Source organism: Bombus pascuorum, chromosome 12 (assembly GCF_905332965.1).
Source record: "Bombus pascuorum chromosome 12, iyBomPasc1.1, whole genome shotgun sequence".
Classification (NCBI taxonomy): domain Eukaryota; kingdom Metazoa; phylum Arthropoda; class Insecta; order Hymenoptera; family Apidae; genus Bombus; species Bombus pascuorum.
Window position 1 is genome coordinate 5,103,633 of NC_083499.1, and position 102,774 is coordinate 5,206,406.

A 102,774-nucleotide genomic window follows, 5' to 3' on the forward strand; every position below is an offset into this window, starting at 1 on the left:
AATACACAAGCTTGGAAATTTGGTATTTTTGGTTTCAAGTTTATATTATCGACTTAGCTGCAATGGTAACATTACATGTTACTAGATATCCCATTCACATGTCTACAATACAGCTAGTAATATTTCTTAAAAGGAAGTGACGTATTTACATGTGAGAAAAATCGGCGGAATATTTAAATATGACACAAAACGCGAAGATTTGTATAGAATTGACATTTGATAAAAAGATAAGTTATAGTCAGCAAATCAAAGTGAAAAATTTTTGGAAGTTTATGACAGAAACGAGGCCGCTTGAACCTTACCGAATAATATCAGGTACAATTGTAAAAATTGTCAGGTACAAATTGTGTTTTATCCTTTTGGCGAATTAGTTGGTAAAATATAAATGATAGCAAAGAATGATAAAAATGTGAAAGATTAAGTATAACTGTTGAACCATTTCAATTTTCCATACATATTTAACTATAATTATCGAATACAAATACAAATAATTAAATACAAATACTAAAATACAAATGTAATGAAAATTTGCAGATAAAAGGTTAGTGAAAAAAGATGATCGAGAAACTTTCAAATGTAAAAGAAACTGGCACAATCAGTTAAAAGTTTTCAAAGAACATGGACTAGACAAAGCAGCACTTGCAGCGAGTGAAGAGTGTAAATTTTGTCACTACCATGCTAATTACACGTAAGCACAAACGACGAAAGTCTGATTAAAATCAAAGATTGTTATCTTACCTGTTCCAAACAGGAGTTCAGAAATTTGTGACGCAGTGGAAGAGACATACGGCGACCTGTTAAATGACATGGAAGCTTTTGACAGAAGATCAGATAATAAAACGAGCACCGCATCAACAGGGAAGAAATCTTCCACAATCCTTCAAGATATATAAATATCTCCCTCATATTCCAGATAGAAGAAAATCAAACTGTCGATACATGCTTTCGTTTTTAACCTTAATAATTCGAATTGATCACCATATGTAACATCTGAATAACCAAATCGCAGAGAAATCTTGATTAAAGATATCAATAATGCATCACATACGTGGAGAACTTCGTCCGTTTCCGACTGTCCGATAGATTTGGAAATTGGAACAAGATAGAATATATATGAGCAAGATATTACACACTGGCCGAGGTTCTAAGCAGTATCGAATTTCTGTGGTGCAGGAGGTCGACGTTGTTCGGTTCGAGTAAGGTGTTCTGCTACGGGAGCCATGAATGAGTTCGAGGATGCTGAATCCTTGCACAACATCTGGCCCTCCAAGTCTCCTGCGTTACCTTCTTATTGTTAGTTCATCGTGCATCCAAAAACCCATACCGGATGACCGCGCACCGCCCCACCGATAAACATAACCAAAAAATGTATCTAATTTGTATATTACCATCTACTAGCTAGTGGCCGCGACTCTTTTCATTTACTATACGACTGTAATTTTCAGATCCCAAAAATATGAGTTTTTATGGATAAGTTTAGAATATAGTGAATAGTTCTTTAAAAAATTAAAAACTTTTATATCTATTAAGAAACATGAGATTAGAAATTTGAAAATAGAGTCTTCGTTTTCAAACGTTATAAAGAATATTAATCCCATGAAAATATGTGCACCATGATAAGTATTTAGAAAGGAAAAGTGTGAAGTAAAAATAATAAAGCATTACGTGACACTTGTAACACTTGAGAAAGTGCGGAAACAACGTCAGTTTTTGGATATAATGGGAATTCTTTGCGAATAACGATGTCATTTTTATGAGCAGACCTATTTTAATTGTTTAAATAAGGTTTCGCAGTGTATACCGTTACAGCCGGAAATGAACGGATATTATAACCAAATTTATTAAGGGAATCTCGTTGCGGCATTTTCATTCTCACATTGTTATTCAAACTGTATCGTAATGTTAATCAAAATACAATCATAATTAATTTACATCCATACGATTCGATTTATTCAGGTGTTGTGTTTTAATAGACACGTGTCTAATAAACACACAGCTTATTCAATTGAACAACAACGATCTCTTGATTTTATCTAACTAATAATAAAAGTTAGCTGTTGTAGTCGATTAATTTCGCGATGAAATACCTCGTCTCTCTTCAATAAATGGTTAACATTAATGATCGTTCAACCTCGTACAATTTCTCACCTTTTATCGATCTTCTTTCTCTATTTATTTCTACATATCATTAATCTCTTATTCTATTTACCGCAAAATTGAATAATTTTTTTTAATTTCTAAATCAGTAAAAAATGATGGAAATGAAGGTTAATACGGTTCATAAGAACAAAATAAAATAATTTTGATTGAAAAATAAACAAAGAGGAAAGAATTGAAAAATTTAGGAAGTAGCAGTAACTTAAATAGTTTTGTTGCCAGAGGAATGAAAAGATTGATCTTGATTGAAGAGATTGACCAACTTGAAATGCAAATCGTAAGTAAAAAGTCAATTACAGTAGTAAATGACTTTTTCAATCTTCAAAGCAAACCTTTAAACGCAAGTGAAGCATATTTTACGGATAGCCTCGTAGTCCTTCGTATTAGAATATGAAAGTAAAACAACGAAAACCTGAAGCAGATGGAAAAATAGATTTCTTCGATACTTATTCAAATTCTCCGCTTCCGTATCCGTTTTTAACATGTAACGTTGCTCGATAGTTAAATAAACATCCACAACAACAATACAAAATAACCAAGCAAACGATTCGGGAAAAAAGGAGAAAAACTATAGAAACTACAAATAGGAAGCAGGAAGAGGAAGTAGAAGAAACTGAAAAATTTAACAGATCCCTCGTGCATAGCTAATGACAATAGCAAGTTATAAGTTGTCGACGATAGAATTCTTTTTTTCAAAACTTTACAGTTTTGATTGTCAAATAGAATAATTAAATAACTTGTAACTTGCGAAATCCAGTTTTATTATGAAATTCGTTATTACAAGAGAATCTAATAAAATAGATATTGTTTCTTCGATTCTACCCACAAGAACATGAATTAGACATCCGCATTCTACTAGTAATATTATACAGTTGAATAGCGCAAGAGGGTTGAACGTTGAACCTGACAAACAACGAAAAAAGACAAGACAGAGACAGCCAGGAAGATAAAGAAAGTGAGCAAAATGTTGGAGGCTATCGACAAGATCCGCGTCGCCTCCATCCGGACATCGGCGTGCGTTATTTTCATGGAGCGCACACGGAGGAGACAATGAGGGTAAAAATAGAGAAGAACCACGGTAGAACTCTGGACAAAAGCGAGTAGCACCATGGGGAACCCTACCTCTTCACGGGGACACAGAGAGGGGATACCCGTTAACGGAGATTCGACGAAGCAGAGATGTTTAATCGGTGTTGGCCCGCATCAGGTTGATCGAGGACCCCCCAGCTATGGCTGTTCGACGACGATGAGGAGGATGGCGAGGACGATGACGACGATGAGGAGAACGAGGACGAGGACGAGGACGATGACGAGGACGAGGACGAGGACGTGGAACCTTCGATCATCGGGGTGAAGGGAGAGACAGCAAGAGGGGTCGAGGAGAGGGGGACATTGGGGGGGGCGTAAGCGGAACCAGGGTGGGTAACAGGGGAGAGAGAGGCTGCGCCGTGCCGATGAAGCGAACAATGGAGGCGGGATGCTCATTTGTCTGCGGGCATTGTTGTTCACCCGGCCGGAAACACGAGCTCCGTGCTCTCCTTTCTCTCTCCCTCTCTCAGCACTCCACTACTCCTCTTCGTCACTCCTCTTTTCGAACCGTTTCGTTCTACTCGCCCCGTACTAACCCCCCCCCCCCCGCCACTCTTAACGATAGACAGATTTTCCGATCGTTCGCGGACGTTACGATGCTACCAATGGTACCTGGAATTTTGATGTTGTTCCATGCGAGTATTATACATGGGAAGCTTATCCGAAACTGACTTTGGTAGAGGATTGAGTGATGTGAGGTTGTTTGATGGTTTGAGAGGGTTGGTTGGTTTTTTAGGGATGGTATTAGGAGGTTTAAATAAGGAGATTGAATGATTTAATTTGAGGTTTTAATGGTTTAATATAATTGGGTTAATGTGGAGGTAAGGTGATTACTTTTAGAGATACCTTTTAGTAACATTGATATATGTTCTTTTGTATTGGGAAGTGGAGATTACATGGTGATAATTCTGATAATTCGAAAGTGGGATTCTTTTAATGAAGGAAATATAAAACGGTTTGCCGCTTCCTATAAGAAGCTATCCGTGACACTAAAACTACCAAGTCAATTAATGACTGTCCACACGACTGAATTTTTTGGCGGCACATTGACTATTTTTTTTTTAATTACTAAAAACATGCAAGTGTTTTTGCTAATATTAATATTCACTTGTAGTCCAGAAATATGATTAAGTACAAGATTGGTCGAATTTTAATGATCTGGGTATGTCATATACTGAGATATTAAAGGTCAGTAACTCTAGTATTAGTACATTTCCTATTAAAAAACCCACTAAACTCCACTCAACGTACGTTACAAAAAACGTACATACGCAAAACGTTAAATGAAAGTCTTCTAAAAGCTCCAATCTCTATCAATGCCAACAACCTAACCAACTCAACCAACCCAAACCCAGTGTTGTCAGAAACGAGCCGTCGTCGTACCGATCAAAGAAATCTCTCTCTCTCTCTCTCTCTCTCTCTCTATCATCCTATGCTCAAGATCTATCGACGTCTTCCCGAAAAGTAAGCGTTGCCACTTTGAAGAAATCGAAAAAACCGGCTACGCGATCGACAAGGGATCGACGAGGCAGCTTGTGTTCGAGAGGAGCGCTTGTAGTTTACATCGGTTGTCCACCGACGTGGAGACGGTAGCCATTTTGAAGGTGGATGGGCCCAGTTTCGTGGCTTCTCCTCCTACATACATACACACATACACACATAAATCTATATAAAAGATATATATATATATGATATGTGTAAAAGAATATATATAGATATATAAGATATATAAGAGTATATATATATATATATATATACTCGTATACATATAGGTATATAAGCAGTAGGCGAGGTACGTACGGTGGAACGGTCCGAAAAGAGGAGAAGAACGGTGAACGCGAAACGAGGCTAACGCAGGGTGGCTTCTGGCTCATTGGGCAGACGTACAAATTCGTCGCGACGTATCCGTGGATTACGTGAGGGCCCGGCACACTCGTTGGTCCCCGAACTTCGGTACCATTTCTCCGGCAGAATGCCACGCACAGAGGGACACGTCCCCGGTCTTATCTTCGACATCGGCCTGAAGCTTCCTTCTTAACGGCTGACCGGACACGAGCTACGCGTGCGTACGCGATGCGCCTTGTCCAACCGCCTCTTCTTTCTTTCTTTCTTTCTTACTCATTTGTTTATTTTCTTGCTTGCTTCGTGTGCTCGCCTTCGTGCACGTGGATATTATTGTCCTCCACCCACGTTACCTCCGGGTGTTTGGAAGGGTTTTGTGAGCTGATGAGTAAATTTTAAGGATGCGTTGAGTCAAAGGAAGCTCACAGTATCTAGGAAGAAATTTGGAGAAATCGTGTCTTTATAGAATCGTTATATCATCGAATATATATAATAAGAGCGTTTTAATAACTTTTTCCTCTTTCCTACTTACTTGTTTATTTGCTGATCAATGTGATATAGATCTTTCTGTTTAATTGATATATTTGATGTTTAACCGGAAGGACATATACATATCAGAAAGCTATGCAATAAATAATTCTCCTAATATCCTATCAAGAATACAATACAATCTAGATTTCGGTTATTGAAGAATTTACAAGGTTTTATTGACAGACGAAGCTCAGCTGTTTCATTAGAAATTTAGCTTTCTCTGTAACTTGATAGAGGAATAACCCCAAGAAGGTTTGCATTTAGTTCTTGGTATTTCCTACTTATCATTAATTATTTCATAGTCATTTTCTCGGTTACGTCTTAGTCTTGCAGTGTAATATGGTACTTTCCTACGTTTCATACGGAATAATTACAGTTATCAGCAATCTTGCGAACAGGTATTTCCTGATATTAAGTCTCGTTATTTACGCTACCATCTTTTAACTTTTTAACTTACAGAGAAGGAATATCATCAGTGTTACCTCACGCACCATCGATAATTTTCCCATGGTGTTAGTACGCGACGGAGAAATCGATCGTCGCTACTTCATAAATATTAAAACCGTCCAAATTCCAATTAATCGTCAAAATTGACTCGTTATTACATCATCCATATCATCCTTGATCTTAATCTGAACTATTGATCATCCGCTGTATAGTATGTCAGCAATTAACACCGACAATTTTCCTGGTTCGAAACGTGAAATAAGTACTTGTTCGCTCGTTTGGGAAAATTTCGTCCAACTATGCCAGGGAATGAGACTCGCACGGCGCGCGTACGAGCGAATTAATTAAACGTGTGCACGCATTGCAGCCTGCAACTCGATGCTCGCCGCATCTACGTATAATGTTGCGATATGTAGCCAACCAATAGAGTGCAACATTGTACACCATGCCTATCCCAGGCTATAAAGTGTCGATCGGTGATCGATCGTGCTACATCGGATACCTGTACACCTTGGAACGGTAACCGGAAAGGAAAACTGGAAAATTTCGGTGTGGTTTAGCTCGATAATTATGCCGTTCGTGAGTCAAGTAAATTTAGTCTATGTTCTGTTTCGTATTTTAAGATGGTATGCAACCATGTTGGCCGCAAAGTATCGAAATATTTCTTTTTGCATTTTCTTCTTCTTTTTTTTTCTTTTGAGCTTCATGCGCATAGAATACTGTGATAAAAGAGTATTTTGAAATTTTAGGAAACGGCGAAGTTATAACGATGAATACGAGTACATTCTTTTATTTTAGCCACAAGATTAACTTCAAACTTCAAACGCGTTCTCGAAATTTTACTTTTCGACTTTCCACTCAGTAGATCCACGAAATTCTTCATCCGATTAACTTGAAACTTTTGCACGATATTTTGCGTAACATTATCTAGAATATACCATATAATTTTGTTGATACCTTAATTTTTATAAATGTTTAAAGTTGATTTCCCTCAGCGGGAAATAAAATTTTAGTCTTAACAAAGCCGTCATTTTCTTATTTTTCCTATTTTTCAAAATTATGGAAAAATTATATGCTACGTTAAAGATAGTATATTTCTGTATAAGTTCGCACAAAAATTTTGTACCTTTTACGATCCAATCACATTTGCCCTTTGGTCCAAGTAAATAAGGTTCTGCTGGATACGGAGTCGGATAATACTGTGCCATTCTGCGATTTTGTGATTTTAAATAATTAGGAAAAGATGAACACAGAGTTAAGATGTTGCTTAAAGATTTCTATAAAGATCTTGATTCTTTATCAGATACTTGTAGGTGAAAAAAAATGTTAGATTTATCTCATTTTTTAGACATCTTCCCGAGGCTCCATAGCACCTTAACTACTTAATTTATTTTACCAGGATCCTGTTACAGAATTAATATTAATATTATTAACGAAGGACTATACTAGTTACGAAGTATTAACACAGACGACCTTGTCCGTGCTATTAATATTACTAATCACTATGGATGTTTGGAAACGAAATAAATGGGATTTTACAGATAAATTTGATAAATTGCAAAAGTTGAAAATTGTAATTTGCCAATTTATTAATATTATTCGATGATCGTGCAAAATGTTAAATTGAAACGATTAATAAGAAATTAATGTAATGTTAAATTTGCAAACTTTGCTTATGAACAATTTATAATACGTTATAGAGGAATAAGAAATAAAGGAGACTTGAATATATGTAATAGAAATAGAATTCCGTAAATACAATCACAATCAATGAAATTTGATTTTTACCTTTGCATATAAATGTTTCCTCGAAAATATTCATTTTGAAATAAAATCGTAAACCTTTGTTATCGTGATCGTAGGCGTCGTTTATCGTTTGCGAACTGATACGACCAAAACGTTCATGAAATATGTTATTTTTGTTGGCAAATGCTATGCGATAGTTATTTTGAAAATACGTTGTATTAATAAAAAAAAAATATTCTTTTTCCGCTTCGTTTTAAATCCCTGGATTATTTTTGGTTTATTTGGCTACGCAAAGATTTAGTATTTCTTTCACTGTAACGAGTAATTTCTGAAATATTATGGATTAGAGTGAAAAGAATAGTTAAATTGTATAACAAATCTAATTATCTGATTAATACTGACCCAGTTAAATATTCGTTTGTTAAGAGAAGCTGAAGTACAAAAATCATACAAAAATTCTTAACATTCGAACTTGTTATACGCGTAAAGAAAATTAACGACAGATATCGCTTCATTAAAACAATTTTAATAACTTCTCCAAACTAACAAAGATAAAATAAATAAATGAAATTACAACAAGGATGATCAATATGAATAATCGATAATAAATAATACATGACAGAATAATATGTATAATAAAATAATCTATCTAAAATAATATATCTATAAAAAAATCAATGAAATAACAACGTACTCACAGAAAGCAAATGATCTCGAGATAACGAAGCCATGAATGCAAAGATTACTTTGTGCCAGGACCGGCTCCTGAAAAACTGGGTCGTTGGCGTGTAATTTGACGGACGGATAATGCGATGTTAATAGAATGGAATATTGGCCAGCCGTGTTCATAAATCACGGTTAATTTGGCACAGCCATTCGTTCTAGCAAGCCTCTACTCCACCTCTTCTTCTCTTCTTTATCGTCATCGACTTCCCTCATATTTTTTCCCTTCTTTAACCCCGGATCCTCTGACTACCGATCGTGTGGCTCCTGTCGGCCGAAGGAAGATCGTAAAACGGAGCACTCAGACCTGGTGCCCGCTCCAGATACTTCTATTCTTATCTCTCTCTCGCCATTTGCACGTTTACGTCTTTTTGCCACGCGTTTGGCCATTACGTTTCTTGCACGGAACATTTAGGGGCAGTATTCGCCAGGGAAGAATACGTTTTGCGTACTCGTTTTTGGCTTCAAAATTTATTCGTAGGATGCAAGAGATTGGTATATTAGTAGATTTTTTACTTCTGACAGATTCCATTAGTTTCATAGATATTTTCATTGGTGTGGGTATTTTGATAGAAATTGGTGAAAGATTTGGCGATTAGTGGAAATTACAAATTCTTTGGACCCTGGTACTTGTAAGTAACGTTATATTTATTTTTTTCTTTTTTATGATAAAACGTGGAAGTCCATTTTGGTATATTCTGAACTTCTTCGATTATTATAATAGTTCAGATTAATTGTGTTCAGATGATAATTTTGACAATCGATGGAAATCTAATGGCGTTATGGTCCCTCTACTGCCCAAGACCACGGGCAAAACTTGGCCCTCGCCGATGTTGAATCTTCTTTTAAGGTGTTCCAGGCATGGGAAGTATTTATTGACCTTCTCTTTTTCGGCTTTGGAGAATAATATCTGGTAGTTGTAATCTATCTTTCATTTTCTTAACAAATCGTCGAATTTTGCAATATGATGCTATCTACTATATTAACTACTGCAGTGTGATACTATCTATTAATGCTATGCTGTCTACTACTTATAGTATGTGACTCATGTACACATATAAACGCGTGTTCACCTCGTTATAATATTCCTTCTATCTAATTAAACGCGCAGACTGTTACGAGTAGTCCTTCGTCGAAGCTATTAGTTCCGCCGCCGGGTCAGAATTGCGTTCTCATCGAACACGACAGGTGGACAAGCTCCATTGGCTTATAATCGATCGTTGGCAAAATAACAGTAACTAGGATCAATTTGAGCGATGAATTTGATCTTTCAAATTTTCATTATTCATTTCGTATTATATGCCGTAATTCTATTCACGTGAAATAGAAATTATTAAATTATTTCAAATTATAATTGAGCGATACTCTCTCCAAATTGATGTTTCTATTATATCCAATGAACATTCTTTATTACATAGACATTAATTCTAATTTGATCACTAAACGATAAAATAAAACTTAAAAAAGAATATTCGTTCGTTCAAAGCAACAATGCATCGATTTTTCATTATTAAAAATTAAAAATATATAACTGGGATCGTTTCTTACATATTAGTTTTTATTTGGCCGTTGAACGACGAAAGAACACTTGAGAAAGAATATTATACTAGAATAAGCCTATTTTCGAATGAAACTCTACTCTTTGAGTTAATATTTGCATTAACACCTATAAACTGTTCTTCGATCGTAAAAGACTAAGAATTTAAAATATGTGATAGAGAACGTTGTCCATTTGATTACTAAACAATCGAGGAAAAAATGGGTTGAACATTGGATCGACTTCTTTTGAAATGGTCGATACCAGCGAGAAATTCTCGCTAATGCTATCACTCTAAAATTACCCTTTGCTTTGAATCGGCTCAGGCCGATGGTGCTTCGTTTAATTCCATTTTCGTTCTGTCGTAGACAATGATGTCACGACGTCGGCCACCGGCTCCATGCCGGATGTTGTTCTTCAATTAATGTGTGCCTTATCGCAACGCCCGTAAGATTCCCACCTCCGGCTCTCCCTGGAAAAAATCTTATTCAGCAATCACGATCACGAAACGCAACACTGCCCCCCTCCCCCCAACCGTTCTCCCTTTTGCATCATAATTATATCTGGTCTTCCTAGGAAGATCAAACCTTTTTAACTCTGTCCGCATTATTTCAAGAGATAAAGAGGATCTGTTTTAGGAAGGTGTTTAACATAGAATCGAAACAAAAAGTCATGTATATATTAGCAATAAGAATTTCGTTGGTATTTTTCTCAAATTCGAGATATTTTTTATGTTAGAAAAATACAATTGGATTAAAAAATGATTTAGAAAAGTGCAGCAGGATTAAATCGTAGAACACAAATGACAGACTGAAGATGATAGAGGTACGAGTGAAGATTTTTTCATTGATTTTTCGTTTTATTGAAACAGTTTCTCCGCTTTAGCAACAGTCGAACGTTTCCGTAAACGCGGAGGTTAGTGTTTACACAAATGAATCCGCCGTTGTTCCGGCTGGATAACAGGAAGAAAACGTTCGATCCGCTGATTCGCGCAATTTGCCATGTAAATTCGATCGTAGCATGATTACACGGCTTACGAGCGAAACCGGCCGATCGTTCGACGACCAGTCAGCTAGATGATGTTCCGCTGATCGATCCTGATCGATTATATTCGATCGGTATGTAGATACAGATCCTTCGAGATCGTGGCAGATGGCCTATGGCGTATCGAGGCCATTATGGGGCTGCTCGAGAATCCGTAATGAAATTAAAAATTAAAAGGGAGACCCGTTCCTCGCCGAGGACTTTTCCAAGAACGCTTCCAAGAACTTTTATCGATTAACATTTTCTTGCTTGTTTGGTATTATAATGGACGAGAACGAAGTTTTTAGATACTTTTAGCGTTATTATTGTGGTAGACAGTTGCAATAAGTCGTGTAGAAAATAAGATGAAATGAAGAAGGTTACTATTATTTCACAGAATAACGAACAAAAGAAACATATTGTTTTGATCGTTTTTGACCCAATCGTGTATTTTTACTGTTAACAAATTTCTTAATATTATGAAAATATGTAAGATTTCTTACAGTTTCTTTACTTTAGTTTCTTTACAGTTTCTTTACTGTCTTACAGTTTCAGTGTTAGGTTAATATTTTCCTAAAATATATTAAAAGCAGTTTTATATTCATATGAATTAATAATAAATATAATTTTATATTGATATTGAATCTAGAACCGCAAAACGAGTAATGAAGGTAAATATACATATAATACGAAAGAAGACACTATGTATGTACAATGTTTCTTTGTATTGGAAACACACAATCTATTGAAGCATCTATTATTACGGCAAACCTCGTTTCTATTGATCGTTTCCATGGCGAGATTCGAAAGATATTTACCTACTGGATGCTGTTTTTTGTCGTATAAAATACGTTCGAATACGTCGAAACAGGAAGAACCGGCGAACAATAAAAAGTTTTCGCTATGCGATTCGTTTTAATGGAAAACATCCGCGTGGCCGGATAAAAGTGATGTTTACAAAAAATACGTAATACACGTGGTGCACGTCGGTGAAATGGAGGTTAAGCGTCAAAATTAAAGCGGAACCACTGATTCTTAGTAACCAGAGTAGCAAGAGAACAAGTTTCAATTAGGTTTACATCATCTTTGAGCTTAGGTTTGAATTATAATTGCTTTAGGTTTAGGTTAGATTTGGCTTAATCAAAACTACCCATCGATTCTTTGCAATTGCGGGAGGACAAGTTTAGGTTATGTTTAAGCTAGATATCACCCAGAATAGCCTTTTAAAACTCCGTGTACTTGATGAGGAAGGAAATAAAAAAGGGATAGGTTAGGTTAGTAAAAATTAAAGTAGAACGATTAATTCTTAGCGAATGGAGGAAAAGAGAAGACAGGTTTCGTCTAACCGGCGACGAACGTCGTTGCGCGATCTAGTGACGCAGCCAGACGGAACGAATTATTCTAATTCGTTCTGTATTCGGACTGGCGCGTCTCTAGGAAACGGCCATTAGGCTTTTAGACGTGCCTAACCGGACCTAGACAATGGCTCAATTAGCGAAGGAGACCGACAACGAGCACAATCATTCAAATACGTTTTCGCCCTCCTTCTTCTTTCCCTACTTCCACAACTTCCGATCAAAGCTTCCGCTTGTGATTACTTCAGAAGACGATTGTTTGTCGATATTAAATTATTAAATTGATTACATTGCTATTGGCTACATAACTAATTCATACTTGACAGATTTTGCCACTTCACTGACATAACGATGATGCCGATAATGTGAAAATTAGATTGTTAAATCAATTGAATTGTTATTGACCATTTTCTACTTCACCGACACAATTACAGCAACATACTGATAATGATAAAATTGTTTTTCCTATTGTCAGCATGAAAAAATAAGAAAGGTCAATCGTGAAAGCCTTCGCGAGTCTTATAAAAGCGTTATTTTTATTTAAACAAAATTTTCGTTATCTTTTCTTGCTAAACTTAAATAAATCTCTGAACATATCCGTTACGTGATAAGATAACCACTATACCATATAGTGAATGAAAATGGCCTTCGTATACGAAGGTATATGAAGGAATAAGGTGTACGAAGACCTTCGTGAATGGCTATAAATAAATTTTCATACGTTTGTAATGTTTTCTTTTTCGTAATGAAACACCTGATAAAATATAATCTCAATATGAAGCCGTGTTGTTGCTACGGTATTGGAAAAATAAATAGTTTTCGCGCTACGGTTGGTAACTTATAAAATGGTGCCAACGTATATATAATTGTAGCTTTGATTAATGATTTTACGTCTTACAAACGAGCAGAACATCATACTTATTAATATAAAGTCGATGCGATGCGTAACGAACGTATGCCTGAAACCGTGAAACGGCGCATCCGCAATATTCTGAATTAATTCTTCGTTTTAATTGTTGCTGTTTAATAATGCAGCGAGTTCTCTCTTTCTAACGTAGATCACGATATTATATAATTAATTACGGTTGTTACGAAGTGTGTACACCGACAACTTCTTATTAGATTCGACTTGTTCAACGCTCAAAGTCGAGAGACTCTGATGTTTCTGCTAACTAATTGTCATTAATTCTCACTTCCTTCGTCAATCTAACGACAGATTGGGGTGCTTTGATGGTTTATCTTATGGTGTTAATATTTCATTTCGATAACTACTTTTACACGTTATCCTGTAATTGCAAATATCAATTCTACATTTAATAGATAAGTATTAATTAATAGGAGTAGATTTAGATTACGTGTATAAAGTAGAATTCGTTTTACTGGAACAAGATTTTATTTAATACTCGAGTAACTAAACACCTACTGATTGAATCTACTTATGTGAACGTGAACTCTTATATAATATAATAAAATTATTCTCCTATGTTCAATGTCTAACGTAACAATCAGATTCAGATGGGTGATGCTCCATTGTATCAACATCTACTTTTATAGTCAAAAATTATTAATCCATTGGCATGAAGTATCTGTCATTCTCTAAAAAGTCAATCCTATAGCAAATAGTATTTCTATCAAGACACTGATAAATCAATCTCCAAAATTTGATTTTAATTTCAAGTACCACAAACCTCAAACTATTTATACCTGGTACAAAAAAAAATACCAAAAACATTCTACAAATTCATTTCATACGATACAAATATCAAAACGAATTTAACCCTGTTGCGGTGCTGAAATTTTCATATTGCTATATTATCTTTATAATTTTAGCGAAAAAGGGAATTTCTAGTCTTTCAAGAGCACATTAAAAAGATCCTGCATTCCTGTGAGAAATTTTTCATATCTTGTTCAAGCATGAGACATTTTCTAATGTTAAAAAGCTACAATTGCATCTTTCTGTGATCGTTAACGAACAAAGAGTATTCTACGTGTATTTTAGCCTTTTAAATACTGTAATAAACTGAGGAATTGTAATCCAAGTCTTGTTTCAAGGCCGCCAGGCTGAAATAAAACTATCTATCTATCTATTTATGTAATGAGCCCGTATTTTATTCCCTTAGACTTTTCCTTACAACCGAAAGAACGCAATAGAAATAGAATTTCAAGAAAAGGAAAGGAATGATTTTACAAGGAACAAACTGTCCTATTACGAGAGCACGCGTGGCCCCAAGCCAGAAGCTTGAATTTCCTGGATGGTGACTTTTTCCCTGCCGCGAACAAGGACGTAACAGAGATCTCACGTTTCGTGAATGGAGGGAACATCGAAGAGAAAAAGGCAAAAAGGGATATATACACGATAGTTTACGATGAACGAAACGAACGGAGCTCTCGGTCGATTCGTCACCGTCGACGACGACGGAGGAAGTGAACGGGTGGAGGGTTGGGGACAAGTTAAAGTATTAAGTAGCCGTCGCTGCGTCCGCTGTCAGTCTCCGCTCTAATTAATCGTAATTGACGGCCGCGCGAAGCCTCGCACATTGCTCGCAGCGTGTGCATCGTGCACTCCTTCTCTTTTTCTCTCCATCTCCTTGTCTCTCCTTGTTGGGCACCGTGTCGTGCTGCATAATCGTTCCGAACCTCCTCTTCCGTTCCTCACTCAAATCTGCCCCGTGAGCCAGACCACGGTCCTACACGTCTGTCTGATTTTTCCAGCATTTTTCGACGTTACACATCCAGCGCATCTTTGCTTAAGAGTTTTAGGATGGTCGTCGCTTCCAAAATTCTAATTGAGAAATGAATGTTGTGGCAATGCGAATACGATTTCAAGCCTGAACCAAAACCAAACAATTTTCTTGTTCTTGTATAACAAGTATAAATTTGTTCAGTATAGCAGATTGTTTTTGTTTCTAATTTTTAAGGTATTCGTTACGAATAACAAAAATTTGGGTTGTGAAAAGTAATGCGATTCAAACTCAATACAGCAGTTTTAATTGCTTGGCTGTGAAAGTCAAAGTTGAAAGCTGGATAATATTTAGCTTAAACCTAATCAGAATCTGATCCCTAAATAGTTTCCAATGGAACTGAAGCTAGTGACTGTGTTATCCTACGAATGAAATTAACTTGGTTTAATAGTTTTTGACTTACTGAATCCATTTAAAGACTTTAATTTATTTAAGTTTGAGAATTTGGAAGGATCCTTAATATTTCTAAGTCTATGTATACCGCAAAATCAGAAGAGGATTTCTTCTGTAATATGTACAGAAATAGCTATATCCCTTGCCGAATTTAATTCTCTAATTGCTCGATTAAATATTAACAGCTCCAAGAAAGTTATAACGCTCGAATAATTAGACCGATTACCTAGTGGTGGAATCAATTAATCTAGTTTCAGAAGTGGGACAAGGAACTAGCAACGAAGCCAGTACGGATACCAAAAACAATATTTCAATTACAAAACGCTTACGAGTCAACGTCGATCTAATTTCGATGGAGAAATAGTTAATTACTGCAAATGCAAGCGACTATTAGTGGACGTCTGATGTTCGAGATTCCAACGGACGGGTGGATAGAGATAGAACAGAATTACGTAACTTTGTACCCAATTTGCATGATTAGTTCACCCATTTTTCTTCCTCGACTGACTGGTTCACACACGGTCCACGCGCTAGATACTGGATTCTCACGGTACGTACGCCAATTGGAGTCAACTCATCTAAATACTCGTACTGCCCACCATTTGACGAAGCTCGAGGAGGCCCATTATGTAACCAACGTGGTCAATTTTGCCCCGCATTCGCCAATTGTTCGTTCCTCGTTTCTCGGGCCTAACCGATTTGGAATTGTTTTCATCAATCAACTAATATTATAATTCTCATGTTAAAGAGTTACGCATTATGGTATCCTAGCTGATGAAGATTGTTCACCCTGAATCGATTTGTGACTGTTTCCATTAATCGACATTATAATCCTTATAATAAAAAATTATGGGAAACCATTGTAAGCCTCACAGTAAAGAAACATAATATTTGTTTGGTAATCATAGTTTACCCGCAACACTGTTAATTTAACATGCTTCCTAGTAGAAAATAGAATACAATTTTTCGATGAAGAACATATATAGTAGAATGATTTTAAATGATTTGGTATTCCTTGTTATATATCTATAAATAGAACTATATTGTGAAACCTTGAAAAATTTCAATATTTTCTATGATAAAACTGCATAGAATAGAGTGACCTACATATGGTACTTACATGTCGAGTAAGAGTAGAAGGAGTATAACGCAACTTCTTTGAAAAATCCTCAACCTGTAAGCACCGCAATGAAACCGCGAAATCGTATTGTGCAATTGTTGGTTGCGAGCACGAAACGTGATTTTTTGGAGACGATCAGAGGCCGATAAACTACTAACTTCACTCGACATAACCCCCAAGATACAGAGTCAATTTACATCATATGTACACATCCAAACATCCCTTCGATCTTACCTGAATCACAATAAACCCATTCGAAATTAATTACATCAATTCTTAGTAAGATTCAATAAGCACAACTTCTAAAATACAAAGTCAACTTACAATATATGTATGCATCTAAACTCTCCGTCATTCTTACTCCAAACACTCCATCGATCTTACCTAAACTCATAATAAACCCATCCAAAATTAATACGCTAAATTTTTAATAAGACACAGTAAACGTAAACTCTAGAACACAAAGTCGACTTACATTATACGTACACATTCAAATTCTCCGTCATTCTTACTCCAAACATTCCATCCATCTTACCCAAAATCAAAACAAATCCATTTAGAATTAAACAGATTAATTCTTAATAAGATTCAATAAACATAACCTCTAAAGCAGAAAGTCGATTTACACTATACGTACGCATCCAAACTCTTCATCATTCTTACTCCAAATCACAATAAATCCGTCCAGAACCACACTATTAAAGAATAAAACCACCGTATCGATGAATCAAAGAAAATCTTACTACAGAAAAATGTTTTCTTAGCGGCACGCGTGCTCGATTATCACGTGTATTAACACACACCTGTGAAACGCGCTAACTGGCCCTCGCAAAGGTTAGTCGATTGCGCGCGCGCATTTGCTACGAAAGTTTGCTACGAGCTTCAACATAATGATATGGTTTTCGGTTTCTGTATTGAAACACGATTCTCAGTGGGGTAGGTCAGCGTTATGGTGTGCGTACGTTGTGTGTTGGTGTGTGTAGACAACACAGGAGGACGCACACGCGTCGACGCTGCGCGTCGAAAGCGGCAAACGCGCGCGTAATTTGTCGTAGGAAAACAACGTCCTTCAGCTGTCGCGTCGGTGATTCTGAATGGATCCCGCTGGTGACTGGAGGAGATTCCAGCTGTTCGTGCGTACACCAGACTCACAGCGTGAACGCCTTTTTCAAGATGTTGACTTTCTTTCATTCTTCCTTTGGAATTTGCTCTTTTAGCGGTGTATGGCAATTAAGATGGATGGAAAGTACTTCTTTGATAATTAAATGACTCGTAAAAAAAACGACGCTTGTTCGCGTTTGTCTTTTCCCAGGAAAAGACATAATGTGTCTAATTTCTGTTTTAATATATTTCAATTCTTTAAACAGGATATTCGTCGTATTACACAATTACTGTAGCCTGGAGTTATAGAATCACGAGTACAGTTATTTTTGTACAATCAATTGACGATAAGCGTAAACATAGAAAATATGGTATTTCAGTGGTGAATAGTAAGTAAAATGAATGGAGTATTCTTCTTCATTAATTTTAAGTGTTGGATTATTGCAGGTCTTGTAGTGTGATTTCTTACTTCAAAATGTTGACATCGCTCCATTTTCCTTTGAAAATGTGGTCTTTTGATAGGAATCAGTATTTACTGATGTTCTTATTCGCTACGACAGTTCGTCACGGATGAAGATATTAGGACGGTTAAAAATTCAGTTTTCCTAATTTCGATATTGAATCTCTCTGGCCGTAATCATATTACAAAGTTGTCCTTTCCACAGTACCGCTTGCAACGGTGAAGCTGTGGCTGTCCGCTGCACCGCTTAATTCCTGTCTAGAATTACAAGCAGCCAACGATCAACTCCATAGTCGCTCACCTGACACTGTAACAGGCATACTCTCTTACCTCTACGTACACTAACATTTCATTATGTAAATCTTAAAAATACAACTTTAAAAATTACAAACTTTGCATTGAATTTCAAGTAACACCATTAAAAGAAAAACACTATTTCCACAGTACCCTCAATGTACACTTATTATACTACGTTTAACGCCTTACAAGAAGCGAGAAGAAAGTGGCAAGTCGTATCCTGTAATCCAACATAATCCTTCTGTAAAAAAAGAGTGGAGGAAACGAGGAAGAGAAACAAGTTATCATAACGACGTTACGTTTACGTTGCCGCCGCCTAATCCTATGAATTCCACCCCAGGGAAAACAGGACGCGTGTCAACCCCCATAAAGTTCTCGCAGCGTGTTTCATTGGACGAACGACTGACCAATCGTCTGCACGAAATTCCATGGTGTCATTGTACCGAAAAGGGGACGAGATCTCCGACATATGTTTGGTGGGCTAAAGATTCAAGGGGAATTTCTATGGGGCGATGAACGAAATTAGGGGTAGATCCAGCACGTTGTAGGTATACAACGGTATGGGGAATTAGAAGAATCGTATTTTATGTGCCTGACGCTCTCAACCATTTATATAGAATTCTTCTATTTCTTTTTAAATTTCCATTTTAATGTTACGTATATTTTTATCGTCCCTCTTAACCAATTTTTAATTTCATCTGTGAAGAAAAAGTTTTTTAAATGTTATTTTAATAATCCAAGTTACACATGTTAGAACTGTAGAACTATTAAAGTGATATTAAGAAATCATAATTAATACACGGAATTTACAATTGATTAAACAAGAAACCAAGTTAAGAGCAATTTCTTCGTATCTCTTATCTTATAAATCTTCCTTTATCCGTCGTTGCAATACCGACAAAGAAAGCAAATCATAAAAATCCAAACCCAAACATATCATTACACAGTAATAATTCATTATCTTTCTTCAGTACCTTGAGAAGTGTACAGTACCATTTTATAGAATTACAGTTTTGTTTCATATCTCTTACCTTAGAAATTTGTCTTTATTCACTACTACAATTCCAACACCAGGCAAACCTTCCAAAATCTGCCTAATCACCCTGTCAAACGTATACACGTTCATTGACAACATGGTCACAGTTTTCCACGGACCGGATCTCCGGTCGTTGAAACAGTTTACGGGTCCGCTGACATATCGCACCATCGGGTAGGCATTAGATCAGTCCCATGGCGGTCGATGGGCGCACATTACCGCCGTATCTCTGTCGCGTGTCAGTCCAAGGAGAAATTCGATTCATAAACGTCAAACACGTGCTACGAGCTATTCCCACTAGGCGGCCATCATGTCGTCTATTGTGGTGTCGGTGACAATTTCTGACGACGTGGATAATAGTGAAAACCGTATAGAACGGAAGGCAGAGAGAAGAGGGAATTTCTATGACTATGAAAGATGGCGGGATATGAAAGCAGACGGCGTACATAGTTCGATAAACGCCTGCAGCCAAACGGTTCTATCTTCGATACGATCGGTAGTTACTTAGCACTTCTCTGACGCTCGTTCGATCGTTATCGCCGCTTGCGAACCGGCCCTGCCCCCCTCGTTGGCCCGTTAAATTTATTGCGGGCCCCTGCGGAAAAGAGGCTGACGGCCCATCTGCATCCCCCTTCCTTCTTCACCCCTTCCTCTTCCTCGCCATTCCGCTGCAACTCTTCCCTTTCATCCCTAGCTGTAACGCGTTATGTATGTATAATACGAGACAATACGTCTGGGTTAAATACGCAAAATGTACATGATATTAGTCCTGTAACCATAGAGGATAAATAATTGTTTGTACGAAACTTGTGTGATTAGAGAAATTTAGTAGAACGTTCGAATTTTTTTTTTTAATTAAAGTTCTTTGCTGGTTTGATTTAAATTTATAGGCACGATATTGGTTCTGCAAGTATATCTGAATATCTGCTTGAGTGTTAATTGTATTTCTAAGGATTTTAATAGGAATGTATCTTCATTTTCTTTTTTTTTTTTTTTGATGAAGTTATATGTTCTTACTATTGGTAATTTGTTACGCATTTCAAAATTTTTGTACATACGCGGAATGTATATAAAGCGTACTTGGGTAATTTAGATCAGATATCTGTTCTTGACAGATTTCAAGTTTGCTTTTACACCGATGCGATTTACAGGTATCGTTGGTTCGTTTTCGGTGAATTCGGGGGATCGAGGACAACCGTTCTGGGAAGTTTAAAGTTTTTCGACTTCTTCCTTTTACAAGACCACCGAGAGATTATTGCTGGACCGTCTGGACCATTTACATTTTTACATATTAACCGCGATGATCGTGACCAAGGATAAGATAGCTGTTAGGTGCAGAGGAATGGAGATTTCGTGAGAGGCAATGCTAATTGAATGGAAATTAAATATCATAAAAATTCTGTGCTAACTTCTCAAGGCCCTCTGTCGCTCTTACGCTTGGTTTTCGTCCAAACGAAGTACTCCACTAAGAAACTGTATAACTACAAAATTATTTAAATAATTGTTAATAGTAGACTAAGCCACTAAAAGCAAAAATTTATATTCCTTCAAATATTCGATATTATCTTCAGAAAAATAGTGTTAGAATTTAATCTTGAAGTTAAGATTAATAACCTTTGGAAGACACAATGTTTGTGTTGAAATAATGTTCAGTGATGTTTATTAAACAGAACTACAGAACCTAATGTATATAAGCGAGTGATAGAATTAACAACGTATACAAGAATTGTTGATTGATGGCCAGTTACTCTCAGACTAGACTTAGGTAGTGACCCATGATCCCTTAAATACTTTGAACCCCACTCTCTATACAGTAATGAGTATGAATGTAAGTGTCCTGTTCAAATGCCTGTGTGGGTGTTTGTGCCTATGCGTGAAATATCGTTGTATTCCAACAAATAGTATTCGGTTCAAATCGTAAAATTTCTCAAATTTTTACAAAATTCAAAGATATAACGTCAGATGGAACGATCTCTCGTCACTTTCTGGAAATGAAATTTCTCCTGTCTTATTCTTTATTTTCCCAATAATTTGTGTAGGACGATTGACGAGCCGATCGAAAGAAAAGCAGAGAGACCTGTCGAGGTGCAATTATTCGCGAGATTTTTTATTCGGTTACGAGAAGCGACGTCACGCGCTAAGTCAGAACGGGAGAGCAACACGAGGGGGGCCCAGGAACGTCGACACTATGGAAGAGAGGGAGGATGTAAGGTGACACCTCTGGGACAGGTCTGGCTTCCCGTCAAGAGCCCGTCCGAGATAATCATATTCATAATTCGCGAGTTCGCGGAACGTGCACCCGCGTCGTGCAAGAAAAGGACACATTGTAGCGAAAGGTGACAGGCTATTTTTATTTTAACCCTAGAAAAATTCTCCCAGCTGTTCTCCTCTCCTCTAATCATTAACCGTTGAAAAAGCCGATAATGTAGGAAGATCGTCGCTAACCGTTCATTTTCTCCATGCAGAAAATTACACGTATAGGAACGTATGTACGTTATTTACGCTTTCTCTTTTTCTGCTCGAGGATCTTCCAGTTTGAAGATTTTAGAGTACGATGAGAATGAAAGGACAGATGTCCTGTAAGTTATGAAAAGATTGTAAATGGGTATCTTTGCTTGGAATCAAAAGCTGACGCTATTTTTGTCAACAGGATTCGATCACTTGTGGAATACAGTTTGAATTTATGAAGGGTTTCTTCTCGGTCCCAATAACTTCGCTCGCACACCGAAATAAATAATTAATACTTTTTTGGTTGTCGTTAACCATCATCGATGACGGAAATTGTCTTTGGTTACGAGTAAATAATTGGCAACGATATATTCTACTAGTAATCTTATTGATAACAATATAGTTACCGATGATCAGTATCAGTGCAGAGAATTGTGTTTTATTACCAGTTATCATTCCAGGCGACGGAATTTATTTTGGTTACCAATGACCATTATCGACGATGAATATCCCTTTTTAATAAACGATAAGCATCATCAACGCGACGAAATATTTTCACTTTGAAAATTTACCATTGGTAAAATTCCAAAATCAGCAAATCGGAGCTTCGATTTCAATACTCCTAGAAACGTCCCATCCAAAAAAAAAAAAACCAACGTGACCATTAAATGTCAAAGTTTTACGTATGTAAAAGCCGGACGATAAGACAATGCTACTTTGCTCGAAAGAACAAGAGGACCAAAGAAAATGAACGAAAACGAGACGAAGAACAGAAGGGAACACCAGGAAGGGAAGTAGAATAGAACGTTGGAAAGAGAAGGAGAGAACGGGAGAAAGAGATAAAAGAAGAGATGGGAGCATCGGGAGCAAGACGTCGACGGAGTGGCGGATTAGAGGCGGCTTCTCGGTGTATAGCGAGCGGTCCTATTGTCGGGCCGCATAATACGGTTATGATTTAGTTTTGGGTCGTGAGGATCGCGTTGAACGAATGAACGAACGGACCAAGTGGGGCCTGCCGTACATTCTGTCTCACTCTGTACGGTGGATGTTGGCGCTGGAGAGGGGCCCAGAGCTGTTGGTGTCGGGTTACGAACGGGGCCAGGGCTCCGCCTGGACATCCACACGTCCTCGTATCCGCGGACCCACACGCAGTCGGGCCCTTTAAGCGTGCCCATAACTGCGTGTACAGAGGGCCACGATCACGCGTGTCCCTTCTTTAACATCCCTCCTCACTAGCCCTATCTCTACTCTTGTTCCATTTTTATATTCTTTTCTTGTGTGGAAATTGGGCCATTTGGGTTTGTAGTTTTTGAGAATTTGCTTGTGCCAGATTTCAGACGTTATTTTCTATACTTTCTTCATTTAACCTCCTGTCTATTTATATCTTTGTTTCATTTGGATGTTAACAGACGAATTAAAACTAACTTAAATTTCCTTTCTACGTTCCTAAGTAATTTCCCCACTCTATCATCTCTATTTTCCACAGCTGTCAATTATTCAACTTATAATATCTATCTATATATTCACTACGATTCATCGTCAAGAGATGATACGATGCATAATTTTTCTCTACCAAACGTGTACCCAGTGTATCTTAACGACCCAGAAATGTTCTTTTCTTTACCAGAGCTTATCCGACGACACGTCTGATTAATCCAGAAAAATTCTCTTTCTATATCGTTCCGTATTTTCAGCTCCACTACCTTCCTTAAACCCTCTACAACCCAACTCAACGTCAATACTTCTCCAACCCTTGTTCCCGCTCCACGAGGTCGAAAAAACAAAAGGACCAGTTGATAGTCGGAATTAAGCGATCTGACAAATTGCCGGGCAAAGGGTAAAGACGACGATCGGCTCGAAACGCGAATCTAGATAACCAACACACCTCTACCATCCACCACCAAAAACAACACCAAGAGACCAACATCTTCAAACCTGCCCACCTACGATTTTCCAGAAAGATTCTCAGTTGGATCTTCTGGATATTCTATGAAGTCGCAGGTTTTTACAAAAGTGGAGGTGGAGGTGGTCGCGATTTATCTGGAACCTCGAGGACCGCTCTGGGACTTGGCTCGCGGTTAAAACGTCGGGGACGGAATTTAAATTTCACAAATTAGTCCGTCCATTACACCCTCGTTGTAATCGGGTCGGCTGATCTCGAAACGCTCGCCCCACCACGCTCCATGAGGTCGGTTCTTCCACCTCTTCTTTTCGTTCGTTCTTCCACCGAGGGACGAGGGAAGGCTACGTCCACACGAGGTGGACGCGGTTCCTGGAAAGCGTGGGTGCCTCTTCCAGGCAGACAGGATCAAGGATCTGGGCCCCCACAAATCATAACGCGGGTGCACCGCAGATCCCGCACGAAGATCCTCCAGTTCTTCTTCTTCTTCTTCTTTCTTCTCGCTCCACTCTTCTTTTTCCGCGCTCTTCGCGCTCCCGTAACTGTGTTTTCTTTCGCGACCGATTGCGAACTCGTGGGTTTTTGTCGACTGTATAAGAAGCTGTCTTTGGAGAGATTAGATTCTGAAAAGAGATTTGGAGTCTTTTGTAGGTGTTGTTAGAGACTGATAGAGTATTTGGTTAATTAGAGGAAATTTCGGAGATTTGGCGTTGTTTGGATATTTCGATGCTTGAGAATGTCGTATGTGTAAATTAACGAGATCGGAGCGTTTTCAACTGACCTTGGTTGTTCTCGATTGGTCTCTGTCAATTTAAAGAAATTTCTAAAGTTCTACAGGTAGGATTTATCTTTATACTTATCTGCAGATATCTAGAAAGTTTCGAGAAGCGATTAGAGAAGAATAAAGGTTAAAGGAAATCGTTGTATAGAAAAATTTCGATCACAAATGCTATCCTCCAGAGACCATTTTTTTATTTAAAAAATACAAGGTTTCTCTGATATTTTTATCGCAAGAAAGCTAAACGACCTAACAAACCTTTGTATACTGATTCAAAATCCACTGATACCTGTTCTGTCGAACCACAGCTAACCATTTATCATAAAAAAGGGAACAAAACTCACCTATTTGAACAACATTTCCAATTCGCCTTAACCCTGTGCAAATTTCACTAATTGAAAAATCCTCAAACAAATCTATCTTCCTCATAGAACAGAACAAAAATCTGTCTATATCAACAAAGTGTCCAATTCTTAAAATTTATCATATAACATACATAAGACATATCATACAAAATTTACAAACTAATTTTTCCAATCGTCCGAAATATACAACAGATTTATCCAAGAAAAGAATTCTCTCATCTCGATAGAATCCATAAAATCATCTACATATAGCTAAGATAATTCCTGATCTTCTTCAGGGTTGTGTATACTAACGAGAACTGTATGTAGAAGGAAGAAGAGGTATCGCAGAGGGCTGGGAGGAATATATAGGTGGAGTAAGGGTGTTCGTGGCCGTTTCTAATGGGCAAGGATTTCCTTACACACAAAAGCCAGTGAAGAGAGTGACTGATCGTCGCGAGCACCGCGAATAAATTACGTGGCAGCCTATGTGGCTGCATAAATTAATTTCAGCCGGTCTGCCCATAAATATTCCCCCCTTCGAAATCGTTCTCTCCCACCTCGAAAGCGGTGCGCCGCTCGTCTAAACAGCGCCGTGCCAGGAGACGACGTTACCCCCTTTGTATCTCGTAATTTACGCCGATGTCCAGGTAAACGCCGATCTAAGCACGTTCGCCGCCCCCCTCGACCGGATAACGTCCATGGAATATCGATGGGCACTGATCGACGCGCATTGCCATTTACGGCGATCTTAATATGATTTATTTATTAAGATTCTACACCTCCATGGTTTTCGCGTTAAGTTCTGCTTTATGCGATTTTTATGACATTTTACGATGCTGGCGTGTCGATGAATCGATTACGAGTACAAATCTTGTTGCATTTATGAGAAGGTTGAAGCTGGAAAAACGCATAAAACGCACATGATACGCAAAAGTACTCGTACTATGTATAAAGCATTGAAAATAGGATAGTTTGTCTTAATGTTTAATAGATGAAGTAATTCTCTGTCTTCTTAGTCATGTTCATGAAAATGTGAATTCGCACGAAAATCTGCAATCCAGTTATGAGATTTACTTGCTTGCAACTTTCAAGCAAGAAGAAAATTTGTAAATTCTTTTAGCTTTTTCCTTCTACTTTCGAGATCTTCTTTTTGGTAAATTCATGCCTGAGAATTCTTCTTTTATTACACCTTGAAGAAAATAGAAGAAACGATATATATTAATATCAGACATTTTTCCAGCATCCTGGAAAATCTCCCACAGTCTGAACTCTATCAAAATGGAACAAGGATGTTTTCTAAAAATCTTCATTCACTGTTACAAACTCTCCGCGTATGCTACGTATCCTACTCACCTTGTTTTATATCTTTATATCTTCAAACTTTCATCGTTAAATCAAAGAACATATTTATTTATAAGAATATATCCGGAATTATCGTCAGATATGTAATAGCACCAATCGATCCGATCGAATATCAGGGGCAATCCTCATCGATGGACGCGTATACTGGATGTAATTTTGATGAGAAACACCATAGAGAAGAGAGCATCGTTAATTTTGGCGTAACGATTCGCAGGGTAGCGCAACGTTCAAGCTATTGTTAGCGGACAGATGCGGCGTATGGGGGCCGGTGGTACATTGCGATTCACCTTGGTCGTTCGTGCTTGAATGCGCCGTCATTATCGACGCGTAATGATTGTATTGTAACGCCGTCAAACTTATTATCCGCTTTATGCCGACAATGTTCGCCATTTACACGCCTGTAAAAAGATTCTTCTCTCGACCCCTCTTTCAAATTTTCCAAATTTCTTCACGATTTTCTGTAGAAAAATATAATAGGTACGTACTCCGTATATTTAACGCATCTACTTTTGTATTTCGTATGTCGTATTTCAGGTCTTGTGTGAAAGTTTCAACGTGTTTTACCGGAGAAGAAAAAGAGAAGAAAGTGGCGGAAAATTGGTCGGTGTAATTGCAACAGCTGCGCAAATGTGTACGTATATGCGTTTCGAGCGAATTATGTGGGTTATACGAGTGGAAAAGTGATACGAGTATTTCTTCGACTAAAAAAAGTAAATCAGAAAGAAAAAGGAAATTACATATACGTGTAATATAATTGGAAGTTAAATTTTACAGATTTTTTACTTTCATAGTTTAAATTTTTATGGGAAGATCTCGATGGATTGGAAAGTAGCTCTTGAAAGATATTGAAAAGTTCGCATACTCGGGACAAGTGTATTTGGTCGGTGAAAAGCAGAACTCGGATCCCCGTGTCGTTTCCCTTTCTCTGTTGACGCGTCGAGCTAACAAGTAGCTATTGTGAACCGCTGTGTCAAGATGCTACTTGACGATGTACTCCTGAACGGACCCTCTTCACAGACAGTTTTGCCCTTTTATGCAGCTCACCAGCCACTACCTTTACAAACTACCGATACCTTTTGCCTTCCCAGACTGTTACTTCATTTCATTCTGAGTCAATTGCAACAATCTGTCTATGCAATTTCTAATTACAACTAAAAAACATACTAATATTGTTATGGCCTCTAAAATTAATATTACTCATTATGGAGAGTTGTTAAATATCTTACCAATTGTCAATGTAATATTGATACCATTATAAATTGATTACCTATCACATGTACATATTATTATATATTACACATGCTACTATAAACCAGTGGTCTGTAATAGCATCAACGCTTTTCACTCTACTTTCTGCATCAATTCCCAATGCCCAAAGCTCGACTCCCTGAACAATCATCACACCCTAACTTGCAATTATTAAATTATCCTCTGTAACCCTGCACGCGTCACCAACTATCTGTTTATCCATTTCAAGACCTTCTGCCGAGTACCCAGTGATAGATTCAGTGTATAGGGCAGGATCCAGGTACTTGGATACACACCTACATATATACTGCACACAGAGAGACAAGAAGAGGCACGGTGGTATATACCTCTGTGGGGTCTAAGCTTAACTTTACGATCTCTTGAAAATCCCTTCGGGGCTTATGGGGTCCCACTACGAGGCTAATAGAACCGAAATTATAACAGGCCGATGAGCATGCGTCGACTGCTCTTATTCCGCCCCGCTGACGGATCGAAGAAAAGACCAGTCGTGGAAGAGAAGGGGCGAAATCGAGGAGAGAATGCTCGAGAGCGTGCCCGACACAGTCCCAGGGAGCCGATTAAAGGATCTTTCGATGCTTTTTAGAACCTCTTAAAACCGTTTCAAAGAATTCCAAAAGCTAAACACCATCTAGGAAGAAACTGTTAAAAGATGAGAAAGGAAGAAACGTGTTGAGGATGATAAATATGAGTACATATCTAAAGCAGTGATAATGAGAAAAGATGATAGTTGAAGATCTACAGGATACAATTAGAAAATTATGATATGGGAGATAAGTAATATAAGAATGACTTGAAAACAGTGAGAATAAAGAAACAATAATATAAGTGCGATTAAATATCATGATATTATAGTATATAGTATATTAGTATTGTAGTATGTTACATTATTATTACGTAAATTATGTTTAATGTATATTACATGATTAGAATAACTATTCCTAAGATAAGAAAAGATATACTAATTGAACCAATATGTTGTGTCAAAGAACCTCCTTGTGATAGACGTGTAAAGTCTGATGTACAATAAAGTAAAGTATTATTATTATTATTATTATATGTGAAACAGTGAAAGAAAGTTTACTGTGAAAATTTGTCAATTATTAAAGTACAGAAAGTAATATAGTAAAAAGAAGAAACGATACAGTAAAACATTGACTTTACTGTAAAGCATATATGATCTTCACACAAATATGAAAGCATATCCTTGAGAAAAATAATATGGCAAGAAATAGAAGAAGTAGAGTAGAAACGACACAATGAAACATACTTTTCACTGAGAAACCCACAACGTCAAAACTTCAGATGTTACAGTGTATACCTTTAAAGAAATTAAAAAAAATTATCCATAGCTTGCAAAAACACTAAGAAAATGCTTCCTCTTCTTCAACAAATTTCCGCTCCCCCATCGCTGTTTGCACTGTCAGTTTCAATAGATTCCCAGAATCTGGATCGCCGGTGTACGACAAACAAGAGAAGTTGTAGCAGGGCACAAAGAAATCGGGGTCACGTGGAAACAGAGCCAGATGCTCTTTTTCAGGATCGACGGCGATCTCGAAGATAGACGAAGGGCCCATCGAACAACGTTACCGGTAAATATCGGCACAAAGAATAGACCGACCTTATCTGTCATCGGCGATCACTGATACAACTAATAGAACTGGACCGACGCTCGTTTTGAAATAATTACTGGTACGTATCGTTCGACGATCTTTCAAAGCTCTTTGCAGGTAGCTTTCACTAAACAAGAGGTTCCCACTTCCTCCTGCTCTCTTTCTCGCACCCTTCCTCCTGGGAAACTTTCGCCATCGAGACTTCGTTTGACAATCCACCCTTCAATTGTATTCGTTTGAGAAGAAAAGTTTCTCAATAAATTCTTCATTGCTCTTAATATATTCTTCGAGTTTTCTAACTTTTAAAAAGTTACAACAATAACAAGTTTGAAAGATTTTACGTTTTTGAAGTTCTTCAAGAAAACTGTGGTTCACGATATACACTTGTTTATTTAATTAATTTGTTAGTAGTATATACATATGTACACTACCACTCATAATTATTCGAACGATACACCTTTTACATTTCACCTGGTTTCAATATAAAAGCAAAGCAAAAGTCCCTTGACATTGTTTCAACACATACGATTCTTTATTGAAGCAGTGAACATTGAAGCAGCTTTTTCGTATCATTATATCTCAAATATTATTAATTGGAAATTGCACGTGTCTTAAATGTAAACCATTCAAATAATTATTAGTATACCAAGAATAAATGTCTACCAATTATTGTTGTCGTTCGAATCATTACACTGTGGTGTTTCTCTATTTTTATGAGGAGAATACCTTACCAATAGGTATCTTGATTTACAAACTAAACAAGTGATCTTTGTTTTAGATATTTGCATCCAGTATTAAATACACGTGTACTCTGTACATTAATCTTCGTTCACCGGAACATTACACCATTTCTATCAACTAAATTAATAGTTTCTATTACAAGTTTCAAGAAATTGCAACAGAAAATATAATCTATATACACAAAAGTATAAAAATACCTATGTATGCATCTCCTAGTTGATTTTATCCAGCTTCTACTCCAGCAATTACGTATAGCTATATCTTCAAAGGTTTAAAATACTCATCTTCTCGTTCGCCGTAAATTTCTTTTAAAAAAAAAAAAAGCCACTTATTCGTCTGAAAAAAAAATAAATCAATGCTCGATAACGAATTTAATTTAACATTTAATTAGCGCAGAAGTTTTACAGGATAATACATCGTGTAAGGGAGTTATCGTTACCCACGTGTTGTATATATAATATATATATAATATATATATAATATAATGTATAATATATATTATATACATATATATATAATATTTTCCTTTTATTACTTTAAATAACATCAACTTTTACTTCGATTACAGTTCGATCGTACATCATGTGATCTCTTCTTACTTGTCTATTCGTGCTACCCTTTCCACATCCGTTTTCATTCACGCGTACACCTACATATACACAAGCCATTCTCTCCTCTTCGTTCTCTCATTTCTCTTATTTCTCAGCTTCTCCTTTCTCTCATTCTCTCACTCTTAGCGATTTGTCTTAGTTAGTTGTGCAACAGTAAGCTTGTCCGCTAAAATACACGAATGAGAACTGCTGGGAAGAACTGTCGGTTATTAATAATCGTCCTTGCGCAAAACATTTTCTGCGAACGAAAAACGGTACAATACCACTCCTATGCGTGTATTTATCAGCACTTTTGTCCGCTGTACAGTTTCCCTTTGTGAATTACCGATCCAAGAGAGATTTGTGCTAAGACTGACGAAACTGATTGATCCAACTGAAGATTGGACCAATTCCTTGGGCGAAACTTTGAGATTTAAATATTGTTTCGATTCGTGAGAGTTTTGTTTCCTTGGTGTCTGCTGTTACGCTTGGTAATTTTCGTATTCTTCGATTTCTAGACTTTTTCAAAATATTTGCGATATCGGAAACGAAACGTTTAGAGACTGTTATCTTCATCTGACAATTTTTGAAGAATATCTTTACTATTCTCGACAATCTCGATATTTGGTGAATCTAATTTCGCAAGCCGAGAGATTTGAATCAATATCATTTCCATCTGCATGTTTTCCTAAAATTTTGAATATTCTTAATACGATTAATATTTCCGATATTTGGAGATCTTAATATCGTTAATAGCGTTGGACTTTTCAAGGCCAATCGCGTGATCGGGTACAATTCGTGGCGTTTCATTTACAAACGGTTTCTTCTAATCCTCTTCGAGAATTGCTCGCGATTTATTAGATATAAAACGACGATTCCTGAAGATTCTTTTATTGCTGACTTGTTTGTTGCTGGCTGCAAAGTCCTAGCGTTCTGCGAGAAGATGATCTGCGCGACAAGTGATTCTTGTCTAATTATACACTAGGAAGATTTATCGGCAGCCTTGGCCCGGTAAAGTGACAAAACATCTCTAAAAGTTAAAAGAGCCAACTCCGCCTGAACGTCGAAACGAGTCTGATAAATGAACGATCACATGCTCCGAATCTTCGGTAACGTATACGTTAAAAGCGATTACACATTAAGGAATATAAAACCAAGACGAAACTCTGATTTTCCCATTAGAACCAAGGATAAAAGGAAGAAGGATGAGAAATAAAAAAAAATATTTTCTCCTTCAAATAAAAAACAAAAAAAGAAATTGATCCTACAGAAATAAGATGAAGAAATAGACTCTGTTCTACTATCACTGAATTCTTGTCTTCCACTTGATTCAACGAACAGAAACAGATTCAAGAGCTTCCGATTCTTTGACCCTCTTCACTTTCCACACGGTGTTAAAAAAATAAAATATAAAACTGAAACGAAAAATTGCTCATTTTAGCTTAACGATTCATCGATATCTTCAAAATGAAGAAACGTCACAAAACAATACAAAAACACGATCAGGTTTAAAATCATTCAAACAGATATAATAACAGGGTTACAAATATAACGTACGATTTTTAAAACAACACTGGTTGCTATGAAGATAAAAGAAAAAAAAAAAAAGAAAAAGAAAGTCGATTGGAAATTTGATCTACATTTATAACGAAACCAGCGATTGATCTTCAAATAAAAACCGAGAGCTTATTCACTCGCAAAGTTGAAACAAAAGTTTCCCCAGAAACGGTTTTCTTAAAAAATTAAAAAGAAAGAAGAAAATAAAAAAAAAAAAGAAATCTTTTGCCTGAATCCTCGCTTGTGTGCATTTTCGGAATGTATCGCGAGTGGTGTGCACCCTGAACGACGTCGAGCGTGTATACTGTGCCGTACAAAGCGTAGATTGTGCGTGAATCGAAGACAGTTTGGCTTCTTGTTGGACTATAGAAATCTCGAAAGAGAACGGATGTCGATATAACCGAGGATATAATACAGACTGTTCTTCACTGTCGTTAGCTTTCCTCGAAACATTTTGTGCGAGAATTTAATCAAATTATGCAAAAATCTAAAGAAATGACCTTTTTATTTCAACTTTACGTTTCATGATTCTATATGTTATCTTGATTTCAGGTATCTGAAGATTCTATATCTCAATATTATATTTTTGGTTTTATATCTTGATCTTATACCTTGATATTGTATTTTTGATGACTGTAGATCTTCTTTTCATTGATACTGTATATTGACTGTATATATTTCATGATTCTATCTGATTTTATACTTCTGGTAACACAGCTTGATTTCACATGTATACCTGATGATTATATATATCTTAATTTTATAGCTTGCAAAGAAAGGTATAAAATTTCAATTATATTATTATAACGTTATCTTCCATGATTGTAATAAATTTCACTTCTGTTATAAAAAGAAAGGTGAAACATGATCGATGCACACATGCTAAAAGCAATAAAAAAGACTCGTTAGGACATAGACATAACACAGTTACCGATTTTGAAATTGAAGGTAGCTCGTCGCCTTTGCGTTCAATTAATTTGATATAAAACGCGTAAAAAAAAGTTTAATTTCTATTTTTACTCCAATATTCGTAAAAAGTCGATAGAAAATAAAACTATTAAAAAAAAAAGCAGTACACCAATTTCATTAAACATGTCTAGAGTACGTATCCAATAAATCGAGCGAACAAAATAAATAAAAACAAAAACAAAAAAAATGAAATAAAATGATCAGATTCAAAGTAGAACTAGATCCTCGAACAGTCACGGTGTTCTCGTATATCGGGTGACGCGAATGTTCTGTATTACCAATAGTATATAACATAATAGTCGAGCAAACAGCTGCCCTCCTGACATAATTAAAATGTCCTATTTATCATTTCCTTTTTTTTCCAAGATACGTTAAAATATTTAAATCTCCTTCTGTGTCTCATCTTTCATATAAAATTACACAATGTATTATACATTCTGACTAATGACTGAATATTTTAAACTGATGAAGGAAGACCAAGATGATGATACAAAGAGAATGATAAAGAACTTCAGTTTGTCCTCAATTTGTAGACACGTAAATAGAACAAATTTGAAGCAAGGAGTTTGAATTTTCTAAACAGATTTGCCAACAGATGATACAAGCGTTTCTTCATCTAGCTTCCCTTTCTCCTTCCCCGTCGTTCCTCTTTCCCTTTCTTTTGCTTACCCTGTTTCGTCCCGAGGACTCTTTCTAACAGGGAAAAATCCTTTCCCCTGCTCAGCATCCTAGATAAGAATCTTACAAGGCAATGTCGCAACCAACGGGATATACATTCCAGACATCTGCACGAGAGATGTCCCTTAAATAGAGAACCGATAAAACTCATACTTTTTACCTCTTTTCCTTTTCTTTCTCCTCTATAGCGTTTAAATTTTGTCACCTCTATGATACACACCTCGCGTTTTCTCTTCTTTCCTATTCTTCGTTCTAGCTATATACCGTGTGTTTTCAGATTTTTCCTCGCTCATTATCTTATACCTTTCACACATTCTATCACTCTCCTCATTCAATCTCGTTCTCTCTTTCTCTCTCTCTCTCGTACTTGTAGGTTTTTCGCTCTTCTCTCTCTCTTTATGTACAGACTGCGAACTGCGGATAATAAATGATAAGTTACGCTCTAACTTACGCTATCTACGACAGTGTTTTTTTTATTTTATACCGGGTGTTTTCGAGGAAGAAGTGAATGTTTCAGGCTCGTCCTCTCGTTTGGTTTCTCGGGCTGCGTTCTTCGAGTACAATAATTGTTCAAGAATTAGAAATAATTCAATTACGATTTTCCTAGGTGTATTTTAAAAATACAATCGTTATCTCTAGAAATTGTAGAAACGATAAATTAGAAAATGTAACATGCTGAAGTAGGTTTTAAAGAACGAGTTGAATCGTGGTTTAAGCTTCAACCGTGTTTCACCGTAACTGTTTCTCTAATTTCCATTTCAAAATAGAAAAATCCCGATTACTTCTCGAAATTTTTAAATAAACGATAAGGTGTCAGTAAAATTTGATTTTATCCACGTTCATCTGAAATAAAAAAGCACGTTGTCATCTATACCACAATTAATCCGCAATTAATATCGAAGACGATTGATCACGCGAGTAGTTAAATACAGATTCAACAATTATCCTCGAATACGCATAACTAAATTAAAACAATCACCGGATGTATCCTACATTTCAATTACTCGGAACAACACGAGAATAACAAAATTTGCCCTTATTTCGAGGAACTGACGACTTTAATTGAAACGCATACCCAACTATCCAGAAACTGCTACTAATTTCTGTCAACGATGCAATTCATAACGTGACAGTACAGTGGAGGCAAAAGAGCGAGACACAGAGGCAAGAGCGGTGTTCTGTAAAGGTGTTGCTGATTCTATTTGCGATGAAAAGATTGGCACTCGGCAATTGGCTGGCAGGAAGCAGCTGCTCCGCCTACCGCTCGCTTTTGCCTTGGTCACGCTAATTTGCATACCGTTTCTATCTAATGCACGGTCCTAGCCGCCTATAACCAGCCTGACACGCGTGAAGCAATTAAAATTTTATCATTTTTCACTGGCCTAATGAAGAGGTATCTTCGAAACCGGTAAAACCGAGCGAACGTTTCATTCTCGCTGTGTCTTCTTTCTCTTCCTCTCTTGGACGATCACGTCAAATGAAAAACACGATAAATACACTTTTCTCGTTTTGTTGATTTTAAAGTCACTTTATGATTAACAATCTAAATACTGTCACGAGTATGCGAGGAAATAAAAATTTTCTGATATAGTATAGCAAGATCATTATCAACGAGCGATATTAAGATCTTAATCGAGTTTGCACTTCGTTAGAGGATTACGTGTAAATTAAACGTTTACATGTATTTCGCTCCGCTGTAGAAATAATTGCAATTTTGCGTTTATGTTGTATTTCTATTCTACAAAATAATATACTTATTTATTGCGTCTTTACGTATTTGCTTGTGCATTTACGTTTGGAAGTCGGTAAAAATTCGTGCACCTCAAAGTTAAATGATTCATCAATTACTCGTATCTCTTGTATCGCTTAACTACGTGTAGCTGTATTGATAATGATATTGCGTTTAGCATTATCGGTATTTTTCCGTGAGAAACAGTAAATGTGACTTATCGTGTTCTTCCTCTGTATTCTCGATCTACATATATAGTCGCGTCTACATACACTTAGTCTTGAACAGCGTTGTGCACGAACGAGCAGCAAGATCGCGAATTGATACAAAGTAGAGGATGCTGTGAGCCATAAATAAAGACAGGCTTTTCGAATAATCGCGTATCAGAGAATGAAATTGAATCGTGACTCGAGCCTGATTCGCAAACACCCGGTACTCGCCCGTTATAGACGAGATTAACTTAATCTTCTTTCGAACGCTCGTGTAAATGTGTATCTACTCTGCTGACCGTAAGTATCAAGATTAAAATACGAAAAATTAAATAACGATCGTGTACATCTTTTCGCGGCGAAAATTAACAAGCTTCGCGAAAGTGACATTTATCAAATTGGCTTCTTAGCGATTCCGTTCGTTCGAATATTCTAACAATGGCCAGCAGTGTACACGTGTATGAGTGGATGTGTATGAAGGTGTACGTGTATATGAAAGTGTGTATAAACTGTGTGAGTGTATATTATCTACATATGTACACAGGACAAACACAGAAGCGTACGGTGTGAGAGGATCGGTGTGTGAAGAGCGTGTGTGGTTCGTTATAGTGACGTTAATTAATTAGCGGGGGATGGCTAAGATCCGTACACGCCTCAGAGATCACTCTCAGGGATCTTGCCTGCACGGTGGTGTTGAATCTTCCAAATAACATCGTTCTCCTCCCATAAAGGAAGGGGAAGCGGTGCTCCTGGACCATCGACGTTCATCGTGCTTACTTATTCTCGCTTGTTCTTCCTTTATTACCTAATGAAGAAAATAATTGGTACTAAACATTATCGTTAACGTTAACGTAAAATTGTTTCTCTGAATATCAAACATTTGTTTATATAAAATTATACCTTCTAGATTATTGAAATATTTTGCATATATTATAACTTATATATTATTATCCCAAATAATTTCTCTTCAAATATTATCCCGTTGCAGATATTAAATGTTATCCTCTCATCGAAGAATTATGCTTCAAAGATTGTTTAATTTTGACCGCGTGACATCTCGATAAATTTATCGAAATTTCTTTCAAAGCTACGAAGTATCTCGTTAAGAATTTTACCAATAATTTTCTCCAACTTAAACGATTACTAGATATTTTATATTCTTCGACAAAAATGAGCACTCTGTTACAGACACACCAAACACTGTATATCTTTCCCTTCTTCCAGGCAACATAGAAAGTGAACTATTATTTCATAATTCTCCACATATTGAAAGGTATGGAAAAATGCCGAGAGGCTTATAACACGACGTTCGCCAAGGTCAAGAAAGATACCGATAGCAGGTTGAGGCTTGCACGGTTCTAACCAACTACTGGTAACCGTAAATAACGTATGAGTGTGTTCCTCTTACTTCTCAGGACCTAGGTAGGGGCGGTACGCTACGAGATTAAAACGGGGAATAATAATGGGAATAATGAGAATCATTGGATTCGCGGGAGAAAAGAGAACTAAAATAAGATACGACATGTGTTTGCGTTGTTTCTGGAAGCTGTGTTGTAAAAACAAGAAAAACGTTGGCCTTGTCTAGTGTCGCAGGGCGATATGGGATAAAGAAAGAAAAAGAAAAATGCTAACATGTCTTTTGCTATTTTCACGCCGGAAGCGTTCCCCCGCTGCCTCGATTTTCCTCGTGTTCTCACGGCTACTATTCGTAATAATCGTATGCGTTATATATATATACTATATATATCGTTCGTCCCCAAAAGAATTGGGAGAACCAAATGGGCGTCGTTCATATATCCTGTATCTGTGTGCGAAGAACATGTATTACGCGTAATACCACAGGTGAAGTTCTTCCTCTCTTTTTGCCGGCTAGTTTGTCAGATAGATCGTTTCTCCAGCGTGTGTGTATATGTGTGTGTATTTGTATATGTGCGGCGATTAAAAAGTCGAGGCATGATGTGGTCGCTTCGGTCAGAGATACGAGATATTTCTCTTTGTTTCGATATTTATCTCAACTCCAACGTTTCGCAAACTTCCCTAAAACCTTCTGCAACTCGTTCCTAGGACGAGAAGCTTCAGCGAGATCGGGCGCATCCGCTTCCGCGGTACACGATCTCACCGTTCATTCTATCTCCGTCTCGACATCACGAAAAAATCGCAACATCAGTTGCCTGGCAATGTATACAACTAGTACGTACATTACGATCCTCGACTATACGCAGACCGTTCGTCTCGTCAATTTCTAATCGACACGTTTTTCGCGTGCTTTGCGCCGACGCCTTCGACCTAACATCGCAAAGAACAAAATGTTCTTCCTAATTACCTAACGTGGTATACTCTGAATTCTTCATCGAGTATAAACTGGACGAATCGGCCCAGCTATCTCGAAAATGATACACGGTCATCTTTCGTCTCCCACTATCTCACAGATATAATTTCGTGGCCAGATTCGTTTACGAATCGCAAAAACTAGCTTCCTTCTTGGTTTTCTTTTTTTCTTTTTTTTTTTTTTTCTCTTATAGGTTTCGTAGCTTCTGTTTCTTTAAGTTTTCTCTTGGTTTCTCTTGCCCTGGCTGCTCGGGGCCCAGGGTCACAATGAGTGATAATCGCCTAATACCAGGCCGCTGTGATAACTACCATGTGACGTAGACATCCCCATGGAACCCATGCCCTGATACGCTCCCATCCCCATGCCGTTCATCGACATAGTGTTCATCGTGTTCACGCTCTGCATCGTGTTCGGCAGCATCGTCGACGGACCCATTGGGCTCAGACCACCCATGGAAGGAGCTATAGCACCCATCTGCATCGACGTGGCTGTATGAGGAAGCGACTTCTGCAGATCCGCCGAGGTCGGTGTGATTAGGTAATCCTGGAACAAAAAAGCATAGACATGGTTCATCGATGGAAGAGCTTGTGAACTTTGTTCTTCGCCGTATTTGAAATACTTTTGTGATGTTTCGCTGGCTATTTATAATCTGAGTCTTCTTGCGCGATAATTTATTAATTAATAATATAATAATAATAGTAATAATATTGCAATATTATAAAGTTGTAGATTATAGAGTTGTGTTTTGTGATTTTATAAATTTACTTGCAATGGGATAATCAGATGATTTTGAAAGCTGTAAAATTTCATTTGGAGTATTCCTAAAACTTGCTATTGTAGGAGAAAATTTAATGGTGATTTCTGAAATTTCATTAATGAAATTAAATTAGTTATGCAAGAGGACCCTGGAATCTTTTCATAATAACGTTTGATGATCTTTGATATATATTGTTTGGTCCGGAACTGATTGGTAGATCAGAAGAAAATATTTAATTATTTATTACTATTATATTTAGTATGAATAAAAGGAAAAGAATTGGCTACTATTTGAGTATCTTGAGCAAATACGTAATCGAGTTTAAGGAGATTATAGAGAGTGATCATTACCTGTAGATCTACAGCTTAGATGCGTTCCCAACCATCGAATTAAGAATCATTAATTTCCCTCTAGTTAGTTTTTGTTACAGATGCTTAAAAAAGTTAGATATGAACTACTAAAGCGCAGTTAGAATTATCATACTTGTCACCCCTCGCGCAAACCATTACACTTAGTTGGTTATAAACACAAAAATTTATTCAAGATTCTTCATAAATTTCAGGCAAACTTTCACCTTACCTGATATTCTTACACTATACGATGCGTGCTTTGCATTTGTTATCGTAAAAACTTTAATATTGACTCTTTAAACTTATGAAAGCATATATGCTAAGTAGTAGTTCCAACTTAATTAACCACATAATGAATAATTTGGACGAAACTAAATGGATGATTCTTACAAAAGTTGCAATACTCGATTAATCTCAAGTCTCTAGACTTTAATGTACACCGTAATTCTCAGTCCACCAAATACTACAAACACGATACACATTATCATACATTTTTTAATTAACAAAGCAAGAATTTAAAATAACAACGCCCAATTACTTCCCAAAAACTAATCCTATTAATCTTTTAACATTCTAGTGAAATATGCAAATATACCTTTAAATCATGATCAAAAAAATAATTGAGAAATACTGTTATCTATTCAACAATTGAAAGAAACTTAAATATTTGTAACATAGCGAAAAACCATTGCTTGCTTTTAACTAGTTAAGATCTTAAATTCTTTTCCCTCTGCCAAGAAAAGAAATAAAAAAAGATGAAAAGTAGGAAAACCACAGAAAACAGTTCACTGTATCTGTGAACTGTTAATCCATTAATCCTTTTAATTCTACTAACCCCTTTGCAGTGAAATATAATAACGTGTGTTGAGGTCATGATCTAAAAATTCTTGTCAAACACTGATGTGTATCCTACGATTCCATGAAATTGAAAGTAACTTAAATATTTATGACAACATTGTGATAAACTATTGTTTGATCCTTAATCGGTTAAGATCAGTCCCTCTTCCTTCTGCCAAGTAAAGAAATAAAAAAAGATGAAAAGTAGCAAAACCACACAAAACAGTTCACTATACCTGTGGACTATAGTACTGCATATAGTCCAACTGACTCTTCTGCTGGGCGCAGCTGGGTGGCGGCGGTGGCAAGGTCGCCGTGGGATGTACCAAGCCGTGAGTACCGTGAGCACCGACCTGGAGATGATGTTGCAGCTGATGATGAAGATTCCGTTTGTCGTCTCCGCTCTCGCTTCCGGTATCATGGTGTTGTATATGGTGCGTCGGCGTGTGAGGATGGCTCAAGGTCGAGCTATGGCCTTGGTGGTACGAATGAGGACTGGAAACCGAGACAGGAGGAGGAAGCTGATACATGCTCGACGCCTGTTGATGTTCCATCATCGGTTGCTGCTGCTGCGCAGCTACAGCGCAGGATGATGGTTGTTGCGGCGGTTGCTGATTGACCGCCTGCCTCTTCGTTTCATCACCACTTTCGCTGCTCGAATCACCTAAACCTCCGCCGTGAGTTTTGTCCTCTCGTTGGCCGCTGTAACAGATAAGAAGATGTTTTGATTGTTAGAGAAGATCGATGAAGTATAAGCTTATTTTTGGTGCAATTTTGCACTTAAATAACGGTTTGATAATTGAACAAACGAAGTTGCGTACACGTAAATCATATAAATTACAATTCAATAGTCGAGCGATATTAAGACAAACAATCAACCGATATTCGATGTAGAATCGTAAATTTAGAGAAAACCAGTTTACAATTTACTACTTGTACGTAACTTCCGACATTACAGTACGTCTATCTAATCAGGAAGTCCAATCAACGGATCCTACCAGTCATGATTTTCAGCAAGATCAAACTACAGCTATATAAAATCGTGAAGCAACCATTCCACTTTTAAGTTCTCCAAAGATTCCGATGCAATCCCATTCTCAATGTTCCCTCAAAAATATGAACACACAGCCCTGCTAACAATGCAAGAACAGATTAGAAAACGGTAGAAACTACACAGAGATCCTCTATAGATTTCATTCATTATCTATCCAACAAATTTCTCCTAGTTAACGCGAACAATACCCACATCCAGCGATGGAGGCCGTTTAGATATCCAATTAATATTGCAAGTCGATGCTAGGCGAATCTTTACCGCTCTGTTCTCGCTTGCTTCGGGCGGTTCCTCCGCAACACCGCTACGCCGCGATACTAAACTCTTCTTCTCACAACCGGCAACAGTTCCAATATAATTACTGACAAAACAGTCGACCAATGATCCTATCCCGAGAAGCGGAAGAGGATAAGGGCTGCTCGGAATAATGCCTGCTAAGATAATACCATCTTCGATTCGTAAAATACCAGTGAAGAGGGTACTGCTTCCTTTTCTGGGTGTAGCAACGTGAATTAAGGGTGGAACATCACCGAGAACAAGGAGGAACGAGTAAAACTGACAACAGAATAGGAATATAAAGCGAGAGGCAGAGAAAGAGAGAGGAAGAGAGGAGTGAACTCGCTCTGGACGTATCGTAAACTCAATTTAGCAGGCTGGACCTCCTCGAAGCCACGAAGCACGTGGGATCACTTCGGGGTTCTTGCGGCCTCGCGCTTCGACCTCTTTCTCTCTTGAACGTTCGGTTACCTCCTCGTCATGCTTGACTAAGACACTCTCTATATCCAGGTACGAGCAATCGTTAAGCGCTTGTTTTACAAGTCGTTTAGACGTGGCCGCCGCGATACGGCACTGTCTCTCCAGGCGCAAGTGCCACGACACTTGTCTACGGGGTGTTTTCGAGAACCGGTCCCTCTCGCGTTCGTTTAGTTCGGCCCCGCCTCCCTTCACAGCTACCGAACTCTGATAACGGGCATCCCGTTTTACACACTTTCGTGTAACCTTTCACTTTTGTGATATCGGCGACCCTCTCGATCTTCCACGACCAACTTCCACGGGAACCGCGTTCACGGTATTTTAGTTAAGTGAAATGAAATTCAAATTTGTGGATGCTTGAATTTTGTATCGTATCTTTTATCGACAGGATACACGCGTTACAACACGCTTTTACGCGCTTTCGGGTATCATTTTACTTTTTTAATATCGGGAATTATTCGATCCTTGAGGATTGACTTCCTTGTGTATCTTTACGGGTAAAATTCGTATTTACGAATGAACCGCTATCTTAATTTTTACGCTTCCTCGCGTATCTTTTTATTGTGATATCGGTGGGATTTCGGATTTTTAAATATATATATATATAGTTAAATCATATAGAAATTATCGGCTCATAAAGTATCAGAAGAAAGGATAGTAAAAAGCCAAAGGGTGGAAGAACAACGATGATTTCGTTAGATTAGAACCTGATATAACGTTAAACTCAAAAGAAGGAGTAGAAACGTAAAACAAGGAAGGTCAATGGTTTCGTTAGATTAAGAGTCTAGCATAACGTTAAACTCTAGAAATTATCGTCCTATACATATCACGATAAAAGATCAACGAAGATTCCATTAGATAAGAGTCTAACATGTCGTTAAGTTCTATGGAAACTCACTCGTACAGTATCAAAACGAAACGGATAAAAGAATCCCAAAGAACAAGATCAAGGAGGATTCTATGGAACCGAATTCTAATATATTATTAAACGATATAGAAATTATTGTCTCATACAAAATGACACTACAAAAAATGAAAATGCCCCTGAAAAACGATCAGAGAAAGATCCTACTGTATAAGAGTCTAACGTATCATCATAAATAGAAATTAACTTATACAGTAACACGTCGTTAAACGATAATAGAAATTATTGTCTCATACAGAAGCGTGCTAAAAAAGATCAAGGAAGATCCCAACGAAAAAAAAGAAAGATATAGGTTCCTATATCCCTCGACTAATTCTTCCACGACAAGGCGAACGATAAATCCGTTCGGCAGGTGAAAATCTGGTTGGTCGTTGGGTGCCGGTTGCAGGGGAGTCGGTTCTCGTCGTCCGAGGACAAGAATTATTTCCACGAGACGCGATGCAACAGATCCCACACGTGGAACGACGTAGTTCCGAGGCAAGGACAAGGGGATCAGCTTGTTTCCACCGGTACTTTCCGTGCCACCCGTTGCATGCCTGGGTCTATAACCCCAGACGAGGTGTCCCCAGGTATGCCTTATCCGAGTCGAGATCGCGCAGTAAATTTATCCGCGTTGCACGCCGCGCGTTGCCTGCCTAAGAGAACGGAATCTTTCGGGCATTATTATTTTCATTAGGATTTGTGACTCATCGCGTGCCCGGGACATTTATTTGGCGGACGAGTTCCTCGCGACAACTAAACCTATTACCGCGAGATCTCTCGCTTCTCTTCGCCATTCCATCCAACAGTTTTTCTCTTGATTTTTCAGATCTTTAGTCTTATTACCGTTTATTATTTTATTGTGATTATCCATATCATCGGGTTTTTTTTTATACCGTACATGTTTAGCGTTATTGTAAATGCACACGATGATTGCAAAATGGATTACAGGATAATAATACGTTGGAATTAACGGCGAGGAAAAGTGCAATTATTGAGAAATAAGATACAAATAAAAAAATATAGTGCAGATAGGCACTGTATATAGATGTATATATAATATACATGTGTATAGATGTATATATAAATGAAGAATAGATGAAGCGTAGTAGAGTGAATGTTTAAACGGATGTGTCTATAGATATACAGGAGTTTAGTTTTCGTTTGGTTTTATGTTTATAAATTATGTAAAACCAAGTCCGATTTCTAGGTCAATAGTATGATATAATACTTTGAAATTACATGTAACACTAATTTTTCAGGATAAAGAATCATCCAAAAGGAAACGAACAGTGATATTCTGAAATTATATGTGACACTCTTGTTGAGAAACACATTTTAAATTAACAAAAAATTAGATACACAAATTAATCACCTTATACAGTACACGTAGTATATGTATTATTATACAGGCGCAGTTCGTTAGAATTAGTAACACGTCCAATTATTTCCCAATATCGAGGCAATAATTCAAAGGTAATTTCGTATCATCACTGATAACGATCGTCGATTTCGCGGAGGATGGCGATGGCCGAATAATTTTTACTGTCGTTATTTTTAATCATTTTCTCGTACGAAAAATGTGACACGCTAGTGAATAACATCGAAACGGGCCGAAAAACCGTGGCGCGCGATTTTATGGCATCAGCATGGTCTCGCCGTTTTAAACGGCGCTGAGATAATGATCGAAGGCGCGGCTCGTTTTATTAATCGGCCAGTTCGTAAATAAGCTTCACTTGGAAATTCCGTAACCGGGCTTCTCCTCTCCATTGCTCGAGCGAAGTCAACGAGATCGATTCGTTCAGTTTCTAGAAACAGAAATGGCTGAGAACGGTTTCATGGATCCCATCGTGAAGAAGATTCTATCTTACGAGGAACAACGTCCCTGGCGTTGTTCTTAAGGTCACCTCCTGACCGCAGAATTCCCTAATAATTCAACCACTTTTGACGTTAAAGACTATGAATATTAAACAGTTAAAAGAAACGTGGAGGATGATCATAGTAACGTAACATAACTCATGAGAATATTCGTATTACTACAAATATTCAATTTCGACGTCAAATAAAGAGTAAATAACATTAGTTAGGAAATTGGTATAAAAAGATTCTGACATATATACGTAGGTTAAAAAAGATAACCTCGCACAATTATTATATACATACTTATAATGAAAGCGTATTGTATTATCAATTATCTCGCGGATTTATTGTAACTGTAAATAGAAGTAGTGCAGATCACTATCATTTAGCAGCTGCTCTCGCTCGTATCGGTATTACCAACAACCCTAAATGCAGATGTAATCTCGAAAATGAAACTTAACCATGCCTTATGTCTTATGGCAATGTAATCTATATAATGTTCAAAGAACGAAATTAATATATGTACAACCTTCGAAAGATAAATTTCCAGCTACCATTAAACGTTGCAACGCTGCTGGCTATTCCGAACATCAAAGCGTGTCTTCACGTTCTAACCTTCCTAAATAGTTGCAACTCGTGTATCTAGGAGAAAGCCGAAAAAAAAGCTTAATCACACTGTGTACTTTCGTATGTAAATATCCAGTTATACTACTTTGTAATACTATACAATGTTGGAAAATTCTGTTGTAATATATCGTTATGATAAATTTCTTACGAGATTTTTTCAATAAAGAAAAAAGAAAATATATCTCACCAAAGTACAGAGATCTAAACTTGATCTATACTGATAAATCATGGTAGAGTAAATGCGCTAAAAAAAAAAAAAAAAAACGGAAAAGAAGAAAAATAATCGGTGAATAAAAAAGAAAAAATAGGTTAGTGTCAAATTACATATACCTATGAAATATGTACCATGTGACGTAGCCATATGCAGCGCTGTCCATCAATCCTTACCACGCATGCGCACTGCTCCCATCGAGAGGAATCGCGCGGTTAGAATTTATTAAAGAAGAACGTGTGATTACCGTGTGTACCACTCGCCACGAACCCTGACCCCGCTCGTTTGCGACGGGGCGATACCGTGTGGTGGCTCGAATAAAGTGTGCGACAACGCAGGGGCGACAGAGCCGATATAATCCGATTTTACGAGGCGGCCCACGAGAGAAAAAGATTCAACGAAGGGGGAACGAAGAAAGCCACGAAGTAGGTGCGACAAAGAGGGCGAGAAAGAAGGGAGATGCTATCTCGACCCCGTGCTGCTCTCTCCCGAGCGATATAAACTTAGACGCGAATTAGTGGAATCGCGCAAGCCGATACCATCTCATTTTGGCCGGCTAGCGAATAACGCCATAGGAAATTTATCGGGAAATTAAATTACGAATTATGCTAATCCGACTGAATAGCCCTCGGCTCTTTCTTTCTTTCACTGTCTATATATGTAAGAATGAAACGGCGATGCTGTTCGAGTGGTTACTGACAGATATGATCGGTCTATCGATACCGCGAACGTTGTGACTTTTGTTTATAATATATCTCGTAGAGTTTTTCGAAATATGTACGCGCGAGATGTCTCGCGTGACAGCGCCACCCACTCGCAATCATCGACCACCATCTATAGAATCGTATCTCTTTTATTCGATATCGTTTGCTCGATGAAAAACGACGCTCGAATATGCTGCGATAAAATGGATTACGACGAACTGTGGATATATGCACGATGTTGAAATACGTCCATATGTCGAACGTGTTGAACAGCAGCTCATTAGGAACGGGCATAATTTTTGGATTTGTCGACCTGATAAGAATGATCAACAAGAGTAAGTTCACTATAAAGTCATAGAGTATCATAAGAAAATATGTACATATCTTACAGCTCCTTTTATCATCAATTATTAAAGTTAAGCTAATATTTTAAATGTCTTGTACATACAATATTGTAATATTACGCATCTGGTTCTTTTTTGTTTATTAGCCGGTCTCTCTTGTCAATTGGATAACTTTTTAAACAATTATGAGGAACAACGGAACAGCGGAATGAAAAAATCCTATTATATATCCTTGAAACATATTTTATTTTTTTATTGTACCATGCTTACCGTATACGAACACCTTGTATATATGGCTTGTTAAAAGACGTTATTAATTTCTACGATGAACGATATACAGTCTACAAAATGTTTACGCATACGCAAGTGATTACTTCTTATTCGGCTTTGTTTTCTATCTCGTCTTTCCTCATAGAGACTTTATTGTAACATACATAACGTAATTCTATACAGTCAACGATCATAGTGTTGAGCATTCTTCGTTTGCGCGATTGTCAACAATCGTCGGTGACTTTTTCCACGATCTATTTGATTACAAGCCTATAAGACAGAGAGGAATTTCGAGGGCGTGAGACGTAGTGCCGCGTCTCCAATGATCATCAGTGTGGCGTCTCGGCACGGGACACGCGTAAACGTTGGCCGTATATCTTCGCGGCGAATTAGAAAAGGATGGAAAATGAATAGAAAGAGCAAAAGACACGAGGTGACCAGTGGAAAGCCGACTAAAAGCCGAGCCAAGAGATCTGAGATTTCGGCTTCTATTCTGGTCAGAGATGCGATCCGATTGCGCTTGCCGTCGCGTTAGAAACGCGAGACAATATTATTAGACCGTGTTGTGAAAAACAAAGAAAAAGGGGAACAATCTCTAGCTAACGGACATAACGCCTGCTGCTCATGTTCATACAGTTCAATTACTACTCGAGTCGAGAACTAAGTTGTGTACCTATATCAGAAGAAACGTTTAACCTACAACTGACCTTCACTTTCACTCTATTTTTATATCTTAACGCTATGACGACCGGCTACTAGTTGCAAAAGTAATTTTTATTTCTTTCAATGATTAATAAGACATGTATCTTTCAGTAACTTCAGATAAGTACCTTATTTCCATGTTAAGTCATCGATCTTAATTACATTAACTTATTAAATACACCAAAATTAAGTAATCTACACATTCACGGTTACCAATGATACCAATTAAAGATTGAAGTAAAATACAAAACTTCAACCAAAAATAATACCTCTCGTTACGTACTAATTATTCGCAGAATTACCTGGCGCCATAAATCCCACTACAAAAGCCTAACTTACGCCAGAAATTTTCGTGAGATCCAGAATTAGATGGGCACATTATCTCAGGAGGGGAGATCCTTTGAACGGAGAAGACTAGCGAACAGAGAAGACTACTACTTCAGGATTACTCTGCATGCAGTCGAAAAGGCAGGAAGGCAAGCTTTCCATCGCAGATGAATCTCCATGGATGCTCCAGAGAGCAAATTGAAAATCGGTTGGTCAGTTTGTCGGCAAGCAGAGAGAGGATTTTCCCAAGCACACCAAGGGAAGCCTGTTACTGCTCTCACAGTTTCTCTGGTCTCTAGATCCAGTCCGCTCGGCAGGTGAGCGCATCGAGTAAGCGACGAAGAGAAGAAGGGACTTCACCGGCAGCTGATTCCATAAGCAGATAGGAAAGAATTTCTTCGGCCTAAAATAATGGGGATGCAGCCTACCGTGTACACACCGCCTCTGTTTACAAACTTTGCTCGCCTCTTTCTTTGCTCTTGCTTCCTCCTCCATGGTCAAGCTAACCGCATCTACCTTTTGTTTCTCTTTACCTGCCCCTCTCATGCTCTTCATGGCGATTCTACCGATCGTGTAATTTTAAGGAAATATTCACCATGGGTTGTTGACGGTTATATATAGTTTCTATAGTATCTGTATCTTTTTAAGGATACGAAAATAACCTTTACGGGTTTGCTTTAACGCGAGTGTGTATAGCGATGAGATCTGAAACACTTCCGAGACGCTTCGAATCTGGATCGTTATCGAGGCATTCAAGACTCAGAACCCATCAAGATTTTCAAGAGTTTTAAGCCTCGAATTCTGTTCGAATTACATAATTTGAACGCTTTCTCTTATACATATTCGAGACGATTCGAAGTGCTTTAGATCCCGTTACTATATCTGTATGTATATAGAGAAATATACAAACTGCTATAAACTACAAAGTTCCAATGGATACGAATCAAAAACCACAACAAGCGGCCAATCGATTATAGTTAAATCTTCGCACTCCTATTTCGAAGCTAATACCACTGATTGATCGATAATTTGGGATCGTTGAATGGGTGACAGAGCGATAACATCGGCAGAGGTAAACTCAGAAGTCCTCGCCCGAATAAGAGGACCGAAGCGTTAAAATGCTTTCGGTGTTTCAGAATTTCTTAATCCGGATTACGTTGAACCTGCCACTCGGTAGTCTTCTTCGTTCTATGAGGAACGTGTTACACAAGTGAATGGATATATATGCTTGTCTTCAACTTCTATTCTTCAACTTGTTTCAGGGAGGCACGAGGAAGAAGTATTTCGATGGCGGAACTCGGACGAAAGTTTTGTACCACAGCCGAGAATCTTGGTTAATGATCATGTCAATGATCGGTTGATCGATTCTATCGCATGAAACAGATTTAATCTGAACAAAGATACTGCGACGGAACACCCACCGAGCGTCCTTTATTTTATTGAAAAATATGCAAATCGATCATGATCGAGATGGAGAGTTTAGATAGGCGCCTAGAGGCTATTTATCTCTAGATTTATAACCACGATTTAATCCCTTTTTTTTTCTTACAATGCGAATTCTTTGATTTATTGACCTTTTCATTCAAGATAACTCTAAATAACTGTCTACATCTTTGTACTTAATTAAGTGGAAAGCGAATAGCGAATAAAATACTTATTATGCAATAGTATAGGTAAAAAGTAAATAATGCACAAAATACTTGATTATACAATAGTGTATCTACTACTGTACTTAATTAAATATAAACTAAATAATGCAAAAAGTACTTGATTATCGAATAGTGTATTTACTCATATTTAATTAAATACAGAGTAAATAAATAACAGATATGAAATAATCGTTCATGCAATGATGCACAAAACGCTGCTGCAGTTTTTACAAGATTCTATGCAAAAGTGAAATGTACATTGCACTTCACTACCTATAATTATTCGATATTTCTTAAATAATTTCAATTTATGATGCAAGCAAAACAGGATTCTTTGTTCCGATAAAGAATCGTATTACATGTAATATTTAAATATATGCAAAAATTTCCATATAAATCTTCCGAATTATTCATTGAAACAACTAGAAGTCTGTTTTACAAGCTTCAATTAAAACTAACCTCATTTGACAAAATTTAGTAGACGCAAGAAGTGTAGCGATTAATCTCAATTGATATTGGGAAGAATGTTCGGCTTCTCCGACTTGTCTCTCCGATTGAACATACTAATTCAAAGTCATTGAAAATCCCCCGCGTGTCCAACAAGATTAACGACGCGATAATTACGAATGTAGCAGTTGTAACGCAGGGGTAACCAAATGAAAGACGAATAGCCGGCGGATTCCGAGCAGAAGAGTTATCGACCTCTGCATAGGTGGCGGTCGCATCGAAATTCGCGGGGAAATGAATGGCGCTTTATCTCCGACTGATCGGCTTGTTTCCACATTGGAATCGTACGGAAGAATTTGCTTCCACGCCGCCTGCCAGAAATTCCACGTTTTCATGCCAAACTTTAGTATGTACGATCAAAGAACAACGACGACTAACATCCAATCGTAAATTTTATGTATGGAGGATACACAGCGACGCTCTGTTATTTTCCTAATGCGCATGCGCATACTATTGAGCAAGTAGTTTATTACTAGATTGTGGATCTTTAAAGAAACTCAAATTTTTATAAACATAAGTAAAGAAACATTTCTTTCATTGTTATTATTTATCTGTTATTCTAAAATTCTATTTATATTCTATTTATATTCTAGAATTAATGTATCGCTTCTGTAAAGCGCCGCAGTGATTGTAAGCTATAATTTAAAGATATTATATGTTTCAGACAAGCATTGGTTTGTAAGTAGTAAGTTTGTAACAAGTAAATATAAGCTGTGAATGTTTATAGGAAATTTAAAGATACAAAAACGCATATATAAATTAGGATCGTCATAAATACGAACTCAGTCACTGGTTATATCCATTCTGGTAAATTATGGCACTGGAAGGAAGTAAATAATATCGGGATTGCGATTCGTGCGTAACGTGTTGCATCTATTTACACTATATTTTCTATAATCTGTTAAAATGACTGGATTCCTATTTATATCCTTCTCTAACTATATACAACCGTTTACTATAAACTTATGACCCTCGTAAATTCCTGGTTAATAATGTACGATAAACTTCGTAGTCAAGCTACGCTGAGTTACGTGCATAAATAAAAATGGCGGCACATTAGTTCCGGTAGACATGCGCAGTACGTCCACGCGCATACCCATGACACCTATTTGAATCACAAGACTCGAGATGTCTATTGAAAATGATATAGCGCTACGTTTCACATCTTTTCTTAACTGGAAATATAGGACGTGAAATACCACAACACAGTATCGTTAAGAATTCTTTATAGGCTCTTCATCGTTTGCGATTCGCGACTCGATTTTGCAGCGAAATAGTTGGCATCGGGGAGACAATCGCATCTCAGAATTTCATGAAACTTCTAACGTCAAAATGTTATTGTTATTTACGAGTCACTATCCTCTCGTTTATCATCATCCTCAAAGCTTCTCATAGAAGTCATGTATTTCTTATTACAAGAATTCATTTATCACTCGAATGTCTTATCCATTTATTATCGTGTTATGATATGAAGCCAGGTATTCAAAATAAAAGTGGACTAATTCCAATACTCAACAAAGCGATTCTAAAAATTAGAATTCTAGGATAAATGTGAATAGAAGATATTCAGTGACTTAACAGCAAAATTTAATAAATGGGACAAATTCCGCCTAGATCCTATTCTTTCTCTCTACTGATTGCAAAACAATTCTATTCCCTAGTTTCCTTGATCTCCATTCTGATCCGACATAGAAAAAAATGGAAGAACGCAGTATTTCTCTCTTTGCAAGGTGAAACTTAGTACGAACAAGAGACATACGGACGGAGGAGGTGGACAGCACACCACGAAGATCGAAACTTCTTGACGTATATACTTACATAAGTTGTGTTCCAAGCTGACGAGTAACTCGATACCGTTTAAGGGAACGTCTGCGTGTACCGTTGTGCACGTACAGTACGTCACACGAAAATGCTTCCGTTGTTGGGATGCTACCACGAAACGAAAACGAGGATAAAATATGACGGATACAGACGTCGAACGTATTCAACCGAAACACAACGAACGATTTCCGTCCTTTAGTCAAGAATTCAAAAAAACAGATTGCAGTATAAGGAAAAAGATCTAGAGGAGGAGAGGTTTGATACAGATGACGCATGGACAATTCAGTTGTGTAATTTCTTGAAACTAACTTACGACTGCCCACAGTTTTGATTATTATATTTTGAATATTTATACGAATTATTATGGCACAGATTTGTTTGATCTACTAAATATTGTATAAATCACCATTTCGAAATTGAAGAAAATCGTGGTTTCATCATTTTTCTTATATCATCTTTGTTTTTCTTCATTCAATTATAAATATGTAATCATTATCTACTTGTATAATATATAGTTTACATAACTTGATATAAAAAATAACGATGAAAATATAAAACACAAGGAACTTTAAATATTTTAACATTAGCTTGAAAGATGAGAAAGTAGTAGCTAGCACATTTCAACTAAGGCAGTATAACGTAATTACATACATATAGTGACTGATAAATGTAGTTATTTATTTACAAATTATTTTAAATTATACTAATAATACTTTCAGCAAGAAACCTTATAGGTAGAGTAATAAAAAAAAAATTTATAAGCGGTAACGCATGAAGAACCACATATAATTAGAAAAATGTTGTCCAAAGCAGACTGAACAAATAAAAAACCACGAAATAAAAATCATATATCCGGTTCGACATAAATCGATGATATACGGCGAAACTTAAAACTTGATTTACGAGAACGTGCTAGATAATTCACGATAAGTCAACCTCGTCGAGGGGACTGGAGAAACGAGAAAAATTTTAGCAGCCATGACGAATTCGAACGAGGACCGGAAACGCGTGTTATCGACGCAGGAAATTGCATGTTGGATTGTCGAACGATTTCCTTGAATTTGCATCGCGTGTACGACTAGTTGCACAACAAGACGAGCCTAGGCTTGGATTAGATCTGACTCTCCGTGTTTCTGTTCTGTCCGACAACGCAGTAAAATGCAAACGATCCAGAACGGATTGGTAGATCGAGAAGAGAGAACACAGAACAGAGTAATCGAGAAACTGGCAGGCTTTTCTATTAGAGATGGCTAGTCGCTATTGCACGCTACATTTGAACTTCATTGTTCGTTACGTTACTTTGGTTTCTGGGGAGCTCAGCCAACGTTCTTCTTGTTTTTCTCTTTGCTTTGTCTTTTTCTCACCACATCTAAGAATACTGTTGCGTCGCAATTCTTATTTAAACGATAGCCCAAAGTATTAGAAAGAAACGTAGTTTTCATTTTCTTTGAAGTTTTTAGGTTATTTTCATTCCTCTTCGTAGCGGTTATTTCGATTCATATTCTGACTTCGCAATATTTTTGGCTACCTGAGATTCTATCTTGCATCTTCGGTTCAAACAAGATATATTTCTCTAACACGTTACCGTCCATTTCTTTCCTTATACGTCAGAACTTTATTATTCTCACCACGCCCCACTTGATCATAACCTCAAAGCTCCCAAAACACATGCACGCAAGGCGGGCATACACAGTGCATTCTGGGAATGCGTGCATGAATGAATGCCCCCTCTGTCGCCTGAAGAGAGTCGACAGAAGAAAACGAGGGGGGCTCATCGAGGGAAGGGAGAGAAAGGAGGAGGAGGAAAAGAAGAAGAAGAGCACGAGGAGGAAGAAGAAGAAGCAGAAGAAGAAACACGCGCCCTCGACTACACAGAGAAAGGGAGAACTGAGAGGATTGTTCTTTTTCAAACGGCAGCAGGGACGACGTGTACGCGACGAGGCGGGCCCTTTTTGGCCCTTACGTGGCCATATGTGGCCCCTTCTTCCCTCCGCCTGTCAGATTTGACGTGGTCCTTCTTTAGAAGCGGTTTTTCACCGAGAAGGGGCCCTAACCCGCCTTTTTTGTCCGCGTGTGCCCGAAAATGGCTGAGGCGACCCAACATGGCCGCCCCCTTTCGCCTCTCTCTTCGGCGAAAAAGGGGTCGAATCCGACCGTTCCCCTTCATCCCGTCTCCTCTCCCCGCAAAACGCTTCGCCGTATCAAACGCTCGTCCTTTCCTCGCTTTTTCAAACGCATCCTTTGTGCGGTTTGATAGCTCGAATCAAGAATGTATTCTTCGACGACCTTACTCTAAAATTCGAACACGACAGTCCCTCTCACGTGCGCGATGCTTCTCTCTTCTGACCTAAGGAAATTTACCTTTCGATTGTCTCTGTCAGGGATGGAAAAAGAGAAGATTGCTCGTTCGTTAGAGGAGATAGTTTTCGAGAGCGGATTCTGCAACACCTGTTAGAGTCTGATGGGAACTTTGGAAATTTCTGTTCGGATGAGACATCGAGCTTCGATGTTGGAGAAGATGGTGACATTTTTGGAGAATGGATTTTGGTATATATAGAGAGTAATAGTGGCTTTTCCATCGCATGGAATTATTTCTTAGGAAGATACTAAAAAGTTAATTAAAAAGTGTGATTAGCGACACAAATAGTCTTTTTAACAAATACGCGGATTTCTTGGTAAATAAGAAAATCATTTTAATGGAGGACTTGGTTCGTGGAATTGAAAATACAAAGAAATGCACGGTCAACGAAATTCAGAGTGAATTTACAATCAGAATTCGAATTTAGGGCTTACACCTTATAGATGCTTAAATCGCAGGATATCAGTTGCGCCACCTACTTCGCAGGATATTTCCCGAAGGCCGAACTGCCAGAGTATCTCATCGCCATCCATAAAATACAATTTACTGCGTTCGATAAATTCACGTTACATAAAGTCTCTAAGTGTTGCAGGGACTACCCAATAAATTGCCAGATAAACGTTTGAACTTTATCGAGTAGTATGGCACGTACAACGCCAAACATTCCTTATTCACTGATTCATACGTGTCGACAAACAGGCGTTCTGTTTCTTAATAGCGAAATAATTTATCTACGATATTTCGAACAATTCTACTTTCACATACATCTGATATAGTAATCTATCATATAACGTTCAATAATCCGTTTTATTTTCCAGAAACAAATGAAAATTACCTCATCGATCATATTTTTGCAACAGCGTATCCTCACTCGAACAAGCTACGGAAGCTTATCAGAAGATTTAGATGCAAAATCATTCACGATAAATTATATCTTGCAACTAAAAACAAATTTTCTGCCACAATGTATCTGCAGCGGCATTTCCACAAGATCGTAAATCACAATTTCCCAGATCTCATCGCGATAGCAATCCTATTTCTATTTCGATATAGTAATCGGTCGTATAAAGTTCAACGGTTTGTTCTACTTTGCAGAAATAAATGGAACACATGGGAATAGATCGTAATCGTCTCGTCGATGATTTTCCGATAACATTACATTGGAACGATCCAAGGAAAGTTGTCAAAAGTTCTACCTATAAACGTCAAAATATACGAACATTAAATTATATTTTGCAACCGTAAACAAATTTCGTGCCACGACAATGTATTTGCACCTGATTTTGCGCTAAATCGTAAATCAAAGTTTCCTTAAAATTATCGAGAAATTTCGTTATAGATAATGAACAAAGAAACATCAACAAATTATATTTTGCAACTACCAACAAATTTCGTGGCACGATCTGTCCACGCTTGTTTTTCGCTGGATCATAATTTAAAATTCCCCAAATTCCATCGCGATATTTTCGTAGAAACAAATCGAGCCATCGTCAACTCCACCATTACGTTGCGTCACGATTTTGCCTATGTTAAAACGAGCAATAGAGGCTATTTCGAGTCAATGATTCTCTACGAATCAACAGCTCTAACTGTAACGACGTCCGCGCAGAAAATACGGCCGACTGATTGACGCTAAGGTCGTATTCTCTCGATTCTGCGACGGCTGTGTCGCATAAGCCAGTCCCTAAAACTATTCGTCAGCGAAGAAACGCAATGGCGACTGTGACGTGACTATTCCTTTGATTTTAACGACGTGCCATACATAATACAACCGTGTGTTGCATCAGATGAGCAACCATATTTAATACAATATAGACTGAGGTCGTATAGCGTTACTTTGTGAAATTCTAACTCGAACATGTTAAAATATAATTCGATTATTATACTATGAATCACACAGAGACCGAATCGATAAACATCATACGATCGTTTCTAGAAAATTGAAATATCGATCGTTCTAATAAATTAAGCTTTATATTAAATTGTTAAATAAAATGTATTTTATTTGGTAAATTAATATATGTAATGTAATTTGCTAATTAATATGATAAATGTATTTGGTAAATTAAAATTGAATAATTTCCAATTTTTTAAAGAGTGAATAAAAAGTCATAGATAGTAGAGACTCTGCAACAATAGATTATTAAAAACTATCGAACTAATAAACTACAAACTAATCGACAAAATTCATGCGAATATATAATATTAACTATATTAAATATTCTTGTTAACGAGAATAACAACTCGATTCGTTGTCGATATACATTTGTAGAATTATGCAGGTGCCATCTTTCACGCAACTTGAATATTCCACCTTCCAGAATGTCTCGGATTTTCCAGCGAAAAACTTCTCGATGTGATCTTTCATGTGGACCAAATTTCTTGAAAATCGGAACGAACTTTCCGGGCGGTCTAATACATTTCAGAATGACCGTCGTTGTTTTCAGTATTTATTAAATTTACGTACTTAAATTACGTAATTAATTATACGCAATTATTAAAATTGATCGTCTATCGAGGTGAACTGTTTTCCCTTTAAATTGCTCGTCGTTCTATCACCGTGAGACTATTGTAATTATTTATTTTCACGTTTAGCTGGTGTATTTTTCAAACCTTATGAAACCTGGTTGCACAGATTAAGCTATCTATCATTGGCGAAACGTAGTCAGAAACAATCAGACGACGATTTTTCAAGTGTAACGAGCCAGATCGGAAATCTGAATGAGAAATCACCGCTAGGCAAGAACGCGAATTCGTCAGCCAGGAATAGACGCGTAAACGTGAAAACGCGGGCTATTTATACGCGCGACGTTCTTCTCGCGACAGAATCTACACGAAACGGTAGCGAGGGAAACGAATGAATGGAACACGAGAGACGTCGAGGTGCAACACGCATTGGAATTCGGTTTGCCCGGATGTTTGTTACGTATCGTTCGAAATTTTCGTTCCAAAAGATGATTCAGTGGTGACCACGAGATTTTCAACACCGGGAGTTTCTGCTCTTTGAAGTTGTACCCGTGTTGAATTGGCCGGCGTGAATTATAAATGAAGCTTGCATCGTTCGCTTTGTATTTCCGATTTTCGAGAGATTAATGGCACAGAGTTTAGAATTTAGGTGAAGTTTATTTCTGATGTTTTGTCGCGCGAGTGTTTCAGGTTTCTTTGAGTTTTCGCATTAACGGATTAAATTAAAAATTTAATGGATCATCGTGATTGTTTAATACAGAAGTAACGATTAAAAATTTGAAAAATTATTCACGAAATGTTTATTTCAAAATTTTCATTTGTAAATAAGGTTTCTTACTAGAAGAACAAATTTGACAGAATTTTATCAAGTAGGAGGATGGGCATAAACAATAGTGAGAAACAAATGTTTCAAGATGTTTGATTGTGCGTGTGATTTAGCTTGAAGCAAGAAATGCAGGATACCTACAACGCGTCAATCTTTCTTTCTCGTCTATTTCCTTTGTCATTCTTATCTTTCTTAGAACAACGTGACATAAGCGAATCACACCACCTTGTCACACTCTTCGATTGGTCACGTAAAAAGTTAAGCAGAATTTCTTTGAAGAATTTCAATGTCACTTAGATGCAGTAAACGTTGCATCTAATAGTAAATGTTAATTTTAAAACCGGTATTGTAAATAAATTAATAATATTTAAATTCCTAAAAATTCCTATTTTTTTATTTTTTGAACAAATCAAAAGTCAGATTTTGAATAAATCCCAGAATCACAAATTATTCTATTTTTCTGTTATTCCACAAATTCCCATCCCTCCTTTTTCAATTTCAAATATGTACATCTAATCCCAATATTCTCTATTTCCTTAAAAATGTTCACTTTTCCAAATTGTTTACAAATATTCATCAAACACATTATCCTAATATTTCAGTCCCTTCCAAATCAATTAGGAATATTTAAATTGTCAAAAACGTCCACAGCTTCTAATTTCTGGAACAAGTTCCCAAAATCAAGATCATCTCTAACCTCATCATCTCCAATCGTCTCTCATTAAATCTATTTCTCTATTATTCCACAAATTCTTATCTACCCTCCAGCATCGAATATGTATAATCCCAATATTCCCTATTTCCTTAAAAATGTTCACTTTTCCAAAATGTTTACAAATATTCATCAAACACATTATCCTAATATTTCAGTCCCTTCCAAATCAATTAGATATATTTAAATTGTCAAAAATGTCCACAATTTCTAATTTTTGGAACAGAATTGGAAACTTTCCCAAAATCAAGATCATCTCTATCTCATCATCTCTAATCGTCTCTCATTAAATCTATTTCTCTATTATTCCACAAATTTATCTGCCCTCCAGCATCGAATATGTATAATCCCAATATTCTCTATTTCCCTAAAAATGGTTACTTTTCCAAGTTCCTCGTTGCAGTATTCAAACACATAAAATCCAATGTAAGTAACGCTATTTAAATCTCCAAGCTTTCCACGTTTTCTAATTTCTGGAACAAATCTCAAAATCCAAAACATTCTATTCTTCCTACTATTCCACAAACTCCTATCCTCCTATTGACATATTAAATACTAATTCAATAAATAAATTTAATAATATAATAAATAAAATAAACTAATTTAATAAATAAAAATAAAAAGGAAATACTACCATATTCCCTATTTCCTTACAAATGTTCACCTTTCCAAATTCCCTACGATGCTCGCCAAACGAATTATCCTAATATTTCATCTGCTCCCGCCACAAATTCTCAGAATTCCCAGATGCCCCATTCTCCCTCGCCTTTTAAAACTAACGCCGTTGAGTCCCGTTGGCGTGAAAACAGGATTCGCAAACGGGACCACGGGAGCGCGACCGAGTGGCAATGAAAAATGAGAATTCGGAACCCGTGAGTGCGGAATTACAGCGCGTGCGACTTCCAAGTCGCCTTTTTCGTGCAACGGTTCCGTGAATGTCGTTGCGCGTACGAGAGACACGGTGACGAGATGGGATCTCTGGTTTCAGATACGCAGAGCGCGTTGCCCAGGCACCGTGCATGCTGTAACCGTAAACCAGGCAATGGTACGCGGGCAGTATTCGTAGCTATTTCGGGGACGTCGGCATCGCGAGAACGATTTCAACGAGTGTCTACCCGCCGCTTGACCTGAACGCATCTTTATTTGCGCAGCGAAACCCTCCTTCCTCTCTTCTCGGCAACTGCTACCATCATCCACTTCCGGTCGCTATTGTCCCCTACATTTTGTAGTTTTCTTTCTTTCCCTTTTTACTTCCTGTGCGTGTATTATTTCTTGAATCGATAGATCGATTCCAATAGGACTTGTTTCTAACACATAGAACATGCTCTGATAAGATGCTCTGTGATAAGCGTGAAGTCTGAATTCCCACGTACCTTTTCAATGATTTAATAAACGATTGAATAGATTCAAAAGAGTGTACAGCATTTAACAAGTGTAATATTTAATAATAATAATATAAATCTATATTATATGTTACATCTATACATATTGTAAATAGTAAGATACAGAAAGGTCTTCGTCATCTTTTTCACTAACCGCCTGCAACATTCGCAAAGGACGAGTGCTTCTATTCCTAGTAAAATCAACTTCACTGCCTCTATCATTAATATTATTTCCACTTTCGGCATCGCTTAGTACGTCCGACGACACATCTGCATAAATATCCGCGCTATATTCAAGAGACTGATTTTTGGTTGCCTCATTATTAAATAAAAGGTTCCCAAAAAGCTTATTAAATATTGATAACGGTTCCTTATTATTGAAGCATATAATGTAAAAACACATTCATTACATCTTGTCTGTAGCATCTATTGCCTTTTCTTTTTAATGTTTTATTTTACAGTAGTTAACATTCTACGTAACATATTATACGAAGTATAATAAATAAGACGCAAATTAGCGCCTCCCGTCGTCAATGTGTTAAGAATGCAATTAAGAATGTACGTTACTGCCTCTTCTCCTTTCTTTCGTTTACGTGTCGTTCTTCTCTGTATTTTATGCGTGAAAGAAGATTATCATACATCGATAAGATCTTTTCTCTATTCCAATGAACTTTGTAATGTGTCCTATTGGAACATTCGATAGAGATCTCTTTTACCGGTAATTGAGAATATGTCTTTTTAGACAGCATCTGTACGTACAACAATTTTAAGCGTGGCAAATTTGTGAGCAACGTAGTTGCTTTATTATTGCAGGAGAAGGTCATTAGGATGTCTTCTGTAGAGTCTTCTAGGTCGACTGTGTGGAGTTCCTTGGTTAGGTCGTTAGAATGATTGTCTAATCTGGTTTTCTATTTGTCACTCAAATGTATAATTTCCTCAGTGACTGAGCTGATATTCAGATCTTTAGGGAGTGCGTCATTTCGCACATACCACGGAACGCGTTTACCATGGTCCTGCCTGAGCACAATATGTAGCTTGTAGAGCTTCTAATTTAGCGGCATGGCTTTTAGCAGCCATGCCCCACAGAACTCGATACCGTACACCGAAATGGGTTTTGATGATTGTTTTGTAGATGAGAAGTTTGTTATCTGCGCTTAATTTTGCATGTTTGCCGGCGAACCAATACATAATTTTCCCTTTTGATCCTGATCTGGACAATCTCTTTGCGTGTGTGTTGTTTCCGCGTTACATGTTGTTTCCACGTTAGTCGGGAATCTGGGTGCATTCCAAAGTAGGTAACTATTTTTGTTCCAGGTATTGTAGCATCAAATCGATAAGTTAGTTTTCATATGGCTTGTTAAGAATAATGAAAACGATCCAAAACTGATCCAGTAAAATAAATTTACTTTTCCAAACTAACACCTCTCACTAACTAAAGAACCGCGTACTATGTAATTAGCAGAGTACAAAATACTCAAAAGAACCAGAAACGAGATATTTAGCCTTACGAAAGAGTATCCAAACCATTTTGGATCCACGTAATTAATTTTTCCAAATTATCACTTCCAATGAACTAAGAGGACACAGAAATAACAAATTAAGATTTCCAAAAAAAAAAAAAAAATAAATATGATATGGAACCAATAGCAAGATGTTTTTCTTTAAAAACAGTATCAGTGAGGATTCCACTCTAGAAGATCCACTTTGGATTCACATAATCAATTTGCCTCTCCAAATTATCACTTCCAATGAACTAAGAGGACACAGAAATAACAAATTAAGATTTCCAAAAAAAAAAAAAAAAAATAAATAAATATGATATAGAACCACTAGCAAGATGTTTTTCTTTAAAAACAGTATCAGTGAGGATTCGATTCTAGAAGATCCACTTTGGATTCACATAATCAACTTGCCTCTCCAAATTATCACTTCCAATGAACTAAGAGACCATCGAATTAGCAAATTAAGATTTCCAAAAAGGAAAAAGGGGGAAACAAGAAAGAATATCAGTAACAAGATGTTTTTCCGTGAAATAGTAAGAAGGTTGGAGCCTAAAAGACTTTGGATCCACATGGCCGAAGGACAGCGTTGATGAATCGTCGCACGCCTGTTATAGGCCTGTCTGGGCTGCTGGCCGCAGCCAGTAGCGTGGGTCGACACCGCGACTCTCGACACGTCGACGATCGTGATCGATTTCCATCAAAGTCGATGTCGAGCTTCGATACCGATCGACTTCCATCAAAGTCGAAGACCTCGCCCTGTTCTTTCTTCTTATATACCCGCGAACGTTCGCTCATCTCCCGCTGCGACCGGATGAATCATGAACCTCATAATCGAGCGTTCGCTCTGTCGTTGAATCGCCATGCATGCATACGTGCACCATTAACCCGTTGTACATGGCAAAAGAAAGGATAATATGGACGAAACAAGTGAACATGTTCACGCTCTTAAATTTTCGCGCAGACAAACTTCTGATGCGACATCTTTTGTTAAGTCTGCTTTTATAGTCCTTTCGCTACGCGGTATTATTTTACACCATGGCTATCTATACGATACACTTAATTGTTTACGAAATTGGTTTTAATTCCGAGGATATGGAAACGAAAATAAAATCTGACAAAGCGGATTCATTTATGTGTGCTAAAATAGACATTCGTGTAAAACGAGTACTAACATTTGACTCTAGCAAGAATAGAGTAAAAACATCTCTTATACTAATCTGCAACGACGCATTACATACATCCTGATACAACAAACGAATTAATTCGCAACATTTTTAGTTCTTCGACAACCTTCAGACCAAAAACTTAGATAATACGAGATATGCCAGAGCGATAAAGACGATAATAGGTTGATTGATTTAAGTGAGAAGTTAGAAGAGGATATAAAATGATCGTACTACAACAGAAGAATTATAAAATGAAATTCATATATCCTTACGCTACCGCAAGAAATATAATTATAATTACTAAATGATTATAGTTGGTAGAACTTGTAAAGTTTGTAGATGCAACTGCCAGTATTTTTTTCAAAATAAAACATAATAGTAGAAATGATAGAATTCATAAATATGGTACATCTAACTCGAACTATTCCTTCAAACAAAATACAATTTCAGTAAACTAAAATGATTCGAGCTGGACGATGTAGCAGGCGCCATGCCCACAGTTGAAGGCGCACAAAAGGCTTGGTAAAGTAGCGCCACCCTCTTTGTCACCACGAGGTCCTCGGTTTTCAGAAAGAGTCAATATTGGCGCAGCCACCCCCGTGTACCGTCCAACCCTTACCAACGTACCGACAACCGTCGTTGGTGTCCCCCTTCGTAACGCCCTTCTCGACACCGACTCCATTCCCTTTTTTTTCCCCATCTGTCCTCCTCCACATCCGGGAAGTGGCATCCACCCTTCCCGAAACCAACCAACTCTACGTACACACCCCACGATCGTCGTCCACTTCAATCTGATGCGCCTCCATCTTCCACTTATGCGACGACACTCGATGGAACGATTTAATTAAGTCTGAATAATGGACATTTAATACTCTAGCTTTAGCTTTTTTTGGTTGGGGTGCGTAGCTTTCCGATGGTGTACGTAATTCTGTGCGTGCAGGAAGGAGGAAGAATAGAAGGTAATGATGAACTTATGACGTGTATGATGAATGATGAGGGACTCATAGCGTTATATGCACAGTGTTGCATTATATTCACAGTGTTGCATTATATTCATAGTGTTGTACTATATTCATAGTGTTGTGTGAAAAATTATAGACACATTTTATGTATTATTTCTGTAATATTTCCAAGAAACCACGGATCATACTTGGAGGGATTCGTAGTGTTGTACTATATTCATAGTGTTGTGTGAATAATTATAGACTCAAACACATTTTCTGTATTATCTCTGTAATATTTCCAAGAAACTATCGATCATACCTAAAGGGATTCGTAGTGTTATATTATATTCATAGTGTTGTGTGAATAATTATAGACTCAAACACATTTTCTGTATTATCTCTGTAATATTTCCAAGAAAACACCAATAGTAGCTGGAGGGATTCGTAGTGTTGTATTATATTCATAGTGTTGTGTGAATAATTATAGACACATTTTATGTATTATTTCTGTAATATTTCCAAGAAACCACGGATCATACTTGGAGGGATTCGTAGTGTTGTACTATATTCATAGTGTTGTGTGAATAATTATAGACAAACACAATTTCTGTATTATTTCTTTGATATTTTCAAAAAACAATCGATTACGATTAGATATGTTAAGCGAAGAGGTGTTCCTAAAGGATAGATTGGACGCTATAGGATATGATGAAGAGATGTTACATCAGGAATTATTGCCTTTTGTAACTGAAATGGAAGACAAAGAGACGATGTCTCGGCAATACAATGCTCTTATTTGTACAGCAGCTACAAAAATGTAATTTCAAGATTTTGAAATAGAATTATTATCATGACTAGCATTGGGCGATTCGAACCTGAGCTAAATTCTAGCAAGAAAAGTTTATGATTTGGAGAAACCACCTATCAAAAATATCGTTGAATTTAAAAAAAGAAAGAATAAAATCCGCGTGGGTGGATCCTCAGAACGAAGCTGTGAATAAGTTAGTGCATAGTATACCAAACAGAAGTAATAAAAAATAAAGAGGAATTCTGTAAATATTGAATGGAAAAGTAACAAAATTAACATTGAGTTTATATCTTTTCATAGTAGAAAACACAAATTTGAAAATGTGAAATTTAATGTCTTGCAGACTTCGAAAGAAGAAAATTTCTGTTTGTTGTATCTTCAGTTTTATTTTATGTTATAATATGAGATTACATAAACGATTTCGTTACTGTTTCATTTAATATTATGAAATACCTAAAAATAAGGTTGAATTTATAATTATTCACCGTGTATCATTAAATTTGAGTTACATATTACACGTTACACATGCTGTGTGAAGATGGAGAAAACATTGCGGAGAAGATTCGTTTAGAATTTTCTTGACTGAGAAAATTTTATTATATTATACTACAATTTTATTATATTTTATTATATAATATAATTTTATTATATTATATTGTATCATTGATTATTGATGCGTACCATAAATATTCAAGTTATTTATGATCAAAGTATGAAATTGATACTGAATAAACAAAAATGAAAACGTTTTACAAAGAATTATATAAATTCCCAGAAGTAGTACTGCTAAAGATATATAAAATTAATATTGTATTGTTCATTCTGACCATTCTGGTAGTCCTAGTGTTAATTTTAATTCAACTTAATCGGAAATAATTTTAACTAATCAAGTCAACGGTACAGATATAAGTGATAAAATAATTCGAAAGCTTTAATCGACAGAAGATTTAGAAATTGAAAGTTATTCGATTAAGAAATTTCTAAATCGATGGGCGTTGCGGCATCGAAAAATTCCCAATAGCTTATGAATTGAAGTACCAGCTGACCTGTAGAAGTCGGAAGTTCTGTCAAAAGAGACTGGTAAGATTTACATAGGAAAGCTCAGCAAACAACACGAACAACCCAAGGGACTGACAGTTCTCTTAAGTAGCTTTACCAACAATTTTACTAATAGATCCAAGTCAAAATGCACCTATTGTTCCTACCAGTCTTCTCAAACAAGAATCACATGGATAATGGAAGAGTAATAATTAATCAAGAAGAATAAAGATAATAGGATTTTAAAGATTAAGCGTTTCCTAAAAAAGGAACCGAAGTTCTGAAAGTAGAGTATTAATTTTAACGTTAAGAACGAGATAAAACCATACGCGTTACGAAATTATTATAGAACTAGGACTAAAATTAACAAAGAAATCGTTTTGCACCTGGAAGAATAACAATTTACGTTTCTATCGATTTCATCCGATTTCTTTTCGCCCCTCGTGATAAACTATATCGTAGGTTGATCTAATAATAATAAATAACGTGACACATGAAACTATACAGGGTGATTATAAAGTTAATTCGTGGAAATCGTAAATAAAGCCACACACGTTGATTAAATGATTGCAAACAAAACGCGGCCAACCTACTCGCCGAGAATATCTGATCTAAGATTCTAAGCATGCAGATAATCTGATGGATAGAAGGAATAATAAAAACCTAGGATATTTATCACGCCATTAAATATTCGAGGAGGTTCAACAGCGTCAAACATTTCGAGGAAGGAATGCTTTGAAGAAATTCCACGAATATTTCCTTCAACTTCTACTGCTTACTTTTAATTCGTTTAATCCCACACTCTTGATTATAGCTTTTACTTCTTTTTAATTCGCTTTTCAATCGAGATAATATTTTAAGGAAAATTCAACTTTGTTATTTCGTTATTACCGAGTTATCGATGATTTACTAAATTATTTTAAACGATGAAATTATCATTATCGATCATAGTTGTCGCTGATGGAATTAATTTGTCATTAATTATTATAATACATCAGGTAATTTGATGAGTTTGATGTTTATGAAAGTTTATATTTTTACAAATGGTGCAACAAAATATATGAAATAAAATCTAAATAAAGCTAAACTATGTACTCGCATTTATCCACTTCTTTTTACACATTTAAATTTCTAGTCAAAGTACATGTATTTTCAATAGTAACAATCTTGGAGAAAGTCAATTTTCCAAACAGAATCAAATATGTAGAAAACGCGTGGCCTGCATTGATCTTTAATTTTTATTGTCAACTAACCTTTGCTATAGAGTTTAACAGAAATTTGATTTAAAAAAGAATGCCATTGAATCGTATAAAATAAGAAAAAATACATCATTAGTTATTTACCGATGTATAAGCTTTTATTTTTACCAAATATGGTAGCGAAAAATCCACATTACTTGTGAGCTAACCTAACCTATAAGTTAACCTATAGTTCATCTATATAAATTAAGTATTTACGGTAAATTTGTGATCTCTCAAGCAGAGACAGGGGAAAAAATGAGAAGGAAATGAAAAATGAAAAAGGAAATGTAAGACTGACGGCTATTGTTATAACGATCAATCGTAATGAGATTAGAAGAATGATTACAAGAACATCTCGTATTCTTGATGGAATACTTATGAAAGAATGTCCGTCAAAGTATCTACAAATAGAACGAGAAATTGGTTATCGAAGATCAATGCAATTGAGAACGATTAAGGTTGCATACGACTAACGAACAGATTGAGAGATTCAAAGTAAGCATCTCCGGTTTGTACGTAATCGAATTTATCGTTAAAATATTTCCAATATCGTCGATCCCAAGTGGTTACCCAAGCCTCGATCAATTTCGCTAAAAAAATTATTTGGCAGGAATTACGTAAGAGATTGAAATTCGTATTTTTGGCTAATCGATAAATATCGGAGAGGAATTCTAATTCTCTAAGAATCCGAAGCGAAGAAATATTTTAAGACAAGTCACGTGATAACTAACATTAGAATTTTCACGCGATCGATAAATGTTAAAAAGCAATTTCCAATAGAACTAATTCTCTAAGAATGTAGAAAGTTGGAAAGAATTCTTAGGGATTCGAATTTTCAAGAGAACCTCGAAAATATAAATAGAACCGCATAGGACAATTTTCAAGAACAACGGTGCAGGATATCGAATTTTCCAAGCGATCGATAGACGTAGAAAATGAATTCGAAGTAATTAACGTTTCTCTGCGATCTAAGACCTAAATTAATTAGATGTTTGTAATTAGATTTTTAAGAAACTTTTATGGGAAAAAAATTTTTAAGAAAATTTTATAGAAAAAGAAAAAATATGATTCGAGTTTCCAATGGCTGGATAGTTACAGGAAGAGAATTCTAGGCAACCGATCCTCCATTTTCCTGGTTGTTCCTTTCTCTAGGCAGCCCTCGATTTATCGTGGTACGAAGACAAGGGTGCGCTGACAGTGGCGCAACGAGGGTGAGGCTAGGGTGAATTTGTGTTGGCCTGGGTACATTAGCAATGTTTTGTTGACACTGGAGAACAACGACAGAGCCATTACTGGGGCTGCGACCCCAGCGAACCGTGCAGCCACGACTCTTCTTCGATCCATCGAACCAAGAAACCCGTGGGGCATACGCCAAGAGTTACGCAGAAGTCGATTAGCTGACTCTGCGTTTCTACTTTCGAAACAAAATACGTATTATAATTGTTCATTTGTAGAATCAAAAAATAAAAATGTAAAAATAACAATAAAATTACAGAATCTTAACGAAGATAGAGAAACTTAACTATATAAAATAATATAACGTAAATGACAATGAAATTATAAAATATGATTAATGAACGTAAATAGAAACTTGTCCATTTGTATAATCAGAGAATAATAACGTAAAAACGACAATGAAACGGTGAAATTCCAATGTAAACAGAAACTGTGTAGTGGGGCAGGTAGAAGAAAAAGAAAATTTCGAAGAATAGGAAATTTTTCAGTGAAACTTAAAATCGGTTTAAAAAGGAAAAATACCGTCGTCACTTGTTCGATCAATGTACACATTTTCCCTTACTTTCTATTACTTTGCAACCATTTGGTAGACGAGTAGCGGAATTCGCGGAATTCACACCACGGAATAATCTTTACTAATCTTTAGATACACAGATCCAACCAAAACAGTATACGAACAAAGGAGGAGATTCTATGAAATCGCTGCGTGACAGCGATAGACCACACACCGTTTTTACGGCAAAAAAACATCATAAGGAGTCTTGGTTTGGACGTCTTTCGTAACAGTTCGCTTATTCAGCAGATATGCCGTTTCGGATTACCTCCTGTTCCGATCGATGTTTGGTTCGGCAACTAAGTGATTGCAGGTTTTGTCCATACCACCTAATGACAAAATCCGCAATCATTTACTTGCCAAACCAATAACATACCTTATCCGATACCCAGTTAGTGATTACTTCAATGAGTAGATGAGATACAGAAATTATACGACGTTTGGATCTTGTCCAAAGATGCGGCAATTTGTCCTGACGGAATTTGTCATTTGCGTCTGATTGACGGCTCAAGGTTATAAAGGGCAACGGTTTTGTTCGAACACTTTAATCGAATATCTTGCTCTATCGTTTTTTAAACGAAGTTTCAGCTTCGCTGGAAAGTTTGAATCGCTCGTTTCTATAGTTTAAACGAATATTACGAATAATTTTAATATGAATATTACGAACCACTGTGTCACTAGTTGGCTGTTGCGAAGTCTTTGAAAAGCGTGTAGTTAAAACGCGTGGCAAAAAGTAATCGATGACGAGTATACTCGTCAAACACAGAATGTGTATGGTCCTTATGATATATAATTAAGTTTTAATGAAACACAAAATATTACCATTTCTTCATGACGATAAAACGCGTGGCAAAATGTAATCAATGACGAGTATACTCGTCAAACACAGAATGTGTATGGTCCTTATGATATATAATTAAGTTTTAATGAAACGACTGTCTTATTTTTGAATTTTATTACTGACAGTTCTAGTCGCAACGCAAAATATTGCCATTTCTTCATGACGATAAAACGCGTGGCAAAATGTAATCGGTGACGAGTATACTCGTCAAACACAGAATGTGTGTGAGCTTTGTGATATATAATTAAGTTTTAATGAAACGACTGTCTTATTTTTGAATTTTATGACTAACAATGCTAGTCGCGACACAAAATATTGCCATTTCTTCATGACGAGTATACTCGTCGGAAAACAGCTAACTGGTTAAATTGAGTTTTCAACGTGTACATATATATCAAGATCGAACAACAAGTTTAAAAAGTTCGTCCGAAGAATATAAAGAATAGGAAACTCGACATAGATCTTGGAATAAATTCGACGAGAAACAAACCAGAAATTGTTTCTCCATTTCCAAGATAACATGTGATACGTTTTCCTTTTATTTCGATTTATCAGGCTCGTTTTTCGTATCATAGATCGATGTTTTCTAAAACATCTTTTCATAGTAATTTGGACAAGAACGCGGATACATAACCCGGGTATTTAAATATAATTATCTAAGTAATGGAACAAGATGCTATCATAAAGCATCTTATCTTCGGTGAATCTCAGAGCGAATGGTTTTGCTGGTTCCTCTATTTATTCATCGATACTTGTTGGCGGTAAGGAAAACGAGCCAAAGAGCTAAACGGAAGAGGCAAAACGTCTGGACGGCACGTAGGGACCACGTCTGCCTCTTCCGGCTTTATTTATTTTCGGCGGCGAAATGTTGTTCTTAACCTTTCGACCAGGCGAACGAGTTACGTTGCTCGGCATTTTCGAAGATTAGAAGGCGTCTGAAAGAGAAACAGCTCTCTTCCATCGACAGGATGATGATATTAGTCAGGGCCAGGGTATAATAACCACCACCGCTTTAACCTGTTAACTGACTGGTTTCTAAATCGAAAGCATTCTCCGCGCTACGGAGTTGAAACTGAACCCCCTTGTTACGTGTTTGTAGGGTGTAGATTGAGGCAGGTTACGTTAATATGGAAGAAATGTGTAAAAAAATATTTAAATAGCTTTGCTGGTAATTTCGTTTAATTTCACTAATCACATGGAAACATTATGATAGTAAAAATATCATATATCTAGTCAGACGTTACGTGGTATGATATCACACCTTTTAAGGGAGAGATAAACACATAATAAAACATAATGAAAATAAGAACAACAAGTACACGTAAATGAAAATAAAAATGATTATATTTCTAGAAATGATATATTTAACACTATTTCTAAGACTTTCTATCTGAAAAATATTTTACCTATACGTTTATACTGATACATTACTTATACATTGTTAACAAATAACAATTAAATTTCTGATAGATAGAGCGATAGAGGATTGATAAATGCGAATTCATTTGTTCTAGTTTGTGCTTTCTGTACATATACAAAATCAGTTGTATTGTATTGTAATTATAATCGCGTAATTAAATTACTACTTGCGAGATGTAACGATAAGCAGAATTACGTACGAGAAAAGCAACTAAAATTGAGCCGACGTAATTGGAGACTCTATGGTTTAATAATTAGCCTAAATACAGTCGGCTGATAGCCAATATAATAACAAACGAATAAAATTTATATATACAACCCAACCTCGTATTAATAAAGCATTACATCACATGGCGTGATATAGAGGTATAGATGAGTTATCTTGTAGCTATTAGATATAAATCTTACTCGTCCTTTCAGGTAGTTAACAGGTTAAGTGACGTGCGTAGCACAGAACAGCGTTCGCAAGAAAAAAAAAAAAAAAAAGAAAAATAAAGAAAAACATTATCGTGGCACGTGCGGCAGAGAGTGAAGTTTATTTTCATCCGCTCGTGGCGAAGAGTGCCAGGGTACAATGCAACGAAGAGACACCAGGCGCTGGATCTCTCAACGGCAGAGTTTTATGTCCAGGAAGAGACACACGGATATTTCAAGAGTGGCTCGTAACGATTTATGGCGTCAAGTTTAGTGACGAGAGAGAGAGAACCATAAGGTGAACTAAGTTTCACAATTTCAGTCTATTTTCTTTTTAATTTCACAGAGGCAAGAATACTAGGAAGATGAATCGTAACAAGTGTGTTATTAAGAAGATATAACCAACGTACTGTAATAATTCAAATTTGATTATTATCGATTTAGAGTTTGAAACGTTGAATCGAAGATTCAAAGAGTGTTTAGATCGTAGCGTCGCAGGCGCCAATGCTACGTCGAAATAGATGAAAGTTTAAAAGCAGAAGATCGGACGAGGGACTACACGAAATTCTGTAACTGTAAGCTCATTCTAACGCGTGACCAAAATCAAAGAGTACTTGTAGAAAATACAGTAAATGGCAAAATTGGAAGATTTCGATTTTTTATTGAAAAATGTTCTACGTACCAATGAGGATACCGTGGCATAAAATTGAAGCGCAATTTTAATAATATCATTAATAATAATGACTAAAATATAATGTCACAACGTCGCCTCTATAGAAAAGCAGATAAAAGTACCAATAAATTATTAGTCAATTGTTTGTTGACTTTTGTCTATGCCATCTGAATAGAACATTGCTATCCAACTGAATGGAAAATGAAGTTTTCTTTACAACTAAGAGGTGTACTACACATACAGGTTTTCCTATAGACGCTTTTCCTCTTCACGAATTTCCACTACATTAATGCATAATTTTTCTTTTCCTCGTGAAAAATCTGCTTCTTGGCGCTCACAGCGTTTTCTACAGATACGCCTTCCTTTTCCAACAATTTCCACTACATTAATACATAAGTTTTCTTTTTGCTGCTGACAAACTTCTTTCTTGCCACTCACAGTGTTTTCTACGAGAACTCTTCGATTTACAAAAGAACGAAACTCAAGACTTAAATATAAAAAACAACAAAATAAAAAAAAGAAAAAAAAGGATTACTTCCAAAAGCTAGGAGCGTGGAAGATTCGGCATGATCTCGGATTAGGACGACTACGGTAAATCTTCAAATGACCGAAGCTCCTGGATTTCACTTTAAGATCACAAATTTTTTTTATTATTTAATTTGTACTTTACAGTTTGTCTAGCTGGACATTTGCTAAATTTTTCTAACTTAGTTGCTAAATAACATGTGGATGGCTACCCCCCCCCCCCCCCCCCAGCGGGATACCATCTTCGAGTTTGACTATTTTATTTCTTTAGTGAGGTCAGTGGGGTGTTTTCTTTTTAGTCTTCTTTCTATGAGAGTTTTGCTCGCTTCAGCAGCCAGCTGGTTTGGATGTGTTACCGTTCTTTCCTTATATTTTTCTGAGTACCTGTCGATTTCTTCTCTGACCGTCGCTATTAGATTACATATATGTATAAATTCGCCGATTTCTCTACAGCTGCGTGCTCTTTACCTCATTGGAAAAGTTAGATCTTTTAACACACGCAGAGCGAAACCGTATCGCACCTCGAAATGAAACTGTGTCTTGTAGCTTGAACTTGAAACTGCCAGCGGTGGCCACAAGAAGAAGCGCGGTTATTATCGGCCACTGTTGATAGCCTTGACAATTCGGTAAGCTTTCGCCGATTGTAACCCCTGGAGCCGCTGAATATTGCCGAAGATAGCGGTCACTTTGTCAGAACTTCGAAATTCCAGGAACAATAATCGACGGCTCGATGATACAAAAAATTAAGATTATGTTACGCCCAGCGAGGCAAAAACGATTATTACCTGGAATCTAGAACTTTATCTTAGTCGAGTTTACCGCCTTCAGAATGGTTCGACACAAAGTGTATATTTAAAAATAAAGTTGGTTATTATTATAATCATCGTTTTAAAAAGGCGGTTATGACGCTATTGTTCTACGTCTGTAACGATTAATATTGAATTGGCAACTAAGTGATTGCGGATTTTGTCATTAGGTGGTATTGACAGAAGCCGCAATCACTTAGTTGCCAACCCAATATATTTGTTATTTTATTTTTTCAATAATTTAATAACGGTTCGTCTCCCATAAAGTATTATGTAAAGTAATTATGATATTATTAGGCGATGTATTCTACATGAAAGAATCGAAATAAACGATGAAAATTTAGAGTACAGAATGTGAAGTATATTGAAACGATAATCGTTGTTAAAATACGACTACCGCTGTGATTCCTGCGGGCGCCGAGTAGCGACTACCGGAATTCGACATTCTCTAAGCTTCAAACAAATATCAGAAACTAATTGAAATTCTTGGGGTAGAACAAAACTTCACTTCCAACGTTGTTACGAATGCTGTTACGTTCTACTATTTCAATTCTAATCTTCATTTGTTATACTTTGATATCATACTTTGCGCCAAAGCTTTCCCAGTTTCTCTACAATTTTTCCATGAAACAATTGGTTAATAAGAGTAATCTCCAATTTCTCTACATACTTGTATCTTTGTATAAAAAGTTTTCACTAGAAAAAAGTTTATGAGTAATAGAAGAGAATTTAAAAAGCGAATATTTCCAAATTTTTTCATATAAGCATATCTCTCCATGAAAATCTCATTAGAGAAGAGTAAATAAGTAAGAAATAAGATGGTGACAGATTTAATTTTTAGATTTAATCTATTCCAAATTTAATCTTCATTTTCCATATTTCGCAGCAAAGATTTTCCAGCTTTTCTATAATTTCGCAAAGAATTCATGAATAGTATATACAACAAAATTAATAAATAAGAATTATTTCCAATTTCTCTATGCAAATGTATCTGTCCATAAGAATACCTCACTAGAAAAGAATAAATAAGATGAACAATTATCGTTAAGTTGAAGTGAAGGATAAATAATTATCGAGCAACCGAGCAAAGCAGAATTCCATCAGCTTCTACTATTTCAAATCTAATTTTCATTTTCCATATTTCGCAGCAAAGATTTTCCAGCTTTTCTATAATTTCGCAAAGAATTCATAAATACTACATATGTCAAAATTAATAAATAATAATGATTTCTATACAAATGTATGTCGCCGTAGAGATTATTCACCAGAAAAAAGTTAACAAACAAGAGAAAAGAATACGAGAAGCGTATAATTTCTCTATAAAAATGTATCTTTCCATAAAAAAATCCGGCTACAAAAGAACAAATAAATAATAAAAAAAAAACAAGACCGTGTAAAGCGAATAATTATGGAAAATTCGAGCGAGACAGACTTTGTCCGAATTCTTCGACAAACGATCCGAGGCCTCGACAAGCTGATGTAAATTAAAGTTGGATCACGCGTGCAGGGGCGGAAACGTTAGTGGTATCGCGGGCCCCACGAGACTGGGGCGTCTCGTGGGCGTCGGCATCGGGCAAAAAACGTCAAACTCTGGAATGCATACGGTGTATACCCTCCTCTCCCCTGGGAGCTCTTATCGAACGATTTAACCAGCTCGTTTACACGTGATCCATACACATAATGCACAAACGAAGAACAGACGATTTATTCAAAAGGCTCGCGTGACTCGAAACTTGCAGTTCGGAAGGCAATAACTTTCGACAACTTCATTCTGTCTGTAAATTTTTCCATAAATTCCGGTTATTTTCCGGACGTTAATTCACGGGGGTATTGGCAATTTAAATCTCCGTTCACTTATGAATCTCAAAGTATTTCAATTTGTTGATACAAGTCACTTCATATTGAATAAACCGAAACGCTCACTAACACAAAGATTGTACGTGCAACGTGATGACGGAATAATTGAGAAAAAGAGAATTATTCCTTAAAATAGTACAGAATACTTATACAAATTTAATATCATTGAATTTGTACATATTATTGAATTAAAACCACGTATACTTTTAGAGATACCTCGACAAAGTTAATTTGTACACGTAGCTAATCTCGAAACAATTTTTCTGTTAAAAATATACGACGTACCATAGAGGAATAATTGAGACTTAAAAGATACTTTCGTAGTATAACCCGAATTACAATATTATATATTCAGAAACTTTCGTCCCTCCCATTATTTCCTCTGGCTAAAATTATTACTATCGTAAAAGAATTTGGTAATATTTCAATCTCCGATAGAGTCAACACATGGCTAGAGAATATTCCGGTAACTCTTGGCAGCCGCCACGCGTGTCGCCAAAGAGGAAGATATTCGAGAGCGCGGATGGAATTGCGTGGAACAAAAGAGGTGCAGATAACGAGCAGACGGCGCCGTCCGAAATCTCGCGATCAGCATCTTTTTCTCTTATCGTCCCTTTGTGTTCCTACGATCCGTGCGCACGTTCGGTTACCGGACACCGGTCACAGACAACGTTTAGCATGACGTTTTTTTGCTGATCGACAGTAAATGTCGAAGCAAAAATAAAAAAAAAAAGAGAAAAAGAAATCAAAAGTAAAGGAAGAAAAAGAAAAAAATAACGATGACTCTTGGTCAGCTTCGTTAGAACAAAGATCGTATCTTCGTGTCAATTTTGTTCTTTGCATATTAGTAGAGGCTTCTTCTTTCAATATGTTCTTAAATTTTTTGTAAAATCACTATACCTATTAGTATTATATCTTGTTTTCGACTGTGTATTGTTATTATTAGACTGCTTATGCAAATTAATATTTGTATTATGAATACAAAAAACATAGGATTTAAGATTCCTTTCGGTCGTGATATATTATACTTCGAATATTTTACATAATTTTTCATATTGTACAGATACCGTACATTTAAATTCTTCATAGATGCGTAAAAATCTATGGTCTAGTTATTATCGATATTATATTCTTTCGTTCAAAATATGCACCGTGTTGCTAAATGAAATGGGGAAATCTTCCTTATCGGTCGCCAGTCTGTTAATAAAATCTGAGTCGATGTGTTCTAAGTTTTAAGTTCTAAGAATTAACAGGCGGCTGTGTCTTTAGATACAGAGTCGGGAAGAAAAGATTCATCTGATTACTTGGATGGCTCAATTAATAAAGTACTCTCTCTGGTTTAGACAACGTAGACGAAGAAGACCGTGCTCAATTGAATTATCCTTTCTCTTCCTACGATAATTCACGTTCGCGACAAATCTTATTTGGAGGTAAAATTTTGATGTATCGCATTATAACCTATCTCGATGGATCGCTATCGAGATACGACACCTAAAGGGCTTAAATTTTCATCTACGAATAACCAGACAATCACAGTCGAGATTATTCGTCTGTTATAGCAAAATTCACTTAATAGTGGATAGATTTTTCATTTGAAAAACTCTTACAATATATAAGTATTCATTGAGCTCGTCTTTAGTTTCACGTTACACTACTGGGTAATTGGGATGCAACCTTGGTGATTGAGGCTCGACGATAAATTCGACCGAAACGAAAATACAAGAGCGGAGCTAGAACATTTCGGGGAATTAATGACTCACGTGTGCTCCCACTGAAACTGCGCGACGAAGAGTAAAAAGGGAAGGAGAGGAAAAAAGAAAAAAGAAGGCGCTTAACGGTGCGTGGCGATAAGAATTGCTTGTCTAAGCGGTGCAATCCGTGCCGCTTGTTTACGTTTCGCGCTGCCTCCTAGTCTCTTTGCAAGATAAAGTTGGCTACCCTGCACAACGAACCAAGATGACGGACTATGAGTCAAAAGACAAAAATCGTATTCCGTCATGGAATTGTTTCGTCTAAATTCAAACGACCCAACCTCTGTCAAAGATACTCAATGCCTCGAGCTCATCGTCAGTGTATTTAATCGCCTCGTTTATACACATACGCAATGAGAAAAAGTAAAAGAATGAGTAATGATCTTTAAAAAAAAAAAACAAAAAAAAAAAAACGACATATAAATAGAATCTATCAATCTTCTGCCAACGAAAAGGAAGAATATTCTCATAAAAGATATAATGTATATTTTTCCTAATAAAAAGAAGTGAAAGTGCAACAACGATGATCTCAAAATCGTTCAGTGCCAACTCGATATTCCATCGATGGGGTGTACAACGAATTACGTATAGGGAAAGCATGGGAGGGTGATATGGATGCTTTGTAGGATTTCCTGTAATTAATATGCCGCGAATGATGCCATGCGTATCCACGATACCCCCAAAGCCATCGGATAGGACTATAGGATCCACCACCGCGCCTCTATATCTCTCTCTTTCTTCCCCTCTGACGTCTCTCTGTCTACCTTTCTGTTTCGCTCTGACCTTCTGTCTCCGTTCATGGGAATACACAGAAGCCATAAGAAATTCGATACGTTCCCCGTGGCGTGACACGGCTGTGTACTGGACTGGGCCTCGCCACGGTGGTGCTTCCCACTTCCTCCCTCACGAAATTCTCGGCGAGGAGGAACGCCGTCTATCCTGGCCATGATTCGCATCGATGGACTCACCAAAATCAAGGGAACAACGACTGGTTTTCTTTCTTTTGTGTATTTATTGTATCCGACCACGTCCACTCGATGCGTCTCAGTCTATTCGTTGATCATCATGAATTTCTTATATCAAAGTTTTCTAGCCTTTTTTAAGTCGTACGACTTTCCTGTGATAACCAAATAAATTGTGACTTTCTTCCCTTATTACATGTGGTACATATATACCCCTATATAATTTATATCTGCAAAATCTGCAAAATTTAATTTTAATCTAATATTTAATCTTCAACTAAAAATGATCACGGCAATCCTCTAGAAAATATTTCGCGGTCCACAAGTTAAGAACTTTGGTTCTATACGAATCGGAAGTAAAGATTCTTTACTTTAATATATTCACCTATTCTGTGTCTATTTCTATCGGTTATCAACTTGGTTGATTGCATGCATCTAATTGTAAGTTGAAGCTTCTTTTCAGCGAAGATGAAGAACATGAGAAGGTTCTCGTTATCAGTTAAAATATCACGGAAATAGAAAATTATGATACAAGAGGAGGACATAAAAATTGAACATATATTGCCACGCGGTTTCAAGGGAGCGTATTATAACGGTACTTAAATTGTTCCGAGTAGTGGAGAATTTTAACTCTTTCCGGTTAAGAAGCAAAATGGCGGTAATGAGGATCTTACGATTAAGCGGTTCGACAGATCATGTTACACTTTGAACGAGGTGTTCGTTTCGGATCGAAAATTACAGAGCTCCAGCGTGAACAGAACGGAAAAGTTAACGTCCATATAATTAAATTCGAGGACAATCTAGAAGTAACAACGGAAAAAGAAAAACGTACACGTAAGAACCCTTATTTTATCGATAACCAGACAACATGTTCTTACAGTGTAAATTACAAAGGTACTGGGAGAAGTTAAGATACGACAAACAAAAAGCGGATCACAAGATGAGAGAGAAATGCATCGCTAGTATCGCTACTAACGTTACGTAGTTATGAGGCCGTCTTCGAGTTTGCTCGGTCGTTTCTAAAATCGGATGTAGAGCAACGACCTTCCAAACAACATGAAACTCCTACGCTTGCGCCCTCCACGGATTCCACGGATATCAGCTCGGCCACTGTCGATTAACTTCTTCCAACAAGGCCATCCAAGAAAAGATATATAGGAAAATATGTACATATATCCAGACCGAGATATTATTATGGAAACAATTATATCACCACCGGCATTCCTCGTGTGTTTCCTTCCTCTCTTTCCTCCGCTTCAAAACAAGCAGACGTGTCTGGCGTATCCCGATATTTGGTTATTAGAAGGAGGTTATGTAACTTCCTCTTCGAAATGTCCGAGATGGAAACCCCTTATTCATGAGCTAATTTACACGTTCATCATGTGTACGCGTAAATTTGTCTGTTTATAAAGCGTCTTAATAACTGTAAGTAACACACCGTTGCGTGAGTAAGAGCTTTCAAATTTCCCGCCTGACTGATGATACATTTCGACGGTTTATTACTAACATTATCTGTTTACTGGGTCGGGTAAGATGAATAAGGTATCGAATGTTTTAGCAGGAACAAAGACGATGACAGTGTATAAAATGTCAACGTTCTAAATGGTTTTGACCTTTTAAAGGTTATTATGCAGAAAGAACTATTCGAAGTAGAAGACGATAAAAATATTTGATTCAAAGATACTTATGAGTATCACCTGATGCTTTTTAACACAAAGCATAGTGTTATTAAGATAGAATTAATGTTAGAAATCTTAAGGAAAGAGATAAATACCTGTGTTCAGCTGCACGATCCCTTTGTCTTCGGTTCTTGAACCAGTTGCTGACTTGCGTAGTGGTGAGGCCCGTGCTCTCTGCCAATTCTCGTTTCTCGCGAGGTGAGGGATAGGGATTGGTGGCGTACCAATCCCTCAGGACGCTCCTGGATTTCTCCTTGAAGCAGTAAGACGTCTCCTCGCCGTCCCAAATTGTACGTGGCAGTGGAAATTTGCGCCGAACGCGATACTTTCCTGTAATTCAAACACTTTTGGTCAATTTTGTAAATAAAATATTTCAAATAAATTTACATTGCATTTATGTTAACTTCACTACTACTAGGGATAACCTCTACAATCTTCGTTATACCTAAATTCTAGTAATAAGCTACTATTCTAATCTTTTTTTAAATATCGCTACTTTTAGGATTTTTATGGATTTTTCTTGTTTATAAGCAAGATTACACGCAGCTATCATTAATTACAACGAAACAAATCCCCCATGAGGATTGCACGATATATACGAATAACAGTAAACCTCTGAATTACGAGAGGATATTTTTAAAACGACGCAACAGTGATGCACGCACAGCGTGGTTCGATTTTATTTCTGTCGTTTGATCTACAAATATCGTGCATTGTTTTGCATTCTCTTTCGGCTATCAATTGCCATCGATACAGGGACCACGAGAACCAAACACATAAACAAAAGCTTATGTTTCCAAGATTTTTTAAAAATACCTTTCTGGCGTTTCGTTAACGATATAATGAATTTACAGTCGTGTGCAAAAGTTTTCTGTCAGATAGATTTTTCACTTTATATTCCAATAGTGGTACTTAAAAATTTGTTTTATTAATTGTTTACATAATTTTTTATTTTTGCATTGGGTATAAAGCCAATTATCCTTACCAATCCCGCAAATACTGAATACTAGCTAAAATTTTAAAAATCTAACAAATGCATCTGAGCGGATATTATTTACATCACTGTAAACAAATTAAATCATTTAATAATTAAAGCAAATTTATATAAAAAGGAAGAAGGAAACTACCGTTGGTGACCGGCTTTAAAAAATTTTCGGTCCAGCCATAAAGACCTAACCTAAGTATGCAAAAAAAAAAAAACATGGCTAGCAATGATGTCATAGAAATATCGCGAAATATTCTAACAAAGCAGCCGGAAATCTTTACAGCTTCGTGTCACACGGGGGGTGGAGTAAAATTTCTCTTTTTGCTCTCTGGTTTTAGCAGACATATAGAGAGAAAAGAGGAGAGGGAAAAAGGGATCAGATGACACATATTGGTTCACAAAAGTAAATAGAAAGATCTAATTAGAATGTCAGCTCGTTAAACTCGCCTTCATCCCTGTTTACAATGCGCGACAGAAATAAAGCTTGCAGGCCTCGGGCACGAAATTGCGGCGCGAGGCTTGTTCCTTCGCGAGATGTTTCCTTTCCGGCGCTATTATAATCGCCAATAAATTAAATCCTGCGTTGATCCGTATTTTTAAACTCACTCGTATCATCGATGCTTAAGTGAGATCACGAAACATCGAGAGCAACAACGAACGCAAAACATTCAAAAGCATTCCTTCGCAATGATATACTAAAACATACATTCAACTATAGAAGATAAAAATAAGTTATGCTTTACGTGTTGAAACTGTGTAAAAATGTTACTGAAGAAATTAGATTTCGTATTCTATACGCTAGACTGCTGAACTGTCACGTGACCAATATGGCCGCCAAAACAGTTTAAGAAATGTCATATGTTTTAGCTCTTAGGTAAGTGTGACAAAATGAATTCAATGTTAGATATATTTTATCTAAATATCAGTTGAATACTCAAGGTTCCTATGTTACATTAATGTTACTATATTTTGTTAGATAAAATAACAGCACAGATCTAATTTCAATTTGTATTCAATTGTAAAATACCTATAAATATATTTTCTAAAGTTATGAAATGCTATTGATACTCAAGGATACGTTTATCAATAAAATAGACAATCAATACAAGAAACATATTAGTAAATATAGATTATAGATGACTACAAAGCGATTAATTCATTAAGGACGGAGTGTATTATCATAATGCTGAAAATATACCAATATCTTTAAATATTATACAATTGTAGAATCTAACTGAAAGAAATAGTGACAAAAAAGGTATTACGCGAATTCTTGGAATTCCTTTTCATAGTCACAATATTAAAAAACGTTGGCCCTCAATGAGTTAAACTAAAAATCCGAAAGCTACAATGAGCAAATAAACAACATATAGGTTAGCGTTTATATAATCTTAAAGATCAATTCATTTTGAACGAGAGGATAACCTCGCGCTTTAATTTAGGTAACTACAATGCAATTGAACTGGAAACCAGGAGCTATAGTTACAGAATAAATAAACAACATATTATGCTTCAGTGCCTTGAGTCATCAATTAATTTTAGACAAACGAGTAACCTTCTACTTTGAAAGATAGCACATAGTACCCGTGTATCTTTCATATTATTCATATCATATTTCAGATTAGACGACGCATATTTAAATTAATTTGAAGAAAATCTTATACTAACCGACTGCACCAAGAGGCCTTCCTCTCAGTCTCTCGGCCTCTATGTAATGAGCCTTGAGCCAGAGAGCTTGCAGTTTTTGATGATTGTGCGGACTGAACGTATGACTCTCAAGGATCCTGTACAACTCCTTGAAGTGTCCCCGATGGAAAGCGACAATTGCCTTGGCTTTCAGCACGCTCTCATGGCGATGCAACCTAGTGCATGCCGGCAGGGACCACAGAAACCTGCCGAGCCTCTCCACGGAGCCTGCTTGTTGGAGAACCTGGACAGACGACACCATCGCCTTGAAGACGATAGACAGGGGGGGCACACTGTTAGTCGGCAGAACTCATCCCGATCTCCTCTTATTCTAGTGTATCTTGTATGTTTCTCAATCGTAATTATTTCGTCTCGTATCTGTTTCTTTTCGCGAAAAGGGTAATTTTATCTTTTTCTCTTTTCCATTAATACAACCGTAGATAAAGATCTGGGGATGACATGCTGTTCATTTATCGAGGAAGATCACACTTTGATAAATTCATTGATAATACTAATACGTAACGGTGGCGTTCGAGTTTCAATTTCAAAGCGATTCGAGGAAATTTGAAACAATTTGAACGTGATTCGATGCTTGAAATTCTTAAGTTGTTAATGTTTTGATAAACCCTGAAAGTCTTGATAGATTTCATGATCATTATAGGAAGAATATTTCCTATATATTACACGCTTTATATTAGATATACAAGAAATCTACTAAAATTTTCAAGACTTACCAAAATTTTAACAACTCGATCAGAATATACTAAATCTTTCAAAAACTTCAAGTATGGAATCGCGTTTAAAGTGATTCGACTTTTTCACAACGTATAAATATTCAAAGCGATCGAAATGTTTGAAAGCACATCGCTATTGATATGCCCTTTTCACGAGCTATTCTCCGATGCCAAGACTCGTAACGTGTAAAGAATAAAATAAAAAAAGAAGAGAACACCGTAAAATTCTCATTACACATGAGCATTAAATTAAAAAGGAGGGGAAAAAGATAACACGCTGTGACGGAATCGATACTCGATTGCTCATTACAGGCAAATTACCAAAAACGAGCGTCCATTAAATGCGACGGTGGTACGAGTCTCGTGCACCTGCCATGGTTACTTCTTCATTCGCGTCGCCGGGTGCCACCTAGTTTCCAAGCGCAATGCTTCTGACGAACGATTAATCACGAAATGTGTAAGAGAAATCCAGCCATATAATGAGAAACGAGCCGCGACGAAAGCCCAAGAGAAATGGCCGACAGAGAGATCTGCGATCAGACTTTAACGACGGTGTAAGAACGATTTTCGATTGGTCGACGACAAATCAAACCGACATGCCGGGGTGAACTAAACGGTTAAACGATTTCGTTCTGTCTCGTTTCATCGCGTATTTCCACCGCGAGACTCGAGGATCGATTTGTCTTCGCGCGCGCGAGAACTCGAAGCACGCGATATACACACACGGTAGCGCAAAGAAACGACCGGCACCACCCGGCGAACCGCTAAATATCGATAGATCGTTCTTTCTCGAACAAGTCGATTCACGCCGGTTATTTCGAATGATACAAGACAACTAGCGCCCACGTCTCACGGAGTTATCGGAAATTACACACGTAACCATGGTGACTGGTGAAGCAACATCTCACCAGATGTCATGTATTATTACTGGACTGCTGATGTTTATACTTTTTGGGATGGAGGGAAGAATTTGAATATACAAAATATGTAAGATATACATGTACAGAAATATAGAAACTCTCTGAAGTATAGTACTGATTGTGATATTTAGATATTGAAAAGTACATTTATGTTTCATAAACGTTTACATATTAAATTTGAATATTATCCGTAAATACCAATTGGATGAATGTATTGTATAAACATCCATAGTCGAGTATTACTAATTTCCAAATTTTAACTCTAAAAATTTCAAATTAAAATTCTCAAATTTTAAATAAAGATAGATCGTTTGATCGTGGTAAATGTTTAAGATACGGAATGCTTTTAACCGAAACGATAAGTTTGAATTATTGTGAGGCACGATCGTAAATGCACTAGACTCTCTAAGCCTCTCTATTATGACGCGGGCGTAATTACCCGTTAAACGATTCCATTCCGAGCGAACAGCGGGGTCGTTTATCGAAAACGCAAAACGTAGTCATAAATTAAACGGAATATCCATGTGACGTGGGCAAGGAGTTAAACGTCTAGCCGTATACGTAACGCACTGATGGGAAAAGTGTAAATACATTATCAACGTTCCTCGCACATTCCTTCTACATACTATAATGTGCGCCCTAATTTATTAGTGGTTCGTGTAATTTACGTAATTTTATAATACAAGTAAATACTTTAATACAATTAACGCTCGCACGCTTACTGCCAAATAATTGCTACCACTAAAGATTTTTTATGTTTTATAGTAATTTTGAATATTTCTTCACATGCTATATTTCTATAGTACTTCCGAATATTGTTTTCCAGAAAACATAATTATTATAATTTGTATGCCAGGATATTTTAATTTTTATTAAAAAACAATATTTATGAACCTTCGCTCTTTCATTTTTTTTATAGGCATCTATAACTTCTGATGTCAGTACTGATTTTAATGTATGTACTGTCCAAAAAGAATTTTTTTTATTATTGAATAAGTATTCCGATAAATTCAGTATTTTTCGAAATTTTTTCTTAACACTTGTGTATTATTAATCGAATTTTAGACATTGACAAGTGTATATATTAGATATTAAATAAGTCAATATTCTTTCTAGGTTCTATCTTTTTAACCATCTTCATAAAAGGACAAATTTGTATAAATATTCATAATCAACGAAATGTTTAAAAAAACATCATAAATATTATCCTAAAAATTGAAATTAGGAAAGATGATTTCTGGTCAATCAATTTTCAATTAATTTCCATAAAGAAGTACAGACATTCATAGTCGTGCGAATGTTAAATAAACTTTTTTCAATATATATCTTCTTCCACTTTTAATTTTCGTTTGTTCCAATTTAGAAAAAATGGCAATCTCGAACCAGTGCCCCGAATAAAATATTCGGGACACGTAAGTAAAATTCCGCCGCGCACATGTGGGCTGCTCGATCAGTTCAATGCGAGAGGAGCGTAAACGTCGCACACAAAACAATTTATGGTTGCAGTAAAATCGTATGAACTCCATTAGGTGTGTGACATGCAAGTGAATCTTGGCGCGCGGTGCTGTACAATGTTGTGCTCGTGGAACATGGCCCGGGAAAATAGAAAATTTCAGGGACAATTTCATCATCGCATATTCGCAACGTACGTAAATTAAACCAACGAATCCAGTTAAGCATCTTACGAACAAGCGTTTTCGCACTAGCCAAGAGTTAACTGCTATTTCATGGGTAATTTTATCAACGTTGCGAATTTTACTTCTCTATTGTTCTCGGATATACAGATAACATTCATATTTTTAAATGCTATATACATACGAACAAATAAAATAAATTATACGGACGATTAACTCTAAAACGACGAAATGAGATATCCAGGGATTCTACGAAATTTTAACTCTCTGCTGTTTTCCTCACTTCTTTTTTTTGGAAATACTTTATTTATAAATTATATTTAATACTAAAAGCAAATGTTTAACATAACTACTGAAGTATACCACCCATTTTGAGCCATATAAACCTAAGAGAAACAGCACGATTAATCTTCCCCGCGGAGGTGTAAATAACTTTCAAAATATTCGAGTTTCATCTTGCTAATTTACATCTTAGTTTACAAAATAGCAAAAAGAACAAAATCACGTATCCAAAGAATAGTATATACAAATAAATCTTCCGAATGTATTCATATTATTTAAAGTACCTTGATTTCTGTTCAATCGTCTAAAGGGGTTAGAAACGCCACGATTCGCTTGATACTTAATTCCAAAAAGGGAACAAAATTATAAATTACATTTCACTATTATCTATCAGTACACATATTTTCTCCGTTTAAATATTTTGTGGGCCATCAATTTTAAACGAAATTTGTGTAGTATGGAACGTAATTAAGGAAACTGCACCTTGCACCTTTCCGTCGGACACTCGTTGTCCAACACCGCGCACGGAATCTATTTTATCGATCGATCGCACATCGATTCGAAGCAAATTCAAACCTCAAATTTCAAATCTACACTCAAACACTATATCAAAAATTTTTTAACTGAAAACTTACCTCACAAACACAGGCGACTTGTTCCTGGGTAAATCCAAAGCTGGGAAGTTGGCCATTGCTTCCGCTACCGCCGCCGGCGGAACTCGCAGGACTATCTTGGGGACTGTAACTGGTTGGTCCTGTGGTAGGACCATAAGTGGTCGCCTCGACGGGTCCAGCAGCGTGTCCCGTAAGCGGCGTCGGTGTCCCCTGAGGGCTGTAATCACCGGTCGAGCCCAAAACATCAGCACCACCAGAAGAAGGTCCCATCGCACCTCCGTTTCCGGTGGTTCCTCCGTAGGCCATCATCGCATCATCTCCGGGGCCCACGGCGACCCCTTGCACTCCGTTCCCTCCACCCTCCACCGTGGACCACTTTTCTTCGGTACACTTCGTTTCACTCACTATTTTATTCGATTTTTTCTTCTATTCCTTCTACCAAGTGATATTAATCGAACAATTAGTCGATTGATTAATCACCAATAATGATTGCGGAACGCATCGATCGCTCAGCCGACGGACCAGATTTGATTCTTTCGAGAATCGTTCCGACGGCAGATATTCAGCTACGTACCAGCCACCGGCGGTGATTAATTCGTTCACGATCTTCATACCTTTCGATGGTCATCCACGATGCTCCTTCCTCAGATCCAATTTTCTTCGAGACATTTTCTTCCAGTTTATCTTCGCCGTGTTGCGATTAAACTTCAATCAACACGATCTTTTAATCGCGTATTTTAGTTTCTATTATACGTAACGCTATGGAAATTGTTTTTTTGATTTGACAATACTAATCTAGAACCGACATGCAACCAATGCGTGTATGTACTTAAAGCGTGCCTTTTAACGAAGAGAAAGCAGACTATAGGATAATATACTAGGTTCAACGAACGAACACGGTTGTTTTGATTGTATCGATTAGTCGAAAACAATTGTTATAAAAAGTTTCTCTTTCGATATACCTCTATCGATATATGACCGGTCCGTTTACTTAAAGTGGACGAGTATACTTTTCAGTTTTGATCGAGTGGAGAGTACATATGATAATACAAAAGAAGAACGCGCCACACTTGTGACTGTATAAACGCGTCAGAATATGCAGGAAGGAGATATTTTTAGGCTACCGCTTGGTAGAGAGTTACTGCAAGCACGAGAAGCTGCCGACAAATTCCAACATGGGATGTTTCTCGTGTTACAAGAGTAAAAGAAAGGATATACTCGTTGGATATACCAAGGTGGAATAATAAAATCTCACTCTAGTTATTCTCTAATCTGCTTTGAGAGGCTGGGTGTACTGGAAACAGCGGAGAGCCTAAGGTGGACCGATTGCTTCACTTATCTCTCTCTTTTTCTATCTTTCGCGTATATGTTACATATACAACGTATTCCAACGTGTATTTCTTTATAATCGTCTCTATCTCTATAGTTTCCCTCCGTCTTACATGTACCACGCACGATTATCTTGCGTTACCGGCCCCGACTAGATCCGATTATGGCAAGTTTCTCTTTAGAGCGCCAGGTGCGCCCTCCTTCAAGATTATTCTCCCTCTTTTCCCTTCGGACTCGCGTCTTTTCTATCTCCTCGTGTGGCAGGTTGCACCGTGAAATCCACGGGCTCGTGTTTCCGCGGCCCGTGGTAGCTGTGTATTTATAGGCGCTTAGTATACTCGCGTACGAACGCGCACTGGCTATTATTAGGACCGTGTTAAATAGTCCGTTTTCTCTGTCCTCCTCTATGTGTCTCGTTTTCGATTCTTCTTTTCTTTTTTATATAAAACTTCGAGTAGGAAAAAACCTTTTTGCGTATCGATTCTAGCTCTTGATTCTACTATCGAGAAACACGCGACACAATCGATGATGTAGCACTTGATTGGAACGATTCGTGAAACGCACTGTGTGTTGTTTATATTACACTCCTAACACCTAACACTCCTTACTCGACAACACGCGACGCGTCAATCGTATAATCAGTACCAAAAACACGCGCGACACCGCTAAGGGTACCAAGGATTTGTGGCGACGGAGATTGTTCGAAGAATGATAACGAAACGTCAGATTTACACTCCCTCTCTCTCGTGACCGGGCGAAAGAGAGACGTTCTCCTACGCACGCACCAGAAGGGACTGCCGCTCCGGCGTGTTTCGAGCCTGAGACACTCTGTCATGCGCAGCTAAGCGCCGATTGGCCGAGGCGTGGCCCATCTGACAGCTACTCGATCCCTCTTCTCATTGGCTGCTGGGCATGGCTACGACCACCATCCCGTCTCCTTATTGGTCGAACCTCCTATGGTAATAAATAAGCCTCATTACACCCCCGACTGCTATACCTTTCTTTATTCAATGTGAATGCAGCCAAAGAGACACGCAAGTAAATCGGACGAATCCATCCCAAAACGAACATATTTCTTTCGCGATGCTCGTTAAGTTCTACGATTGACTAGGTATTTAATTGTCTTCTATGAATATCTCGCGCGCGACGATACACAGAACGTATGGAATTTATTTCGGTGGAAATCGTAACCCGTATTTGATGAAGTTCACGCAAGACGTCGTTGCGATAGCTGCAATCTCGAAATCGATCACGTCAAAACCTCTGCCTTCTGACCACTTTGGACCATGAGATCGATTCATGAATTATTATTACAGTTAGAATATTAATTTGATGTCAGGAAATTTATGACACGAATATTTATGTTGGATGGAGGGGATACTATTTTTATTTGTCTATTACTTTTTGTTGTCGTTATTTTCATTCGATTGCTCTTTACGTTGTATGACGTTAAATGTCTTCTTAATTTATATATGGGATATAGGATGTATCGTATTATAATGGATGAATACCATAATAGTAATTTGTTAACACATATGGTTTTCTTATTTTATATGTAATAATATGTTTATATGTAATAAAAGAAATAACATGATACAGTAGCTACAGAAAGTACATATTTGTACACCATTGTATTTGTGGACTTTCATACTAATTAATTTGATCAAAGTATGGATATTAAATTTTGTATCATTTGGAAGTGTGTATATACTTTCATACGACAATACATAAATATGACTACAGAAATCGTTTGCATTGAAAAATAAGGCTATGTGCAAATATTTCCTGTAACAAAGGGTACATGTATGTAAATATATACTTCACTGCACATGATTAAAGTAGTGCATAAGAATAATAAAACAAACATATGACGATACTGATGAACGATTCACAAATTCATGGACACTAGAAATACAAAAAAGAACCTTTCGATCTGGCACATGTCAAGGAAGTCACTTGTCAATGAATTCTTTTTCCAGGAAGTTCCGACGGCACAGCGACTAGATATTTTTTTTGTAATAACCATCGAAAGAGACCGAGACCCACGGAAGTGACGAAAGAAGAGCAGAAGGGTTCTCGACGATAACACGTGCGAAGCTTGAGAAATGTCTCATGTCAATCAGAAAAGATAGAAAACGGTGTGTGCAAAACAAACCGCGTCCTCGTTTCGTTCGAACGAAACTTTTGAAACAAGACATACCGAAAAATCTGGTTAGCAGACATTATTTTAGGGAGTGAAGCCTTGTTTTTACAAAAGTCCTCGCAGTCTAAAAAAATAAAATGTCCTTTGTCCTTCACGTCATATGATCTTTCTCAAAATTGAGTATTTATCTAGCAAAAAAATTTCAAAACACGACATTGAAATATTTCACACCATTTTATGTTCATTAAGATGTATAATTACATTTTTTATAAGCTGTATATATTAAAAAAAATGCATTAAAGAGTATTTTTTATGTCGTAAAAAGGAGGTTATGAAAGAGGTTATGAAGACCATAGGAAGAAACATATGTACATCTTAATAAGTGTTGTCATTTTATGATTAAGGAAAAATATTTTAATATTAAATAATTAACAATGAAAGGAACTTATTAGGTTCATTTAAAGATTAAGACAAACAATATTTTAATATCTTCAATATTTAAATATCTCGATGTTTAATATTATAGAAAGCAATATTCTTGAACCAGATATAAAGATACATGTATAATCCAAACCACAAATAAAAGGACAATTTTGTTAACATAAAATTAATTGATAACATACCTAATTTTCAAACTCTTGTCATTTAAAAAATGTAAATGTGATTCACTGTGTTTTGGCTGTGTAGTCTTTATATGTAAAATGTTTTAAACTCTCTGTTTTCATTAAAATGAAATATTTGTTCTCAATTAACGTATTTAATTCCTTTTTTTTATCTCATTTACGGTAAATATTTATATTTCAATTTGCTGGCGGCGTGAATTCGAGATTGTATTGATGTCAGTATCACTTGCAGAGACAAACGTTTCACGACAGAGACAAACAGAATCACACGTTTTACTTTACCAACGAAACGTGTCAATATATAGAGAACGCAAAAATGTACTCGTTGATAATCATCAAACTGAGCTAAAATTTGTGAGGTAAACCATGGCACTGCATCAAACAAATCAGTCAAAGCTTTCCATTCTTTCTGGAAATATATAGTGTTATTTTCATGATGAAACGCGTTACATACGAGTGTACATAGACACCAGCGACGGTAAAATATTGCGTTTCGATTTGTGTGTTACGTAAATGGAAAACAGTTATTAATGTCAACTTCTTTACCGTGAACAGGTTCGATTCAGTTACGATGAAAAATCGATTTATGACAGTTGCATGTTTATGAACGCTAGCATATAAAGAAAAATAAAAAATACTTAATAACAGAAGTTGGATAAAGTTTCACGGCAATACACTGGTATACTTAAAATGCTATACATACTGCATGAATATAGATTGACAGGACGTTTCATTTTCAATAACAATAAAATTGAACGAATAATAAAAATAAATTCTGTTTTTTCCAGTATTAATATTCATCCATTGAATATAAATTGTTCTTTATATTAAATCAAATATAGTTAATATTGAACTCATCATTTTGTCTTGTGAGCGTTTTTTCACAAAGATCTTTAATTGAAAATTCAGTTTAAATATTAGAAATAACTCATTAATATATATATATATATATATATATATATATATATATCATATATTTATTTATATCATATATATATATACATATATTAACATAAGAAAATTGTCTTACAAAATTATTTTTATTAGATGAATGAATAAATATTGACTGATTGTGAGATTGAAGATTCTCATCTAGATTTGAATGATCTCGACGAAATTGACACATTTCCAGTGGTTGTATGCGGTTCTCTCCGACGGGGTGCCACCCGTGGCGTCACCATTCATCCTGGACACACGGTCGAAGCGGTTTGTGGTCCAGGAAGAAGTCGTTGACATCATAATGTGACGTCTAGATGCTTACGGCTCTCCTCGCCCCCTTTAAGCAGCCGTGAAATCAACCGTTCGATCTTCTCGATGACAACTTGTTCAAAAATATCCGCGCTCATATATGTGTCCGCGTTAAGAATGATTTCTGTGTCACGTGCGGTTTTATATCTATATATTTATATCTATATATATATCGCATTTATTCTCATTTTATCTCAAAATATTTGGATAATTATCTTCGAGTATTGCACTTTGATTTGTTGCGATGGATTATCAATATTCTAGATTAACGATATCTTTAAACATTCTCTTTTGTGTTTAGTATATCGTTCCATTTGTGTTAAAGTTAAACATACGTATAAATATACATATACATATACATACATATCTTTTGATCATCGTCTACAATTACTTATTATCTTTCTATTAAATTTTTTATTTCTCCTTTGTTTTATAAAACTTTTACTGCAACAAATTTCGTTTGAACTTCTCTTAAAGAAAATATGTCGTAAACTCACCTTCTAGAAAACTGTATCGTTATAAGATAATCTAATGATCTACTTGCACTGACCCCAACTACTACCCAAACAATTTATAGATAATTTTCCAAACACATATCAAGTAAAACCTAGGAACTGATTCGTTTCGATTATTTACAAATTCCAGGACAGCTGCGACTTGTCGAATTCAATTTACAGATAAGTAAATAATTACCCAATTATTCGTATACATATTTATAACCGAGAGATATACAAATAATCATCGTAACAATTGATCCAACGTCGAACCGTCAAATAATGTAAGCGTGTGAATGAAATTTCTCTAAAAAAAACAAAAAAAGACGGTGACAGTTTTCAACGGCGTAAACAAGAATTTCCGATGTCTCGTGGGACGAGCCGGAAGCGGAGAAGGAACGGCGAGTACAAAGGCGCGTTCGCATTGACATCGATTCTCTTTGTCGACGAAGGCAAAGAGGCACGGAGACACGTCAAGGTACAGCGGGAAGGGAGACAGAGAAACGAAAGAAAGGAGAGAAAGGAAAAAAGAGAAGAGGAAAGGGAACGTGAAGGAAGGACGACGTGGTTGCGCAACAATGCGAAAACGCAAGAGAGCATCCAACGAAAAGCTCGTATCACGTTCCCATAAGTGGCAGAGCGCGAGGATCCCTGCAGAGACGTCCTCACGCTTTTCTCCCTTTCTCTCTTCCATTTTTCTTCTTTCTCTTTCTCGCTTGTTCCCTCTGTTTCCCTTGCCTATCTCTCTTCTTCTTTTTTTAGACAGCAGCAACGTTCGCCATACACACGTGTGTGTATACGTAGGACGTAAAAAGGGGACGTGGAGAGGCGCCAGGTATATGTATGTACTGTACGTACGAAAAATTCCATGGTGACGGCACCCTGGGTATCCCGTGGCGAGACCTGAATAACCCATAATTGCTATCCCTCCATTCACGTGCACGCCTCTGTCGTAGTAGTTCGTTCTTCGCACAAAGACGTCTCGTAACTGGCCGCGACACTCGATTCACCCGGGACGAACATTGCTCCGGGACGCTTTTCATCTAAAGATTGTTTGAAACGCGACTATCATCGGCCCTCGATCGCGTAACTATGTCTATTGTAGTAAACTCCGGATGATAGTTACCGGACCTGCACAGTTACCGATAGTACGCTGGAACATCGCGCGCCACAGCGTACTATGCGTTTCTCACCGCGCTCGGACAGGCCAACACCACTAAATTGGTGCATTTTATTACATACTGTACTTTATAAAAGCAGAAAAATTCCAATTAATTGGGGACAGTTTCAGGCAAACAATAATTAATAGTAACAAAAAAAAAAAAAAAAAAAAAAAAGAAAAGAAAAGAAAGAAGAAGAAAAAGAAAATGCGTTGATAAAGTAGTCAAAATGAGAGATCTTCCCGATCGGTCATGCAACGATTTACTTTAAAGTGGGCAGATCCTCCCGATCGGTCATGCAGCGATTTACTTTAAAGTGGGAAGATCTCTCCATGCGGTTGGCTATATATTAAGTATCGTTATTCTATTACAATATATGAATTGTATTTTTTGAATTAGTTTAGTTATCAGCTGTTTGCTCTATCGTTATGAAATAAAATATTCGACGATCGCGATAATGATCCAACCTCCGTTGCCGAGGATTAAAGAGCGTTCCTGTGAAATATGGAACCATGAGTTAGAGAATAGATGAGTATAGACGATGAAAAAGGGTAGAAAATAATCGATCATCGCGATAACAATGACTATATCTAAGAAAAAAGTTTGTAAAAGATCAACAACATGTTCAGTATTATAACAATTAATATTTCAGAAGTGTGCAACAGTGTGGTAAAAATGTATATATTCTCTGTACCAAATAAAATGACAGTTTTGATAAAATGGCATTAGACATTAGACAACTTAACAGAATTTTAACGTTTTCTCGTCTGTAAGAAATAAAACAAGTAATTACCTTTTATTCGCTCCAAATAAGTAGCATTCCCTGCTTCGTATAGCTTTGATTTTGCGTACACTATAATTTTGCTTTTTCATATACGATGGTACATGTAAAATATGGTCTTAATATACAATGTAGATATGTTTTGTGTATAGCTTTGCCAATCTGGTTTTTTTCGAAGACCATTCTAAAATAACATGCAAATACAAATAAAGTAGATTTAATAATTGACTATTGATACGATTTATATGATTTGAAATTGATAGATTGTCGTTTCGTCGACAAGCCAGCGCATAGTTTCAATATTTACAGTTGAACCACGAGAAGAGCCAATTTGATGTCGATCCTGAATGAAACTCCTCTGCTGGTGGATTATCTTGAGGTGCATTATCCATCGGAGGTGCAATCACTGGCTCTACGTTTTCATCGTTGAAGCTCCAAAAATTCCTAGTGGGCTCTGGCGGATCCGTTTCCCTATTGACTTCGTCAGTATTGACGGAGTTCAAAATGGAATACGATAGATCCCGCGGAAGATTTAGCAAATTGCTGCCTTGACTCATACACGTGTTCGATATAACGTTCACGAAGCTTTGTAAGGGTAGGTCAATGGACGCGAACTTCGACTGGGAGTCCTTCAGCTGTTGTTTGCAAGGGTTGGTGGCACACTTTAAACCAGTCGCGGATTCCTTTTTCTTCATCTGGTTGTTTTTTTTAACGTGCTTCTTGCACTCCTCTATCTCCTTTCGTTCTCTATCCAGTCTCTCTTTCGCCGATTCAGAAGCTGTGGACGATGCCATGCATCTTTCTGCGACAATGGAATAAAATTGCAAATAAATTAATATGGAAGCTAAGAGTAGATTGCTATTAGGATGTTTAAGTCAACCAATATTTGTACAAACTAAGTTAGAGAAGCATTAAGGATTATATTTTATGGTGTTACTTACATTAGATCACATATAATGTAATGAAAGCAAGGGAAGAGAAACTTTCAAAAGGGCCAATTTTATTTGAATAAAATACTACAAAATTTCATTATAAAATGTGTAAGATTTCTGTTTTATCATTGCTTCATACGTTAACATGCCTTGTAAACCTGTTACTATGTGACATTCTATACGTTTCATTCAAATAAAAATGGCCCTTTCATAAGACTTATGGGAACTTCTATGGATGATTGTGTACAATGATCTGTCAGAGTGTAATACAATAGTTAAACAAAGAACATCTCTCAAAAATATTGCAAACCCACAGCGACAATTGTTTTGCCACGTGAATTACACTAAGATTTGTGGAACATGACGTTTTGTGGTAGCTTCCGAGTCACCTTGGCACATTCGTTCTCTCTTTTTCGAGCAGGAATCTTCCAATGTACATTTGGTATCCTTCACAGCACTGCATTTTAGCTTGTCAGATGGTTTGCAAGGATCGCCCTTGGTGGAACAGCTGGGCCTGCTGGCTTTTTTGCAAGGATCATCCTTCTTCTCGGAGGCTGATCTTACTCTCTTGCAAGGATCCTCCACTTTCTTTACTTCTGGACCGCAGCTTGTCCTCTTTTTGCAAGGATCTTCTCTCTTCCCACAAGTAGTTCTCGTCTTCTTGCAAGGATCTTCTCTCTTCCCGCAAGTAGCTCTCAGCTTCTTGCAAGGATCTTCCTTCTTCTTTTCACAGGTTCCTCTTGTTTTCTTGCAAGGATCCTCCTTTTCGCAAGTTCCCCTCACTCTCTTGCATGGATCCTCTTTTTTACATTTAGTGCTCTCTTTCCTGCAACTATCTGCCTTTTTACATTTGGCGTCAGCGTTCAGCTTACACTTTGCAGACGGTCTCTTGCACTTGTCTTCGTCTTTGCCACCTGCCGCCTTGCACTTGGGCGATGGTTTCTTGCATTTGTCGTCGCTTTTCGAACGAACCAGCGGCGATTGCAGAAATTTGCATATAGACGGTGAAACGAACAAGCTCTGCTTCGCCTCTTTACTATTTTTCATAGTGATCAGAGGGAAGGCGAAGGCTGGCAAAGAGGAATAGCGTTTCACGTTCTTCGGGGCGTTCGTGGAATGATTTGAAAATGCCGACTGGGTGTAGTTTCTCCTACCGGTGCATTTCGCCGATCTTCTGTCGCAGTCGCGATCATTGCATTTCCTTCGACGTTTGCACGATGTGTCTCTTTTCCTCGGCTTCGTGCAGATCGTACGACCCTCCTCTTGTCTGGAGCAGTCTTGCTCTTCTCGCTCGCAGGATCTTCTTCGCCTCCTATCGCAACTTCGATCTCTCCTAAACGATCGCGTGTTTATTAGAACATTGCCAATAGGAATTAATTATCTATGTAAAAAGGCGTATAAATCAACGTTAGCTAACGACGTACGATAGATACCACCATAGTTCGAGTATAAACGTACGTGAATATACAGACGCGAAATAAATAGAAGTACATTACATTAACTGAAGCGATTATTAAATGAAAAAGGAATTTAATTATTTTTAGTAACTTTTTGGAGAGTCACACCTGGCACTGCTAAACTCTATCGAAACACACGAAGAATCCATTTTAAATGGAGCTACGTATTCCATTCAAAATGATTCACCTGTATCTTTTTTCTTTAAACCTGAACGTACCACAGCGTTTGCTGTCATACTACTTCATTCGTCGTTCAAAGAAAAATTCATCTCTAAAGCATTAATCGGGAACTAATTAAAATTTTCTTCCGATAAGCGAAACGTCGTCGTGCACGTTTACGCGAACCTCTATCGCGCTTAAAAAGTCAAACTGAAAGATCGATTTACTTCCAGTGTTATCCAATGACAAAAGTGAAACTAAAGAAACGACAGAGTCAAAGATTGACATTATATACCTCCCTCTGCTGCATTTCCTCTCTGTTTGTCTCTTGCAATCGCGATCAGAAGCCCTGCTCCTCTCCGGAGTCGTGCAAAACTCTCTCGACTGTTCATCCTTCTCATTCGACATACACGTGGGATCTTTCTTCACTTCGTATTTCTCTACCTCAGCAGCATTTTTAATCTTGTGTTTCGGGCATTGGAACCTGCTATAATCGCAATGAGTCGGCGTCTGCAACGCAGGACAGCAATAACGTTTGCAAATCTTTTTATCCTTTTTACTCCTCGGCCTCTCTTGCTCGCATTTTCTCGCTCTCGGGCACCTGGCGTCGTTATCGCGACACTTCCTCGCTGCATTCATGCTGGAAGTAGAAATATTCAGCGAGGAGGTGTTGGAATTGAACGCGCTTTTCGATCCGTTGCCAGTCCTCTTCGACACCGCCAGCTTCCTCGACAAACAAGAGGAATTCGAGGAAGATCTTCTGGTCGTAAACGGGGGAAACGAAGCCGGTGGTTTTCGAGAGCCTCCGTCTGAACTTCCGGCCATCGACGATCTATCATTGCCGAAGGAATTCGTTCGCGAGTTCGACGCGCTTCTACCTTCGTTTTGCTGCAATCTGACTTGCGTGGCGGCGCATGGCGACGACTTCACTCCTTGTCCCTCGTTTCGTCTGGTTAACTTCAACGGCACGGACGTGTTCTCTGGTATTCCAATTATCGACTCGAACGTACGGTTACCCTCGGTCTCCGCCGATTGCCTGTTCCAGCTGTGACTGGAATCTCTGTAAGCTCTTGGAGCAAAATAGGTAGACGTCCGTGACGCAGCTTGCCTCTTCTCCGACGTCTCCCCGGAATCTCTGGCGAATTCCGCCGGTTCAGTTCGTGACATCTCCGCGGAAGATTGGAAAGCACTCGTGTCATTCTCCGTTTCTCGAGCCTTCGCTTCACCTTCCATCGAATATCTTTCTTCTCCACGGTTTTCCTTAGAGCGCCGCTCCGACGCGTTTCCGGCCACTTCCGAGTACCTCGGAGCCAACGGTTTCGAAAGGGAAGAAGCCTGTTTCTCCTCAGACGCGGCAGCTTTCTTTTCTTCATCGACTTTCATCGAAGGAACGTCTTTCGCGGTATTTTTCTCCGTTCGGTTTAATATCGGAGCAGGAGGTTTCTGGGTTTTCTTTGGCGGTCGCGAGCAAAATCGAGCCACTGGCTGCGTCTGACACTTCGTCTGACTCGTTGCTGTTGACAGATCCGATTTCAAAATCGGCAGATACTTCATCTCCTCTTTCTTCGGGCCAGCACTTTGAAGAACGTGAGCCAGCAATTTGCACGTCGAAGCCTCCTGGCTGGGAACGTTCGCTGGTCTGTCCACGTCTGAAATATTCTTACGCTCCAGGTTACTTTCCTTTTCAACGGTATTAGCGTCTTTGGCGTCTACTTTCTTCACATGCTCTATCTTAGCCTTGTTCTCGATGGCTCTCGTCGTCAAAGACAACGTGCCATTTTCGTCGCTGCTTTCCATCCCCGAGCAGATGCTCTTCCGACGTGGTAGTATTCTACGATTTGACTGTTCCAGTTCGTGGTATTCGCTTCGCGGTAGAATATCGCACTCGTAAGACTTTGCACCAGGGACGAAGGCAAAGTCAACAGCCTGCTCGTTCCGAAGAGTCTTGTAACCTTTGAGTTTCCATTTCAGCGTCCTTGGCACGGGATTTCCATCCAGCAAAGACACCAAGTTGTCTTGTTTCATTAGACCCTGGATTTTTAAACAGGTCATCGATGTTGCCTTCAGGTCGAGTTGAGAATCGTTGATGTATTTTGGTGTGAACGTTACGGTCGTGGTCACGGGATTCGGGGACACGGATTTCGAGACAGCATCGAGAGCATCGTTGGAGAATAACGACGAAGAGACGATGCCATTGGAAGGCAGACACTTCTTTTCGTCGCAACTGGCCGGCTCCTCTTTGCACGAGAAGTCGAAGAAATTCCAAAATCGACGAGACGACGATGTTGTGTGCACTTGCGAGGACGACAGGTAATAACTTGGCACGAGATTTTTCTGTTTTGTTTCGAAAGAATAAAATTACCTTCTACGACATCCAATAAATATTGCAATGATATTATTTTTTTTTTTTTTTTGCATTTACGGGAAATTTGAACGTCGATGTCTGACAATATGTGTACAAGTTACAAAGGCGGTGTAGACTTAATTACGTATATTCTATAGTTTCTAGCGAGGTAATTGGAGAATCTAATCTAAACGAAATGATCTAATTCACCGAAATACAGACTTTCGTCTGACACACTATTTTTATGGTTCACCGAGTACGTGAACTGATAGAAACTTCTAGTTTACAATTTTTATTCGACAAATGATTTTCTACCCAACCTCTTTTCGATCGTATTCGCGAAAGCATGAATTCGCGTATGGCAATTTGCGAGTCGGTACCTGGAAACTTTTTGTGGGTAAAACGTGAGAAAGATCCTGTAACACGAATGTCCTGATCCCCTTCATTGTTAGGCGATTCTTTAAATCATTGGGAACCGATACGATGGATTTTGATTGTTTCGACCGTAATCACTTAGAATTTTGAATCGTGTGATTATAATTTTACAAGGGATATTCCATTCCCGTTGATTCAGCGACGCGGCATTTTGAATGATGACTGAACGTACATTTAATTAACAATGGGGGATCGGCTGATCCACGGTTACCGAAACATTCGCCAATCGATCCTCGATTTCTACCTATCGATACGAACGAACAACCGTTCGACGAATTAAAATTATCATCTTCGACAAACTATTACTGGCATTTCTATCAGACGCGCGTAATGTCAACGATATTAATAAATTAAAATATATAAAGTATACAAAATTCGAGCTCAGTTTCAAATCTAAGTTTAATATTCTAATATCGTCCAAGTATTATTCATTCTTTAAGTATCAGAATATTATATAATATTTCTCTTCTAATTCTGATATTTTACTGATATGATAATTCTGATATTTTAATTGAAATGCAGTTTGATGTTAGTCGAAACTTTGTTTGACTAAAAAAGAAATTTCTTGTGATACGCGTATAATAAATTTTCACAGATCTACCGTGAAATTGTCAGAGCTTTGTCCGATCATTAGTCATCATCTTACGAACATCGACGAAGAAGTAGAACTCGGGTAGAATTATGTTTTCCATTTTCTAAATATCCTCATACGTATTTGATAAATTCGGTCTATTTATACTCGCATACATATTTACGCTATTGCTAAATGCGTAAATACTCGCAGTTTAGCTGTTACACGTCGTATTAGATATTTGCCTGATGTTACACGAATTTACCTATTTTCCAGGAAAATACAAAATCCCTGAAACTCTAAATTTAACGTTTGACAAATCGTAAGGCGATTCCACGTTAATTCGTAGAATTCAAAATTGACGATAACAAGTTTATAATAATAAATTGTCCGGAAAGTGTCTTTCTTTTACAAACACATTTTTATACAAACATGAAACCTAATCCGTTGAACGTTGCGATTTTTATTTTGATAGAACAAAATGGATCATACGTAATTGGATAAAATAATATAAAAAGGAAAATATTATTCCTTATAAAACGAAAGAAATTTTTCAGACGACCGAATATAGCAAATATTATAATATACAATATAAAAGTAGATAATAAGCTTACCTGATAAATAAATAAATTAGTATATTATAATAAGTGATTATAAATAAATAAGTAAATATCTAAGAAATAGCAATGCAACGAATGTTCAAAGTGCGATCAATTTTATTTCACTTTATTTCTTACATTTGTGAAAGTAGCGTCGGAATGGAACTTAAACGGCGAACGTGACCCTGCGTTTGCACCGAGTTGCTTTCTTCCCGCTGTTCCGTTTGCCTTTTGGATAAGCGAGTTTCAGTATTTGACCGCGAGGTTCAGCGTCCTCCGCCGGAAGTCGTCGAACATTTCCCGCCTGATCCTCGGACGAGGTCGGTTGCAGCACACCCCGTAGACGAGCTTCGTTGCCGGCGGCGTCCGATTCATCCGGCTCAGGACCCTCGTTCGAGGATCCCGCGGCATGAGAACTTCCACCCAACTGGCCTCGCCTTTCACTTGTGTCCAGTGATCGAAGATCGATCGAAACGGTTCCCATATTTTCACCTCGTTCGAGCTCGTGATAAACGCCTTTCAACAGAACGATCATTATTTTAATATTTTATTTCCATTCCTATTTCTTTCGCCTCCTCTACCCCTCTTTTTCCTTTTTTCGAAGACTTTACTTTTGCTAAAGTTGGTTGTATCTCGTTCGAGCGACAAGGAAATATCGTGGCAGAGAATAAAATCGTAGGCTAATTAGTTGGAAAGCTATATGGCAGGTGTAAAATGAAATTCAAATTTTCAACACCTTACACGATCGCAGAAGCTGGAGAGTAGAGTCGAGAAAGACGCGTTAATAGACGGATAGAAAATATTGCAGGCAGTTAAAATAATATATGCACGCAAGAAATTTTCCACTGTTTTATCGTTCAAGGCTGATGTATCCCGGAAATGAGAATCGAGGAAAAAGTATATGACACTGGCCGGCTGTTATTGCTTGTAAATTATATTTGACTTTTTGCTGGAACGAAGCAGCGCGGCCAAGTACAAATAGTTTAAATAGACGTACTGAAAAAGTATATTAATTTCGAGCGTTTCACTCGACTAAGGTTAAGAAATTCCATTTCTCAGAAATGTCTAGTAGAGGTTGGCTGTGAACTTTTCCGCTAGATATACCTTCCTCTTTCCGTTTTATACGAAAAAATAGACAAGTTTCGTGGTCGAATGTGCAACAACGAAATCGAAGAATTACGATACCCGCGAGGAAGTCCTAAAAATCGGCGCCAAAGATTGTTTGGTCAACGACCTGATTTCGTTCATGTCCAACGTTTACGAAATGTTACAACATCGCATGTATGCTTCCCAAGTGTTTGATACTTTTCAATTTTCCGCACCGCCGAAAAGGAATTTTTAATTTCACGACATTGTCTCGTCCTCGAGCGCACGACGAATTTTTCACGTACACAGTGAAGTGGTTCCTTCGAGAAACGAAAGATAATTTGTTTCATCTGTTTACCGTAAAGTTGGCCAAATAACATGTTCCTTCTCTCTGAGTAACTTGTCTAATTTCTACGAGACTAAACGACAACTTTCCTACCGCTTTTTGCTACTTTAAAAATAACATCGAACATATACGTTGAAGCAGAAAAAGACCGAAGAATATCGAGATATAGTTAGTCTCGATAGCTATAGCTTTAGCCCATAGAAAATTTCTATATTTGATATTTAACCTACATCTAACAGGTTCCTTTCACGTTTCCGCGTAATATCAAATTATATCGAAACTACGAAAATTGTATCTCTTGGATTGGCAACTAAGTGATTGCGGATTTTGCCATTAGGTGGTATTGACAAAATCCGCAATCACTTAGTTGCCAAGTACACAATTTTATAAACGTTGAGCATGAACAAACCAGACAATCTTCGGCGCCGATTTTTGAGACTTCCTCGCGGGTATCGTAATCTTCGATTTCGTTGTTGCACATTCGACCACGAAACTTGTCTATTTTTCCGTATGAGAAATTTAGTTGGAAACTAAGTGATTGCGAATTTTGTCATTAGGTAGTATTGAGAAAATCCGCAATCACTTAGTTGCCAACCAAATATCTCATACAAAGTGAAATCAACAAAATGCCCATTCGTTTTACTTCTTCATAATTCTTCATCGTTCAGACTATTCCATCCTATTAGGTTGGCAACTAAGTGATTGCGAATTTTGTTATTACGTGATATTGATAAAATTCGCAATCACTTAGTTGCCAACCAAATATCTCATACAAAGTGAAATCAACAAAATGCCCATTCGTTTTACTTCTTCATAATTCTTCATCGTTCATACTATTCTATGCTATTTTGTTGGAAAGTAAGTAATTACGGATTTTGTCAATACCATCTAATGGTAAAATCCGCAATCACTTAGTTGCCAACCAAATATTTTATACAAAGTGACATCAAGATAAAAAATCAATAGAATGCCCGTTCGTCTTACTTCTTCATAATTCTTCACCGTTCAAACTATTCTTCTCTATTAGGATGGCAACTAAGTGATTGCATATCTTGTCATTAGGTAGTATTGACAAAATCTGTAATCATTTAGTTGCCAACCCAATATTCTACGCAAAGAACGCTAAAACGATGAGACACGGTGTAGGAAATTCGTAATGTCCAGTAGAAATAAGACGAGCGAATTATATCGTTGCGTTATACTCTCGGTTATGTAAATCGAAGGGTTGAGGGTTCAGAGTCGTGCGCAAGCGATTCTCTTAATT

General features: G+C 37.2%; 2 protein-coding genes, 1 long non-coding RNA gene and 1 pseudogene across 5 annotated transcripts; all 4 read right to left on the reverse strand.

Annotated features, from left to right (window-relative positions):
* Positions 1-1,750: 1,750 nt before the first annotated feature.
* On the reverse strand, positions 1,751-13,981 carry LOC132912751 (uncharacterized; annotated as a pseudogene).
* A 2,477-nt stretch (positions 13,982-16,458) lies between these two features.
* LOC132912542 (uncharacterized) lies at positions 16,459-17,813 on the reverse strand. Its single transcript, XR_009659232.1, has 3 exons — positions 17,448-17,813; positions 17,029-17,088; positions 16,459-16,938 (listed from the first exon to the last, which is right to left on the reverse strand). It is a non-coding gene; the product is annotated as an uncharacterized LOC132912542 (long non-coding RNA).
* An 11,822-nt stretch (positions 17,814-29,635) lies between these two features.
* Positions 29,636-88,070, reverse strand: LOC132912513 (homeobox protein SIX1-like). Of its 3 annotated transcripts, none has more exons than XM_060969997.1 (5): positions 85,825-88,070; positions 81,602-81,884; positions 79,044-79,278; positions 40,412-40,760; positions 29,636-38,657 (listed from the first exon to the last, which is right to left on the reverse strand). In XM_060969997.1, exons 1-5 carry the CDS (start codon positions 86,110-86,112, stop codon positions 38,376-38,378), a joined length of 1,437 nt encoding a protein of 478 aa, XP_060825980.1. In that variant the 5' UTR covers positions 86,113-88,070; the 3' UTR covers positions 29,636-38,375. The 3 variants fall into 3 exon arrangements, with proteins under 3 accessions (XP_060825980.1, XP_060825978.1, XP_060825979.1); XM_060969995.1 differs by having other exon boundaries at positions 40,295-40,760; positions 85,825-88,066; XM_060969996.1 differs by having other exon boundaries at positions 40,295-40,760; positions 81,602-81,863; positions 85,825-88,065.
* Positions 88,071-93,477: 5,407 nt separating this feature from the next.
* LOC132912752 (uncharacterized) lies at positions 93,478-99,207 on the reverse strand. Its single transcript, XM_060970445.1, has 4 exons — positions 98,854-99,207; positions 96,425-98,463; positions 94,903-95,846; positions 93,478-94,383 (listed from the first exon to the last, which is right to left on the reverse strand). The coding sequence occupies exons 1-4, from the start codon at positions 98,917-98,919 to the stop codon at positions 93,878-93,880; spliced, it is 3,555 nt and encodes a 1,184-aa protein (XP_060826428.1). The 5' UTR covers positions 98,920-99,207; the 3' UTR covers positions 93,478-93,877.
* Positions 99,208-102,774: the final 3,567 nt, after the last annotated feature.

Coding starts and splice junctions, on each gene's coding strand:
- LOC132912513 (XM_060969995.1), bottom strand. CDS start 86,112: ATGATGGCCTACGGAGGAACCACCGGAAACGGAGGTGCGATGGGACCT. Junction 81,885..85,824: donor AAGTCGCCTGTGTTTGTGAG/GTAAGTTTTCAG, acceptor ATCGTCTTCAAG/GCGATGGTGTCGTCTGTCCA. Junction 40,761..79,043: donor GATCGTGCAGCTGAACACAG/GTATTTATCTCT, acceptor TATCTGTTACAG/CGGCCAACGAGAGGACAAAA.
- LOC132912752 (XM_060970445.1), bottom strand. CDS start 98,919: ATGAAGGGGATCAGGACATTCGTGTTACAGGATCTTTCTCACGTTTTA. Junction 95,847..96,424: donor AGGAAATGCAGCAGAGGGAG/GTATATAATGTC, acceptor GCGATCGTTTAG/GAGAGATCGAAGTTGCGATA. Junction 94,384..94,902: donor GAGAGAACGAATGTGCCAAG/GTGACTCGGAAG, acceptor CCATTGTCGCAG/AAAGATGCATGGCATCGTCC.